Here is a 144,179-nt window from a genome sequence, read left to right on the forward strand (position 1 = left end):
AGCTTTGCCTGCTCACACTCCCTCTACAGAGAGAGACACAGAGAGAGCGAGAGAAACTATCAATACCAGAGGTCGAGAGTGCATTGTGAGATGAGTACTATGGATCCCTATGTGAATGAGTGTCTCCTGGCTGATGGTTATGGTTAGAGGCCAAAGGTCAGGGCCATGGGTTAAAGGTAATTGTTAACTCCAGGCTGAGGATCCTCGTCTCTGTCCGTCAGCTGGTTCTTTAGAGCCTGGATCTCTGCTGTGGCTAGGTTCAGCTTGGGGTCCAATGCACGGATCACCTACAGTACCGAGACAGAGAGAGAGGGCTTCATCAGAAATCACTTTTTCAAATCAAATCCAATCAAATTTTATTTGCCACATGCGCCGAATACAACAGGTGAAGACATTACCGTGAAATGCTTAATTACAGCCCTTAACCAACAATGCATTTATTTTTTTATAAAAAAGTAAAATAAAACAACAACAACAAAAAAGTGTTGAGAAAAAAAGAGCAGAAGTTAAATAGAATAACAGTAGGGAGGCTATATACAGGGGGGTACCGGTGCAGAGTCAATGTGCGGGGGCACCGGCTAGTTGAGGTAATATGTACATGTGGGTAGAGTTAAAGTGACTATGCATAAATAATTAACAGAGTAGCAGCAGCGTAAAAAGATGGGGTGGGGATCCGGGTAGCCATGATTAGCTGTTCAGGAGTCTTATGGCTTGGGGGTAGAAGCTGTTGAGAAGCCTTTTGGACCTAGACTTGTCGCTCCGGTACCGCTTGCCGTGCGGTAGCAGAGCGAACAGTCTATGACTAGGGTGGCTGGAGTCTTTCACAATTTTGAGGGCCTTCCTCTGACACCGCCTGGTATAGAGGTCCTGGATGGCAGGAAACTTGGCCCCAGTGATATACTGGGCCGTACGCACTACCCTCTGTAGTGCCTTGCGGTCAGAGGCCGAGCAATTGCCATACCAGGCGGTGATGCAACCAGTCAGGATGCTCTCGATGGTGCAGCTGTAGAACTTTTTGAGGATCTGAGGACCCATGCCAAATCTTTTCAGTCTCCTGAGGGGGAATAGGCTTTGTCGTGCCCTCTTCACGACTGTCTTGGTGTGTTTGGACCATGATAGTTCGTTGGTGATGTGGACACCAAGGAACCTGAAGCTCTCAACCTGTTCCACTACAGAGAATGGGGGCGTGCTCAGTCCTCTTTTTTTTTCCTGTAGTCCACAATCATCTCCTTTGTCTTGGTCACGTTGAGAGAGAGGTTGTTATCCTGGCACCACACGGCCAGGTCTCTGACCTCCTCCCTATAGGCTGTCTCATCGTTGTCGGTGATCAGGCCTACCACTGTTGTATCGTCGGCAAACTTAACGATGGTGTTGGAGTCGTGCCTGGCCATGCAGTCATGGGTGAACAGGGAGTACAGGAGGGGACTGAGCACGCACCCCTGAGGGGCCCCTGTGTTGAGGATTAGCGTGGCAGATGTGTTGTTACCTACCCTTACCACCTGGGGGCGGCCCGTCAGGAAGTCCAGGATCCAGATGCAGAGGGAGGTGTTTAGTCCCAGGATCCTTAGCTTAGTGATGAGCTTTGAGGGCACTATGGTGTTGAACGCTGAGCTGTAGTCAATGAATAGCATTCTCACGTAGGTGTTCCTCTTGTCAAGGTGGGAAAGGGCAGTGTGGAGTGCAATAGAGATTGCATCATCTGTAGATCTGTTGGGGCGGTTCAAAGCACTTCATGGCTACAGACGTCAGTGCTACGGGTCGGTAGTCATTTAGGCAGGTTATCTTAGTGTCCTTGGGCACGGGGACTATGGTGGTCTGCTTGAAACATGTTGGTATTACAGACTCAGTCAGGGACATGTTGAAAATGTCAGTGAAGACACTTGCCAGTTAGTCAGCACATGCTCAGAGTACACGTCCTGGTAATCCGTCTGGCCCTGCGGCCTTGTGAATGTTGACCTGCTTAAAATTCTTACTCACAATGGCTACGGAGAGCGTGATCACATAGTCATCCGGAACAGCTGGTACTCTTATGCATGCTTCAGTGTTGCTTGCCTCGAAGCGAGCATAGAAGTGGTTTAGCTCGTCTGGTAGGCTTGTGTCTAGTTGGATGTGAGAAGAATGAATGATTAAGGAATGATGACTCACATTGCGTGCTTTCTCCAGGTACATCTTGTATCTCTCCTCCATGGCTCTCATGTCATCATCCTTCTTCTTCAGAGCAGCCATCAGCTCATCCAGTCTCAGAGCTAAGGGACAGACAAACAACACTCACTGGGGTTACTCTGAGAACTATACCGCCAGTGTTGTGGTCGTGTTATGGTTCTGTTACAGTTGTACTCACAGGTCTGTGTGTTGTCTGGCTGCAAGTCCTCTAGGAGTTCTTTCTTCTTCATGATCTCATCCTGCGCCTCGTTCAGTTACACCCTAGGTAATAAAACACCTTACTTTACAAATGTATCTGACAGAAGGAACTATGGCTGCATTTATACATGCACCCCAATTCTGATCATTTTCCCACTAATTTTGACCAATCACATCAGATCTTTTCACACCAGATCTTTTTCAGATCTGATTGGTCAAAATATCAATTAGTGAACAAAAGATCAGAATTGGGATGCCTGTGTAAATGCAGCCATAAAGGTCTCACAAAGCAGTATGGACCATACTTACATATGAGCATCCAGTTTCCTCTTCAGGTGAGACTGCAAATAAAGAGCAGTTGTAACAGTAGCTGTAACACACAGCTACTGTTACCTCACAGCTGCTACTGTACATATGAGAGGCAGTATTATGCAGTATTTAGGGTTAATGTTTGATATAGCAGTATACTGTAAGGTTATATGTCTGGTTGCACTCATGTTGTCAGTCTTGTTCCCTGGCCATGTAGGGCTTTCCGTAGCTGTGTAGTATCATCATGGTTATGTGTATAGTGTGTATACTATAGTGCAGAACTCACGTCATCAGTCTTGGCTCCCTGGCCCTGTAGGGTTTTCTGTAGATCCTCTACCTGCTGCTGCAGCTCAGTGACCCTCTTCCTGCTTAACCTGGAAGTACATCAGACACACAGGAAGTACATCACAGTCAAACAGGGAGTAAAAAACACACACACAGCTTACCTGTTCTCAGTGTCCAGTTCGGAGCGGGTTCTGTGTGCCACCTCTAGCAGTATCTGTAGTTCAGAGATCTTCTCATTCTCTGATCCCTCCTGCTGCACACGCAATATCTTATTCTCATGCTGGAGCCGGATAAACTTCTCCCTGTACGGACAAGGACACACACAGTTAGCGCAGTCAGTGTCTCACACACAAAACACAATTATTAAATTATTACCTGTACTCTACAGGTAGGATCTCAGCAGCAAGGTTATCATGGCTTGGACTGCCAGCTGGCATCCCTGCCATCCCTGTGGACAAACAGAGAGGAGATCAGTAACCATGTGTATCTGTAAGCTTCAGAGAGACACAGGCCGTGTTCGAAACCGTGCTGAATCATGGGTATATTGTGACTGACTGATCTAAAAATAACACTGAGTAGTTATTTATGATGCATGGTGGTTTGTCTTGACTCGGCTGTAAAGTCGGCGGCAATGTCAAACACGCCAACACTGTTTATCAAAGGAAACCAAACCTCAACTACATTAAATCTGCTTTCCAATCATATGCAGCACCAGTCAGTCTACATTGTCAATGTGATGGTCCAATGAGCTACCTGCTTGTAGGAGCTGGTCCTGTTGAGCCTGGTTACATCGCAGCTCCTCATTGGTCTTCTTCAGAGAGTCTCGCTCGATGATGATCCTCTGATGACATCATCATCAGGAGATAGAGGAGGAGATAAGCCAATAGCATTAGACTATTGCCTAAAACATTCCTTAGTTCCTCCCCCTAATGTGTTTGCATGTCAGGGGGACCAGGTAGGTTGGAGTAGAAAGTGTTGGGATCCAGTCCATACCTCTTTCTCCTTCATCACGGCATCGTGTTTCTCTTCAAACTTCTTCTTTTCGTATGCCAGGTTGTCTGACCGCCGAGACTCCTCTGACAACTTCCGGTGCAGCTCCTGGACCTGGCAGGAAACAGGATGTAGATTAAGTAAGCCCCCTGATTGGCTGTTTGTCACTCCAAAATGATGTCTCCTCAGAGACGACTTGTTAGGTGAGGGCAAAAGCTTCACAGAGTTCCGGCATATTGCTTTCCCCAACCCAGTTCTGTCAGACCCATAGAGCAGAAGGGAGGGGACAACTTTAGGAATGATCTTGTCTAGTACATGTCTCACCTGTCTCTTGTATGTCTCTGGCTGTGTGCGGGCAGCGTTATCCTTACATAGCTCCTCCTCCAGATCGACAGTGTTGTGCATGTAGGTCATGTTCTTCTCCTCCAGCAGTTTGACTTGTCTCCTCAGATCTCCCAGGTCCTCCAGTTTACGCCTGTATGTCTCTACTGACGCCTCCAGCTTCACAGCACGGTCCGAACAGCTCCTAAACACACACACACACACACACACACACCACAAAATTGATAATTTATTGCATTTAATTGAATTTATAAAGATAAATAAATAAAGCAGGCAAATAGATTAAAGCAAGGACCTAAACAGCACATTCTTACTGGTCTACCCTTGCTTCAAACTGACCACTTCCTCTCTCCCACTCCCATTTATACATATTCCAGGACGTGATGCACGTCACAGAAGATCTGATGATTACAACTGCAATAAAGGACCTAGAACACCACCAAACACACCTGAGGATATCGAGTTCGTCTTTAAGTACTCGTGACTCCTCGGCCAGGCTGGTTAGTTCGTCGTTACGATGCTGAACCTCGATCAGCTGCTTCTCCAACTCCTCACAGTGGATACGGTAGTCATCCTTAGCTGCCTCTAGCCTACACACACACACACACACAGAGGGAGAGAGAGAGAAATCTGTAAGTGCTGTGTTGAATAACTCTAAGCGTCGTTCCAGTGCGATGTGTTTTCACTGACACATGACACACACACACCTGAAGTTCTCCTCCTGTAGTGTCTCTAGCTGTATCTGTAGCTGGCTGTGTTTCCGTCCAGAGGGCGTGCTCGGGTCATCAAACGAGTCCAGCTGATTGGCTCGGCCCGTCAGCGCGTCGTTCTCAGCCAATAGGCTGTTCCGCTCCTCCTGAAGGACCGTCACCTGACCAGGGTCAAAGGTCTGCTGTGTCTCAATCCCAAAATATGAATTAGTTGCGCGAACATAACTATCAAACCACCATTTTTTACAAGTTCATCCAATACGGCAGAACCACATAAATGGTCACAGATGCCTGAAGAATGGGGAGAAAGGTAACTAGAAGAGTCTTTGAGAGATGATGTGATAAGTGTAAATTAATCTCCAGTGGGAAAGACCCGTTCTCACCAACTGTTCAACAAACAAAGCATCATTATTACACCCTGAAATTATAGTACAGTGCAGTGAAGCCACATAGCACCTTCAACAACATCAACATGTTAATGAATAGGTTGAAAGGCTGGTTAGTTTATCTCCCTTACACACACACGCTCCTCTGTTCATTAGTCATGCTTTATGTCAGGGACAATCCTTGGGAATATAAGCTTTATGTGTGTGTGTGTGCATAAAGAAAAACATAATTCAATTCAGCGTCTTCGCTCCACCTGTTCCCAAACACTACAAATTAACACACGCGTAGTTTAGGTTAGTGATACGTGTTAGCGACAGAGAGCAAGAGAGGGTATAGATGTTTTAATCCGCCTCTGCAATCAGCCGTTAGATGTTTTTAGTCCGCCTTGACGACAAGCAGCCATGTTGACTTACCTCTGTGTGTCCTTGAAGAGAGACACTGGTGATCTACTGTAACAACTCAATCTGGAGACACGAGAAGAGAGGCCCATACAACATGGACTTGACCTAATCAGTAACCAGCAGCAGAATTTTGTCCTGTACTATGTTTTCCCCAGCCAGGCAGAGCAGGGTATGGCAGAGAGAGCAGGTAGGGGGAGAGCAGAGAGGCCTAGCCTGTAAGACCACAGCCCTTCTGCTACACCAGCCACAGACAATTGCCTCTGGCATCACTGCACATAACACAGACCCAGTTTATACAGTACCAGGGTTGTGTGTGTGTGTGTCATTGATATTTGGCAGCCTCGGCTTACGGTATGTGGCCTTCAGATTGCAGGCTTGCCGTTATGGGCAGCCTAGCTGTGTGGAGGAGAAGGTGCTTTTGTTTCCTTAAGTGTCCTTGCATAAACAACCTTTGAAATGTATGAATCCTTAATGAGCTAATTTTATTTGTTGATTCAAATAAAGTATTTAAAATGTGTGTGTACCTGTACGTCGAGCTCCTGACAGCGCTGGGCTAGCACCTCCTTTTCTGCCATCAGATCTGCCAGGTCCTCGAGAGCCTTCTTCAACTAGATACACACACACACTTAACAATACAGCTAGCTTCTATACAGCCTACTTCAGCAGGTCCAAGGAGAGACGAGCAATATCACAGTACTAACTAAAGAGTCTAAGACAAGCAGTCAACTATAGAGAGACACACAAACAATAACAACTATAATACAGACAATAGCATTCTATCAGATGCCTAGCACAGTGGATCTCCTCTCACCTCTTGTTCCAGGTCCTCCAGTGTCAACTATAGACAGACATGCACAGTCAGCAACAATAATATAGACTATTAGAGGCCAAACACAGTGGATCTCCTCCTCTCACCTGTGATTCTACATCCCCCGGTGGCTCTGCTCCAAACTGGGCCATGTTCTCTTTACTCATCAGCTAACAGAGAGAGAGCGACATGGTACAGGTTTGTTTAGAGACAACTTCAATCCTACTCATTCACACACCACAGGTGGTCTAAAATGACTTTCTAAACCGAAAGAGATGTCATGGCATGTACTTTACATCACAGTATTGGTAACTGGCTTTTTTAACACAAATGGGCAATTCTAATATCCTACCGTACATGACAAACTATTTGAAATCAATCAGAGAGAATGGCCCTGGTCATTCCAAGCCTTACCTCCTGAATGGCTGTCATCACCACATGCTGTACGAACTCCTCTAGTGTCATGATGATCTGGATGTACTCTGGACAGACAGAGAGAGACAGAGAGAGACAGAGAGAGATATTCTGTTTTGGGTGCCAGTCTGTTTCAGATTTAGCAGACTCCTTTGTCACTTTCTTGACAAAGCAACAATATAGTGTTGTTAAACTATTTTAGTTCAGCCTCTGTGACTGCACCGTATGTGTGTGTGTGTGTGTGTGTGCAAGCGTAATACCTTGTTTGCGTTCACATTTCACAGCACAGCCCAGTGTGAGCTGCAGCAGTCGTCCCAGTTCTACAGGGTCTGAGTGTTCTGCCACCTTCACCAGGTCTGGCAGGGGAAACTCCTGTATCTGCTGGCTCAGGACCTAGTAACATAGACAGAGAATAGAACAGTTATAACTAGACATTAAACAGTAACCTGGACCAGGTCTGGGAGGGAGAAGTCTGAGATCTGCTGGCTCAGGACCTGGTGACATAGAGAGAGAATAGAACCAGACATAAAGGTCCTGAGTGGCGCAGTGGTCTAAGGCGCCGCATCGCAGTGCTAACTGTGCCACTCTGTCGCAGCCGGCCGCGACCGGGAGACTCATGGGCGGCGCACAATTGGCCCAGCGTCGTCCAGGGTAGGGGAGGGAATGGCCGGCAGGGATGTAGCTCAGTTGATAGAGCATGGCGTTTGCAACGCCAGGGTTGTGGGTTCGATTCCCACGGGGGGCCAGTATAAAAAATATATATATGTATTCACTAACTGTAAGTCGCTCTGGATAAGAGCGTCTGCTAAATGACTAAAATGTAATGTAATAAAGGGTTATAAGTCAGCGCTTCTACTGACCTCATTGTAGTAATCCACCATCATCTGAAGGATCTTCTTCAGGTTATTCATCTGGAGAAAGAAGTTACACACTCATCACTCTACATAAACAAAGTGTACACCTCAAAGAAACTCCTCACAGTGAGTTATGGAAACATTTAGAGTGAGTCTTCTCTGATCTGGGGAGGATATATCTGACAGGCTAATGGCTGGCTAAAATACTAACAGGGCCAGCAGAGAGCAATCACTCTGGCTTTTAGGTCAGTAGGGGAGGAAAACAAGGAGGGGGGGAGGAAAACAAGGAGGGAGGGAGGGAGGGGGGAAGGAGGGAGGGAGGGAGGGAGGAAGGAAGGAAGGATAGCAAGGGAATTAGGGATGGAAGTACAGAGAGAAAGAGGGATGTGCAGTTCAGCACCTTGAGTCTCCAGTTATCTCCAACATCTTCTTTAATGCGACCAAGCCAACTCTCACTGAACCACGCTGGATCTCTGCTTGGCACAACACACACACATGCATAAGCATTGGACAAAAAATGTCTACTGAACAACCATATTCAAATCAGAAAATATCCAACCCCAAAATCTGACTGGGGTTAGACCCGACTCCAGTGTGTTAAATGTTCAGCCAGGGTAAGACCATCAGTATAAATGAATAATGTCTCTGCAGCCTGGACATACACTGTGATGTGTGTATGTATGTGTGTGTTTGTGCCTCACATCTGATGCAGGGCCTGAGAAATGGCAGCTCCAGTGGTCAGCTCCTCTACAGTCATACATGGTGCTGCAGTGTTGAAGGTCTGGAGCTGAGGGTGATACAAACAGGGAGAATAACACAGGTTAGAGTAGAGACCGAGGAGAAGGGGAGACGCTGGGACAGGAATGAGAAAGGGGGAGGCAGTTGGAGGCACTGATATCTATCTCCTCTTGCATGCATCGTATAGCATCAAGTTGCAAAGCCTGTCGTGAACCATCATACACATGTAATGGGTGTGCAGATAGAAAAGAGAGAAAGCTTGTGTGTAAGAGAGATAGCCCCAGAGAGAGATGCTACTCAGCTCTGCTCTGGTGGACTTGTGAATAATTCACCCTCCATGACTGTCTCTCCATGGTGTCAGATGACCACTAGCCTCAGCTCCCAGGCTTCGCTCACAAGGTGAAAGCCTGTGACAAGGGTTGAGACCTCACTACCAGCCTGTCACCATGACCTTTACAGGCAATACAAAATAGACACTACCTACCTAGTCCTGTGCTCTCAAATGCTTTACCTGTGGAGAGAAACATTCACTGGTAGACTGTAGTGCTCCCCTCCACACAATGTGGTTATTAATTCACTGAGAGAGTGTCCTGTACTGGCTACACAATGTTCAGGTTCATGTTACTGTACATCTTAAGTCTGTAGTGGCTTCATTTTGTCTCCTCTTCATTTACACTTGTTTCAGTCACTGAAGAGGTGAAAACAATGGTGGATGGATGCACACCAGGAATGAGCTTTCCCCTGACCAGATCTCTCACATCGTTGCAGATAAGAGGGAGGATAGCTCTTCAAGTCAAATTGACATGATCTCAAATGTTACTCAATTATTGCAAGCCACATAAGGAAGGTTGCATAAAAAAAACTACAGGTGTGACAATGCACACAATGAGGCTAAACGCAAATGAAAGGCAAACTATTACCAAGTTGCCAGTGGCCTATAATATTTGATTGCATAACAAAAGATTGAAGGAGTGACATTCCACAAATATCTAGCAGTTAATGAGATTAGCTCCCTAAATAGGATGAGGATCAACTGAATAAGGATATTGTTGTCTTTGCTTACAAAGACAAAACTGAAAACAACGGCACGCTCAATTTGAGTATTGTATAGATTGAGATAAAATAGCCTATCTGCAATGATTATCTGCGCATATAGTGCATTCGGAAAGTATTCAGACCCCTTAACTTTTTACACATTCAAGCCATGAGGTCGAAGGAATTGTCCGTAGAGCTCTGAGACAGGATTGTGTCGAGGCACCGATCTGGGGAAGGGTACCAAAACAAATCACAGTGGCCTCCATCATTCTTAAATGGAAGAAGTTTGGAACCACCAAGACTCTTCCTAGAGCTGGCCGCCCGGCCAAACTAAGCAATCGGTGAAGGGCCTTGGTCAGGGAGTTGACCAAGAACCCGATGGTCACTCTGACAGAGCTCCAGAGTTCCTCTGGGGAGATGGGAGAACCTTCCAGAAGGACAACCATCTCTGCAGCACTCCACTAATCAGGCCTTTATGGTAGAGTGGCTAGATGGAAGCCACTCCTCAGTTAAAGGCACATGACAGCCCGCTTGGAGTTTGCCTAAAGGCACCTAAAGGACTCTCAGACCATGAAAAACAAGATACTCTGGTCTGATGAAACCAAGATTGAACTCTTTGGCCTGAATACAAAGCGTCACGTCTGGAGAAAACAAGGCACCGCTCATCACCTGGCCAATACCATCCCTACGGTGAAGCATGGTGGTGGCAGCATCATGCTGTGGGGATGTTTTTCAGCGGCATGGACTGGGAGACTAGTCAGGATTGAGGGAAAGATTAACGGAGTACAGTACAGAGAGATGAAAACCTTGATGAAAACCTGCTCCAGAGCGCTCAGGACCTCAGACTGGGGCGAAGGTTAACCTTCCAACAGGACAACAACCCTAAGCACACAACCAAGACAACACAGGAGAGGCTTCGGCACAAGCCAGAGCCCGGACTTGAACCCAATTGAACATCTCTGGAGAGACCTGAAAATAGCTGTGCATCCAACCTGACAGAGTTTGAGAGGATCTGCAGAGAAGAATTGGAGAAACTCCCCAAATACAGGTGTGCCAAGCTTGTAGCGTCATACCCAAGAAGACTCAAGGCTGTAATCGTTGCCAAAGGTGCATCAACAAAGTACTGAGTAAAGGGTCTGAATTACTTACAGTGGGGAGAACAAGTATTTGATACACTGCCGATTTTGCAGGTTTTCCTGCTTACAAAGCATGTAGAGGTCTGTAATTTCTATCATAGGTACACTTCAACTGTGAGAGACGGAATCTAAAACAAAAATCCAGAAAATCACATTGTATGATTTTTAAGTAATTAATTTGCATTTTATTGCATGACATAAGTATTTGATATATCAGAAATGCAGAACTTAATATTTGGTACAGAAACCTTTGTTTGCAATTACAGAGATCATACGTTTCCTGTAGGTTTTGACCAGGTTTGCACACACTGCAGCAGGGATTTTGGCCCACTCCTCCATACAGACCTTCTCCAGATCCTTTCTATTGGGTTCAGGTCTGGAGACTGGCTAGGCCACTCCAGGACCTTGAGATGCTTCTTACGGAGCCACTCCTTAGTTGCCCTGGCTGTGTGTTTCGGGTTGTTGTCATGCTGGAAGACCCAGCCACGACCCATCTTCAATGCTCTTACTAAGGGAAGGACGTTGTTGGCCAAGATCTCGCGATACATGGCCCCATCCATCCTCCCCTCAATACGGTGCAGTCGTCCCCTTTGCAGAAAAGCATCCCCAAAGAAAGATGTTTCCACCTCCATGCTTCACGGTTGGGATGGTGTTCTTGGGGTTGTACTCATCCTTCTTCTTCCTCCAAACACGGCGAGTGGAGTTTAGACCAAAAAGCTCTATTTTTGTCTCATCAGACCACATGACCTTCTCCCATTCCTCCTCTGGATCATCCAGATGGTCATTGGCAAATTTCAGACGGGCCTGGACATCGCTGGCTTGAGCAGGGGGACCTTGCGTGCGCTGCAGGATTTTAATCCATGACGGCGTAGTGTGTTACTAATGGTTTTCTTTGAGACTGTGGTCCCAGCTCTCTTCAGGTCATTGACCAGGTCCTGCCGTGTAGTTCTGGGCTGATCCCTCACCTTCCTCATGATCATTGATGCCCCACGAGGTGAGATCTTGCATGGAGCCCCAGATCGAGGGTGATTGACCGTCATCTTGAACTTCTTCCATTTTCTAATAATTGCGCCAACAGTTGTTGCCTTCTCACCAAGCTGCTTGCCTATTGTCCTGTAGCCCATCCCAGCCTTGTGCAGGTCTACAATTTTATCCCTGATGTCCTTACACAGCGCTCTGGTCTTGGCCATTGTGGAGAGGTTGGAGTCTGTTTGATTGAGTGTGTGGACAGGTGTCTTTTATACAGGTAACGAGTTCAAACAGGTGCAGTTAATACAGGTAATGAGTGGAGAACAGGAGGGCTTCTTAAAGAAAAACTAACAGGTCTGTGAGAGCCGGAATTCTTACTGGTTGGTAGGTGATCAAATACTTATGTCATGCAATAAAATGCAAATTAATTACTTAAAAATCATACAATGTGATTTTCTGGATTTTTGTTTTAGATTCCGTCTCTCGCAGTTGAAGTGTACCTATGATAAAAATGACAGACCTCTACATGCTTTGTAAGTAGGAAAACCTGCAAAATCGGCAGTGTATCAAATACTTGTTCTCCCCACTGTATGTAAATGTGATATTTCCGTTTTTTGTTTTGAATAAATGTGCAAAAATGTCTAAAAACCTGTTTTTGCTTTGTCATTATGGGGTATTATGTGTAGATTGATGAGGGAAAAAAACTATTTAATCAATTTTAGAATAAGGCTGTAACGTAACAAAATGTGGAAAAAGTGAACGGGTCTGAATACTTTTCGAATGCACTGTAGGCCTACTCTATCAGGGTTGCGTAGGTTACTTTCTAAATGTAATCCGTTACCGTTACTATTTACCTGTCAAATTGTAATCAGTAATGTAACTTTTGGATTACCCAAACTCAGCAACATAAACTGGTTACTTTCAGTTACTTTTGGATTACTTTCCCCTTAAGAGGCATTAGAAGAAGACAAAAAGGATCCATCAAGCGAATCGTGTGTGTCATCATAGTGGTCTCTGACTTGTGGTCAGACTCGCTCCGTTGGAACAAACTTAAAAACTTGCTCCTTTTTTTATGCAGAATTGAATTTCATTGAGAAAACAGTAGTGCTGAGTGATTAACCTACATTTTGGGAGGGTTTGGTTATTAAGATGTGTGTAGTGGAGGGTATACGCAGCAGGTATATGCCGTATACCCTCTCAGTAGCATGGGTAAAATCACTGGTGAAGCCAAGCTGATTCTGATGGTTGGATCCTAATCGCCATTATAATCATTGGCCAGTACAGAGAATTAAGTAAAACCATAAGTTCAAATCCCTATCTCTATCCATGGCTAATTTAGGAAAGGGCCAATTTTAGCTAGCTAGCTAGCTAGCCACCAGAGGACAACAACACAACGAGATGCAACAATTCAAGTTGTTCTGTCAATGATGTATGCTCTCAATCGCATTTGACAGGAGTGACAACAAAATTCAAGTTTGCTTCCCTTGACACTTTTTTTTTTGGTGCGCCAGGACCATTCACAGTTGAGTTGATTGGCACATTTGTTATACTTTTTTTGTCAAGGGAGGCCAGATGCTCGCCGGTTTCCCTTGCCTTCAATGCTACGTGCAGCAACAATGTAATCCTTGTTTGGACCAGACAGCATCAGATAGATGGCCTACACGTAGAGAGACAGGGGGGCGCTGTTTCGCTCGCTTGGATGCTTTCTCCTGTGAGATATATTCAGCCTCCTGCGAATTGAAAGAAAATTATGAAACACAGAGAGACGAAATATAAAATATTTAACGTTTTTTATTTGTCCATTTTTTGTGGAAGCCTGGCTTCCCTTGGCATCCATGAATACACGCCACTGTACCTACTTATTTTTCAGTGGGCATTGCTGTCACGCCCTGACTCTGGGGACTCGTATTTGTTGAGTCAGGGTGTGTATTTTCTGTGTGGTATGTTCTATGTTGCATTTTCTATGTTTAGATCTAGATCGTGTAGATCTATGTTGGCCGGTGTGGTTCCCAATCAGAGGCAGCTGTAGCTCGTTGTCTCTGATTGGGGACCATACTTAGGCAGCCTATTGGCACTAGTGGGTTGTGGGATCTTGTTCCGTGTGAGGTATGTTGTTTGTCTACCTTGGACTTCACGTTTCGTTTCATTTGTTGTTTTGTCGTGTTGTTTATTCAGTATAAATAAACATGTATGCATATCACGCTGTGCCTTGGTCCGTCCCGTCTGTAAACGAGCGTGACAGAAGATCCCACCAAACGAGGACCAAGCAGCGTGTTCAGGAGCAAACGCCGGGAATTCAACAGGAGGTTACATTAGTAGATGTCCTCCTCGGTTGGGGGAGAATTACGGAGGAGGAGGCCGTCCGTTACCGGAAGGCGATGAAGGAGGATGCCCAGGTAGGAAAGGAGAAACGGCACCAACAGTGCCGACGACGGAGACCCGAGAGGCAACCCCATGAACATTTTTTGGGGGGGCACACGGTGTGGACGACGAGGCAGCAGGAGGCCGTTAAAGGGCGGATCTGCAGGTTAGGAGAGGAGGCCACCATGTTACGGGGGCTATTGGTTCAGAGGGAGCAGGAGTTATTCGGTCAGAGGGAGGCGCTACAGGAGGCTATAAGGGAGAAGGAAAGTGTAGAGGCACGGCGAGAGGAGCTGGTTAGGCAGCAGAAGGAGCGGGGGTTAATAAAGGAACCCAGTCCCGCTCCTCGCACCAAGCAAGTGGTGCGTGTCGCCAGTCCGGTCCGGCCCGTTCCTGCTTCCCGCACTAAGCCAGTGGTGCGTGTTCCCAGTACGGCCCGACCCGTTCCTGTCCCTCACACCAAGCCAGTGGTGCGCGTCGCCAGCCCGGTCCGGCCTGTCCCTCGCACCAAGCCAGTGGTGCGTGTCGCCAGGCCGGCCCGGCCTGTTCCTGTCCCTCGCACCAAGCCAGTGGTGCGCGTCGCCAGCCCGGCCCGGCCTGTTCCTGCTCCCCGCACCAGGCCAGTGGTGCGCGTAGCCAGGCCGGTACGGCCCGTCCCTGCTCCCTGCACCAAGCCAGTGGTGCGCGTCGCCAGCCCGTTCCTGCTCCCCGCACCAAGCCAGTGGTGCGTGTGTCCAGTCCGGCACGGCCCGTGCCTGTTTTACCGGTGCCTGGTCCGGCAACGGTCAGCTGCTCCACTCCGGAGCCAGAGCAGTCTGCTCCACCGGTGCCCAGTTCAGCTCCGGTCAGCTGCTCCACTCCGGAGCCAGAGCAATCCGCTTCACCGGGGTCCAGCTCCGGTCAGCGGCTCCACTCCAGAGCCAGAGCAGTCCGCTCCACCGGTGCCTAGTCCAGCTCCGGTCAGCTGCTCCACTCCGGAGCCAGAGCAGTCCGCTCCACCGGTGCCTGATCCAGCTCCGGTCAGCTGCTCCACTCCGGAGCCAGACCAGTCCGCTCCACCGGTGCCCGGTCCAGCTCCGGTCAGCGGCTCCAGTCCAGACCCAGACGTCAGCCCCTCTCCAGGTTCGGGGTCTCCCACACCAGGGTCCAGACAGGGCTTGGTACTTCGTGGGAGGAAGGAGAGGGGAAGCAGCGCGCCGAGGTCCAGACTAGACCAGGGGCGCAACAGGGAGGCGGAGAGTAAGTGGTCGTCACGCCCTGAGCCGGATCGCCCACCCGGCCCCAACCCTGTTATGTTTATGCTATGCGGTCGGAGTCCGCACCTTTGGGGGGGGGGGTACTGTCACGCCCTGACTCTGGGGACTCGTATTTGTTGAGTCAGGGTGTGTATTTTCTGTGTGGTATGTTCTATGTTGCATTTTCTATGTTTAGATCTAGATCGTGTAGATCTATGTTGGCCGGTGTGGTTCCCAATCAGAGGCAGCTGTAGCTCGTTGTCTCTGATTGGGGACCATACTTAGGCAGCCTATTGGCACTAGTGGGTTGTGGGATCTTGTTCCGTGTGAGGTATGTTGTTTGTCTACCTTGGACTTCACGTTTCGTTTGTTGTGGTGTTTATTCAGTATAAATAAACATGTATGCATATCACGCTGCGCCTTGGTCCGTCCCGTCTGTAAACGAGCGTGACAATTGCGCATACTCACTTCTTAATCCCCACTGATACATATCAAAGAACACTGTATCAATTAATAGGGCTGATGGAATGTTTAGGTTAAAATGTTGATAAACTATTATTTCTTCACAGTTTATGCGCAGCAATGCACTCACATTTCTTTGGTGGATTTTGGCTATAGGCTACTTTGAAGCAAGGTAAGACATGCCTCATAATATGAAGTAAAACGTCCAGGTTTCAAACAATTAAGAAACAGAACAAATATAGAGATGCTAATGATAGGCCTAACCAGATGGAAAGGCTTTCCCAAAAACCTTCTCTATTACCGTAAATGTTAACTAGCTACAAGTTAGCCTACGCCTACCTGTCAGAATGATATCATGATTATTTGTTTCAATCCAGTGGCCATTTCTTTTTCAAACTCATGTGCTACAGAAACAACACTAATCAAACAATAGCTTTAGGTGCCTGCACACTTGAATTAAAGGGTAAGTACTCTCAAAAATCTAACTTTTTTGCATCTTTCCCAGACCTCAAAAGTTGTCTCCTGATGTGGTTTAATCATCGTTACGGACTTAGAGCATAAAATGTTGTTTTTCTGTTAACAAAGGTGTGACTTTGAGAATGAAAACCTGGAAAAAATTGGGGTGAAATCTGAAACCTGTGAATTTATGACTCAGTTTATCTGTTTCAATTGTAGGCCTACTATTAGCCTACTGCACAGTACAGCTTGGATTGGCCTGACTGTGAAAGACTAATATGGGATTCATAATTTTAGGTCATTCAGAGTGCGTCACTGTTTCTCATAGAATTTTTCACACAGGGCACCTTTCCTTCGCAGGGCAGACCATTTGGAAAAATTTTGACAAAATTTGAGTATACCCACTTCTCCAGGCACCGACGTCGGTTCAATTTATTTTTTGTATTTTATTTCACCTTTATTTAACCAGGTAAGCCAGTTGAGAACGAGTTCTAATTTACAACTGCGACCTGGCCAAGATAAAGCAAAGCAGTGCAGTAAAAACAACAACACAGAGTTACATATGGAATAACAAAACATACAGTCAATAACACAATAGAAAATCTATATACAGTGTGTGCAAATGTAGTAAGTTATGGAGGTAAGGCAATAAACAGGCCATAGTGCAAAATAATTACAATTATAATTTAGTATTAACACTGGAGTGATAGATGTGCAGAAGATGATGTGCAAATAGAGAAACTGGGGTGCAAATGAGCAAAAAAAATAACAATGTAAATAACAATATGGGGATGAGGTAGTTGGGTGGGCTAATTTCAGATGGGCTGTGTACAGGTGCAGTGATCGGTAAGCTGCTCTGACAACTGATGCTTAAAGATAGTGAGGGAGATAAGTGTTTCCAGCTTCAGAGATTTTTGCAGTTCGTTCCAGTCATTTGCAGCAGAGAACTGGAAGGAATGGCGGCCAAAGGAGGTGTTGGCTTTGGGGAAGACCAGTGAGATATACCTGCTGGAACGGATACTACGGGTGGGTGTTGCTATGGTGACCAATGAGCTAAGATAAGGCAGGGATTTGCCTAGAAGTGATTTATAGATGACCTGGATCCAGTGGGTTTGGCGACGACTATGTAGTGAGGGCCAGCCAACGAGAGCGTACAGGTCACAATGGTGGGTAGTATATGGGGCTTTGGTGACAAAACGGATGGCACTGTGATAGACTACATCCAATTTGCTGAGTAGAGTGTTGGAAGCTATTTTGTAAATGACATCGCCGAAGTCAAGGATCGGTAGGATAGTCCGTTTTACGAGGGCATGTTTGGCAGCATGAGTGAAGGAGGTTTTGTTGCGAAATAGGAAGCCGATTCTAGATTTAACTTTGGATTGGAGATGCTTAGTGTGAGTCTGGAAGGAGAATTTACGGTCTAACCAGACACCTAGGTATTTGTAGTTGTCCACATATTCTAAGTCAGACACGCCGAGAGTAGTGATTCTAGTCGGGCAGGCGGGTGTAAGCAGCGTTCGATTGAAGAGCATGCATTTAGTTTTACTAGCGTTTAAGAGCAGTTGGAGGCCACGGAAGGAGTGTTGTATGGCATTGAAGCTTGTTTGGAGGTTTGTTAACACCGTGTCCAATGAAGGGCCAGATGTATACACAATGGTGTCGCTGCGTAGAAGTGGATCTGAGAGTTGCCAGCAGAGCAAGAGCGACATCATTGATATACACAGAGAATAGAGTCGGCCCGAGAATTGAACCCTGTGGCACCCCCATAGAGACTGCCAGTGGTCCAGACAACAGGCCCTCCGATTTGACACATTGAACTCTATCTGAGAAGTAGTTGGTGAACCAGGCGAGGCAGTCATTTGAGAAACCAAGGCTATTTAGTCTGCCAATAAGAATGCGGTGATTGACAGAGTCAAAAGTCTTGGCCAGGTCAATGAAGACGGCTGCACAGTACTGTCTTTTATCGATCGTAGTTATTATATCGTTTAGGACCTTGAGCGTGGCTGAGGTACACCCATGACCAGCTCGGAAACCAGATTGCATAGCGGAGAAGGTACGGTGGGATTCAAAATGGTCGGTGATCTGTTTGTTAACTTTGCTTTCAAATACTTTCGAAAGGTAGGGGAGGATGGATATAGGTCTGTAACAGTTTAGATCTAGAGTGTCACCCCCTTTGAAGAGGGGGATGACAGCGGCAGCTTTCCAATCTCTGGGGATCTCAGATTATACGAAAGAGAGGTTGAACAGGCTGGTAATAGGGGTTGCGACAATTTCGGCGGCTAATTTTAGAAAGAAAGGGTCCAGATTGTCTAGCCCAGCTGATTTGTAGGGTCCAGATTTAGCAGCTCTTTCAGAACATCAGCTATCTGAATTTGGGTGAAGGAGAAGCGGGGGGGGCATGGGCATGTTGCAGCGGAGGGTGCAGAGCTGGTGGCCAGGGTAGGGGTAGCCAGGTGGAAAGCATGGCCAGCCCTAGCAAAATGCTTGTTGAAATGTTCGATTATCGTAGATTTATCGGTAGTGACAGTGTTTCCTAGCCTCAGTGCAGTGGGCAGCTGGGAGGAGGTGCTCTTATTCTCCATGGACTTTACAGTGTCCCAAAACCTTTTGGAGTTAGTGCTACAGGATGCAAATTTCTGTTTGAAAAAGTTAGCCTTTGCTTTCCTAACTGATTGTGTATATAGGTTCCTGACTTCCCTGAAACGTTGCATATCGCGGGGGCTGTTGAATGCTAATGCAGTACGCCACAGGATGTTTTTGTGCTGGTCAAGGGCAGTCAAGTCTGGGGTGAACCAGGGGCTATATCTGTTCTTAGTTCTGAATTTTTTGAATGGGGCATACTTATTTAAGATGGAGGAAAGCACTTTTAAAGAACAACCAGGCATTCTCTACTGATGGAATGAGGTCAATATCCAACCAGGATACCTGGGCCAGGTCAATTAGAAAGGCCTGTTCGCTTAAGTGTTTTAGGGAGCGTTTGACAGTGATGAGGGGTGGTCGTTTGACCGCGGACCCATTACGGACACAGGCAATGAGGCAGTGATCGCTAAGATCCTGGTTGAAGACAGCGGAGGTGTATTTAGAGGGTAAATTAGTCAGGATGATATCTATGAGGGTGCCCATGTTAATGGATTTAGGGTTGTACCTGGTAGGTTCCTTGATAATTTGTGTGAGATTGAGGGCATCTAGTTTAGATTGTAGGATGGCCAGGGTGTTAAGCATATCCCAGTTTAGGTCACCAAGCAATACGAACTCTGAGGATAGATGGGGGGCAATCAATTCACATATGGTGTTCAGGGCACAGCTGGGGGCTGAGGGGGATCTGTAGCAAGCGGCAACAGTGAGAGACTTATTTCTGGAAAGGTGGATTTTTAGAAGTAGAAGCTCAAACTGTTTGGGCACGGACCTGGATAGTATGATAGAGCTCTGCAGGTTATCTCTACAGTAGATTGCAACTCCGTCCCCTTTGGCAGTTCTATCTAGATGGAAAATGTTGTAGTTGGGAATGGACATTTCAGAATCTTTGGTGGCCTTCCTAAGCCAGGATTCAGACACTGCTAGAACATTAGGGTTGGCGGCGTGTGCTAACGCAGTGAATAACTCAAACTTAGGGAGGAGGCTTCTGATGTTAACATGCAAGAAACCAAGGCTTTTGCGGTTACAGAAGTCAACAAATGATAGCGCCTGGGGAGCAGGAGTGATACTGGGAGCTACAGGGTCTGGGTTAACCTCTACATCACCAGAGGAACAAAGGAGGAGTAGAATAAGGATACGGCTAAAGGCTTTAAGAACTGGTCTTCTAGTGCGTTGGGTACAGAGAAAAAAAGGGGCCGATTTCCGGGCGTTGTAAAATAGATTCAGGGCATTGGACAGCACGGATATTCTTGGAAAAAGTTGAATTTGGAAATAGACCTGCACCTCTTGAATTTTGAGTTATTTGACAAAAGTACGTGTCATAGAAACTGCAGAATATGCTCTTTCTGATACTATATAGAAATCCAAATGTTTTACCTGCTTGTGACTAAAGGAGGATTTGATAAAGTGATGCTCCTTTCCCTGCATCTGTCAATTATAAGATGAGCCCATCTCTTCATGTACAATTTGACAACTGATAAGCCTAATATTGTCACTCATCAGATTATTGTCAATTTAATCTTGTCTATAGGCTAACTCTTATTATGTGTGAAATTAGTTTTGGTGTAGTTTCAATGGGCCAGCTGTGCAGGCTGACTAGCATCGTTTGTTTTCCGCTCATCAACTTGGATAGCGTCAAGGATATGTTTTGCATTATTCTAAAGGCCTACTGCAACATGTAGTATGTTTACGTTTCCCTTACAGTAAATTTGATTAGTAATAGAGTTATAGTAAATAAAATAGTTCCATAACATATTCTTTATATAAAGTAAAATGTAAAAGAGAATGGTATCAACCCACATGGCGCGCGGTCAAATTATTTTCTGTAAATAGGCATAACAAACTCATCATTACACTATTGTCTTTCTAAATCAAATAAACCTATTCTCCCTCCTTATCATTCAGTTAGGCCTAATTTAAATGAAATTGTGAGTTAAGGTGCACAATTATCGCCCATTCATCCATTTGTCATTCATTCAGTGAGGAGAGAGAAGCATTAGCGCCTGGCTGGGTACCAAAGTCCTAAAGCACATTGTCTTGGCGGGTTAAATTGGGAATAGGTGTGATTTTTTTATTTTACCATATCGACAATGGTTTATCAATACGTGAACATTAGGTTACTGCACATTATTATAAATAGGAGAGAACAGGTGGGTTTCCAAATCGACACAAGTGGCCCATTTCCTGATTCCTTCAGTCCCGACACTGACCTAGCTCTCAACAACCATTCTCTCTGTTGGGTTTTCAGCTGTTACATTCGCCCACGGCTAGCTCCATGTGAACTACAATTCCGACGCTGTGTTTTAACGTTTAGAAACGTCAATAATTATCACTTGTAAAACGGTTTTCGAAACGTATGTCCCTTATCTTTCATATCAGCAATAAATAATTATTCAAATAAAAAAGATACACTTACTGTAGCAGATTTGCACAGATCCATAAGCAGTGTACCTCCAATTGAAAAAACAACACTTCCTCCCCAGTTAGCTAGATAGCTAATTAACACAGGTGGTTGCCTCTGTCTTCTGTCAACAAGTGCTGTAACATGGAGATATGGCCATGTGGGAACACTAACCATAACCCTATAAAAAGGTGTGTAGTAATTTAACCTTTCGTTTTTTGAAAATTAGAATAGCAGAATACACAAGGTGCAATTAGGAAATGTTGTTGTGCATCAGCAGTTTTTCCTCTTGTTATGTCAGTCAATGACAGTCACTCAATTTGCCCATGTCACCTAACATTTTTTAGATTGGTAAATTAGTCTAGCCAGCTGTGTAAACTTGTAGTAATCATGGTCAAATTACCGACTGATTTTGTTAAGTCACACTCAGCTATCATATTAAAAACTGCAAATATTTCTCTACATCCCATGGCATGAATTGCAGGAAATTAACTCTAAAACGTTTTTTTTCTTTCTCTGCTGTCAAGAGGGGGGCTGCTAAAATGTTTGGCTTGCAACATTTCACTTAGGGCCCCCAAAAGACTAGGACCTGCTCTGACTGCATGTGTGTGTATGGATGTGGGTAAGCAGACCAGTGAGCCACTGCAGCCCCTCATGATGACTTCAGATTTTTTGTGGCCCCCACCCCCATCAAAGTTGCAAGCGTCGTGGCCCATCAAAGTTGCAAGCGTCGTGGCTTTTAAACCCCTAAAGGTTAGCATCTATGAATTGGCAAACCATAACCTACCTGCCATAGGTAAACGATACCGTCATTGGTAAGACAGTAAACATTCATGCAATAAGACGCTTTTTAGAGTGCTCTCTGAAAGAACTGAGGACATCACTGACATACTCACCCATATAACCAGGCTCTCACACAACACCGGTTTGTCAGTCTCCATTTCTCCGCGTCGGGTTTGGCTAGACATGATTGTCCAGGGCACCTGTTAACAACAACGCGGTTCCCCTTCCCTCTGCATTTCACCTCACCTGCGGGGGTTGGATCTCTAGCGCTAACTGCGTAATGTGGGCATGTTTCCTGGTCACTACGCTGTAAAAGCCCCGTGAGTTTCTACGTGAATAGCCGCCGCTTCGCGTTTTGACGTTTTCCGTTGAGACGGATCGGGGATTAACCGCATAAAGAGCAAGAACGAGAATTGAAACAACAACCGCACTGAGCTGACTGTAACAGACAGACTGTGGGGATACGATGGAGCCAATCACAGAGCGGAATCAAAGGTTTGTTAACGCCTCAATTATCTGAGCTAGAATGTCTCCGTATTTCACGATTTCTCCTCGACCTCAAAGATAGTAGAATAGTCATAGTAACTTTAGTGGATATTAAACTAAAAAAGGCCGATATAGAGCCTTTACTATATTGCTTACCCATCCAATCAAGTCAGATTTACTAAGTCAGAAAGTAGGCTACAGCAAGAAGGGTGCTAGTTTTCCCATTAGTGTTTGTGAATCTCATGTGATCAATGAACATTTTATTACAGTGAGTGTGTGCGCATGTGCGTGAATCTCATGTGAGGAATGAACTTTTTATTACAGATAAGATGAGGGAAACTCAGGTGCCTGGTCTCATGAGAAGAAAAGTCTCCTTTACCATAAACAGGGCCGGCTTACCAAATGGGGATGCAGGGCACGTGCCCCGGGGCCCCCGACCTCCAGGGGGGAGGCTGGAGTTGGGTTCCCCGGAGCCCCAAATGCGGTAGTTCGGCCCTGACTATACCTGGTGGCACAGACCCATGAGCCAAAATGTGGACCCCCAAAATAATTATCTGCATGGTAGATATCTAAAGGGTTTCAACTCATACTCAGTTACTACACTTTACCACTCTCAACAGACCACTGTCTGTTTGTACATCAGTTGACAAGAATAGGGCTGGGTTCCCAGACCCAGATTAAGTTAACTCCTGGGACTAAAAAGCACTTTCATTTGAGATTCTCTATTAAGCATGCTTAGTCCAGGAGTAAGCTTAATCTTGGTCTGGGAAAATAGTATGAACACATAAATAGATAAATGAATGAATATAAGTAGTTTACTTTACCTAACATAACATGTTAGTGCTGTGTCAGGGGCAACTTTTCTGACATCAAAGCATTCTGGTCTGCTGAGCAATGTCTTGGCATGTGAAAGATAAATATTATTGGTGGCCATTGCACCTCTCTGGCATCACTGTTCTACACAAGGCTGTTTTGAAATGATGTGAGCTGTGTTCGAATACTCATACTAACAGCACATACCTTACTATTTGTGACTATTTGTGACGTAAATTTAGTATGTAGTATGCTTATTGGTCATAGTATGGATATAGTTAGTATGCCAAAAGTTCCCGGATGTCGTACTACATTTGCCAAAATACGAAGTATACAAACAGTGGACACTATTTCTGTGCTTTTAGGGCCCATAATGCAATTCTTCATAAAATGGGCTTCACAACGTTTTCAGATTTTAAGAAAATGGCATAAAATATGCAGCCGAAGTCCGACGAGAGCGGATACAAATTCATTGCTTTAACTAATTATGACAAATGTTAAGAAAATGTTGAGCAATGTAATAAAGTAATGACTTTTCAAATAAGTTACACATTATGTTGGCTGACATTTTGTTAGCTACGCTATCCTTACAAGCCGCATAGGAAATCATTACAGCAGTATGTACCAGTATGTTAGCTAGCTAACCTAACGTTAGTTGGCTACTAGTATATCGAACTTGCCAGTATATTAACTATATGCAATCTAACTAACTACCCAACGTTTATTGACTTGATTATTCACATCATTCTTAGCTTAGCTAAGTGGTATAGTCATTGTGTGTTCTCAATGGACATTGTTAATTCAGGGAGTAGTTCGTAAATTTGCTCTGGCTATCTAGTCCGATTTCAGAGCACTCTTGTCTGAGGGTGCCAGAGCGCAGAATAACAGATTAATTTACGAACGCTCAACACCGGTTGAATATGGCCAGTCATTAAATTGTTGCCAGCAGCACAGTTACAGTCACCAACGCTCTGGATAACAAGAAAACAGCCTAACCAGCTCTGCTAGGGCGAGTAAAATGGTCAGAGTGAGGTGTTCTCTCACTTGTGTCTGGAAGAAGCTAGCCAACGTTAGCCAGTTAGCTTGGGTGCTTGACTGCCGTTGTGAGGTCAGAACGCTTGGATCAATCCTACTCCTTGGCCAGAACGTCCAGTGTGCGCTCTGAACTCTCCGAGAGCGAAACACTCTGAATTTACGAATGGAAAATCTGACAACGCTCTGAATTTATGCACGCCCAGAACGCACTCTGAGCGCACTCTGGCACTCCAGATTGAATTTAAGAACACACCCCTAGTAATTTGTTATGCTAACAAGCTACCGTAGCAAGAGGTTGCATAGCAACAGCATCAACATCCGGTAGACAGGCATAGCGCTAGTACGCTCAACTGAAAGGATACCGTTCGTTTACAGTATCCTAAAATGAACTAATAGTATATAGTATGTAGTATATATATATATGTATGTATATATATATATATATATATATATAACTGATATTAGCACAAGATGGAGGGAATTTTGGAACATAACTAACAGTTAACAAATTCAGGATAAATGTATGTATAGAATTTATTACAAATTCTACAGCACAATGGCAGAGTCATGTCCCGTGTAGCTCAGTTGGTAGAGCATGGCGCTTGCAACACCAAGGTTGTGGGTTCGATTCCCACGGGGGGCCAGTATGAAAAAATATATGCACTCACTAACTGTAAGTCACTCTGGATAAGAGCGTCTGCTAAATGACTAAAATGTAAATGTCTTAAGTGTAAAACTAACAATGACTCAATAATCCATGCCTTCTGGGAATGCTATAAAGTCCAAAAGTTATGGGCGGAGTTAGAAAGTTGTCTGTCAGAAGTATTACAATGTAGATTTACTTTTAATCCGATTGTCTGCATATTTCAAGACATAACATATGAGGGTGCAGTGAAATACTCATCTTGAAAAAACATATACTTAAAAACTGGAAATCAACCAATCCTCCTACACAATGGAAAGGTCAAATTCTTTATTATCTAAATGTTGAAAGTGTGTGGACGATGGAGAGAAACAAAATCATGCATTTTGAGGCCAAGTGGCGGAGAGTAATGCGGGCGCTGGAGATGAGGGTGTGAGAAGTTAGGTCTGGGCAGGTGTGATGTGAATGTTTGTGAGCGTCTGTATGTTGTTATTTTTTTGTAATTTTGTATTGTAAAAATATATATATACTGTATACACTCCAGTCAAAAGTTTGGACACACCAACTCATTCAAGGGTTTTTCTTTATTTTCTACTATTTTCTACATTGTAGAATAATAGTGAAGACATCAACACTATGAAATAACTCATATGGAATCATGTAGTAACCAAAAAAGTGTTAAACAAATCAAAATATATTTTATATTTTAGATTCTTCAAAGTAGCCACCCTTTGCCTTGATGACAGCCTTGCACACTCTTGGCATTCTCTCAACCAGCTTCATGAGGTAGTCACCTGGAATGCATTTCAATTAACAGGTGTGCCTTCTTAAAAGTTAATTTGTGGAATTACTTTCTGTCTTAATGCATTTGAGCCAATCAGTTGTGATGTGTTATGACTCTCCCGAGTGGCGCAGTGGTGTAAGGCACTGCATCGCAGTGCTAGCTGTGCCACTAGAGATCCTGGTTTGAATCCAGACTCTGTCGTAGCCGGCCGTGACCGGGAGACCCATGGGGTCGGCGCACAATTAGCCAGCGTCGTCCAGGGTAGGGGAGGGAATGGCCGGCAGGGATGTAGCTCAGTTGGTAGAGCATGGCGTTTGCAATGCCAGGGTTGTGGGTTCGATTCCCACGGGGGGAATGTATGCACTCACGTAACTGTAAGTCGCTCTGGATACAGAAGATAGCCCTATTTGGTAAAAGACCAAGTCCATATTATGGCAAGAACAGCTCAAATAAGCAAAGAGAAACGACAGTCCATCATTACTTTAAGACATGTAGGTCAGTCAATACGGAACATTTCAAGAACTTTTAAAGTTTCATCAAGTGCAGTCGCAAAAACCATCAAGTGCTATGATGAAACTGGCTCTCATGAGGACCGCCACAGGAATGGAAGACCCAGAGTTACCTCTGCTGCAGAGGATAAGTTCATTAGAGTTACCAGCCTCAGAAATTGCAGCCCAAATAAATGCTTCACAGAGTTCAAGTAACAGACACATCTCAACATCAACTGTTCAGAGGGGACTGTCTGAATCAAGCCTTCATGGTCGAATTGCTGCAAAGAAACCACTACTAAAGGACACCAATAATAATAAGAAACCTGCTTGGGCCAAGAAACACAAGCAATGGACATTAGACCGGTGTAAATTTGTCCTTTGGTCTGGAGTCCAAATTTGAGATTTTTTGTTCAAACCTCCGTGTCTTTGTGAGATGCGGTGTGGGTGAACGGATGATCTCAGCATGTGTAGTTCCCACCGTAAAGCATGGAGGGGGAGGTGCTTTGCTTGTGACACTGTCTGTGATTTATTTAGAATTCACTAAACACTTAACCAGCATGGCTACCACAGCATTCTGCAGCGATACGCCATCCCATCTGGTTTGGGCTTAGTGGGACTATCATTTATTTATCAACAGGACAATTACCCAACACACCACCAGGCTGTGTAAGGGATATTTGACCAAGAAGGAGAGTGATGGAGTGCTGCATCAGATGACCTGGCCACCACAATTCCCCGACCTCAACCCAATTGAGATGGTTTGGGATGAGTCGGACGAAAGAGTGAAGGAAAAGCAGCCAACAAGTGCTGTGCATATGTGGAAAATCCTTCATGACTGTTGGAAAAGCATTCCAGGTGAAGATGGTTGAGAGAAGAAAAAAAAAAAAGAATGCCAAGAGTGTGCAAAGCTGTCATCAAGGCAAAGGGTGGTTATTTGAAGAATCTCAAAAATAAAATATATTTTGATTTGTTTAACACTTTTTTGGTTACTACATGATTCCATATGTGTTATTTCATAGTTTTGATGTCTTCACTATTATTCTACAATGTAAAAAAGAGTAAAAATAAAGAAAAACCCTTGAATGAGTAGATGTGTCCACGCTTTTGACTGGTACTGTATATTTAATATCTATATTCAGTCAGGTCCATAAATATTTGGACATTGACCAAGTAATTCTTATTTTAGCGGTCTACCACAACATATTGGAGTTGAAATTAAATATTGAATATGAGCTGAAAGTGCAGACTTTCAGCTTTAATTTGAGGGTATTTACAGTGAGGGAAAAAAAGTATTTGATCCCCTGCTGATTTTGTACGTTTGCCCACTGACAAAGAAATGATCAGTCTATAATTTTAATGGTAGGTTTATTTGAACAGTGAGAGACAGAATAACAACAACAAAATCCAGAAAAACGCATGTACATTTTTTTATAAATTGATTAGCATTTTAATGAGGGAAATAAGTATTTGAACCCCTCTCAATCAGAAAGATTTCTGGCTCCCAGGTGTCTTTTATACAGGTAACGAGCTGAGATTAGGAGCACACTCTTAAAGGGAGTGCTCATAATCTCAGCTTGTTACCTGTATAAAAGACACCTGTCCACAGAAGCAATCAATCAATCAGATTCCAAACTCTCCACCATGGCCAAGACCAAAGAGCTCTCCAAGGATGTCAGGGACAAGATTGTAGACCTACACAAGGCTGGAATGGGCTACAAGACCATCGCCAAGCAGCTTGGTGAGTAGGTGACAACAGTTGGTGCAATTATTCGCAAATGGAAGAAACACAAAATAACTGTCAATCTCCCTCGGCCTGGGGCTCCATGCAAGATCTTAACTACACGGGAGGATCTTGTCAATGATCTCAAGGCAGCTGGGACCATAGTCACCAAGAAAACAATTGGTAACACACTATGCCGTGAAGGACTGAAATCATGCAGCACCCGCAAGGTCCCCCTGCTCAAGAAAGCACATATACAGTGGGGAGAACAAGTATTTGATACACTGCCGATTTTACAGGTTTTCCTACTTACAAAGCATGTAGAGGTCTGTAATTTTTATCATAGGTACACTTCAACTGTGAGAGACGGAATCTAAAACAAAAATCCAGAAAATCAAATTGTATGATTTTTAAGTAATTCATTTGCATTTTATTGCATGACATAAGTATTTGATCACCTACCAACCAGTAAGAATTCCGGCTCTCACAGACCTGTTAGTTTTTCTTTAAGAAGCCCTCCTGTTCTCCACTCATTACCTGTATTAACTGCACCTGTTTGAACTCGTTACCTGTATAAAAGACACCTGTCCACACACTCAATCAAACAGACTCCAACCTCTCCACAATGGCCAAGACCAGAGAGCTGTGTAAGGACATCAGGGATAAAATTGTAGACCTGCACAAGGCTGGGATGGGCTACAGGACAATAGGCAAGCAGCTTGGTGAGAAGGCAACAACTGTTGGCGCAATTATTAGAAAATGGAAGAAGTTCAAGATGACGGTCAATCACCCTCGGTCTGGGGCTCCATGCAAGATCTCACCTTGTGGGGCATCAATGATCATGAGGAAGGTGAGGGATCAGCCCAGAACTACACGGCAGGACCTGGTCAATGACCTGAAGAGAGCTGGGACCACAGTCTCAAAGAAAACCATTAGTAAAACACTACGCTGTCATGGATTAAAATCCTGCAGCGCACGCAAGGTCCCCCTGCTCAAGCCAGCGAATGTCCAGGCCCGTCTGAAGTTTGCCAATGACCATCTGGATGATCCAGAGGAGGAATGGGAGAAGGTCATGTGGTCTGATGAGACAAAAATATAGCTTTTTGGTCTAAACTCCACTCGCCGTGTTTGGAGGAAGAAGAAGGATGAGTACAACCCCAAGAACACCATCTCAACCGTGAAGCATGGAGGTGGAAACATCATTCTTTGGGGATGCTTTTCTGCAAAGGGGACAGGACGACTGCACCGTATTGAGGGGAGGATGGATGGGGCCATGTATCGCGAGATCTTGGCCAACAACCTCCTTCCCTCAGTAAGAGCATTGAAGATGGGTCGTGGCTGGGTCTTCCAGCATGACAACGACCCGAAACACACAGCCAGGGCAACTAAAGAGTGGCTCCGTAAGAAGCATCTCAAGGTCCTGGAGTGGCCTAGCCAGTCTCCAGACCTGAACCCAATAGAAAATAATTGGAGGGAGCTGAAAGTCCGTATTGCCCAGCAACAGCCCCGAAACCTGAAGGATCTGGAGAAGGTCTGTATGGAGGAGTGGGCCAAAATCCCTGCTGCAGTGTGTGCAAACCTGGTCAAGACCTACAGGAAACATATGATCTCTGTAATTGCAAACAAAGGTTTCTGTACCAAATATTAAGTTCTGCTTTTCTGATGTATCAAATACTTATGTCATGCAATAAAATGCGAATTAATTACTTACAAATCATACAATGTGATTTTCTGGATTTTTGTTTTAGATTCCGTCTCTCACAGTTGAAGTGTACCTATGATAAAAATTACAGACCTCTACATGCTTTGTAAGTAGGAAAACCTGCAAAATCGGCAGTGTATCAAATACTTGTTCTCCCCACTGTACATGCCCGTCTGAAGTTTGCCAATGAACATCTGAATGATTCAGAGGAGAACTGGGTGAAAGTGTTGTGGTCAGATGAGACCAAAATCGAGCTCTTTGGCATCAACTCAACTCGCCGTGTTTGGAGGAGGAGGAATGCTGCCTATGACCCCAAGAACACCATCCCCACCATCAAACATGGAGGTGGAAACATTAAGCTTTGGGGGTGTTTTTCTGCTAAGGAGACAGGACAACTTCACTGCATCAAAGGGACGATGGATGGGGCCATGTACCGTCAAATCTTGGGTGAAAACCTCCTTCCCTCAGCCAGGGCATTGAAAATGGGTTGTGGATGGGTATTCCAGCATGACAATGACCCAAAACACACGGCCAAGGCAACAAAGGAGTGGCTCAAGAAGAAGCACATTAAGGTCCTGGAGTGGCCTAGCCAGTCTCCAGACCTTAATCCCATAGAAAATCTGTGGAGGGAGCTGAAGGTTCGAGTTGCCAAACGTCAGCCTCGAAACCTTAATGACTTGGAGAAGATCTGCAAAGAGGAGTGGAACAAAAATCCCTCCTGAGATTTGTGCACACCTGGTGGCCAACTACAAGAAATGTCTGACCTCTGTGATTGCCAACAACGGTTTTGCCACCAAGTACTAAGTCATGTTTTGCAGAGGGGTCAAATACTTATTTCCCTCATTAAAATGCAAATCAATTTATAACATTTTTGACATGCGTTTTTCAGTTTTTTGTTGTTGTTATTCTGTCTCTCACTGTTCAAATAAACCTACCATTAAAATTATAGGCTGATCATGTCTTTGTCAGTGGGCAAACGTACAAAATCAGCAGGGGATCAAATACATTTTTTCCCTCACTGTACATCCAAATCGGGTGAATGGTGAAGGAATAACAGCACTTTTAAATGTGGTCTCCCCCATTTTTAATGGACCGAAAGTAATTGAACAATTGGCTGCTCAGCTTTTCCATGGCCAGGTGTGTGTTATTCCCTCATTAGTTAATTTACAATTAAGCAGATAAAAGGTCTAGAGTTTGCATTTGGAATCTGTTGCTGTTAACCCTCATATTGAATTCCAAAGAGCTGTCACTGCCAGTGAAGCAAGCCATCATTAGGCGGAAAAATCAAAACAAACCCATCAGAGAGATAGCAAAAACATTAGGTGTGGACAAATAAACTATTTGGTACATTCTTAAAAAGAAAGAACGCACTGGTGAGCTCAGGAACACCAAAAGGCCCGGAAGACCACGGAAAACAACTGTGGTGGATGACAGAATAATTATTTTCCTGGTGAAGAAAAACCCCTTCACAACAGTTGGCGAGATCAAGAACACCCTCCAGGAGGTAGGCGTATCTGTGTCAAAGTCAACAATCAAGAGAAGACTTCACCAGAGTAAATACAGAAGGTTTAACACAAGATGTAAACCATTGGTCATTCTCAAAAACAGGAAGACCAGATTTTGCCAAAAAAAACATCTAAAAAAGCCTGTACAGTTCTGGAACAACATCCTATGGACAGATAAGACAAAGATCAACTTGTACCAGAATGATGGGAAGAGAAGAGTATGGAGAAGGGAAGGAACTGCTCATGATCCAAAGCATACCACCTCATCTGTGAAGCATTTTTTTTTTTTTTTTTTTTTTTCACCTTTATTTAACCAGGTAAGCCAGTTGAGAACAGGTTCTCATTTACAACTGCGACCTGGCCAAGATAAAGCAAAGTAGTGCAATAAAAACAACACAGAGTTACATATGGGGTAAAAAAACATAAAGTCAGAAATACAACAGAAAATATATATACAGTGTGTGCAAATGTAGCAAGTTATGGAGGTAAGGCAATAAATAGGCTATAGTGCAGAATAATTACAATAGTATTAACACTGGAATGCTAGATGTGCAAGAGATTATGTGCAAATAGAGATACTGGGGTGCAAAAGAGCAAAATAAATAACAATATAGGGATGAGGTAGTTGGGTGGGCTAATTTCAGATGGGCTGTGTACAGGTGCAGTGATCGGTAAGGTGCTCTGACAACTGATGCTTAAAGTTATTGAGGGAGATAAGAGTCTCCAGCTTCAGAGATTTTTGCAATTCGTTCCAGTCATTGGCAGCAGAGAACTGGAAGGAATGGCGGCCAAAGGAGGTGTTGGCTTTGGGAATGACCAGTGAGATATACCTGCTGGAGCGCAGACTACGGGTGGGTGCTGCTATGGTGACCAATGAGCTAAGATAAGGCGGGGATTTGCCTAGCAGTGATTTATAGATGGCCTGGAGCCAGTGGGTTTGACGACGAACATGTAGTGAGGACCAGCCAACAAGAGCGTACAGGTCACAGTGGTGGGTAGCGTATGGGGCTTTGGAGACAAAACGGATGGCACTGTGATAGACTACATCCAATTTGCTGAGTAGAGTGTTGGAGGCTATTTTGTAAATGACATCGCCGAAGTCAAGGATCGGTAGGATAGTCAGTTTTACGAGGGCATGTTTGGCAGCATGAGTGAAGGAGGCTTTGTTGCGAAATAGGAAGCCGATTCTAGATTTAACTTTGGATTGGAGATTCTTTATGTGAGTCTGGAAGGAGAGTTTACAGTCTAACCAGACACCTAGGTATTTGTAGTTGTCCACATACTCTAGGTCAGACCCGTCAAGAGTGGTGATTCTAGTCGGGTGGGCGGGTGCCAGCAGCGTTCGATTGAAAAGCATGCATTTAGTTTTACTAGTGTTTAAGAGCAGTTGGAGGCTACTGAAGGAGTGTTGTATGGCATTGAAGCTCGTTTGGAGGTTTGTTAACACAGTGTCCAATGAAGGGCCAGATGTATACAAAATGGTGTCGTCTGCGTAGAGGTGGATCTGAGAGTCACCAGCAGCAAGAGCGACATCATTGATATACACGGAGAAAAGTGTCGGCCCAAGAATTGAACCCTGTGGCACCCCCATAGAGACTGCCATAGGTCCAGACAACAGGCCCTCCGATTTGACACACTGAACTCTATCTGAGAAGTAGTTGGTGAACCAGGCGAGGCAGTCATTTGAGAAACCAAGGCTATTTAGTCTGCCAATAAGAATGCGGTGGTTGACAGAGTCGAAAGCCTTGGCCAGGTCGATGAAGACGGCTGCACAGTACTGTCTATTATCAATCGCGGTTATAATATCGTTTAGGACCTTGAGCGTGGCTGAAGTGCACCCGTGACCAGCTCGGAAACCGGATTGCATAGTGGAGAAGGTACGGTGGTATTCGAAATGGTCGATGATCTGTTTGTTAACTTGGCTTTCGAATACTTTCGAAAGGCAGGGCAGGATGGATATAGGTCTGTAGCAGTTTGGATCTAGAGTGTCACCCCCTTTGAAGAGGGGGATGACCGCGGCAGCTTTCCAATCTCTGGGGATCTCAGACGTTATGAAAGAGAGGTTGAACAGACTAGTAATAGGGGTTGCGACAATTTCGGCGGCTAGTTTTAGAAAGAAAGGGTCCAGATTGTCTAGCCCAGCTGATTTGTAGGGGTCCAGATTTTGCAGCGCTTTCAAAACATCAGCTGTCTGAATTTGTGTGAAGGAGAAGCGGGGGGGGCATGGGCAAGTTGCAGCAGAGGGTGCAGAGTTGGTGGCCGGGTTAGTGGTAGCCAGATGGAAAGCATGGCCAGCTGTAGCAAAATGCTTGTTGAAATTCTCGATTATTGTAGATTTATCGGTGGTGATAGTGTTTCCTAGCCTCAGTGCAGTGGGCAGCTGGGAGGAAGTGCTCTTATTCTCCATGGACTTTACAGTGTCCCAAAACTTTTTGGAGTTAGTGCTACAGGATGCAAATTTCTGTTTTGAAAAAGTTAGCCTTTGCTTTCCTGACTGCTTGTGTATATTGGTTCCTAACTTCCCTGAAAAGTTGCATATCGCGGGGGCTATTTGATGCTAATGCTGTACGCCACAGGATGTTTTTGTGCTGGTCAAGGGCAGTCAAGTCTGAGGAGAACCAGGGGCTATATCGGTTCTTAGTTCTGTATTTTTTGAATGGGGCATGTTTATTTAAGATTGAGAGGAAATTACTTTTAAGGAACAACCAGGCATCCTCTACTGACGGAATGAGATCTATATCCATCCAGGATACCTGGGCCAGGTCAATTAGGAAGGCCTCCTCGCTAAAGTGTTTTAGGGAGCGTTTGACAGTGATGAGGGGTGGTCGTTTGACCGCGGACCCGTTACGGACGCAGGCAATAAGGCAGTGATCGCTGAGATCCTGGTTGAAGACAGCTGAGGTGTATTTAGAGGGTATGTTAGTCAGGATGATATCTATGAGGGTACCCATGTTTACGGATTTAGGGTTGTACCTGGTAGGTTCGTTGATAATTTGCGTGAGGTTGAGGGCATCTAGCTTGGATTGTAGGATGGCTGGGGTATTAAGCATATCCCAATTTAGGTCACCAAGCAGTACAAACTCTGAGGATAAATGGGGGGCAATCAATTCACATATGGTGTTCAGGGCACAGCTGGGGGCTGAGGGGGGTCTGTAGCAAGCGGCAACAGTGAGAGACTTATTTCTGGAAAGGTGGATTTTTAGAAGTAGAAGCTCAAACTGTTTGGGCACAGACCTGAATAGTATGATAGAGCTCTGCAGGCTATCTCTACAGTAGATTGCAACTCCACCCCCTTTGGCAGTTCTATCTAGACGGAAAATGTTATAGTTGGGGATGGAAATTTCAGAATTTTTGGTGGCCTTCCTGAGCCAGGATTCAGACACTGCTAGAACATCAGGGTTGGCAGAGTGTGCTAACGCAGTGAATAACTCAAACTTAGGAAGTAGACTTCTGATATTTATGTGCAAGAAACCAAGACTTTTGCGATTACAGAAGTCATCAAATGATAGCGCCTGGGGAGTAGGAGTGATACTGAGGGCTGCAGGGCCTGGGTTAGCCTCTACATCACCAGAGGAACAGAGGAGGACTAGAATAAGGATACGGCTAAAGGCTTTAAGAACTGGTCTTCTAGTGCGTTGGGTACATAGAATAAAGGGGACAGATTTCCGGGTGTTATAGAAAAGATTCAGGGCATTATGTACAGACAAGGATATGGAAGGATATGAGTAAAGTGGAGGTAAACCTAAGCGTTGGGTAACAATGAAAGAGATAGCATCGCTGGAGGCATCAATTGAGTCGGTCTCCGCGTGTATAGGGGGAGGGGCAAAGGAGCTATCTAAGGCAGGTTTAGCTAGGCTGGGGGGTCTACAGTGATATAGTACAATTAGAAATAACCGAAACAACAATAAACTAGCCATGTTTGGGCTGAGGCTAAACATAAACAGGATGTAGTACCGTAAAAAGGAACAGTCCAGCAGATATCAGCTGTATAGCTGAGTTATCATAAGGTCCGGTGGTGAAGCACTAGTGAGTAAGAGGCCACGGCTAGCGTGTGCTAGCGGGCCAGGGCTAGCAGATGGATGGAATCTTCGTGGTTAACGTCGTAACCACATCAGACGATTTCGTCGGCAGACCAGTCGTGTAGGATCGGCGGGGCTCCGTGTCAACACTAGGTGGTCCCGTCCGGTTGACAGAGAGGTAGATAGCCGGGAGATGGGCCTAGCTCAGGATGATTAGCCAGACCACAGCGTCCGTTTTGTTGTAGCCAGCTGGTAGCGATGAATCCGGAGTTAAAGGTCCAGTGATTCAGTGATTCCGGCGGAAAAACTGATATGTTCTGGGTCGATAACGCGCTGTGCAGACTGGCCGAATATCCGGTGATCAATGTCCAGTGATTAAAATTAATCCCGCGGAAAAAAAATCAAATGATTCTGGGTGAAACACCGCTAGCTGTGGCTAATAGCAAGTAGCTAGTTAGCTGGCTAGCTAGTTTCAACTGGAGATTCTAGATTCTAGATAAAGGTAAGTCAATAATAGAATCCGTTCCACATTGAGTGAGGCGGGTTGCAGGAAAGTATATCTTGTAGAAGGATGAAAAGTCTGATAGGGAAATATGTACGAAAAATAGGGTATTTACAGGCTATTTACAGACATACGATAAAAACACAACTGCACTACTACGCCATCTTGGTGAAGGTAGTGTTATGGCGTGGTCATGTGTGGCTGCCAATGGAACAGGTTCCCTTGTATTTATTGATGATGTGACTGTTGACAAAAGCAGAAGGATGAATTCTGAAGTGTTTAGGGCTATATTATCTGCTCAGATTCAGCCAAATGCTTCAAAACTCATTGGACGGCGTTTCACAGCGCAGATGGACAATGACGCAAAGCATACTGCTGTCACGCCCTGACTCTGAGGACTTGTATTTGTTGAGTCAGGGTGTGTATTTTCTGTGTTGTGTTTGCTATGTCGATGTTCTATGTTTAAGATCTAGAATGTGTAGATCTATGTTGGCCTGTGTGGTTCCCAATCAGAGGCAGCTGTTGCTCGTTGTCTCTGATTGGGGACCATACTTAGGCAGCCTGTTGGCACCAGTTAGTTGTGGGATCTTGTTCCGTGTAAGGTATGTTGTTTGTATGCTACCTTGGACTTCACATTTCGTTTGTTGTTTTGTCGGGTGTTTATTCAGTAGATAAATAAACATGAATGCTTATCACGCTGCGCCTTGGTCCTTCTCGTTCGTAAACGATCGTGACAACTGCGAAAGCAACCCAATACTTTTTTAAGGCAAAGAAGTGGAATGTTCTGCAATGTCCAAGTCAATCACCTGACCTGAATCCAATTGAGCATGCATTTCACTTGCTGAAGGCAAAACGCCCCAAGAACAAGCAGGAACTGAAGACAGCTGCAGTAAAGGCCTGGCAGAGCATTACCAGGGAAGAAACCCAGCATCTGGTGATGTCTATGGGTTCCAGACTTCAGACAGTCATTGACAGCAAATGATTTGCAACCAAGTATTAAAACTCACAATTTAATTTATGATTATGTTAGTTTGTCCAATTACTTTAGAGCCCCTAAAATTGAGGGGCTATGTATAAAAATGGTTGTAATTATTACACGGTTCATACAATAATTGACAAAACCCTTAAATTAAAGATGCAAGTCTACACTTAAAGCACATCTTGATTGTTGAGCCAAAATGATGCAAATTGTATCACTGTCCAAATACTTATGGACCTGACTGTATATATTTTGTAATGTCATATATTTAACCTGGACTCACTGGCCAGCCACGATGCCTTAGTAAGGAATGTGGGACAAACTGCTAGTAATCAGTGTGTGTGTGACATGGGACTTTAGCCATCTCCAGCGGCAAAGTCACTGTTAGTGGCCCCTGCGACATCGATCAACTCTTGTTATAATTAGACATTCTGAGGCATTTTGACCTTCTACTTTTGGCCAGGAACTGTAAGGTAAACGTTTGTGTAAATGTTATTATTCATTATCATGGCAGACTGTGGGAATTCAGTTGTAATCTTGACCTTGGGAATTGCTCATCTGTATCTACCAGTACCAATGTGACAGACTTATATATGAAGACTATTATGATGCCAATCCTAGTGAATTTAGAGAGGGTTTGATGTTCCTTTCAACTGGGTAGCTCTTCAACAGTAGTCCAATACATATTGATCGATAGACAATAAGTTATTTCACAACTCTATTTCACCACCACAGAGCTGGTGTTTTATGGTAAAAGAAAACTATGTGGGCCAGAGCTGAGTAAACGTATAGTAAATCATTGGCAAAGTTGGACTGAAAAGGTGGGGCCAAAGAGGATAGCTTTGACCTTGCGTGGGTGGTCACATGATCAAAATAGAATGTGGAGATGGGAGTGGCCACAGAAACAATTTCCGTTTTTTGTTTTGAGCCCTTATTGATTTCATGTTATAAACAAATTTACCAATCACATCTATCACATATGAGAGAATCTGCGTCTATGTTATGTCATACTAGTACATTGGCCCCGTGTAGCTCCATTGGTAGAGCATGGTGCTTGCAACGCCAGGGTTGTGGGTTCGTTTCCCACGGGGGGCCAGTATGAAAATGTATGCACTCACTAACTGTAAGTCGCTCTGGATAAGAGCGTCTGCTAAATGACTAAAATGTAAATTGTCATTCAATGGTCTCTCTAGGTCTTTGGCAGGCAGGCAGCCCTCAGCTCCCAGATCGAAAGGCCTAGTTAATGATTAACTGACCAGTCAGATATATTGTGTACAGTGATGCTGTCAGGAAGCCTTTCCTTCTCTAGCCTCTCCGGGAAACACACTCTACAGAGACACACTCTCAGGCTCTCTGCCTTTCTACAGCTACCAGACCTACACTTCTAGCTCCAGATCAGACAGCTGCCAGAAGAATCAGACCATGCAACCCTACCACAGCTCTCATCCCAGGTATGTTTTCTTCTCTCTGGGCATAAACAGAGGATATATACCCTCTCCTCTACACACCACCCACTCACACACTGCAGAGGCTGCTAGTATAGGTGTGGTTGGGTGTTTCATGTGTGGGTGTCAGAAAATGTAGGTGCCTGGTATATAGATTGTAACGGTCTGGTATCTTGGGATTTTCACGGTTTTTGAGCCCCTAAAATTGGGGGGGTTTGTATAAAAATGGTTGTAATTCCTCACGGTTCATACAATAATTTTGACAAAACCCTTAAATTAAAGATGAAAGTCTACACTTAAAGCACATCTTGTCTGTTTCCTTTCAAATCCATTGTGAGCCAAAATGATGCAAATTGTGTCACTGTCCAAATACTTATGGACCTGACTATATATTTTGTAATGTCATATTTAACCTGGACTCGCTGGCCAGCCACGATGCCTTAGTAAGGAATGTGGGACAAACTGCTAGTAATCAGTGTGAATCAGACCATGCAACCCTACCACAGCTCTCATCCCAGGTAAGTTTTCTTCTCTGGGCATAAACAGAGGATCTATACCCTCTCCTCTATACACCACCCACTCACACACTGCAGAGGCTGCTAGTGTAGGTGTGGTTGGGTGTTTCATGTGTGGGTGTCAGAAAATGTGGGTGCCTGGTACATAGACTGTAACGGTCTGGTATCTTGGGATTTTCACGGTTAACTAGTTTGGGTACTTGGTATAGGGCGAACATAATGGGGTATCTAGTATCTGGTTACTAGCTTTTATACCAACTAACTAAACTTGCACTGGGCGAATAGCCATAAGATCCCAGTTTGGCTGCAATGTATGTGTATTGTCCTCTATAGACAATGTATAGATGTTGGACAAACTATCTACAGACTTCAGTCAGTATCAACTGCAACTTCCAACAAGCAACTATTTGTACAGCTATGGTGATATTTTTATATTATATATTTTTATTGATCGTTTGAGCATCTACATTTAAATTGGGGAAGTAATTCTGAACCCCCCCCCCCCCCCCCCCCCCCCCCCCCTCCTCTAGATCCTCAGAGCACACACAGGACCGAACAGCCCTCAAACATGTAAGCTACAGCAAGGTGAGGCCACACACACACACACACACACAGGGGTCAATTACTGATGACCCCTAACATCTAAAAATGCTAGGCCCGGTTGCATAAAACATCTTAAGTTAATTTCCCCCTTATCTTTTCCTTTAAAGTTTCCTTATCTTTAGGTCAGTTGTACAAAACATTTTAAAGTGAGTTTCCCCCTTAAATTAGGTGAAAAAGCTAAGGGCGCCCATAAGGTCCCTTAAGTGCTTCATTCAGTATGGATATCAATGTAAACAGCATTTGTGGAGTTGAATGTTGCTTTCCTCTGCCCTGGTTTCCAAAGGAAAACATCCACCAGCTAGTTAGGTAACGTTAGCTACTTAGTTAAACAATGGAAGGTGCACAATCCATGGCTACAAAGCTAGATGGCTAGCTACTTACTCTGTAAATTAGCTTGAAGTGCTAGAAAGTAATTGAAACAAGTTGAGAAAAAAGTAACTAAAATAAACGTGTTTTATTATTTTCTGAATGAATTTGTTTCTCCTGTCTTGAATGTAGAAGTTCTAGTTTGATATCTCCCAAAATAAATCTATTTGATGAGTAGTTCATTCAGTGAATCAGGTCATCTCCATGGTAACCAGAGACTCTTTCTGCCATACACATAGAGATCCTATTATATTACTAGAGGGGCTATGTCATAAACCCTCAATGTTCCATAATGGGGCCAAAATGACAGCCATATTGGTCAGGGAAAAATCTAAAACCAGTCTAATTGGAATTAATGGCAGTAGAGACATGGGCAGGGATGAACGTAAGACGGTACGGTCTGGTATGGAGTCCCGTCAAAAGAGATAGAGGAGGTATGCCGTACCGGTAAAACATGAGCCTATCACAATAATTAAAACAAAATGTCAAGAAAACTGTAGGCTATTACACCATTATTTATCATTACCGTATGTCAGAGGCAGGAAAAATAAGCGAATGGACTTGAAAACAGGTGGTATAGCCTACGCTCCAAAATGCGATGTGGTTAAACGAAAACACTGACATTTTGCCAAGGCAGAGATGAGTGGCCGACACCGAAAACACACACGGACAGCAGTGGACGCATAAATTCTGGCCTAATGACAATCGCCAAATGTCATTATTACACTTTTTGATGTTTTGTGTAAGAGATGTCTCTTTCCATTCACCACTGTTTGGAGACTGGGAATATGTTGCGAGTGGATGAACTTGCGCAGGTAGGAGCTGTTTTAAGTGATTGTTTGACGATCAGATGAAAACATCCTGACTGGTTGTATTTATGCCACAATAAAGGTAATACATTTTAAAAGTTAAATGACAAATCTTTACGACTAAGCCTACAGAGATCCTATTGAATTATGCGCAAAAACGTGCACATATAGGAGGTCCCGTACCGGGAAGAAATTAATTATACTTTCACCCCTGGGCATAGGTGATGCATTTCCTGCTTTTACTTAGACAGGAAAATAAAAGTAAGGCATGCTATGAATCAGAAATTGTGTAATGGAATTATAGTCAACCTAAAATATTATCATATAATAATAAATACAGTTTATACGGGTTTTATGCCCATTTTCTGTATAAATAGCCTCTAAAATATATGTAAACAGACCATAAATGTCTCAGATTTTGTTTTCATGGATAGCTGTGAGTGCTATTATATGATACAATATCAGTACTTGTTGCATTTACAACTTGTCTAAGTCCTATCATCAACTGATTTGAGCCAGTGTATGATTGGCTGTGGATTGACTGCATTGTTTTAAATGGAATGTTGGCATATTGGCAGTTAATTAAACACATTTATGGAATCATTCCTCTAAAACTGTCTGGCTAACTAGCTAACACACATACAGTGCAGATCAATTCTTCACATTCATTGTTTTACACAATATCTTATCACAGCACTGGCAAACCATGGTAGACCAACTCCCTGGCCAAAATGGCTGACCTTTGGACCATCATAAGAAGGTTCATGTCCATTCTAGTATTCTAATTCCTAATTCTATGGCCATACATGCCTTCAAACTACCATAAAACCCTTAAATTATGCCCTTACCTAAGGAAATGTTTGAGGGGCTCTATGCAACACCCTTACACAATTCCCTTAGAGAAGGGACAATTATTCCTTAAGGTAAACCCTTAAAGGAAAATGTCAAAGAAGTTCAACTTCATATTCATCATCTCCAGCACCAACATGCTGTATGTGTAAATAGAGTGTTTCTATGTTTTGTAGTCAAAAAGAGAGGAAGATAAGGGTTTCCAATGACACCATCAACTAATTAGTAGACAATTAGCGGGCAATGCCTACCCATAATTGGTTAAAATCACATGATGTACACCGATGATGTCATTGGAAACAGTTATCTTCCTTTTTTCTCCCCACAAAACATAGAAACTTGCCATTTTCACATATGTTGATGTTGGGGTGGTGCTGGAGATTATGAATATGAAGTCGAACATTTTTGAAATGTCCCTTTAAGGGAAACACTTAAGATGTGTTATGCAACTGCCCTGCAGGGTTCTAAGACCTAATGTGACAACCACTACAATCACACTGCAGTGTCAATCAAATTATGTTACAATGGACACTACAAGGTGTTCATAATTTTTTGTACACTCAGTGTATGTCCATTTGAAAGTGGTTACAATTCATGACATTTTGATTATGGTAGTATGAAAACATTTTCATCAAGGTTTTGACATTTTTATTTTTACTTTTTGTAAATACTAATATTAATGGACCAAAAAAATCAAAAAATGTGATAACTGATAACTTTTACTAATACTTATTACTGTTATTAATAATGCTGAGAACAGAGGCAGTCTGGAGTGAAGGAGGATATGGTAGAGCTCCATCAAGCTGGCAAGCTAACTTAGATTATATTTCCTTATGATGAGGTCCACTGTGATTTATAGGACCTTGGCTTCATCTCTTCCCTGGTGTTTGTTTCTGTTAATGTCCTGCTATTCCAGGGGTGTGTATCTCATGTTCCTGAGGGCCACAGTGTCCAATCACTCTTTTGTGATCAATTAAGTGCAGAGGAGAAACAGAAACCTGTGTTATATTTACCTATCTCTTACCGTACCAATGTACTCCTCTTTCTCAAGGACACCTCTCAGATCTGTCCATCCGCGGGCCACAGGGACTGGCTCTGCCCTGTGTGTCTGCAAACTGCCAGCTTCCCCGTACAGACCAACTGTGGCCATCTCTTCTGTGGTAAGACAGCACCACGACCACCATCACTACCACCTGTATATGACCAGATTTATCTAAGGGTCAAGAGAGACTTGTACAGATAGAAAGAGGTCTTCAGGGCCCAGAAGGTAGCATATTAACATTAACATTTACATCAAATCAAATCCAATCAAGCTTTATTTATACATCACATTTCAGACATGGAATGCAACACAATGTGCTTCATAGGAAAAAAACAAATAAAAAACAATGGGCTTAAAAACAAAGGTGTCATTGTACGCTGATGATTCATGTTTTCTTTTAAATCCACAACTAGAATCCCTCCACAGCCTCATAGAGGATCTAGATACATTTTCTAACCTCTCTGGATTACAACCAAATTATGACAAATGTACTATATTACGTATTGGATCACTAAAAAATACAATTTTTACATTACCATGTAGTTTACCAATAAAATGGTCTGATGGTGATGTGGATATACTTGGAATACATATCCCAAAGGAAATAAATGATCTCACTTCAATACATTTTAATAGAAAGTTAGCAAAAATAGATAAGATCTTACTACCATGGAAAGGTAAATACCTGTCAATTTGTGGAAAAATCACCCTGATTAACTTTTTAGTATTATCCCAGTTTACCAATTTGTTTACGGTCTTGCCTACGCCTAAGCGAACAGTTTTTTAAATTATATGAGAAGAAAATATTCAATTTTATTTGGAACGGCAAGCCAGACAAAATTAAAAGGGCCTATTTATATAATGAATATGAATTCGGAGGACAGAAATTATTAAATATTAAAGCATTAGACCTATCACTAAGAGCTTCAGTCATACAAAGGTTATACTTAAATCCGAACTGGTTCTCAAGCAAATTAGTAAGATTGTCTCACCCAATGTTCAAGAATGGCCTTTTTCCCTTTATTCAGATTACAACAACTAATTTTCAGTTATTTGAAAAGGAAATCATCTCCCAAATATCACTATTTCTAAAACAAGCCATAGAAAGTTGGTTGGAATTTCAATGTAATCCTCCAGAAACGACAGAACAAATAATGCAACAAATATTGTGGTTAAATTCAAATATACTAATTGACAGAAAAACTTTATTTTTTGACAGAATGTTTAAAAAAGGTATAATCTTCGTAAATGATATCATCGGTAGGACTGGTGGAGTTATGTCGCACATGCAGCTAACAAAAACATATGGAAATGTCTGCTCTACCCAAAATTACAACCAAATAATTGCAGCCTTACCGCAAAAGTGGAAGAGGAAAGTGGAAGGGGGAGAAAGTAAGGAACTTGTCTGTCGGCCTTGCATTAGAGAACATAATTGGTTAAGGAAAACAGTGATAAATAAAAAAGTATATCAGTTTCACTTAAGGACCAAAGGATTGACAGCCGTCCCATATAGATTGCAAAATAGTTGGGAAGAGATTTTTGACGTACCGATCCCATAGTGTTTATGAACTGACACGCAAAACGACACCGGATTCAAAAATTAGAATCTTTCAATTTAAATTATTATATAAAATTCTTGCTACGAATAGAATGTTATTTATATGGGGGATACAATCTTCCCAGCTCTGCAGATTTTGCTGTGAAGAGACAGAATCATTAGATAATTTGTTTTGGTTCTGTCCATTTGTAGCTTGTTTTTGGACACAGGTCCAGGAATGGCTAAAGGATTGCAATATTTACCTGGAGCTAACCTTGCAGATAGCATTACTGGGTGATCTGAAAAGTCATAGTCAATCGATCAATAATATAATAATACTTTTAGCAAAAATTTAGCACAATCTGAAGAAGCAATGAGGATAGAAAGGTTCAGAACTTTTGTAAAACATCACAGTACGGTTGAAATATATATGGCAAATAGAAATCCTATATGGATGGTGTTAAGAGATAGATGGGAGGTATTGAATGGAGTTGAAGGATGGGACTAATAACAAATAACAACAAATAATAACAAGATAACTAATAATGTAAGCATACTGTGTCCATAATAAGTATATAGGTTGTATGTTGGGAGCTTTTGGGAAAGAGCACAGTTAGAAAGATATGGCATATAGAAGCAAACCGGATGGACATCATGAAAATGATCGGAGAGGTTGAGAGTAGAAGTAGTTCAGGAGCAAAACAAAAAAAACAAATAAAATAGAATTATTGTAAAATTGACTGTGTCCATAAGGTGTAGATAGTAAGTATAGGCTGGAAGTAGAGGCCTGGCATTGTTGTTCACTAATTTACCCCAAGTAGGGAAAGGATGGCGGGGTTGAAAAGTAATAAAGGGGAGTATACAGTGGGGGGAAAAAAGTATTTAGTCAGCCACCAATTGTGCAAGTTCTCCCACTTAAAAAGATGAGAGGCCTGTAATTTTCATCATAGGTACACGTCAACTATGACAGACAAAATGAGAAAGAAAAATCCAGAAAATCACATTGTAGGATTTTTAATGAATTTATTTGCAAATTATGGTGGAAAATAAGTATTTGGTCAATAACAAAAGTTTCTCAATACTTTGTTATATACCCTTTGTTGGCAATGACACAGGTAAAACATTTTCTGTAAGTCTTCACAAGGTTTTCACACACTGTTGCTGGTATTTTGGCCCATTCCTCCATGCAGATCTCCTCTAGAGCAGTGATGTTTTGGGGCTGTCGCTGGGCAACACAGACTTTCAACTCCCTCCAAAGATTTTCTATGGGGTTGAGATCTGGAGACTGGCTAGGCCACTCCAGGACCTTGAAATGCTTCTTACGAAGCCACTCCTTCGCTGCCCGGTTGGTGTGTTTGGGATCATTGTCATGCTGAAAGACCCAGCCACGTTTCATCTTCAATGCCCTTGCTGATGGAAGGAGGTTTTCACTCAAAATCTCACGATACATGGCCCCATTCATTCTTTCCTTTACACGGATCAGTCGTCCTGGTCCCTTTTCAGAAAAACAGCCCCAAAGCATGATGTTTCCACCCCCATGCTTCACAGTAGGTATGGTGTTCTTTGGATGCAACTCAGCATTCTTTGTCCTCCAAACACGACGAGTTGAGTTTTTACCAAAAAGTTATATTTTTGTTTCATCTGACCATAAGACATTCTCCCAATCCTCTTCTGGATCATCCAAATGCACTCTAGCTTCAGACGGGCCTGGACATGTACTGGCTTAAGCAGGGGGACACGTCTGGCACTGCAGGATTTTGACCCCACGGGGTGAGATCTTGCGTGGAGCCCCAGATTGAGGGAGATTATCAGTGGTCTTGTATGTCTTCCATTTCCTAATAATTGCTCCCACAGTTGATTTCTTCAAACCAAGCTGCTTACCTATTGCAGATTCAGTCTTCCCAGCCTGGTGCAGGTCTACAATTTTGTTTCTGGTGTCCTTTGACAGCACTTTGGTCTTGGCCATAGTGGAGTTTGGAGTGTGACTGTTTGAGGTTGTGGACAGGTGTCTTTTATACTGATAACAAGTTCAAACAGGTGCCATTAATACAGGTAACGAGTGGAGTACAGAGGAGCCTCTTAAAGAAGAAGTTACAGGTCTGTGAGAGCCAGAAATCTTGCTTGTTTGTAGGTGACCAAATACTTATTTTCCACCATAATTTGCAAATAAATTCATTAAAAATCCTACAATGTGATTTTCTGGATTTTTTTTCTCAATTTGTCTGTCATAGTTGACGTGTACCTATGATGAAAATTACAGGCCTCTCTCATCTTTTTAAGTGGGAGAACTTGCACAATTGGTGGCTGACTAAATACTTTTTTCCCCCACTGTATATATAAAAAACAATGGGGATTGGAAGTGATGCAGACAATTACATTGATAGAAGTTACAATCTATCTGCAATATTAAGCTGATGTACCCCCCCCCCAAAAAAATTAAAATAAAAAATAACAATAAAGACTGAACGACTAAAAAGCACCCTAACGAAAAGCAACGCTAAAAAGGTGTGTTTTAAATACAGCATGTCCACAGTTTCGGCACCTCTCAGGTTCTCTAGCAGGCTATTCCAGAGGTATAACTAAAGGCTGCCTCTCCATGGCTTTGGGATTGTTAAAAGGCTAGTGCCAGAAGACCTGAGGGACCTACTGGGTACATAAGTCAAAAGCATGTCTGACATGTATTTGGGTGCACAATTTAAAAACCAATAGAAGAATCTTAAAATGTATTCTAAAACTCACAGGCAGCCAGTGCAGAGACCTTAAACCGGTGTAATGTGTGCTCTCTGTCTGGTCTTGGTCAGTACCCGTGCTGCAGCATTCTGTATGTTTTGCGGTTGACCAATGGCTTTCTTGGGTAGACCAGACAGGAGAACATTACAGTAGTCAAGCCTGCTTGTAATAAAAGCATGGATGAGTCTCTCTGTATCAGCCTGAGAGAGAAGCGGCTGCACCTTGGCAATGTTCCTCAGGTGGTAAAAACCTATTTTGGTCACATTCCTAATGTGTGATTCGAAATTGAGTTCAGAATCAAAAATGACACCTAGGGGATTTACCTGGTATTCTATCAATGCTGTGCTTTCTAATAACGCTGCCAACCGGTAACATATAGAAACTGAACAGTACTGGACCCAAAATCGAACCTTGTGGAACTACACAGGTGATATATATTTTCTCTGAGATATGTTTATCAAGGGTGACAAAAAACACTTGACCGGTTAAATAGGTCATTAACCAATTTATAACTACACCGGAGAGGCCAACCCACCTCTCCAGTCTGTCCAGAAGGACATCATGGTCAACAGTGTCGAATGCAGCACTTAAATCCAAGGACAGAGAGCTGTTTGGCATCTGTGTTGGCTCTAAGATTATTAAAATTTTTAAATTTTTAGTCATTTAGCAGACGCTCTTATCCAGAGCGACTTACAGTTAGTGCATACATTATTCCCTGTGGGAATCGAACCCACAACCCTGGCGTTGCAAACGCCATGCTCTATCAACTGAGCTACATCCCTGCCGGCCATTCCCTCCCCTACCCTGGACGACGCTGGGCCAATTGCGCGACGGCCCATGGGTCTCCCGGTCGTGGCCAGCTACGACAGAGCCTGGATTCGAACCAGGATCTCTAGTGGCCTTAGACCACTGCGCCACTCGGGAGGGATTTACCCCTTTTAACTAAGGCCGTCTCTGTACTGTGGAGGGCACAAAAAAACAGATTGACATTTTTCAAAAATACAGTTGGCACAGTTTCTCCTGAATTTTGCTTAAGAATGGAAGGATGGAGATTGGCCGAAAACTGCTAAGAGCTGAAGAATCTAGATTACTTTCTTCAGAAGGGGTTTCACCATAGCAGTTTTTAGTGCAGTGGGGAAAGTGCCTGTGAACAGGGAGTGATTAACAATAGCTTGCACTTCTTGAGATATGCAATTAAAAACTGTTTTGAAGAAGGTGGTGGGAATCACTTTCCTGAGCATGTCTGTGTCAACCAGGGAAATAAATCCATAGTGCGGCAGGCTAGGGCACATATCAAACTTCTCATTTTTTTATTTATTTTTTTAGTCATTTAGCAGACGCTCTTATCCAGAGCGACTTACAGGAACAATTAGGGTTAAGTGCTTTGCTCAAGGGCACATCGACAGATTTTTCATCTAGTTGGCTTGGGGATTAGAACCAGCGACCTTTCGGTTACTAGCACAACGCTCTTAACCACTAAGCTACCTGCCGCCCCATCAGGTCTTGCTTGACTGATACCCAGCCTAATGTTTGTTATCTTATCTCTGAAATATGTTATCTTATCTCTTGATCGCAAATGGGTCTTCCAAATGGACAATGCATACTTCCAAAATTGTGGCAAAATGGCCTAAGGACAACAAAGTCAAGGCATTGGAGTGGCCATCACAAAGCCCTGATCTCAATCCTATAGAAAATTTGCGGGCAGAACTGAAAAAGCGTGTGCGAGCAAGGAGGCCTACAAACCTGACTCAGTTACACCAGCTCTGTCAGGAGGAATGGGCCAAAATTCACCCAACTTATTGTGGGAAGCTTGTGGAAGGCTACCCGAAACGTTTGACCCAAGTTAAACAATTTAAAGGCAATGCTACCAAATACTAATTCAGTGTAACTAAACTTCTGACCCACTGGGAATGTGATGAAAGAAATAAAAGCTGAAATAAATCATTCTCTCTACTATTATTCTGACATTTCACATTCTTAAAATAAAGTGGTGATCCTAACTGACCTAAGACGGGGAATTTTTACTAGGATTAAATGTCAGGAATTGTGAAAAACTGAGTTTAAATGTATTTGGCTATGGTGTATGTAAACTTCCGACTTCAACTGGAGATGTGGAGGAAAGTTCACATCAGTTTGTGGGGGTAGGATTTATCAGGTCATCAATGGTCGAGAAGAGCACTCTTGAATTAGTGATCAAGTTAGAAAAATGAGCCCGCCTGGCATTTCTAATTGTCTTGTTATATATGCCAAGTTGTTCTCTCAGAATATCATAATGGACCTGCAACTTTGACTTTCTCCACTTCCGCGCTGCCTTTCTGCAATTTGTCTTTAATTGATTTGTTTTTTCACTCATCCAAGGGGCTCAACACAATCAACGCCCAACACAATGATTTTATTAGAGTTCTCAAGGACAATAGGCAATAGTTTAGAGAAATCAGTAAAGAAAGTGGGGCAGTGCTTTGGTGGCCAGCACTGGTGGCTGACATTTAAACAGTATGGCATAATGCTCAAAAGACCGAAAGTCGCCAAATGAAATGTCCTTACAGCTGAGAGCATTAGTTAAAGTAGAGGCTGTCCCCCCCACTCGTTTTCCTTTTTCTGATAGAGTATGAAAAGCTGTAGTCCGGGGGGAGGCTTCAATAAGAGCGGCACTACAGTCTGAAGACAGTCATGTTTCAGTGAGAAACATGCAATCATCTTTGTGCTCAGTAATGAGGTCATTCATGAGAAAGGTTTTACTAGTGATTGCTCTAACGTTTAAAAGCGACATTCAATGAGTGTGGGCCACTCTGCCCCTGGGGCATCTGCTTCGAGGTAACCAATGGAATAACAACCAAATTATTAACGTTACAACCACATTTTCTAACAGTCTCCAATTTATCAGAATGGTAGGAGATGACAGTTTGAAAAAGCTCACTAGAAGGCGGAGTTAATGGAACATAAATTAAGTTACTCAGAATAACCATAGTGCCATTTCTATAGGAGTTGATATGCTTTCCAAGTCCCCTGTTGCTTATTCTGACAGGGAGAACTGGAGCACTACCAGACCCTGTCGGTCAGTCTCTAAAACAGTTTGTGATGGTGCTGGAAATAATCCTGGGGGATAGAAGGATTACTTTATCCTATCCCAGGTATTCCTTAAAGAGGAAGTGTGTCTAGCTTGGGGGGTTAATATTTGACAACCGTTGCTATAGTGAACAAGTGTGTGGCTCCCACCTGAAGGAGATCACACACACTCAGGCTTTGCTCATTCACACACACCTCTCTCATTTGGCCAAAGGGTCTCTATGGAAATAATGGAAAAGAGGAACTCCCACCAGCCATCCATGGTCTAAAAGGGTCCTAGGATATGGTGATCATATGGCATTGTTATGACAACGCTAACCTGGCTGCCAGTCTGTTCATTGGCTTGCTATAATACTTGAAATATTTGAGGTGTGCTTGATTTAGTTAGTCAAGCTCAATAGAACCAATAAATAGTCCCAAAAGTGCAAAATACAAATTTGCTAAATCAAGAGTACCAAGTATTTAACACATTTTAAATACTTTTTCGACCCAGTTCTGTTTGCTATCCCTGAGTATTCAACGGATCAGTTGAGTAATTTCATCAACAGTTCATCAACAGTTTTTCTCATTACAGAAGTGGGACAACAGTGATAGACAGCTATATGAGTGGTGGTTTCAGATAGTGGTTGACAATGGTAGAAGCATTGGCCAATCTCCTCTCCCTCTCCTTCACCATTATCTGTGTCATCATCACATGATGCAATAACTACTCCACTCGACCTGCCCCACTTACCCCTGCCTCCCCCTCAGATAGAGAGAGAGAGCGAGAGGAGCTGTACTTAATTAACATGCAGTAGACAAGGTCATGTCACTACTACAAAAGCATCTCATGCTGCCGTCAGCATTTTGCTCATACCCGCATTCCCCCTCACGCACAATAATATGAACACATTACACTAGCAATATGACAGTTTCCCTAATGGTGAATCGTTGTTTTGTGGGTAAAAATATTAATGAAAAGAGTAGTGATTGAGTACTTATTTATGTTACCTTGTTTCTCTGTCTGCAGCTCTCTGTCTGATCTCGTACTGGAGACATGGGTCCTGGCTGAATGCCATCAGCTGCCCTCTGTGTAGACAAAGGGTAAGCAAGACACACCCAACTGTAGAAACATACATTATTACCATGATATTACACTTGTTATCCGACAAGAAAAATAGCAAAATGATGTTGAATAAAAGTGATAAATAATGGTTCAGAATTAATTGAATGTAACTGGAATGGATTTTCCCTCTCTCTCTCAGGTCAGTGTCCTGTGTCGTCTATTCGGTGAGGGTCAGTCAGACAAAAAGGAGAGGGAGGTTCTGGGAGAAATCACAGACTACAACAAACGCTACTCAGGAACCCCTCGAAGGGTCAGTACCACCATAGACCATATATTATATTGTTCTATCTCTACAGTGCCTTGCAAAAGTATTCATCCCCCTTGGCGTTTTTCCTATTTTGTTGCATTACAACCTGTAATTTAAATTGATTTTTATTTGGATTTCATGTAATGGACATACACAAAATAGTCCAAATTGGTGAAGTGAAATGAAAAAAATAACTTGTTTTAAAAAATTCAAAAAAATTAATAACGTAAAAGTGGTGTGTGCATATGTATTCACCCCCTTTGCTATGAAGCCCCTAATTATGGTGCAACCAATTACCTTCAGAAGTCACATCATTAGTTAAATAAAGTCCACCTGTGTGTAATCTAAGTGTCACATGATTTGTCACATGATCTCCGTATATATACACCTGTTCTTAAAGGCCCCAGAGTCTGCAACACCACTAAGCAAGGGTCACCACCAAGCGGCACCATGAAGACCAAGGAGCTCTCCAAACAGGTCAGGGACAAAGTTGTGGAGAAGTACAGATCAGGGTTGGGTTATAAAAAAATATCCGAAACTTTGAACATCCCACGGAGCACCATTAAATCCATTATTAAAAAATGGAAAGAATATGGCACCACAACAAGCCTGCCAAGAGAGGGCTGCCTACCAAAACTCACGGACAAGGCTAGGAGGGCATTAATCAGAGAGGCAACAAAGAGACCAAAGATAACGCTGAAGGAGCTGCAAAGCTCCACAGCGGAGATTGGAGTATCTGTCCATAGGACCACTTTAAGCCGTACACTCCACAGAGCTTGGCTTTACGGAAGAGTGGCCCCAAAAAAATAAGCAAACACGTTTGGTGTTCACCAAAAGGCATGTGGGAGACTCCCCAAACATATGGAAGAAGGTACTCTGGTCAGATGAGACTCAAATTGAGTTTTTTGGCCATCAAGGTAAACGCTATGTCTGGCGCAAACCCAACACCTCTCATCACCCCGAGAATACTATCCCCACAGTGAAGCATGGTGGTGGCAGCATCATGCTGTGGGGTTGTTTTTCCATCGGCAAGGACTGGGAAACTGGTCAGAATTGAAGGAATGATGGATGGCACTAAATACAGGGAAATTCTTGAGGGAAACCTGTTTCAGTCTTCCAGAGATTTGAGACTGGGACGAAGGTTCACCTTACAGCAGGACAATGACCCTAAGCATACTGCTAAAGCAACACTCAAGTGGTTTAAGGGGAAACATTTAAATGTCTTGGAATGGCCTAGTCAAAGCCCAGACCTCAATCCAATTGAGAATCTTTGGTATAACTTAAAGATTGCTGTACACCAGCGGAACCCATCCAACTTGAAGGAGCTGGAGCAGTTTTGCCTTGAAGAATGGGCAAAAATCCCAGTGGCTAGATGTGCCAAGCTTATAGAGACATACCCCAAGAGACTTGCAGCTGTAATTGCTGCAAAAGGTGGCTCTACAAAGTATTGACTTTGTTTGTTTCACAATAAATAAATAAATCTTCAAAGTGGTAGGCATATTGTGTAAATCAAATGATACAAACCCCCCAAAAATCCATTTTAATTCCAGGTTGTAAGGCAACAAAATAGGAAAAATGCCAAGGGGGGTGAATACTTTCACAAGCCACTGTATGTGTACCACACACATTTATTAAAACATGCTACAACCACACTACAACCTAGTAACACACAAAACCTTCAGACTATTTTTACCAATTAAACCATACAACACATTCTCAAGGGTCTTTCTGCAGGTATTTTTCTCTCTCTAAACTTCATAGCCTTTGTTATACTGTAGATAGCTTGCTCTCTTTCACCTTTTATGAACATATCAAGTTCTGTGATTTAATTTTGACCTTGAATGTGGCTGCAGAATAGATAACAGTATTTACATGATAATAAAAGTGAGTTGCTTTCCCATCCCTCTGACAATGGTTTTATAACTGGAATACTGCTTATGCAACCACCGCATAGAGACTGTATTGTACAAGGACAATGGAAGGATATCACACTAAAGTAGAATACAATTCTCTCTCACTCCTGTGGTTGATACTCTTGGGTACATCTCAATACTCTAAAGTGGCCACCTCTCCTCATTTCCTTTACTTCATCTGGACTGATCTAAAATAAGAAAACATTACAAAACCTTTTTCTACATTGTGCTCTACTCTACTGAACACGAGCCAGATCTCTGTCCCACCTGAAGCCAGGTGAGGTGACCGTGACACCCTCTACTCATACCTGTGCCCCTGTCTTGTCTTCTGTCCCTTAGGTGACAGACTACCTGTGTGACACACCCCTGTTCCTGCAGCTGCTAGCTCGCGGCCTGGGCGCTACGGGGGGGCTCGTATGCCTATTCTTTCTCAGAGTGGTGCTCTGCTGTCTGGGGGCCGTGGTGTCCCTCTCCTCTGCCCCCCTGGACACTCCATCCTCCCTGTCTGGCCTCCTGGGGGTCCTGGATGACCTGGTGGTCGTCTTCCTCCTGCTCACCTGTGTTATCAACATCAACCAGCAGATGACGCCAGAGAGTGGGAATTCCTCAGCACACACAGCCACACAGGGAGTAGGCCTGCTCAGCAACTCGCTGTAGCAGCAGAGATGAAAACCTGCAGTGATTTAGCCTTCGTTTCAACAGGAGATCTCAAGGTGAAGAACCTATTTTTTGAGAGAGACCTGGCAAGAAGTCAGCAGCGTCCGTCTGCTGGTTTTCATCCTGGTGTTAGCATGTGTTGGATTCACATTTAGGAGGTTTACAGCGAATTACAGCTGAACAGTGGACAGTCTAACCAGGGGCCCAGTTAATGTATTGATGAATGCATGCTGATGTAAGTGTGTCTCAACTGTCACACACCTATACTTCTTTCCTTCATGACCAGTGATCTGGTGAGATGGTGAAAGCAACATGGTAGAACCTACACAACTAGTTTCTCCATACATGCGGTGTAGGCCTACCAGTGGAGGCTGGTGGGAGGAGCTATAGGAGGCAGGCTCATTGTAATGGCTGTAATGGAATTAATGGAACGGTATCAAACATAATGCCATTAATTCCATTCCAGCCATTACAATGAGCCCATCCTCCTATAGCTCCTCCCACCAGCCTCCACTGAGGCCTACTCAACTCATTTGGGAGTGGGCATGTTTTATGGATTATGATGAATGTTTTTCGATGTAGCATTTTATGAGATTTATTGTCTTGTTGGCAGATGTTTTTTGTGTAGCGTTTCTTTCTACTCCTACAGTATATACAGTACCTGTAGCCTATATTTTAGAGACAGTTATGGTTATCAATGGCCTTCAGTGGTTCAATGAGACCTGGGGTCTCTTCAGTGGGGTGCAGTTTAAATGTAGGCCTATTGTGTTGCACCCTGCTCAACGCAACCCTGCTGTTTCTCAGTGATGTCAGTACTGTAAAATTAAACTGTAAATACTTGATATTATACCAAGGCATTGTTGAATACTTGTTTCTGATTGGCTTTCTAGAGCATGCATTATGTAAGGGTTAATCAACAAGGAGCCATGCGTTTTATGGAAAATAATGAACGACGCACCGCTAGCGGAGTGGAACTGACCTTCCATGGAGTTGCATTCTTTTCCGGAGAACGCATAGAGACCCGAGTTGATTATCCCTTTTATACCATGGCTATAAATTAACACATTTGCCGGTATAAATGTGTTCAACATCCACTGAAGTAGCTAGCTAGCAAGTTTACTAGATAGCTACAGTAGTTGCCGTGGTAACCAAACAAACAGACTTGCTAGTTTAGCTAACCAAACCATTAGTCCTAGCTTGCTATTATGAATTTCGAATTCAACATTACCAATACTGTTTTCAGCTCAAACAGAACATGTAAAAATTCACTATAGCCATTGAATTCTACAGTGCAAATACAGTGATATGAAAAAGTATTTGCCCCCTTTCTAATTTTCTCTACTTTTGCATATTTGTGATACTGAATGTTATCAGATCTTAAACCAAAACCTAATATTAGATAAAGGGAACAGAAGTGAACAAATAACACAACAATTACATATTTATTTAATGTATTTATTTACATAAACAAAGTTATGCAACACCCAATTCCCCTGTGTGAAAAATTAATTGCCCCCTTACACTCAATAACTGGTTGTGCCACCTTTAGCTGCAATGACTCCAACCAAATGCTTCCTGTAGTTGTTGATCAGTCTCTCACGTCGCTGTGGAGGAATTTTGGCCCACTCTTCCATGCAGAACTGCTTTAACTCAGTGACGTGTGGGTTTTCAAGCATGAACTGCTCGTTTCAAGTCCTGCCACAACATCTCAATTGGGATTAGGTCTGGACTTTGACTAGGCCATTCCAAAACTTCCAATTTGTTGCTTTTTAGCAATTTTCATGTAGACTTGATTGTGTGTTTTGGATCATTGTCTTGCTGCATGACCCAGCTGCGCTTCAGCTTCAGCTCACAGACGGATGGTCTGACATTCTCCTGTAGAATTCTCTGATACAGAGCAGAATTCATGGTTCCTTCTATTAACGCAAGTCGACATGGTTCCAGTAATGCCTGGCGAAAACCAAACACTGCATTCCACAGTAAGAACATCATACCAAAGGTCAAGCATGGTGGTGGTGGTGGTGTGATGGTTTGGGGATGCTTTGCTGCCTCAGGACCTGGACGACTTGCCTTAATAGAAGGAACTCGTGTTCAGTAGTGTAGAGCACGATGTAGCAAAAGGTTTTGTAATGTTTTCTTATTTTAGATCAGTCCAGATGAAGCAAAAGTAGAGAAAATTAGAAAAGGGGCAAATACTTTTTCATAGCACAATCTAGAATGCACTTCATGCCAATCAGAACGGACTATTCAACAATGCCATGAAATAATTAAGTGATAATGCCCTCAATGCCGGTGTTTGGAGGATACAGTGGGGAAAAAAAGTATTTAGTCAGCCACCAATTGTGCAAGTTCTCCCACTTAAAAAGATGAGAGAGGCCTGTAATTTTCATCATAGGTACACGTCAACTATGACAGACAAATTGAGAAAAAAAAATCCAGAAAATCACATTGTAGGATTTTTAATGAATTTATTTGCAAATTATGGTGGAAAATAAGTATTTGGTCACCTACAAACAAGCAAGATTTCTGGCTCTCACAGACCTGTAACTTCTTCTTTAAGAGGCTCCTCTGTCCTCCACTCGTTACCTGTATTAATGGCACCTGTTTGAACTTGTTATCAGTATAAAAGACACCTGTCCACAACCTCAAACAGTCACACTCCAAACTCCACTATGGCCAAGACCAAAGAGCTGTCAAAGGACACCAGAAACAAAATTGTAGACCTGCACCAGGCTGGGAAGACTGAATCTGCAATAGGTAAGCAGCTTGGTTTGAAGAAATCAACTGTGGGAGCAATTATTAGGAAATGGAAGACATACAAGACCACTGATACTCTCCCTCGATCTGGGGCTCCACGCAAGATCTCACCCTGTGGGGTCAAAATGATCACAAGAACGGTGAGCAAAAATCCCAGAACCACACGGGGGGACCTAGTGAATGACCTGCAGAGAGCTGGGACCAAGGTAACAAAGCCTACCATCAGTAACACACTACGCCGCCAGGGACTCAAATCCTGCAGTGCGAGACGTGTCCCCCTGCTTAAGCCAGTACATGTCCAGGCCCGTCTGAAGTTTGCTAGAGTGCATTTGGATGATCCAGAAGAGGATTGGGAGAATGTCATATGGTCAGATGAAACCAAAATATAACTTTTTGGTAAAAACTCAACTCGTCGTGTTTGGAGGACAAAGAATGTTGAGTTGCATCCAAAGAACGCCATACCTACTGTGAAGCATGGGGGTGGAAACATCAAGCTTTGGGGCTGTTTTTCTGCAAAGGGACCAGGACGACTGATCCGTGTAAAGTAAAGAATGAATGGGGCCATGTATCGTGAGATTTTGAGTGAAAACCTCCTTCCATCAGCAAGGGCATTGAAGATGAAACGTGGCTGGGTCTTTCAGCATGACAATGATCCCAAACACACCACCCGGGCAACGAAGGAGTGGCTTCGTAAGAAGCATTTCAAGGTCCTGGAGTGGCCTAGCCAGTCTCCAGATCTCAACCCCATAGAACATTTTGGAGGGAGTTGAAAGTCCGTGTTGCCCAGCGACAGCCCCAAAACATCACTGCTCTAGAGGAGATCTGCATGGAGGAATGGGCCAAAATACCAGCAACAGTGTGTGAAAACCTTGTGAAGACTTACAGAAAATGTTTGACCTGTGTCATTGTCAACAAATGGTATATAACAAAGTATTGAGAAACTTTTGTTATTGACCAAATACTTATTTTCCACCATAATTTGCAAATAAATTCATTAAAAATCAATGTGATTTTCTGGAATTTTTTTCCTCATTTTGTCTGTCATAGTTGACGTGTACCTATGATGAAAATTACAGGCCTCTCTCATCTTTTTAAGTGGGAGAACTTGCACAATTGGTGGCTGACTAAATACTTTTTTTCCCCACTGTATATATTGGCACGGTGGGTGTTGTTAGGCCCGAGACGAAGTCGAGAGCCAGCAAACCGTGCCAATATATCCTCCAAACACCAGCTTTGAGGGCATTATCACTTTTGAGGGCATTATCACTAATGATTGACATATTTTCATTAAAAACTTTATTTTTATGAATTTATTCATACTATTTAATCCTTCCACGAGATATAGTCCCGACACAAATCTAGGGTTGCTACCCAAGCCGGCTGGTTGTTCGTTCTATCGGTTTCGGTTGCCAGAGACACGACACAGTCGTTCAGTCTTTTTGTTCTGTATCTATGGATTTTATTCAAAATGTTCTGTTGCCATGATGGCTGGCAACGTTCTTATCCCTTGCTTGCTAGCTAGCCAACTTTGGCTAACACCGTCATGTCAAATAGTGCAGCCACAATAACAGCAAAGGAGCTGCATTTGCGTTTGTTTAAGCTATTTTCTAGTGATTTTTTTTTTAGATACATCCATAACAATGAGCAAATAATGTGTGATTTCGCCTGGCATAGAACATTTGCTCTCTCGCCAGGCCACTGTTCAGAATAGATAGCCAACTACACAGCTAACACATTCACTTCAAACTGAAGCTGGAATGACAGCAAACTAGCTGCATTTCGTGTTTTTCTGTTGACATTTCCTTGTATATATCCATAAATATTATGCTGATTCATGATTTCGACTGGCTAAGAAAAGCTGCAAGCCTGTCTGACTCGACACGTTCATTACCATAGGACAGTTGGAGATCGAATTTCAATATTGAAACAATGTTTAAATGTTGGAGAGACAGACAGCAAGGTTATTACAAATCTCCGCTGTTGAAAAATGTTAGTCTAAAAGAAATGGGAGATAATGTCTAGATACTTTTTACAGTGTAGATCTAGTACAGTTGAGTCGAAAGTTTACATACACCTTAGCCAAATACATTTAAACTCAGTTTTTCACAATTCCTGACATTTAATCCTAGTAAAAATGTCCTGTCTTAGGTCAGTTAGGATCACCACTTTATTTTAAGAATGTGAAATGTCAGAATAATAGTAGAGAATGATTTATTTCAGCTTTTATTTATTTCATCACATTCCCAGTGGGTCAGAAGTTTACATACACTCAATTAGTATTTGGTACCATTGCCTTGCAATTGTTTAACTTGGGTCAAACGTTTCAGGTAGCCTTCCACAAGCTTCCCATACACAAACATGTATGCACGCATGACTGTAAGTCGCTTTGGATAAAAGCGTCTGCTAAATGGCATATTATTATTATTATTTTATTATTAAGTTGGGTGAATGTTGGCCCATTCCTCCTGACAGAGCTGGTATAACAGAGTCAGGTTTGTAGGCCTCCTTGCTCGCACACGCTTTTTCAGTTCTGCCCACACATTTTATATAGGCTTGAGGTCAGGGCTTTGTGATGGCCACTCCAATACCTTGACTTTGTTGTCCTTAAGCCATTTTGCCACAACTTTGGAAGTATGCATTGTCCATTTTGAAGACCAATTTACGACCAAGCTTGAACTTCCTGACTGATGTCTTGAGATGTTGCTTCAATATATCCACATAATTTTCCTTCCTCATGATGCCATCTATTTTGTGAAGTGCACCAGTCCATCCTGCAGCAAAGCACACCCACGCTTCACGGTTGGGATGGTGTTCTTTGGCTTGCAAGCCTACCCCTTTTTCCTCCAAACATAACGATGGTCATTATGGCCAAACAGTTCTATTTTTGTTTAATCAGACCAGAGGACATTTCTCCAAAAAGTACGATCTTTGTCCCCATGTGCAGTTGCAAACCATAATCTGGCTTTTTTATGGCGGTTTTGGAGCCGTGGCTTCTTCCTTGCTGAGCGGCCTTTCAGGTTATGTCGATATAGGACTTGTTTTACTGTGGATATAGATACTTTTGTACCTGTTTCCTCCAGCATCTTCACAAGGTCCTTTGCTGTTCTTCTGGTATTGATTTGCACTTTTCGTACCAAAGTACATTCATCTCTAGGAGACAGAACGTGTCTCCTTCCTGAGCGGTATGACAGCTGCGTGGTCCCATGGTGTTTATACTTGCCTACTATTGTTTGAACAGATGAACGTGGTACCTTCAGGCGTTTGGAAATTGATCCCAAGGATGAACCAGACTTGTGGAGGTCTACAATTTTTTTTCTGAGGTCTTGGCTGATTTCTTTTGATTTTCTCATGATGTCAAGCAAGTTTGAAGGTAGGCCTTGAAATACATCCACAGGTAAACCTCCAATTGACTCAAATTATGTCAATTAGCCCATCAGACGCATCAAAAGCCATGACATCATTTTCTGGAATTTTCCAAGCTGTTTAAAGGCACAGTCAATTTAGTGTATGTAAACTTCTGGCCCACTGGAATTGTGATACAGTGAATTATAAGTGAAATAATCTGTCTGTAAACAATTGTTGGAAAAAGTACTTGTGTCATGCACAAAGTAGATGTCCTAACCGACTTGCCAAAACGATAGTTTGTTTAGTTCAAATTAACAGATCAATTTATTCAACATGAATAGCTTGGCGATTTCGAGGTAAGAAGTGCTTGTGTTTCCCAATAGCCTGCTGGAATAGGCTACTGAGGATGTGGTTGTAATTTCAATCACTCAATTAAATATGAATAATATGTATATGAACTGAATGATTGTCAACAGCCAGTGTTATATATTTTTTTACCTGTAGCCTAATCTAATGCGTTCTAATAACTGATCGTCAATTGCGATAGAGCTTTGATAACTTCCTATTTAATTAACTAAACATGGCTATTAATAATTGCATAAAAACACAAGGCTACAACAATAAATATACTGAAGTTATGCTATTTATTACATTCGTTCTCCAGCTTCAGGTGGGCTACACAAGTGCGTGTGTGCTGCTTGGTCTCCTCTCACTCACGTGACTCAGCCAATAGTGGACTAAGCATGCTGCAGTGCTCTCTCAGCCTTTTTAATTTTCATTATATTAAACACAGACCTAACATAGTGGCCAGTAGGAAGTGCCTGAACGTGTGAAATGGACACATTTGCACACAGTCAACATCACCAGACGTGTCGTCTTAAGATATATTTAATAAATTAAAACAAGGTACAAAAAAGAAACAATGTACATTTCACCCCCCCCCCCACCCACTCCTCATCTCCTTCCCCTCCTCTCTCAGTGACAAACATATTCTCAGACTGTACCCTTGGGCGCAGGAAGAAGTCAACCCTGGACACTGATCTAAAGTCAGTCTTGCATCTTCAGCCCGTAATGGTTAAGACGATCCAGAGGTTAAGCTTATCCTAGATCTGTGTCTAAGGCCAACTTCTACCCAGAGCATTTTCTCACAGTGTCACACTCACAGTATTTCATAATCTCCCACCCCCCCGTACCCCAAAACACACACATGCTACATGTCTGCAGGCACCTAGTGACAGAAAGAGGGAATGGACCGAGTTGATGTAATAAGGAACCAGGAAGTACACATGGGAGCCGGCTGCACCAATCTTTTCATCTGTCCTAAATGGTACCCGATTCTCTGATCTCCATCTATTCTCATAAAGTAGTGCACGTTGGTTTCATTTCAGACACAGTCTCAGTTCCATTCACTGAGAGGAGTTCCATTTCATCTGGCGCCCCCCCCCCACCCCGGTTTCGTTCTAGACAGGCAACCGGTTGGTTGATAAGACACCGGTTGCTTGTTGACAGGCACCGGTTAAGAGCAGTATGGTGTTCAGTTTGTTCTATTGGTCTATAGATCATATGGATGAGTTCATCTAGTCGTTGGTTAGGACTGGTCAGTCAATCCAGGCGATGTGGAGGTTAGTGGACTGTTTTATTGTTTTGTTCTGTGTGGCGAGCGGAGAACATTGAAGTGGAGTACTCAGGATATGTGCTGTATGTATGGGAGGACTAAGAGTGGCAAATGGGAGGACGGGGTCAGTTTTTAAAGGGGGTGGGGCCACGGGGGTTGGAGGGGGTCTGTGTGTTTGGTAGGAGAAAGTGATGTAGGTCCGATATAAGTGCACTCAATAAGTGGGGAGGCAGACATTTATTTGCACACTCACGCAAACATGCGCCCATACACACACACACACACACGGAAATGTTCAGTAATGTGACTGTTAATACGCACAACATGATTAATAGATTTGCACGATTACAGTGACTGTAGAGTCCACAGCTAGGACCCCCATCTATCCCCTCCAAACATTCATAATCTCTCCTACCTCTGTATCACTCTCTCCTCAACTAAATACATTCTAGATTCATGAGGAAACTACAGTTTTGTGACCGTGTATGTGTGATTGTATGTTTGTGTGTGTGTAGGGCATGGGCAGGAGAGCAGACTGTATAATCTTCTGCTTTAGTCTCAGTCAGTGGTTCAATCTTCGATCAATCACCTCATAATTTCCCCATAAAGGCAAATATCACATATACAAAATTAAAATGAAAGACTAGTTCACATGACGTTCCACAAAATATTTTGGCAAACGTAAGAGCATGGGGGTGCGCAAGTCAGTGTTGTACGATATACATTATGCTGTAAATATGTGTCTCTAGCCACTGAATCCTATACCGTCCTTGGTCCTTCTCTCTTCCTGTCTAGCAGCAGCAGGACTGGCACCCCGTGTTTCGTTACATAGATGTGTGTGTGTATATATATATATATTTCTTTTGGTTTTCTTTCCAAAGGTAAACTAGCTAGCTACGTACGGTAGGTACAGTACCACTATCGTCTCAGATGCTAAACAACCAGGAAACAGCAGGGAAACGGCCTTGGAGCCATGGAAGATCGTAACCGAAAGTCAGAGCAAGACAAACAGAGGGCATGCTGGGAGTTGAAGTCACAGAAAGGAAGGTGAGAGGGGGGCAGGGGGAGCAGCCTTCCTCAGACCGCTGTGGGGTGTGACAGAGCGCTGTCAATGGCAGGCCTGTATGGGGAGCTGTTTTCTGTTCTAGGGGGAGGGTCTTGTTTCAATCGTCCAATGGAAACTCCAGTGTTGAGGGGTTTGTGGGTACTGTAGTACTGTGGCGTCCGGCCTGGGGGTCGTGGCAAGGTCAGGGGTCAGAGTCAGTATTCAGCAGCATACTCTGTCCCGTTAAGACCTCTGCAGACTAGTGTAAACTCCTTCACTATGTCCTTCACCCTCCGCTTATTCACTCGCTCTCTAGAGTACGGAGAAAGGGAGGAGAGAGGAGAGAGAGAGAAAGAGAGAGGGTCAGAAAAGCGAACAAAAGCATGTGTGTGTGTGTGTGCAGATGTGTGTGTGCATGTGTATGTCTGTCTGTCTATACGTGTGTGTGTGTGCGTGTAGTACCTGAGTATCTGTTGGGTGAAGGTGTCTTTCTGTTCTGTGGTGACCCTAGTAGAAGGGAAGCCTTGTGCCTGCAGCGCCTCTTTCAGCCACATGGTGAGCAAAGGGAAACAGTGCTTATTGAGACTGAACAGCACCTCAGCAAACTGTTCCATCAGACTACGAGATGAACCTCCACCGATTGCCTGGAGAGATAGAGAAAGAAAGGAAAGGGGGGGCAAAGACCAGTCAGTAAGGTGATATGTTTCAGTTTACAGTAGGACAGGTGAGAGACATTAGCGAGGATGTGAGTATGTAGGTTTACCTCTAGTACGGCCTGCAGCAGTAGTTTTCCGTTCTCCTGCACCACTCTGGCCACTGGGGGCACATCTGAGCAGCGGGGCAACAACTCAGTCTACGGCGCACACACACAGGGACAATCAGAACAAACACTAATATCACATCTCAACAACAAGATTCACATCTGTTAACCAACAATGGGTGTGTGTGTACTAGGGATGTGACGTTTAAACGAATTTGGGATCGTTAACATTTACAAAAAGTCCATAACCAATTGTTTTTTAAAATTAAAATCACAGTGCAGTTATCACAAAACTACCATTAACAGGTCCGATCATCATCATAAAGGCAAAAATTAAAATGTAACAAATACCTAACGCAATAATGCTGTAAGTAGGAGGAAATATGCATCTTTTAAATTATACTGGACAAAAATAAACGCAACATGTAAAGTGTTGGTCCCATGCTTCATGAGCTTTCCATATGCACAAAAAGCTTATTTCTCTCCAATTTTGTGCACAAATTTGTTTACATCACCGTAAGTGAGCATTTCTCCTTTGCCAAGATAATCCATCCACCTGACAGGTGTGGCATATCAATAAACTGATTAAACAGCATTATCATTACACAGGTGCACCTTGTGCTGGGGACAATAAAAGGCCACTTTAAAATGTGCAGTTTTGTCACAACACCATGCCACAGATGTCTCAAGTTTTGAGGGAGCATGCAATTGATACGCTGACTGCAGGAATGTCCACCAGAGCTGTTGCCAGATAATTGAATGTTAATTTCTCTACCATAAGCCGCCTCCAACGTCGTTTTAGAGAATTTGGAAGTACATCCAATCGGCCTCACAACCGCAGACCACGTGTAACCACGCCAACTCAGGATCTCCACATCTGGCTTCTTCACTTGCAGGATCATCTTCAATTGATCAATTTCAATTGACTGATTTCCTTATATGAACTGTAACTCAGTAAAATCGTTGAAATTGTTGCATGTTACGTTTATATTTTTGTTCTGTATATTTGCCACGGATATAAAGCGCGTCACACGTCATCGTTGGAAAAATTGCAAAGTGAGACAGGGAAGCGATAGCAGCGAAGTCCTGTATGGCAATACTTTGACAAGTTAAATGAGAAGCTAATGAAATACAAACTTTGCGAGGTGGAATTGAGCTACAGTGGCATTACAATGCTGAAAGGAGGCACCGTGAGACCCAACCCATTGCTGGGCAGCAGTGCGATAAGGGACTGAGTGAGAAAATCACAGAGCTGATTATAGAAATGATTGCAGTTGATATGCAGCCATTGTCAATGGTAGAGGATGTCGTCTTTAATACCCTAACGGCATATCTAGAACCAGACTACAAGATGCCATGTCGATAAACTGTGACGGACCTGATGGACGTCTATGAATCCGCCGTCATAAATCACTGCAACGAGCCATCACATGAATGAAAAGTGGGACATGAAGTCCCATGTACTGACAACTGAGGACATGGAGGAGAGGCACACAGAGAACCTAAAACGGCATTAATACCGTCGTTGCTGAGTGGGTGGGGGACAGCAGTAAGGTGAGCGCAGTCTGGTAGGGTTTCCACTATGGGGGACAGCAGTAAGGTGAGCGCAGTCTGGTAGGGTTTCCACTAGTTACCACAGCCACAAAGTCAAAATTGGCTATATCGTAAAAATGTATGAAAACAAAAATGATATTTTTGGTCTTAATTTAAGGTTAGCAGTGTGGTTAGGGTTTAGGTTAGGTTTAAAAATGACATTTTAAGAAGATACATTGTAGAAATAGGCAGACTTTAGGACTTTGTGGCTGTGGTAACTAGTGACGACCGGTAGGTAGGTAGCCAGGACTGTGGTAACTAGTGACGACCGGTAGGTAGGTAGCCAGGACTGTGGTAGACTGAACTGCATTGCTCCCTAGTGGTCATACGCAGAACCATATCTGGATTGTAATTTCAGGTCATTTTATGAAAAAAATTGACAAAATTTAAACGCTATATGAAAATGGCAGTTTAAACGTTAAGACATTTTTTTACATTTTTCACATCCCTAGTGTGTACACTCACAAAGAACAAGCAGGTAGACTTGACTGTTGGAGCCTCAGGGAATTTCAGTGACATTACTCCTACAGAGGAGAGGGAGAGGAGGGGAGGGTATTAGAAACATCCAAATACTAAATTCTATTTAAACACTAACAGTTTTGCTCTTCAGATGTTTCCAGCACAATCTCTGTGGATCTCTGAGGCACGACGATTGACAAAGTGTGTGTGTGTGTTAAGAGAAATGCAGCAACACATACAGTGGGGGAAAAAAGTATTTAGTCAGCCACCAATTGTGCAAGTTCTCCCACTTAAAAAGATCAGAGAGGCCTGTAATTTTCATTATAGGAACACGTCAACTATGACAGACAAATTGAGAATTTTTTTCCAGAAAATCACATTGTAGGATTTTTAATGAATTTATTTGCAAATTATGGTGGAAAATAAGTATTTGGTCACCTACAAACAAGCAAGATTTCTGGCTCTCACAGACCTGTAACTTCTTCAAGAGGCTCCTCTGTCCTCCACTCGTTACCTGTATTAATGGCACCTGTTTGAACTTGTTATCAGTATAAAAGACACCTGTCCACAACCTCAAACAGTCACACTCCAAACTCCACTATGGCCAAGACCAAAGAGCTGTCAAAGGACACCAGAAACAAAATTGTAGACCTGCACCAGGCTGGGAAGACTGAATCTGCAATAGGTAAGCAGCTTGGTTTGAAGAAATCAACTGTGGGAGCAATTATTAGGAAATGGAAGACATACAAGACCACTGATAATCTCCCTCGATCTGGGGCTTCACGCAAGATCTCACCCCGTGGGGTCAAAATGATCATAAGAACGGTGAGCAAAAATCCCAGAACCACACAGGGGGGACCTAGTGAATGACCTGCAGAGAGCTGGGACCAAAGTAACAAAGCCTACCATCAGTAACACACTACGCCGCCAGGGACTCAAATCCTGCAGTGCAAGACGTGTCCCCCTGCTTAAGCCAGTACATGTCCAGGCCCGTCTGAAGTTTGCTAGAGTGCATTTGGATGATCCAGAAGAGGATTGGGAGAATTTCATATGGTCAGACGAAACCAAAATATAACTTTTTGGTAAAAACTCAACTTGTTGTGTTTGGAGGACAAAGAATGCTGAGTTGCATCCAAAGAACACCATACCTACTGTGAAGCATGGGGGTGGAAACATCATGCTTTGGGGCTGTTTTTCTGCAAAGGGACCAGGACGACTGATCCGTGTAAAGGAAAGAATGAATGGGGCCATGTATCGTGAGATTTTGAGTGAAAACCTCCTTCCATCAGCAAGGGCATTGAAGATGAAACGTGGCTGGGTCTTTCAGCATGACAATGATCCCAAACACACCGCCCGGGCAACGAAGGAGTGGCTTCGTAAGAAGCATTTCAAGGTCCTGGAGTGGCCTAGCCAGTCTCCAGATCTCAACCCCATAGAAAATCTTTGGAGGGAGTTGAAAGCCTGTGTTGCCCAGCGACAGCCCCAAAACATCACTGCTCTAGAGGAGATCTGCATGGAGGAATGGGCCAAAATACCAGCAACAGTGTGTGAAAACCTTGTGAAGACTTACAGAAAACGTTTGACCTGTGTCATTGCCAACAAAGGGTATATAACAAAGTATTGAGAAACTTTTGTTATTGACCAAATACTTATTTTCCACCATAATTTGCAAATAAATTCATTAAAAATCCTACAATGTGATTTTCTGGGATTTCTTCGCTCATTTTGTCTGTCATAGTTGACGTGTACCTATGATGAAAATTACAGGCCTCTCTCATCTTTTTAAGTGGGAGAACTTGCACAATTGGTGGCTGACTAAATACTTTTTTCCCCCACTGTACAATGAACAGTGTGTGTGTGTGCAGGAGCAAAGCAACACACACTTACCACAATGGAACACAGCTTTCACGTCAAGACTCTCAGACAAGAAGAGATCTGGCTTCCGTTTGAGGGCCTACAGTAGGAGGCAGACAGAGGCATGACACAGGGCAGGAGTCTATTCCCCTACTCCAGGGGTACAGCCCAACCCCTACCTCCCACCCCGGAAAATACTGAACACCCCACTCTCCTAGCCTCATAGACAGAACTGTGTCTGCATTAGACAACTCCTTTGTCATTGTCATGTCCAACTGTTTGCCCACAAGGTCAGGAAAAACTTCTGGCCTTAGATATGACAACAAAGCCAAATTCTGATTGTCCCCCTTCTCCCTGAGGTGTGATCTCGTTCACTCCCCCTTTGGGATTTAACAGCATTGGATTGGTATAGACAAAGTGTTTCTTACACCAATCCCAATGCTTTTAAATCCTTGAGGGGGAGTGAATGAGAATTGGGCTAAAGCAGTCATCTCCAGCAGATCAACAGTGGAGGCTACCAGGCTAGACTAATCCACTCTCCCTCTCTCTATGACAAACTACCACTTATACAGTACACAACTCTGCTCCAATGCAAACTCAGCAAGCAAACTGGAGAAAATCAAACAAAGTATTTAAAACTTAGGTCAAACTAAAGGCAATGATGGTTCTGCAGCTTTTGTCTGTATTAATTTCATTCCGATACACTATTTTTTTCTCCCTTTTTTTGGCTAGGTTGGATTGAATATGCAACATAAGTAAGTAAGGTACATGTACGGATAAATACAACTGATACTGTAATGAACTCATTCAGGATGGAGGAAGAGAGAGGGAACGAGGGAAGTGGAGAGGAGAGATGGAGATCAGCTCTATCCAAAGAGAGAAATTAAAGGAAGAAGAATGTAGAAGACAAAAACAAAAAAAAACAGAGGGCAGCCAATTCGACTGAATTAATTAATTAATGGAATATTAATTCATTTGGGCTTTGATTGGCTCTGGGCTGGAATGACATCAGAAAAGGGGTGTGGCTAGGGGATTCTAACCAGTGAGGTCACAGGGAACTACATCCCAGGGTCATGTTAAGAAGACAACCGAACATGAACATGTTTCTTATGGGACACGTTCAGGTAGTCCCTCCTTGTTTCAAAACATTCTGTCCTGTTTTATGCCTACTGGACAAGACCTTGATGAACTCTGACCCTTACTCCCTCATCAGACAAAGGTGTAGCTACTGGTTAGAGCCCTGAGTATTGAAGGAGACAGACTCCGTCCTTCAATAGCACCACCTACTGTCTATTCTCTGCCATGCCATTATGATGGGTCGCCCTCGGACCCTTAAACAAAGAACAGAAAGAGAAAGGGAAAGAGAGAACTAGAGAGAGTGTGTGAGAGAGAAAGAAAGAGAGAGAACGAGAGAGAAACCCAAAGTGAATGAAATAAGAAACCAAAAACACACCTGAGCTTGGAGTTGCATAAATGAATCAACAATATCAGGATGATCCCTGGGTCCTAAAATATAATAAAGATGAAACTTAACAAATCATAAAGAATAAAGAGAAGAATAATAATATACAAACAGCAACTCAACCGATTCAACAGTCATGTGGAAAGAAAAGAGAACAGAAAAGATCTCATTGAAATAATCACACGTGAGTAAAGAACGAACAAAGGGGAAGAGAGAGGGAGGAGGGGCGTGTGAAGCTTTGGAAGAGTCTTGGAAAAACAGTGAGCGTTTGAACAAACAGAAAACAGGCAGAGAAAGAGAAGACATGGGTTCCATTTGGAGATAAAAGGAAAGTAGTAGTAACGAGAGAAAAATAAAATACCTAAAAATAACAAAAGTGGTTTTGGAGTAGGAAACCCAGGAGGCCTCTGTTACTGTCACGCTTCAGAGAAAGGGGGCGTCAAGTCCCAAATCAACCCCTCGCCCCTACCCTCTAGGCGTGTATGGGGAGTTGGGGGATGGGGTCTAGTTTGGAGTCTAGGAACAGCGAAGGGAAGGGTGGCCTCCTAAGTGTTCACCTTTTTGCGGGGCGAGTAAGGGTCAGGGGTGCTATTGACCCAAATCAACCCCTAGCCCCAGCCATCTCCCCTAGACCCTACACCCTTGGGGCTTGCTAATAGCTCCACCGTGTAATACGATATGCAAGAATAAAACATTGTGTGGCTTACACCATCCATGTGCGTAGTGGGTAGGGGTTGATTTGGGTCAATAGCACCCCTGACCCTTACCCACCCACCAAAAATGTGAACACTTAGGAGGCCACCCTTCCCTTCGCTGTTTCTAGACTCCAAACAAGACCCCATCCCCCAACTCCCCACCTAACAGACTTATTCAGTGGGACGCAACCCAGATAGAAATGCAATGAATAGAGCCCACACAATCCCCTGTTCTGTAAAAGAGGATGACTGTTCTACACAATACATTTCTATATGAACGTTGTTCTGCAACAACATTCTGTAATGTTTTGTAACGTTGCACCATAATGTATAAGATACTGGCCACAGAGCAACATTGAAGAACACCTGCTCAGAAAGAAATAGTTTTTTTAAAAAGAGAGCAGAGGAGAGGCAGCCAATATCAATCAAACCCAGTCAAAGCAGAAGAAGGGGGAGAACTGAAAGGGGAAAAGAGAGAGGCAGACACTATTCAGGTAAGACCCACTAGATATTATCAGCTTGAAAAACAAAACTTCCTTCTAATGCTTTTTCTTGTGTAATTCTCCATAGCAGCACAGGAGGACAGAGGATGCATCTCAACAGTCTAAAGTGGCTTCCTCTCCTTATCTCCTCCCCTTCATCTGCACTCATCTAAAAACACAGGGCAGGTGAAAGCAATATGGTGCAATAGGTGCTTTCAACTGTCCAGCTCCAAGGAGAGGAGACGAGGACTTTAGACTATTGAGATGCAGCCATTATAGTTTCCCCTTGTGCTATGGAAGCCATGTTCATTCTCCACGTTCCTTGTTCTCCTGTTCTCAGGTGAAAGCAGGAGTGTGTGTAAGTTTGCCTGTCAATCAAAATCACCCAAAACAAGAACAGACAGATCACCCCCCTCCCTCTCCCCTGCAGGACCCCCTACCTTGCTGGAAGATGGAGAGTGTTACTGAGGTAACCAGCTCAAATAGAGCCTTGATGGGTGGGAAGTGGTCCGTCTCACTGGCAAATATATGGACCATCTGTCAAACAAAACCACAGACTGTTTCACACCGGTCAAGGTGTTGGTGTGAAAGAGTGTGTGTGTGCCTCTGAACGTATGCATGTGAGTGTGTATTGTGTATGCGAGTGTGCTCAAGCGTGTGTGTGTGTACCTGTCGTGTGAGGTCCAGTGCTGAGGCCTGTGGTATGGTACTGTACATCTGTCCTAGCATCTCACTGAGCTGAGACACCATGGGGGCAAAGTCATGGAGCAGAGTCTTCACCGACTTCTCAAAGATAGCACACACCGCCTGGGAGGAAGGCGGGAGAGAGAGGGGAGGGCAGGGAGAAGGGGGGGGGGGGGGGGGGGGGGATAGTGAAATGAGTGTTTATTTTCAGCTGGTTCAGGTTGGATTTTTTAATGCTTCATGAATGTGCAGATCATTTATTAAAACTGTTGAGTCAACGCGTCACTTTTTTTTGTGTGTGTTTGTGTCTCACCTCCACCACCTGAGAGTCATTGAGCCACTTGCTGAGGACCGTCTGAATGAGAGCAAAGACCTGCTGTAGGACCACCACCACCTAGAACACACACAGGTTAGTTTGACAGCACTAGCTAAATGAGTAACAAATGAGGAAAACTGGATGAACTTTCCCTTTAAAAGAGCTTGTGTGTGGCTGGCTGAGTGCTGCTGATGATAATAATGATGATGACGAAGATGAAGGTGCATCTCACCGGGTTAGGCCCTGGTGGGGGCGGGGCAGGTTTGACAGGGGGAGCAGTGCTCTCTCCTGATTCGTCCTCCTGTTTGCTAATGTCCAGCGTAGTGAAGAGATTGGACAACAGACCTAGGATGTGGATTATCGCTAGTTTATTGGACGGGTTGGGCTGGAGAGAGGGATGGAGGGAGGGAAAGAGGGAGCGAGAGTAAGTCAATAGCTTTAGGAAGCCAGACTGAAACAAGATTTGCCATCACTAATTTTCTATCTGTTTGTTTTTTGTGAATGAGTTAACGAGTGAAGCAAAAAGAAAGCCAGTGAAAGAGAGGGATGAAGAAGTGAAAGACAGATCAGTGAAAGACAGAAGTTTGGGTGCGTCAGTCAGTTGATGGCTTCATTTATCTGCAGATTTCACTCACTCACACACACACACAGGCTCTCTCCAGGGTGACAACACTAATTAAAGCTTCGTTAGCAACCATTTAATCACTGCTCGGTATCCATGACAACTGAGCTGTGGAGTACAGGGGAGGAGTCATGTGGCTGGGCTGACTACCCTTCTCTTAACGAGCAAACTGTGACGCCGCTACTGAACACACAAACAAATTTGAGATAGGTATGTTCAACTTGGATATATGCCTTAATCATTCAGAGCGCACAGTATTTAAGTCAGAATACCACCCTAAATGCATAAAAACAGACAACGCTTGTAGCTAATTATATAGTGGAGGTGCAGTTTCACCTCTTGCCTTAGGGTGCCAGTGTTTGTTAGGCTGCACAGACAACCTGATTCCATAGTATGATGTCATGGCTATACGTCAGACAGACAGAGAGAGAGAGAGAGCGAGCGAGAGGTAGAGAGAGTGAGAGAGAGAAAGAGATGAAACTCTTCATTTGAACTGCCATCTCTGTTCACCCAGACACTCAGGTCTCTGCAGACTCCAGAACAGTAGATCAGGGGAGAAAGACTAATTCAACACTGATAATGTCACGTCCCTATTTTTAGCTCCTATAAGGCCCGGATTCATTAGACCTGACATTTAATGAAGAAAGAATCTGGTGTGTGTGTTATGGCCCTGTGATTCAGTATCCCATTGTGTAGTAATGAAGCCAATCTGGTCCCACAGAGAAATGTTCAACTGCAGTGGAGCCACACAGATACAACACCTGTTCATATGGACACAGTCCAACAGGGAGAGGGGGAAGAAAGAAAGCGAGCGAGAGAGAGAGAGAGAGAGAGAGTGTGTGTGTGTGTACGCGCTAGTGTGTGTGTTAGTGTGTGGTGCATCCATGCAGACACACAGTCTGTTCATATGGCCGCAGTCCAACAGAGAGAGGAAAATATGTCACTATAACACTGTTACCATAGTGTGTGTCTATGTGTGTCTGTGTACCGTCTCATCAGCTAGTTTCTCAAGTTGTTGGATGTAGGGAGTGATGAGAGAGTGCAGGTTCCTCAGTATCTCCTCCACAGGCAGAGCAGACAGCAGGAAGCCCAAGGCCTGCATCAGCCACATACACTGACTGGTCTGGAGATGGAGAGGAAGGGAAGAGGGAGGGAGGGAGGAAGGGAAGAGGGAGGGAGGGAGGGAGGAAGAGAGAGGGAGGGGAGCAGGAAGAAAAGCGAGAGGGAGGGGAGCAGGAAGAAAAGCGAGAGGGAGGGGAGCAGGAAGAAAAGCGAGAGGGAGGGGAGCAGGAAGAAAAGCGAGAGGGAGGGGAGCAGGAAGAAAAGCGAGAGGAAGAGGAGAGAACATTGTTACACATTTCCAGGACTTTTGAAAGACTGACTCCTTGTGTAAGTGGTCTTTGCTAGCTACCAATAATCAGTCTTGTCACCAGCTCTAACCTTGTTGTCATGACTGAATGGGCTGACTGATTCTATGGTCGGATGTACTCCCTGTGCTTGTATTGAATATGCTCATTGTTTGCATGTACCAAATGCACAGGCAATAACGTTTTTAAAAGTTTGACTCTGTCCCTGACTTAAACTATAAATTATTATCCAGGATGTTGTATACAGTAGAGTGGGTCCAGTGAGTTGGGACATTGGGGTTATGGCTTGCATTATTTCCAGACAGGACGGGGACTGACCTTGTGAATCTGCTTGATCAGCACCTCCTGTGAAGAAGAGAGGATAGCAGAAGCATAAGTAGAATAATATTATATTGACTTAAATGTAAAAACATGATATATGGTACACACACACACACGCGTACGTACACGTGATACAGCCACTATATTGGAGGCATAGGGTGGCAGGTCGTATTTGCACTCTCGGCAGATCTTCTTGAGTGTGGAGACAGAGGAGATGGAGAGGTCTGGGTTCCCCAAGGCCTGGAGTACCAGAGGTAGAACACTACTCAACATCACTGGGTGGTCCGCCAACCACTCGGCTAGAGCTCCTACAGGGAGGGAGGAGAAGAAGAATACAGTGGATGAAAATATTTAACACTTTATGCTACAGGAGACTGAAGCAAAGGAGACTGATGCTTTTCCTGTTTTCCTGTCCAATTTGTTAAAAAAATTTCCCCTTGTTATTTCCCTGTATGAACAAAACACAACAAAATCACAGGTATGACTGTATTAATACCTATCGTGAACATGTATGAGCGTATCAGTACCTACCGATAGTGAACATGACGGTGTCGGCCAGTTGGACGTTGTTGATGTTGATTCTGGGGATGAGTCCGATCAGGCCTGGGATGACATCAGAGTAGTTGACATCTATCGTCTCCGCTATCGACTGGAACCCATATAGCAACGCTTCTGTATGCTGGAGGAGACAATAAAAGGCCTCAGACAGCGTGTTCAGTGTGTGTGTGTGTGTTCAATGCGTGTTTATGTGTGTACCGTACCTGCCATGACAAGGCTTGTTCTGTGTTGGTCAGTATTCGTCCTAGTTTCTCATAAAGGTTACTGAGCAGCTCAGCTCCTAGCATCTCATACACATACATCAGAGTGTCTGAGATATCCACCCTGGAATACACACAAAAGTGTTAAGTCTTATAATATAGAAGTGTAATGCATATCACCAACAGGAGGCAAGGTTTTGTTATAGAGGTGGAACAATCAATACTATGGTAGAAAAGTGGTGTGCCACAATGTTCAGTTTTGGGTCCGCTGCTTTTGTCTATTTTCGTAAATTAGTTAATATGCAAAAAACGTGTGTTTACACCTCAAATCAAGTGAAATAGAAGGCACCATTTAACTGGCACCACTAACAGCAGGGCATCATTTTATAATGTGCTGTTAGTAATGTGCTTCTGAGCATCTGATGATCTGTGACTCAGACAAACATTGTCATCCATCAGACATTTGTGCCCTCTCAGCTGCCACTTCACTTCCAGGCTGTTACAATCACAAACACACCCACCAATAGACCTGTCAGCATATTGCATTTAGCTCTCTCCCACACACAGCCCTGCACTCACCCACACAACCCCACCCACACTCTTGTACCTGTAGATCCTGAACTGTTCCTTCTCATCCGAGGACCATGATGCGTACTCCTGGTCAGAGGGGAACTGGGCTTTATGTAGCAGAACATCCACCAGCTGGAAATACACTGGTCTATACACCTGCAGATACACCGCCTGTCTCTCGGAGTCAAACGACATGATGTCATCCTGGAGAGAGAGCGAGTGTGTACTGTTAAGTGGTGTTATTCTGAACAGGGTAGTTGGGTTTATGGTGTAACGTTAGTGTCCTGGGTTAAAGTGTAGGGGTCTGGGTTACAGTGTAGGGTGCATACCTGTAGTGTGTACCAGAAGGTGAGTGTGAGGGAGCTGGTAGTCTCGTTGACTGGGTAGTGTCCTGGTATCCCAGTGCAGAACATGATAATGTTGACCAATGCGAGAAAGCTCTGCCAGTGCTCAACCTGCTCCAACAGAGCCCTGGGGGGGGGGAAAGAAAGAAAGAAAGAAAGAAAGAAAGAAAGAAAGAAAGAAAGAAAGAAAGAAAGAAAAGAAAGAAAGAAAGAAAGAAAGAAAGAAAGAAAGAAAGAAAGAAAGAAAGAAAGAAAAGAAAGAAAGAAAGAAAAGAAAGAAAGAAAGAAAGAAAGAAAGAAAGAAAGAAAGAAAGAAAGAAAGAAAGAAAGAAAGAAAGAAAGAAAGAAAGAAAGAAAGAAAGAAAGAAAGAAAGAAAGAAAGAAAGAAAGAAAGAAAGAAAGAAAGAAAGAAAGAAAGAAAGAAAGAAAGAAAGAAAGAAAGAAAGAAAGAAAGAAAGAAAGAAAGAAAGAAAGAAAGAAAGAAAGAAAGAAAGAAAGAAAGAAAGAAAGAAAGAAAGAAAGAAAGAAAGAAAGAAAGAAAGAAAGAAAGAAAGAAAGAAAGAAAGAAAGAGAGAGAAAGAAAGAAAGAAAGAGAGAGAAAGAAAGAAAGAAAGAGAGAGAAAGAAAGAGAGAGAAACGGACACAGAGCCAGGAAAACTAGGTCAGTGCTCAGGGAGAGTGAGGTGAGGTGGGACAGGCAGGGATGTTTCTCTAGATAGAGTGTGACAGGTGAAGGGTTCAGACTGGAGCCATTGACATACACAGTGAGACATGAGGCCTCCGGAGACAGAAACACACAATAACTAACAAACAGCTTGTTTACTAGGTTTAACTAACAAACAGCTTGTTTACTAGGTTGGGCCTGAGCTTGAAACTGAACACATCATCTGATCGGATTATTTGTTGATTGGTTTGTGAGAATGAACCCAGAAGCATCAATGTCATCACCAAGAGTGTGAGGAGGGGACGTGAAAGGATTGATTGATTGATGATTTAGAGGGGACAGTGCATGCACATGCACACGCACTTGGAGTGGTTTTCGCCCAGTGCGACAGCGATGCGACAGATTCCGTGTGACGTCTCCATGTCTCCGTTCTGGACGGCCTCTCTTAGCTGCTCCTGCAGGGACAAGACCTGGGTCACCAGCTTCAGCAGCGTGTTCACATATCTACACACACACACACAAAGACACAGGGAGACATAAAGAGATGGGTTAGTTCACATACTAGGGGGAAAATCTCTACTCAAACCCCCACACACACATAACTCTCACTTTTCACCAGCTTCATCTCTCCATTGCTTTGTTCCATTTCTCAATTTCTCTTGGAGGTTTCAATTACTCTGGTCTGTTCTTCCTGCTGTCTCAGCCCTTTCTAATACATCTATTATCTTTCTCTCTGGAAGCACAAACACACCATCTCTCATTTAGACACACAGACCCATTTAATCATCCCACATCTATCCGTCTGTTTCCGTTGTCTGCATTATACATGTTCACACACACGCTGGGTAATATCACTCTCTCTCCCCCTCCATCTCTCCAAGGTATTTTAGGGTCGTTCATTGTGAAACTGGAACAGTAATGTCGATTAAATGTTGTTATTTTACCCACTAAGAGGGAAATAGAGATTGGCTGGAGGTCGGACACAATGTAAACAGAATACAGAAGCAACACCCCTTCGCATGTATGTATGCACACACACACCCCTCACCCCCTGTTCTGCTATTCTGATTAAGCTCAAACTGCCTCTCTTACCTTACAATTGACACTATGTGTGATGCAGGTGTGTGTGTGTGTGTGTGTGTTCACAGATCCGGCCAACCTTCCAGTATCATTGGTTCTGGCTTCTGAATATTTACAGTGCCTTCATAAAGTATTCACACCCCTTGACTTTTTCCACATTTTGTTGTGTTACAGCCTGAATTTAAAATGGATTAAATTGAGATGTTGTGTCACTGATCTACACACAATACCCCATAATGTCAAAGTGGAATTTTGTTTGTAAAACATTTTTGTTCCATAACCCCTTTGTTATAGAAAGCCAAAATAAGGTCAGGTGTAAAAATGTTCTTAACAAATTGCATAATGAGTTGCATGGACACATTCTGTGTTCAATAGTGGTTAACATGATTTTTGAATGACTACCCAATCTGTGAACCCCCACACTGTGGTCCCTCAAGCACAGATTCAACCACAAAGACAAGAGGTTGTTCAATGCCTCGCAAAGAAGGGCACCGATTCGTAGATGTGTAAAAAAATAAAAAAAGAAGACGCTGAATATCCCGTTGAGCGTGGTGAAGTTATTAATTACGCTTTGGATGGTGTATCAATACACCCAGTCACTACAAAGATACAGGTGTCCTTCCTAACTCAGTTGTCGGAGAGGAAGGAAACTGCTCAGGGATTTCACCATGAGGCCAATTAGACTTGTCACGATACCAAAATTGTACAAACAATACGATACCAGGCCAAGAATCACGATACCGAGTAGTATCGAGATACCATGGTGGAAAAAACATCTGTGGCCAAGCATCCTGTTCACCCCGTTCCCCGGACGCTTGTTCATTTTTTCTAAACGTTCTCCAAAAACCTGTCACAGAAATTCACACTTCTACTCTAATAAAAAATATTGAATTTAACTTCACACTGTTCAGTGTATAATAGAATATTGCATAGAACGGCTGATTTGCTCATATTTGCAAAGGCCTACCTGTGATTTGGCTGGAGGAATGGGAGGAAGTAATATACATCAGTGGAGGCTGCCTAAAGGAGGACACCTCATAATAATGTCTGGAACGTCGCAAATGGAATGGCATCAAACACATAGAAACCATGTGTTTGATACCATTCCACTCTTCCACTCCAGCCATTACCACATGCCTGTCCTCCCCAATTAAGGTGCCACCAACCTCCTGTGATATACAGTTGAAGTCGGAAGTTTACAGACACTTAGGTTGGAGTCATTAAAACTTGTTTTTCAACCACTCCACAAATTTCTTGTTAACAAATTATAGTTTTGGCAAGTCGGTTAGGACATCTAGTTTGTGCATGACACAAGTACTTTTTCCAACAATTGTTTACAGACAGATTATTTCACTTATAATTCACTGTATCACAATTCCAGTGGGTCAGAAGTTTACATACACTAAGTTGACTGTGCCTTTAAACAGCTTGGAAAATTCCAATCCCCATGGCTTTAGAAGCTTTTGATAGGCTAATTGACATCATTTGAGTCAATTGGAGGTGTACCTGTGGATGTATTTCAAGGCCTATCTTCAAACTCAGTGCCTGTTTGCTTGACATCATGGGGAAATGAAAAGAAATCAGCCAAGACCTCAGAAAAAAAATTGTAGACCTCCACAAGTCTGGTTCATCCTTGGGAGCAATTTCCAAACGCCTGAAGGTACCACGTTCATCTGTACAAACAATAGTACGCAAGTATAAACACCATGGGACCACGCAGCCGTCATACCGCTCAGGAAGGAGACGCGTTCTGTCTCCAAGAGATGAACGTACTTTGGTGCGAAAAGTGCAAATCAATCCCAGAACAACAGCAAAGGACCTTGTGAAGATGCTGGAGGAAACAGGTACAAAAGTATCTATATCCACAGTAAAACGAGTCCTATATCGACATAACCTGAAAGGCCGCTCAGCAAGGAAGAAGCCACTGCTCCAAAACCGCCATAAAAAAGCCAGACTACGGTTTGCAACTGCACATGGGGACAAAGATCGTACTTTTTGGAGAAATGTCCTCTGGTCTGATGAAACAAAAATATAACTGTTTGGCCATAATGACCATCGTTATGTTTGGAGGAAGAAGGGAGGTGGGGCTTGCAAGCCAAAGAACACCATCCCAACCGTGAAGCACGGGGGTGGAAGCATCATGCTGTGGGGGTGCTTTGCTACAGGAGGGACTGGTGCACTTCACAAAATAGATGGCATCATGAGGAAGGAAAATTATGTGGATATATTGAAGCAACATCTCAAGACATCAGTCAGGAAGTTAAAGCTTGGTCGCAAATGGGTCTTCCAAATGGACAATGACCCCAAGCATACTTCCAAAGTTGTGGCAAAATGGCTTAAGGACAACAAAGTCAAGGTATTGGAGTGGCCATCACAAAGCCCTGACCTCAATCCTATAGAAAATGTGTGGGCAGAACTGAAAAAGTGTGTGCGAGCAAGGATGCCTACAAACCTGACTCAGTTACACCAGCTGTGTCAGGAGGAATGGGCCAAAATTCACCCAACTTATTGTGGGAAGCTTGTGGAAGGCTACCCGAAACATTTGACCCAAGTTAAACAATTTAAAGGCAATGCTACCAAATACTAATTGAGTGTATGTAAACTTCTGACCCACTGGGAATGTGATGAAAGAAATAAAAGCTGAACTAAATCATTCTCTCTACTATTATTCTGACATTTCACATTCTTAAAATAAAGTGGTGATCCTAACTGACCTAAGACAGGGAAGTTTTACTAAGATTAAATGTCAGGAATTGTGAAAAACGGAGTTTAAATGTATTTGGCTAAGGTGTATGTAAACTTCCTACTTCAACTGTACATGCATAATGATCTGCATGTCATTGTGTCAGTATGGGGAAAACACGCATGAACCCTTCTGTGCACTTCAGTTAACACAGACACAGACTCTCCCTCCTTTTCTCACACACACTCTAGGTCTCCCTCACTCTCATAAACAAACACCACTCTCTCTCCCACAAACACTGCTCCCAACTTTTAAAACGTTAGGCACCAAACAGAGTTTAAGGAGCACCAGAAATACAATAGATTTTTGATACAGTTTAAGCTTACATTAGGCCTATATGAATCCCACCATGAGTAGCAACCCATTTTCTTCCTGTGCCAATCAAATTTGCCTAAACCTACTGTCAAATTACCAGGTTGTTAGCTAGCTAGGTAACATGACTGAACAACGTTGTTTGTTATCAAACCAATAATTTGCGATCCGGGATTAGTTTAAAACGGCCCGCGACAGGGTTTGTGAAATTATATAAAATGCGTGCAAAAAATGCACCTCGTGTAATATGGGTCATATTTTTTTAACCGTTTAGGCTAGCGACAACCCGTTTTCTTTGCTGTAAAGCTGCAAGCATGCCTGTCACGAAGCGGTGCTCCATTTTCCCTCTCTGTCACTCTGAGGCTGCATAACAGTGCACTTGCAAAGTCTACTCAGACTGGTCTGTGCTCTCAGTTATAACAGGCGATGAAATGATACAATGTATCAACATTGCTCGCATTGCGCGCTGCTCCAAAGTAACAAATGTACAAATCTAACAGCAGACTCATCAGGGTCTGGATCCCCACTCACCATCACGGCTAAATTATATATTTTTTAAACTGACAGAGGAATAGATGCGTGTGAAAAGCAGACTGAGAGAAACAGGTGAGTGAGGGCTGGTAGGGGATGTGGCTGGCTGAGTACAGTTGCCACACGTGATATGCACATTAAAGTGAAGTGGATATTATTGGACATGCACATACAAGAGACTAGTGGCTTTATAAACATTTTATAACAGGCACCTGCTGGTTTTTTAGATAGGTCAGGCTTGTCAAAGAAATTGACAAAGAATTTAACTTTGTCTGAATACAAAGCATTATGTTGGCAGCAGATCCAACAACACATCACTGAGAAGCACTCTTCATATTTTCAAGCATTGTGGTGGCTGCATCATGTTACATTTGAGTAATTTAGCAGACGCTCTTATCTAGAGCGAGTTACAGTAGTGCGCGCCTACATTTTCTTACTTGTCCCCCATGGGAATCGAACCAACAACCCTGGCGTAGCAAGAGCCATGTTCTATCAACTGAGCCACACGGGTATGCTTGTCATCGGCAAGGACTAGGGAGGAAAACCTGGTTCAGTCTGCTTTCCAACTGACACTGGGATACGAATTCACCTTTCAGCAAGACAATAACCTAAAACACAAGGCCAAATCTACACTGGAGTTGCTTACCAAGACGACATTGAATGTTCCTGAGTGGCCTAGTTACAGCTTTGATTTAAAATCAGCTTGAAAATCTATGGCAAGACTTGAAAATGGCTGTCTAGCAATTAACAACAATTAACTAGAATAATTGGCATATATTGTACAATCCAGGTGTGCAAAGCTCTTCGAGACTTACTCAAAAAGACTCACAGCTGTAATCGCCGCCAAAGGTGCTTCTACAAAGTATTGACTCAAGGGTGTGAATACTCATGTAAATTAGATATGTCTGCATTAAATTTTCAAAACATTTGATACAATTTCTAAAAAATATTTGATCCATTTTGAATTCAGGCTGTAACAACAAAATGTGGACTAAGTCAGGGGGTATGAATACTTTTTGAAGGCACTGTATGAGTGTGTCTTTATCGGCATTATTATGAAGGCTGCTGTACCACTTGCATGACAACAAGCCACACACACACACACACACACACACACACTTTTGTGCTCAAAACCATACACAGTGCTACTCTACTGTAAAGCTCCTTCTCTCTTTCCCCAACCTGCATCTACAAAATATACTCCCTTGATTTCTCGGTAACCCATTCCCCCTCAGCTAAGAGTGCACGACCTGCATCTCCAAAGCAGCCCATTAAAAATGAATGAATACTGAGTGCAGTCTGCCACTGCTGAGATGTTATGGAGTAGCACAGACAGAAAACCCAGAGGTAACACTGTGTGTGTGTGTGTGTATGTGTGAGAGAGACTGCTGTGTTCCTGTGTGAAATCTGGGGCTGGGATTTTAAGCATTAGTGTGTGTATCATTACTGTGTCTTCTGTATTTTTTGGGGGGAACAAACATCTGACTGAAGACGGGACAGCCGGGCATTCGTGTGGTTGAGTCCATTTCTGCGATAACATGGACTCTTAACAACGTGTTGAAACTTTGTAGCCTCTTGCTGAAACAAGCAAGGTGTTGCAGCAAACGATGAATAGAATGGGCTTGGAACCTCTAACCCTGACAATTTGACTGCTTAAAGGCTGGTTTATACTTTGTCTATCGACATGTCTGTAGACAATTAGAATGTGACACGTGTCAATAGTCAAAACATGTAATTTATACTCCGGTGTAATGTCTGTAGACGGTAGCTGTTCAACTTTGAGCCAGCAATGAAACAAGGCCCAAGTTCTAAAATTCTCCGGTAGTATGCCCTGCTTTTATTTCATCACACTCACAACCGTAAGCTATTTTCTGTAATTAGCTCACCATTAACTTGTAAATAATTACATTGTCGTGAGTTTATTTTCCTGTAATAGTGAATAGAAATTAGCTAAAGTTAAGATGTCAGCTATGATATGGTCATTATTTGAAATGGCTAACCAGCTAATGTTAGTTAGCTAGCAAGCTAGAAACGAACCAAAATATTGTTAGAAAGTTGCTTTTAGTTGCCTGGTTTGCTAGATTGACATATACTAAATATATTTTTTAACGGATGGGTTTATTGGTGTTAAAATACACCAGTTATGTTATTTTGGACCACCAAGCTGCTGATGTCATGCAACCTTTTGTTTTTGTGTTTGACAAGTTTGATGTCACTGCGACAACTGTCTACAGAGATGTCGATAGACGAAGTATAAACCAGCCTTAACTCATGGGAACACTCGCAATGGCTGCCTGGCATTGTGACACAATCATTTCCATGGTAAAGTAGAATGTTCATTCAAATGATGTTAACTGATGTGGGGCATGCAATGGAATGTATTTTATTGTAATGTCAGTTGAGTTGAATCAACAAATCACAGCACATATTGATGATGGGTACATTTCCTGCTTTTACTTCCACCCATTATGCCATCCTTTACTTGAATGGGGACGGCCATTCTATTTCTATGGCAGCACATGCAGTCAGGAGCGGAGGAAAGGAGAAACAGTGGGTAAAAAATAAAATGTGTTGCTATTCGAACGGTTATTACAGAGGCCGCAGTCATTTGGTTGGCCAATTACAGTCGTCCAAAATTCCATGACCATCACAGCCCTATGTGTGTGTGTATGCATGTTATTCAGAGGGCAATGGGTCGGTATTTCAGTGACTGCGCATTTAGGAGTGTGAGTGTCTATCAATGTTCCCTCTAAGTTTGTGGGGCACTGAGCAAATTTTAGGTCTTGTGAGCGGAAACTTGAACATTGTGAGAACTTTGTGCAACTTCCAGAGGCTGTACCCTTACAATTTTAGACAATAGCCAATAGACTATTGTGGCTATTTGAGCATAATTTAGACTACCACCAAAACCAAATGGAGCAAATCCCATAACATTTTCACATGGAAATAGCTTTTGACTTCTATGATATAGCCTAAAGTAGCCTATACAATAGGGGTGTAACGATCCATCTACTACATCGATGTATCGATTTATATTCCTATGATCCAACTACATCGCTCTGTGCTCGGCGAGTTGGCCTTTTGGACAACATATATCAATCTAACATCGTTTTAAAATGTAATAAATCGATTGTATCGATACTAGGAAATAACCCATTGGATTTAAGCACGTCAGACTTTATATGGATGTTTTTTCTTAGCACTTTTAATGATAAAGGCTTTAAACATTACTCGATTCAGTCTGCCTATCCGTGCCGTCATCGCCCTGCGCCAGCAGCAGCGCAAAGGCGCAAATACAACAAAACATAGCATGGCGGACGACAGAGGAGAAGCCGACGAGCGAGAAATTATCAAGCCACCATTGCGGTCCTTACAAGAAACAGGAATCTAGGAAACTTCACCTGCACTGTCCAGTATCCAGGTATTTATTTCAGTCACACTGGTTGAATTTTTGGCTAAAAGGTTACTGAATCGATTTCAAGTCACTGAATCGTTTCGGATCGTATCGTTCTAAATGAACCAATATCGTCCTTGAATCGTATCGACAACCACGAATCGTGATACAAATCGAATCGTTGTTAAAACGAATCGTTACACCCCTACTATACAATGCATTCGGAAATAATTCAGACCCCTTCCCTTTTTCCACATTGTTACATTACAGCTTTATTCTAAAATTGATTAAATATTACTTTTCTTCTCAATCTACACACAATACCCCATAATAAGAAAGCAAAAACAGGGTTTTAGAAATGTTTGCAAATTTGATAAAAATAACAGAAATACACTTCATCCTTGACATCCTTGAGATGTTTCTACAACTTAATTGGAGTCCACCTGTGGTAAATTCAATTGATTGGACATGATTTGGGAAGGCACACACCTGTCTATATAAGGTCCCACAGTTGACAGTGCATGTCAGAGCAAAAACCAAGCCATGAGGTCAAAGGAATTGTCTGCAGAGCTCCGAGACAGGATTGTGTCGAGGCACAGATCTGGGGAAGGGTCCCAAAAAATTCTGCCGCATTGAAGGTCCCCAAGAACACAGTGGCCTCCATCAGTCTTAAATGGAAGAAGTTAGGAACCACCAAAACTCTTCCTAAAGCTGGCCGCACAGCCAAACTGAGCAATCTGGGGAGAAGGGTCTTGGTCAAGGAGGTGACCAAGAACCCGATAGTCACTCTGATAGAGCTCCGGAGCTCCTCTGTGGAGTTGGGAGAACCTTCCAGAAGGACAACCATCTCTGCAGCGCTCCACCAATCAGGCCTTTATGGTAGAGTGGCCAGACGGAAGCCACTCCTCAGTAAAAGGCACATGACAGCCCGCATTTCATCAATTTTAAAATAAGGCTGTAAAGTGGTCTGAATCCTTTCCGAATGCACTGTATGTCGAGAAACGTGCCTATTTTCCTCGAAAGTACGTAATGTCACGATTCCAAAGCTATATGATATTACAGATAACAAGTTAATTATCTCACATCTCGGGAAAATATTTGTAATGTTTTACTTCTTGTTGATGAAATCCGTGCCAATGTTGGGTTTTTGAGCTAGCGCCCAATAGACTCCCTTTCATTCCTTGAAGGAGAGAGCTCATTGTCCCAGAATCACCCAGAATGCACCGTGCGGCCCATTGACGTAGCATGGGCAACGTTTCCCATCTCCTCAAAAGTACACTACCGCTCAAAAGTTTGAGGTCACTTAGAAATGTCCTTGTTTTCCATGAAAACATACATGAAATGAGTTTGAATAGGAAATATAGCAAAATGCATAGGAAATGTAGTCATTGACAAGGTAAGAAATAATTATCTTTAATATAAATAATAATTGTGTCCTTCAAACTTAGCTTTCGTCAAAGAATCCTCCATTTGCAGCAATTACAGCCTTGCAGACCTTTGACATTCTAGTTGTCAATTTGTTGAGGTAATCTGAAGAAATGTCACCCCATGCTTCCTGAAGCACCTCCCACAAGTTGGATTGGCTTGATGGGCGCTTTTTACGTACCATACGGTCAAGCTGCTCCCACAACAGCTCAATAGGGTTGACATCCGGTGACTGTGCTGGCCACTCCATAATAGACAGAAAACCAGCTGACTGCTTCTTCCCTAAATAGTTCTTGCATAGTTTGGAGCTGTGCTTTGGGTCATTGTCCTGTTGAATGAGGAAATTGGCTCCAATCAAGCGCCGTCCACAGGGTATGGCATGGCGTTGCAAAATGGAGTGATAGCGTTCCTTCTTCAAGATCCCTTTTACCCTGTACAAATCTCCCACTTTACCACCACCAAAGCACCCCCAGACCATCACATTGCCTCCACCATGCTTGACAGATGGCATCAAGCACTCCTCCAGCATCTTTTCATTTGGTCTGCGTCTCACAAATGTTCTTCTTTGTGATCCAAACACCTCAAACTTCCTATGTCCATTACACTTTTTTCCAATCTTCCTCTGTCCAGTGTCTGTGTTCTTTTGCCCATCTTAATCTTTTCTTTTTATTGGCCTGTCTGAGATAATACTTTTTCTTTGCAACTCAGCCTAGAAGGTCAGCATCCCGGAGTCGCCTCTTCACTGTTGACGTTGAGACTGGTGTTTTGCAGTGACTATTTAATGAAGCTGCCAGTTGAGGACCTGTGAGGCGTCTGTTTCTCAAACTAGACACTAATGCATGTCCTCTTGCTCAGTTGTGCACCGGGGCCTTCCACTCCTCTTTCTATTCTGGTTAGAGCCAGTTTGCGCTGTTCTGTGAAGGGAGTAGTACACAGCGTTGTACGAGATCTTCAGTTTCTTGGCAATTTCTTGCATGGAATAGCCTTAATTTCTCAGAACAAGAATAGACTGACGAGTTTCAGAAGAAAGTTATTTGTTTCTGGCCATTTTGTATGTAGATATTCCATTAAAAAAATCAGCCGTTTCCAGCTACAATAGCCATTTACAACATTAACAATGTCTACACTGTATTTCTGATCAATTTGATGCTATTTTAATGGACAGAAACATTGATTTTCTTTCGAAAACAAGGACATTTCTAAGTGACCCCAAACTTTTGAACGGTAGTGTATATCTGTTGTTGTGAATATCAGACTCTAGGCACATTGATCTGCAGGTTAGACATGGTGAGATTGTAGACTCCTAAATTGACAGTGCAGTTTGTTTAGGCCATTTTACAGCCAACTAGCTACATTACATGCTGATAATGTCTTTGGTATTATTGTGTGTAGCTATGTTTGCTTGCTAGCTAGCTACCTACCTAGCCCATAGAGAGAGCATTGCATTGTGGATTTTGTAGTTGACTTGAGCTGCAACAGATTTCCACAACGATTTTCCATGTTGCCACCAACCTTATAACACCAAAATGAAAAATATTGTTCTCACATAGTGTTATTTAACAATGTAAATTAAAGGAATGAGTGGTTTTGGGTGGATTTTTCCTTTAAAGGCGCCTCTCTCTTTTCACCTCCCTCTTTTCCTCCCTCTCCCTCTGCTTAAACACATTACAGTCAAGTCATTTGGGAGAATGCTATTGGTCCAACTGTGTCCTGTTGCCAGGCAACTAATTTCCCCTGTCCAGTATTTAAAACGAGGACAGAGAAGGAGGAGGGAAGAGAGAAATGGGTGAAAAGGAGGAACGAGAGAGAAAAGAAGGGTGAGAAAGAGAGAAAGATTGTAAGTGAACGAAAGAGAGGAAGGAAGGACACACAGACACAAACATTGAATGTAATTGAGTGTTTTCTGCCCCAGGTTTGATGACACTACAATTAAGAGAGAAATATGAGGTTCACATTCATTCCTCCACCAGTCATACTGGCCTTACTTATAGAGCAATTAAAACAACATGAAGGATGAGGAGACTTGAGAAGTTCACACTGTCAGCAGTGTGATCATAGCGCCTCTCTCTCTCTCTCCCTCTCTCTCTCTCTCTCTCCTGGAGAGCAGGTCAGCAGGGAATTCTAAACATCCTTTTGCCACTCTTGCCAGGCTGGGGAGATGCAGAGTTGTTTTTTTATTTTTCTATAGGTAGGCCTAAAGGTTTTTAGGCAAAATAACCCAATCAAAACGGAAAGCTCCTTGAACGTGGGAATATGCCAGGCCTATTGGGCCAAAATCTATTATGGCCCATTGTATAGATAATAGCTCAGTTGGTAGAGCATGGCGCTTGCAACGCCAGGGTTGTGGGTTCGATTTCCACGGGGGGCCAGTATGAAAATGTATGCACTCACTAACTGTAAGTCGCTCTGGATAAGAGCGTCTGCTAAATGACTAAAATGTAAAAAAATAAAATAAAATAAAAACCTTCAAGAGATCAGATGTTGTTGTTTATAAATACTTTGCTACAATGAGACACTTAGTTATCTACCCACCTCCTTCCTTTCTGTTAGCATGTGCACGTAGTAAGTATACCATCATGCTTTCGGGATACATGTCTTTTCAGATTCCACAATGATTCTTTAGTTGTGGACACTACATCACCCCACTCCCTCTCTTGCTCCTCATCTTTGTAAGTCACCTTGACTTAGCACCTGTGTGTTTTATCAGTTTCTTTATGAAAATATTTAGCAAACTCCATGACAGTAGGTAAAGCAAGGGGCGATAGCAGCACACAAGTAGACTACAAATGCATGCTGGGCCGGCATGCCCTGAGTTGGTGAAGTGAGCGCTACTGGAGCGCTACTAGAGTGAAATTGGAGCGGGCGAGAAGGTCGACGCTCCAGCCTTTGGGAATCTCGCCCCACGCTCCAGTCAAATTGGGCACACTCCGCTCACATACTCTGGTTGACACACACTCACAACCTCCCCCCGGCCCATACGCACCTCTGAGAGTCGGGTTGTGATATGGCGTTGACAATAGCCTCCACGGCGGAATCAAACAGCTCGGGGTCTGGTAAAGCAGTGAAACAGTCCTCCACCAGTCCTTCACTCTCACTGAGAGGGACGTCCAGCAGCACCCATGAGGACAGACAGCGCAGGACACGAGCCTTCACTGCCCCGGGACTGTCCCCTCGACGCAGCAGCTGCTGGAGCAGTGGACACACTGACCCCCACTCACGACCCAGAGCACCTCGCACCTACAGACAGAGAGATACAAGGTTACAGGAAATACTAACCCACCACCACTTGTCCTTTTGTGTGTCTGTCTGTGTGCCTGTCTGCCTTTTTGTTGTGCCCATTGGCACCCTTCAGTCTCTAGCGCCCCCTCACCTGTCCCTTGCGGTACTGCGGCAGGCGGCTGGTCTGGAACTCTTCAGGCAGGACGGTCAGAAGCTCCAGCAGGGCCAGACACCTGGCCCGGCCGTCCACCCCCCCTCCCTCCTCCTGGAACACACGCACCATTTCTGGCACGGCGCCCGGCCACACCTCTGGCATGGTGTTCAGGGCCAGGGAGGCCAACGCCACACACAGACGCGTCAGCACCTTGGAAACAGGACCACAACGTCTTGTAAGTCAACGACTTTACAATTGTGTTTATGCTTGATGGTTTTTAAGGCACGTAGCTACCGCCAGTTATATGTATTTTTATTGATCTAATAAATCCATCCAACTGTCCATCCATCCATCTACCCACCATCTTGGACCCGGAGGAGAAGCATGCGATCTGGGAGAAGAGTTGAGTCTTCAGGGTCTCATACTGGTCAGAGGGGATATCAGACCAGTAGCGGGATATCTTAGTGTGGAGGGCACTAGCCCCAAAGTACTGGATCTCAGGAACCTAGGAAGAGAGAGAGAGGGTTAGGTGTAGGTGTGTGCGCGTGCGTGCGTGTGCATGTGGGCATTTCATACCTTGTCAGGGCTGAGCAGAGCCCAGCAGAACTGCCAGGCCTGAGGGGAGACCTGAGCCTGCATCAACCACTTCTGGGCCAGGTTCTTATTCTCAATGTTAGGGTCATAGTACAACTGGTGGAGCCCCTGGAGAGAGAGATGGGAGGGAGGGAGGGAGAGTCAGTATTATTCTTGCAATGCAATTATATGTCATTTAGAACAGGAACATTAGTGTTTCTAGACTAGTATGACTGACTGCTGTCAGTATCAAGAGGCTCTACTACTGGTGTGTAGGTTAACCCTAGCGCCCTGATTACTGAACACTCACTCACTCACTCACTCATCAAAACCTGGGGTGTGAGACCCATCTCACTACAGCTAGCCAAATGCATTAAACTAACAGCTCTGTTGTTTCATTAGCCACCAGAGATCAGATATGCTTTCTGTTCAGGGCAACTGGAAACACTGCTGTGGCTGTAATGTGCCAGCCTACTGCCCAGCTGAACCACCTCCCCTCCTGCAGCTTTGGAGCACCTGGTATTTTATTTTGTATTTATTATCCCAGATCTAGCGACTAGTCACATTAAGGCACATCACCCAAAAATACACCCAAAGTTGTGGCAAGTTGGCTGGATGTCCTTTGGGTGGTGGACAATTTTTGATACACATAGGAAACTGTTGAGTGAGATGAGTTTTAAAAGCACAAAAGTTTTGATAAGTGTTTGATGTGATTTTTGATTTCATTTGCATTGACGTCAGAGTGGTTAGAGGGACAATAGAGCGCGGAGTACCAGGCCATTAGCGACCTGATGGTTGTTAGCTAGTTGGGTACTACTGACTCATGCCCAGACTACATAAAAGGAGATTACCGTGACTCAACGGTCACGTGGACCTTTACTGCGGTCATGACTCATGACTGCTGTTTTGGCAATGAGAGGTCCCGGTGAAGCACTGGCCAGTCAGTCAAAGAGTGGTGACAGGGCAGTGATACTCTCACCACATCGGAATGACGTCCAGCCTGAGGTGTAGAGAAGGAGAAGGTAGGTGGACGTACTGGTTTCCCCAGCAAATTGTGCAACACTGAGATTTGCTTGCTTAGGGTAGACAGCTCTGTCCTATTGTCTTCCGTAACTAGGCAGTTGTTGCATTGAAAATCCGGTCGGTCCACAGTGTCCCAGAAAATAGCATAGTAAAAGAGACAGCACCTGCTATTTTCTGAGTAATTAAATAAACATGAATCTGTCTCTATCAGCCCATCACATGCAGGTTGTCTGTTGACGACTGTTATGTCCTAGTAGCCTGCCTTCCATCAGGTATTCCCTCTGGTGAGTAGTATGAAAATAGTGTGCAGGTGTAACCGGCCACATAAAAAATCTGCTCCTAACTGTGATACTGTGAGAGTGCAGATTAATGTATAGGCTATGCAGTGGAGGTTCAGTAAACTGTGTTGAGTAACGTTGACTGAGACCTGAAGACTTGTTGTAGCTCCCAGATCTAGCGACTAGGCTTTAGCTCAGCGGGCTAACATGCTCTTTAGTCACACAGCAGACCTGGGTTTGGTATCCAGTGAAGCTACTGTAATGTAATGTTCTGTTTTCCTTCTGTACTCCTGGGGGACAGAGAGCCGTGCTCAGAGACTCTTCTTGAAGGACAGGATATTGATCCACGTCTGACTGATCATCATTATTGATTAGATCCATGTCATCTTATATCATAATTGTTCATATTCATGATGTGAAATGGAGATTAAATAACATGCAGAGGGAGTAGGGGATTTGATTAATGAAGCGGGGACAGTGTGTGTGATTGCGTGTGTGTGTGCTCGCACGCATTTTGTGTGTAGGGTCGTTTGTAGGGGCGTTGGTGGTTGTTGACCGTGTCTGCAGTCTGCACAGAGATAAAAATAAAAAAACGAATTCCATGTTGCCAATTTAGACAGAAAACGATGAAGACAGTTCACACTCGCTTCAGCAACAATAAGACAACCTGTCACCACACACACACACACACACAAAATGATCATTATGTGGTTGCCATTGAGAAGACTGATGATATCCAACCCCTGAACAGGAAATATATGAGATAAGGTACCAGCCCTAGGCTCTAAAATAAGAAACAATCATCGATAAGGGATAGAGAACTGACACAATGCTTTATTCTGTCAACTGGAAGTGATCTACCTCTCATATCAGTCATGTCTGAAATAGCCTCTAGTCTCTCCAGTGTTTCCCACAAGTACATAGAGTAGCCAACCAAATAGAAAAAGTAGCCAGATCCCCAGGGTTGTACATTTTTTGCTAAAGGTGCTTTATGTTGGTGCAATAGTGCAACACTAACAAAACCAATATTATTCTATAACATATGCGCTGTCTCCCGCGTTGGATAGTGGTCGCTGTCCGCGGTTCTGAAACATCAGTGCGCTGTTGAATTGAAGCCTTTTCCTAGACCATGTTGCTATGTGCATAATAGCAAAGTTAACCAGCATATTGGTATTGAGAACAATGCGGTGGAGGCTGCAGCAGAGTTAGGAGATGAGAAAACAGCCCTTTAAGAAAAGTGAGGAGAGAGGAAACTAACTTAATTAGGTCTATAATCAATAGCCTAACTGTTAAACATGCCTGGCTTTACAAACCATCATATACAGTGCCTTCGGAAAGTATACAGACACCTTGACTTTCTTCAAATTGTTACTTTACAGCCTTATTATGAAATTGATTAAAAAAAGAAACATCCTCAGCAATCTACACACAATACCCCATAATCACAAAGCGAAAACAGGTTTTTAGAAATGTTTGCTAATTTATACAAAATAAAAAACCTAAATACCTTATTTACATAAGAATTCAGACCCTTTGCTATGAGACTCGAAATTGAGCTCAGGTGCATTCTGTTTCCATTGATCATCCTTGAGATGTTTGTACAACTTGATTGGAGTCCACGTGGTAAATTCAATTGATTGGACATGATTTGGAAAGGCACACACCTGTCTATATAAGGTTCCACAGTTGACAGTGCATGTCAGAGCAAAAACCAAGCCATGAGATCAAAGGAATTGTCCGTAGAGCTCCGAGACAGGATTCTGTTGAGGCAGAGATCTGGGGAAGGGTCCCAAAAAAATTCTGCAGCATTGAAGGTCCCCAGGAACACAGTGGCCACCATCATTCTTAAATGGAAGAAGTTTGGAACCACAAAGACTCTTCCTAGAGCTGGCCGCCCAGCCAAACTGACCAATCGGGGGAGAAGGGCCTTGGTTAGGGAGGTGACCAAGAACTCGATGGTCACTCTGACAGAGCTCTAGAGTTCCTCTGTGGAGATGGGAGAACCTTCTAGAAGGACAACCATCTCTGCGGCCGGCTGTCGTGCCCACTTGGAGTTTGCCAAAAGGCACCTAAAGACTCTCAGACCATGAGAAACAAGATTCTCTGTTTGACGAAACCAAGACTGAACACCTTGGCCTGAATGCCAAGCGTCACGTCTAGAGGAAACCTGGCACCATCCCTACGGTGAAGCGTGGTGGCAGCATCATGCTGTGGGGACGTTTTTCAGCAGCAGGGACTGGGAGACTAGTCAGGATCGAGGCAAAGATGAACAGATCAAAGTACAGAGAAATCCCTGCTCCAGAGCGCTCAGGCCCTCAGACTGGGGCGAAGTTTCACCTTCTAACAGGACAACGACCCTAAGCACACAGCCAAGACAATGCAGGAGTGGCTTCTGGACAAGTCTCTGAATGTCCTTGAGTGGCCCAGTCAGAGCTGCAAATTCACAAGCATCATGGTCTCTCCCTCCACCGCGTAAAGAAATTAAAGACTGCAACCAACCACAGCGCACACAAATTATACCAGGAGGCGGGACAGACAGCACACTACGTTTCCCTGTCATCGCTTGCTTTGTGACTGACAGGACTCTGTCCTATCAATAGATCACTAGAATATGCATATCATTAATTCTAGCGGAAGAGCGCTCAACGGACTTACGAATTGAAACTTTTAAATGAAAAGTAACCTAGTTAATATGAAGTGGAAAAAGTAGCCGGCTGATTAGCCAACGCTAATGGAAAACACTCTCTCTACACAACACTATCCCTCGCGCTCCTCTACACAACGACTCGCCAGCTGGAGTGCTCTTATGTATATATATATAAAAAAAGTAATACATTCATTCAATCAATCACACAGGTGCTCAGATGTCCACACAGTCAGGAAGACAAAGGGATTGTGCTAGACACATACACAGTTGGGAAAAAGGCTATTGTACTGCTGGAACCAAGACAGGGCCAGGAACCAACCTCTCCATGACACACACGCTCCTTATCCACTTATGGGAAGCACAACTTAGCTTTAGGACACTAAAGAGATGTTTGCATGTGCGTTGAACTCGGTTAATAGATTTACCTACTGGGGGACTAGGTATATACAGTGGGGAAAAAAGTATTTAGTCAGCCACCAATTGTGCAAGTTCTCCCACTTAAAAAGATGAGAGGCCTGTAATTTTCATCATAGGTACACGTCAGCTATGACAGACAAAGTGAGGAAAAAAAATCCAGAAAATCACATTGTAGGATTTTTAATGAATTTATTAGCAAATTATTGTGGAAAATAAGTATTTGGTCAATAACAAAAGTTTCTCAATACTTTGTTATATACCCTTTGTTGGCAATGACACAGGTCAAACATTTTCTGTAAGTCTTCACAAGGTTTTCACACACTGTTGCTGGTATTTTGGCCCATTCCTCCATGCAGATCTCCTCTAGAGCAGTGATGTTTTGGGGCTGTTGCTGGGCAACACGGACTTTCAACTCCCTCCAAAGATTTTCTATGGGGTTGAGATCTGGAGACTGGCTAGGCCACTCCAGGACCTTGAAATTCTTCTTACGAAGCCACTCCTTCATTGCCCGGGCGGTGTGTTTGGGATCATTGTCATGCTGAAAGACCCAGCCATGTTTCATCTTCAATGCCCTTGCTGATGGAAGGAGGTTTTCACTCAAAATCTCACGATACATGGCCCCATTCATTCTTTCCTTTACACGGATCAGTCGTCCTGGTCCCTTTGCAGAAAAACAGCCCCAAAGCATGATGTTTCCACCCCCATGCTTCACAGTAGGTATGGTGTTCTCAGCATTCTTTGTCCTCCAAACACGACGAGTTGGGTTTTTACCAAAAAGTTATATTTAGGTTTCATCTGACCATATGACATTCTCCCAATTCTCTTCTGGATCATCCAAATGCACTCTAGCAAACTTCAGACGGGCCTGGACATGTACTGGCTTAAGCAGGGGGACACGTCTTGCACTGCAGGATTTGAGTCCCTGGCGGCGTAGTGTGTTACTGATGGTAGGCTTTGTTACTTTGGTCCCAGCTCTCTGCAGGTCATTCACTAGGTCCCCCGGTGTGGTTTTGGGATTTTTGCTCACCGTTCTTGTGATCATTTTGACCCCACGGGGTGAGATCATGCGTGGAGCCCCAGATCGAGGGAGATTATCAGTGGTCTTGTATGTCTTCCATTTCCTAATAATTGCTCCCACAGTTGATTTTTTCAAACCAAGCTGCTTACCTATTGCATATTCAGTCTTCCCAGCCTGGTGCAGGTCTACAATTTTGTTTCTGGTGTCCTTTGACAGCTCTTTGGTCTTGGCCATAGTGGAGTTTGGAGTGTGACTGTTTGAGGTTGTGGACAGGTGTCTTTTATACTGATAACAAGTTCAAACAGGTGCCATTAATACAGGTAACGAGTGGAGGACAGAGGAGCCTCTTAAAGAAGAAGTTACAGGTCTGTGAGAGCCAGAAATCTTGCTTGTTTGTAGGTGACCAAATACTTATTTTCCACCATAATTTGCAAATAAATTCATTAAAAATCCTACAATGTGATTTTCTGGATTTTTTCCCCTCAATTTGTCTGTCATAGTTGACGTGTACCTATGATGAAAATTACAGGCCTCTCTCATGTTTTTAAGTGGGAGAACTTGCACAATTGGTGGCTGACTAAATACTTTTTTTCCCCACTGTACCTGAACAGCCTACAGAGAGAGTCTCTCTCTCGCTTTTCTAGTTTTCGCTATTCCGAGCAGATAAAGGAGAGGAGACAATGAGAGGAAGGGGAGGAAACTAGGAGGAGAAAAATAGAGGAAGCTACAACACAATTATTGACACTAGCTTTAAAATGGTGTGAAACAGACAAAACCAATGATAAGGGGGCCACCTGTATCTATTTAGACACACCTTTCTCTACTTTCTTCATCTCCATCCCTCACCCCCGTCATCTGTGTTCTATCAGGGAAAAGCCATTTCCCCTGCACTTTCCACCATCCCTCCTTTACCGTCAGAGTCACAGACACTACCCTCCCACCCCACCTCTGTCCTCCATCTCATTACGTCATCTCTGCTTCTTTGCAGCAACACCTTTTTCTTTGTGTCTCACCCATCCCCCACTCCTCTCCTCTGGCCCTGGTCACTGGTTAAGCTTGGGCGGTATTCAGATTGTCATACCTTCATACTGACCTTGTAACATTCGCTAATACCGGCACAGAACATAAGGAGCGCTATTTTCAAACTCCACTGAGCCTCTGAGATCTGAAGGTTAGCAATGTTAACAAGTAAAAGTTCGGTCTCTCACCTAAACTACAGTATTTGCAGGACAGACATCCCAGCTCATAGTTATAAAAGTAACTCAAAAATGCTACTCACAGTTTGCTGCACACACAAAACAAATAGACAGCAAGGCACTTGATCCAGGAAGGGATGCTCTGCTGTTCCCAAGCAAAGCTTGATTTTGCAAGAAGCTAAGCACTGGGCGATATGGACAACATATAATATCACGGTATGACGGTATTTTAAGGTTTTGAATAATAAAAAGTTCTACATTTGCTTTATGAGTAGTGCGTGACCCTAGGGTGGCAACACATACATTCTAAGTGATTTCAATGGGTCTTTCTCCATTCTGATTGTTTTATACCGTTTAATTCAACTTCAAACAAAAATAATTTCCAGCATTTTCATCAATTTCTGCATTTCCTGCACTCATTTGAGATCATTTCCACACTGCCACGTAGGGCTGCACGATATGGGCAAAGAAACAAGGCCTTATTTTTAACCAAATGTTGCAATTGCGATTTGACTTGGGTGAACTGTTGGAATCATGGAAATAGAATGATTATTCTAATTCTATAGTTAGAATATAATAGTGGGCACTTTGAATACAGTGGTGATTGACATGACAATAGATGAAAATGCCAGGGAGGAGTTACTGTGACAGGGTAGGAACCAAAGTGTTAAGTGTTTCCTCGGGGACCCTATAATCTTTGGCTACATTGAATGTATTCCTCTTTGATTGCACAAAGAACATGCTGATTTAGGTCTACACCATCACTGGTATTAATCAGCCTGTATAGCTAATTACGTTTGCTCTGACACAGTACATTTATTAGCTAGCGAGCTAGCCAGCTAACTAGTGTGGGGATCTATTTTCTTATAACTAGATGTGATGCCTAGCTTAGAAATAATGCATTAATGATTAAACATAATAGGTTTGTACTGTACTGATATACATTGTTTAACATAACAAGCTGTGATTCATGTGAGGAATGTTAGGGAGTAGGGTGAGACAGACTTGTGATTCTCACAGACACATACACACTGCCTCTTTGTTAAACCGCGCTCAAGGACGTGTACTGCAAAAGTGCTGACTTTCTGGACAAGTTGCAAAACAACTAGACACCTGGCAACAGGGAAGCGCCAAGGGGCTGGGACCAGCCTGTGCGCCAACGATAGGCTGAGTAAGTCTAAACCACGCTCAGTCTCTACTCTGATTGGCCAGCAGGGAGCGGGAGTCAGAGTATTTGGAGAATAACTTAGAACAATGGATCAGTTCTCTGTCTGCCCTGCGTGGTATTTCAGTGGACCCGTATATACGAACATCATATTTACCATCGAAGTGTTTTGCATTAATTAAAATACTAGTCTATTTTAGAAGACATGTATTGACCTCTTTTTGTTCCCAATACCAGATTTGAATTGACGCAACTTAACACTAGCGATTAGCATTAGCAGCTAACAAGATTTAAGCCCAAATTCCTAAGAAAATACTAGCTGTTTGCAGATGTAAGAAACACAAACTACTAGTTTAATAACAGAACGCTAGTGGATTTATATTAAGAAGCAAAGTGAAAACAGCATCATTGTCATCAACATTGTTGCATGTGCTGCATTGACCATGCAGACTGAACGCAAGTGTCTCGTGGTCGAGGAACCACAAATGCGCTCCTTGAGTGACAGGGGGCGGGGCTAGGTCTGTGTGGAAAGCCGCATGGAGAGAGAGAGAGAGCGATGAATAAAAATGTACGTTACACACGGTGTATCACATTTAACAAACCAAACATTAAAATACCGTTATAGAAGGTAAAGTAAAAACACAAACTTGTCCATGCATCAATACCGGTATATCGTAAAATACGGTATACCAGCCAGCCCTAAGCTAGATAGCTAACTAGCTACTAAATTTGCAAACCAAATGCACCACAGCAGAGCATTTAGCACACTTCAGACAGTTAACGTAATACTTTTAAGATATCTAGCTGGCAAACATTTAGTTGTAAATTCCATACTGTAACTAGATCACCTCGCGCGTGCTGCACAACAGTGACTGACTCACAAGGCTCGGTCTCTCGTTGTTGTACGCTTGCAAACAAACACCACGTGACGGGACTACTGGTAAGCTTCATAATGAAATATTATGTGACAGGTGAAATGAAGAACACAATCTTTATCACCTAACATATTGCACAAGTTGACTGCAGGTATTTACTTAAAAAGTAGCTATAAATATTCAAATGTATTTAAAAAACTTCAAATAAATAGTTTTTAAAAATACCCCGATATATGGTATACTGCCCAAGCCTACCACTGGCCACCCAGCAACATGGAGATTCATTACAGAAACCTGGCAGCCATAGCCTGCCAACACACACACACACCTCAGGGGTCACGTTACCTCAGAATTCTGAATTTTTCATGCAGAAAAATATAAAACGCATAAGAAAAATCGTACTGCTTTTTGTAAACGCAGATCTAATATGCCTCATTGTCATTTCTGCTCGGCATCAGACTAACTTTGTGCTTCAGTTGCACTTCTCCACTCTGATGAGAATTCACGAATGGGCATTCTATCTGCAGACAGCGCTCTGACTGATGTGTAGCTACTTTTCTCGGTGGAGCCAACTTCTCTGGTAAGAAGATTAACTTCCAGCAAAACATTTTTAAATGTAGCTGGCTACATTCTTTCTATGATAAACATTAGAAATATGATGCCATGCATTATTCTTGCAAAAAAACACCTCACCTTCTCATTGTAAGCTCATTTGCTTGTGTGGCTGCTAGCCAAATAGCGTTGCACTTCTGTTGTCATCTGATGAAAATGAAGCTACTGTATTTTCTGCTGAATGTATTGCACTAATGTATTTTCTGTGAAGGAAAACTATAGTCGCACGCCCCTTATCACTATAGTGCATTCGGGAAGTATTCAGACCCCTTTACTTTTTCCACATTTTGTTACGTTACAGCCTTATTCTAAAATTGATTACATTGGGTTTTTGCCTCATCGATCTACACACAATACCCCATAATGACAAAGCAAAAACAGGTTTTTAGAAATTTTTGCTAATTTATAAAAAATAAATCAGACCCTTTACTGAGTACTTTGAGTTCAATCCAAAGAGTTCAATCTTGGTTTCATCAGACTAGAGAATCTTGTTTCTCATGGTCTGAGAGTCGTTTAGGTGCCTTTTAGCAAACTCCAAGCGGGCTGTCATGTGCCTTTTACTGAGGAGTGGCTTCCGTCTGGCCACTCTACCATAAAGGCCTGATTGGTGGAGTGCTGCAGAGATGGTTGTTCTTCTGGAAGGTTCTCCCATCTCCACAGAGGAACTCTAGAACTCTATCAGAGTGACCATCGGGTTCTTGGTTATCTCCCTGACCAAGGCCCTTCTCCCGCAATTGCGCAGTTTGGCCAGGTGGCCAGCTCTAGGAAGAGTCTTGGTGGTTCCAAACTTCTTCCATTTAATGCTGCAGACATTTTTTGGGTCCCTTCCCCAGACCTGTGACTCAACACAATCCTGTCTCGGAGCTCTACGGACAATTCCTTCGACCTCACGGCTTGGTTTTTGCTCTGACATGCACTGTCAACTGTTGGACCTTATATAGACACGTGTGTGCCTTTCCAAATCATGTCCAATCAATTGAATTTCCCACAGGTGGACTCCCAAGTTGTAGAAACATCAAGGATGAGCAATGGAAACAGGATGCACCGGAGCTCAATTTCGAGTCTCTTAGCAAAGGGTCTGAATACTTGTGTAAATAAGGTATCTGTTTTTTTTATTTTTAATACATTTGCAAACATTTCTAAAAACCTGTTTCATTTTGTCATTATGGGGAATTGTGTGTAGATTGATGAGGATTTTTATTTATTTAATCAATTTTAGAGTAAGGCTGTAACGTAACAAAATGTGGAAAAAGTTCGAGGTGTCTGAATACTTTCCGAATTAAGCAAAAAACATGCAGGTGAAATGGTTGAAAACACATTTCTTGATGGTCTGCGTTTTGAAAATGCAGATTTCTCAACTCTAAGCAACCCCTGCGCGCACACACACACCTTAGATGACAGATGGAGAGAGTTGGCTGGTGGCTATAATGACCTCCAGTGTCAGAATAGTCTGTGTTTCTCTCGCTCCCTCCCTCCACCACCCTCTGACAACTCTTATCCAAGCCGGCTAGTCATTAGCTGAGTGTTTCACTGCACAGCAGTTAACCAGACAGAGGGACAGACAGGTGGCATAATATTGTGTGAAGATCACAGTAGCAGGACTGTCTACACTTAAAATAACTGAGAAATAATCACACAAAAGGGGGGATATTCCTTGGGTCCCTGTGCCCAAGGAAGCGAAGGTAACCTGCCTAAATGATTACCGGCCCGTAGCACTCACGTCGGTAGCCATGAAGTGCTTTGAAAGGCTGGTCATGGCTCACCTCAACACCATCATCCCGGAAACCCTAGACCCACTCCAATTCGCATACCGCCCCAACAGATCCACAGATGACGCAATCTCAATCGCACTCCACACTGCCCTTTCCCACCTGGACAAAAAGGAAAACCTATTTGAGAATGCTGTTCAATGACAACAGCTCAGCGTTCAACACCATAGTGCCCACAAAGCTCATCACTATGCTAAGGACCATGGGACTAAACACCTCCCTCTGCAACTGGATCCTGGACTTCCTGACGGGCCGCCCCCAGGTGGTAAGGGTAGGCAACAACATCTGCCACGCTGATCCTCAACGCAGGGGCCCCTCAGGGGTGCGTGCTTAGTCCCCTCCTGTACTCCCTGTTCACCCATGACTGCGTGGCCAAACACGACTCCAACACCATCATTAAGTTTGCTGATGACACAACAGTGGTAGGCTTGATCACCGACAACGATGAGACAGCCTATAGGGAGGAGGTCAGAGACCTGGCAGTGTGGTGCCAGGAGAACAACCTCTCCCTCAATGTGAGCAAGACAAAGGAGCTGATCGTGAACTACAGGAAAAGATGGGCTGAACAGGCACCCATTAACATCGACAGGGCTGTAGTGGAGCGGGTCTAGAGTTTCAAGTTCCTTGGTGTCCACATCACCAACAAACTATCATGGTCCAAACACACCAAGACAGTCGTGAAGAGGGCATGACAACACCTTTCCCCCTCAGGAGACTGAAAATATTTGGCATGGGTCCCCAGATCCTCAAAAAGTTATACAGCTGCACCATCGAGAGCATCCTGACTGGTTGCATCACCGCCTGGTATGGCAACTGCTCGGCATCTGACCGTAAGGCGCTACAGAGGGTAGTGCGTACGGCCCAGTACATCACTGGGGCCAAGCTTCCTGCCATCCAGGACCTATACACTAGGCGGTGTCAAAGGAAGGCCCAAAAAATTGTCAAAGACTCCAGTCACCCAAGTCATAGACTGTTCTCTCTGCTACCGCACAACAAGCGGTACCGGGGCGCCAAGTCTAGGACCAAAAGGCTCCTTAACAGCTTCTACCCCCAAGCCATAAGACTGCTGAACAGCTAATCAAATGGCTACCCGGACTATTTACATTGACCCCCCCCCCCTTTTACACTGCTGCTACTTGCTGTTATTATCTATGCATAGTCACTTTACCCCTACCTACATGTACAAATTACCTCGACTAACCTGTACCCCCACACATTGACTCGGTACCAGTCCCCTTGTATATAGCCTCGTTATTGTTATTTTATTGTGTTACTTTTTTTAATTTACTTTTTTACTTTAGTTTATTTAGTATATATTTTCTTAACTCTATTTCTTGAACTGCATTGTTGGTTAAGGGCTTGTAAGTAAGCATTTCACGGTAAGGCGCATGAGACAAATACAATTTGATTTGATAAATGGTACAATTCGGAGTACAACATTTTTCATCCTTGGATTGAGGTACGTTTTCTGAGCCATTACCTTTTGCCAGCTCCGCGGTGTCCTAATCTACACAGGAAGCTGTATGCAAGCGAGTCGGACCTGCCAGCTACTGTTTAATCATGCCTATCAAGACCAGGAGCTCCCTGTGGCGGAATATACGGTCAGACCACACACACAAGCCGCTGTGCATTCATTAAAACAGCTTTTACATGTTCAAAATAGGCTACTGATGATGAATCCTACCACTTGTCAGTCAGTGACAGATGAAGAGGAATGGATAGTGTGTGTATGAGACATTAGGAAAATGGTGTAACACTCTACATAGGCTACTAGAAATTACATTATCAGAGAAATTACATTCTCATATTGATTGTGATGGTTTGCCATGTCTCACTCACTGACAAAGACCATGCTGAAACACCTCATGTCATATAAATAAAGGCATTTCAAAACACTACGACAAGTGCCTTGCTTCTCTCTCTGGTTCCCATTCTAGACCTCTAAACCAAAGAGCACTTAGTTTAAAATCTACTGTTGTTTTGATATTCTGCAGTATATATCCAAAAGCACTCCACTTTTCCATTCTCTTCTTCTAGTCTACATTCGGTCACAACAACCTTATTAAGACTCGAGAGTGGTTTGGATGATGTAGTGTCTCACACAGACAGGTGTGAGGAGGACAGAGGATGGATGTATTGCCCTGTCAGTCAACTAATGTACACAGAGACAACAATTAAGCCCTCCAGTCATATTGGTTTAGATTAGTCAGGGTAATACACACACAAGGGGACAGAATGGAGACTTGCTAATTGTGGAATTTTCAGCTGCTGGTACAGGGACAAAATACAACGCGTTTGTGGCACCACGGAATGGTTAGCTTTCTAGCTAGCTGTTAATTCACGCCATGATACAGTATGTTGTAGCTAGACCCGCCACCATTGTAGCTACCCCATAGAAAATACATTACAGAGACCCACATAGGCTACACATACATTTAATATTGTGATTCTACATGTTTGATTGGAGAATGTGTCCATACACTAAGATTCTTACCTTCTCCACGTTTTCCACTGTGAAGTCGAGGGCGTCTGGCGTGATTGCTATTCTCCCAAATGTCTCCATGTTAGCCCAACCGGCCGGTCTGTCAATAAATGACAGAGCCGCTTCTTTAGCTAGCTACAGAATGCGGCACTAGTCAATTGTCTGTAACCACGATTTGGATTGCTAGCTATTCTGTGTTAGCTGGCTAACTAATGTTAGCTTCCGTAGCAAAACCCTGTTAGCAAGCTGACTGACCGGCCTCAGTGGGTACCGATTCTGTTCTGTCTATCTGGGGTCACAATTTATGGCTTGATGACAACATTAGCTAGTTTGCATCTCGCTACCCAATTGAAAATGTATCTGTAAAGATAACCTAGCTAGCTAAGCCTGTCCTTAGCTGACGTTATAAGTCATTAACATCCAAAAATGCGTTGGCATAAGAAATTGGTGGTAGCTATTTGTTGCTAAATATCCAGTATATAGCAGCTGTATCTTTGCTACGACGCTGGTCAAAATGATCTTCTTCTTCTTCTATAGTTAAGGCAGTCCGCAAACAAATGTGAAAGGTGCATGCCGCCACCTACTGTGCAATCCATTATACGTGGTGATAGTTTAAAAAAAATCTTTGGTGATACAAAATTGGGAAAAATGAAAAATTACCCTGCCAACTATTAGCCCTCATTAAAAACCCCACCACCCCTTTCCACTATTTAATACTATCTAATCCTACAGAACAGAACACTACCACTCAACACTCCCTGGAATTATTCTGCAGTAAAACCTCACAATCCCAAGTACCTCTCTGCAGCTGCCACCACAACCTCTATTTTCTGTGACTTATGTTCCATTTCAGCAGTACAGTTGACAACCATGGCTATGAATGCTAAGAAACCCACCTTACTGAAGCACATATTATTCCTATCACTCTCTATTGGCCCACGTGCCTACTCTCAGGGATCCTCTCAGGATCCCTCGCCCTGTACCCATCTTCCTCCACTACTCTCTTCACTGTCTCAGCATACAACACCTTCTGTACTACTCTGACCCTGTCAACTTCAACCTGCCTTTCTCTCACAAGATACCTCTGATCTCCTGCACCATGGGCACTTCCACAGCTAACACACCAGTAGCGGTGTGTGGCTAAAATCACTGGAGAAGCCAAGCCAGGGGGGGAAAAGCCATATTACAACCTATGTGTTGTGGTAATTGCATGTTTTGCTCTATAACCTGTTAGTTCATATGTCTTGCCACCGCGATATATAGGCTTAAGGCCGAGACAATAAGAAGACACAGTGGCAGAGTAAATTCAACCACACCTTTGCTTCATCACAAAACCGGAGAGCAACATCTGTCTGGTGGAGTCCACAAAGCATATTGCATGTAACAAACAGTTGCATGACCTACAGCATGGTCAATCAAGTTAATGTTTCCGACATTTTCGGACTACTAAACAACTATTGATTTAGAGCACCGGAGAGTTACCGCAAGTTGCAAAGAAAACAGGAGATGCCTCCACTATTCCAGCACCATTTCAACTTCAATATTTCAACATCATCAAATCACCCATGCTTAGTCTAATACAGTGACAACAAAAAGATTCCAAAAACAATTTAGTCCAATCCATTTAAGCTAAATATCATGTTGCTGTCCATGGTACTAATTTCTCTGTGTGTGCGTAAGTACATGTTGACTCAACCTACTTGTAAAGAAATGCCAATGCCATCCTCCTCTCTTTCATGTTGCCGAAACGGTCTATGACTCTGTCATACAGTACACGCTTTTATTTTTTGTTGTCCTAAGCTACCTGGCTAAAATGCTTGCTCGCTAGCCTACCTTCCTTTCATGGGCAACGATAAGCCAGCTAGTTAACATTAGGCTACTAAATCTAGCTACATGTTGAACTTCCATCCTCTCAGGCCAGAGGCACAATGTATGAATTTATGGTTGGATCAGAATCGCCGTTATAATCATTGGTCAGTACGGAGAATTAAGTAAAACCACAAGTCCAAATCCCTATGTCCATCCATGGCTAATTTAGGAAAGGGACCATTTTGGCTAGCTAGCTAAACAACGACACAACGAGATGCAACAATTCATGTATTTTCCTGTCAATGACGTTTGGCTTTTGATGTAATGTGATTGGTGTGAAGCCAAATCCAAACTGGCTTCCCTTCACACTTTTTTTTGTGTGCCAGGACCATTCTCAGATGAGCTCACTCAATTTAGCTTGACAATGATTGGCTATTATTGTATAATATTTTTTATCAAGGGAGGCCAAATGTTCGCTGGCTTCACTTACATTCATTGCTGTGGGCGGCAACAATATCATACTCTTTCTGACCAGACAGCATCAGAAAGAAGGGCTACACATAAAGAGGCAGAGGGGCGCTGTTTCGCTCACTCGGATGCTTTCTCCGGTGAGATACATTCAGACTCTTGCGAACTGAAGGAAAATTATGAGACACAGAGAGACGAATGATACATTATTTTAGATGTTTAAAAAAACAAATATTGGTACATTTTTGGGGGAAGCCTGGCTTCCACTGGCTTCCATTGGCTTACACCGATACTACACATACCTTCGTCTCATGCCCTCCTGCACATTTCTCACATCTAGGAATCTCCATCCTACACACTGCTGGAACATGACCATAAGCTTGACACCTAAAACTGGTCGAAATGATAATGCTGCCTGCTCCCATCTACCGCCTTCAGCTTCAGTCTGCAACGTCACCTGACCCCACATACAATGCAAAGTGCTTATGCCATTTGTCTTTCCTCCAACCACGACACTGCTTTCAAAGCAGGGAAAATGTTATAAGGACAATTTAGGAGTTATGAGAATTAAAACTTTTATGAAAAGTTAAAAACTTTTATTGATCAAAATTATGTTTTACGTATGTTCCGGGTAGAATGATTACTGTTATACTATTCCAGGTATTTCTTAAAGAGGTAGGGTTTCAAGTGTCTCCGGAAGGTGGTCAGTGACTCCGCTGTCCTGGCGTTGTGGGGGAGCTTGTTCCACCATTGGGGTGCCAGAGCAGCGAATAGCTTTGACTGGGCTGAGCGGGAACTGTGCTTCCGTAGAGGTAGGGGGGCTAGCAGGCCAGAGGTGGATGAACGTAGTGCCCTCGTTTGGGTGTAGGGTCTGATCAGAGCCTGAAGGTAAGGAGGTGCCGTTCCCCTCACAGCTCCGTAGGTAAGCACCATGGTTTTGTAGTAGATGCGAGCTTCAACTGGAAGCCAGTGGAGTGTGCGGAGGAGCGGGGTGACATGAGAGAACTTGGGAAGGTTGAACACCAGACGTGCTGCAGCGTTCTGGATAAATTGTAGGGGTTTACTAGTACAGGCAGGGAGCCGAGCCAACAGCAAATTGCAGTAATCCAGACGGGAGATGACAAGTGCCTGGATTAGGACCTGTACCGCTTTCTGTGTTATACATTTGAATAGTCCTATGCTTTTCAACATCATGGATATTTTGCACTTATTTCTTTAAAAATAACAGTACATAGGCCAGGGATGGGCAACTAGGGCCTGTGGGCAGCATGCAGCTCCCCCTTGTTTTGTCTGTGTGTGTGGGGGGTTGGGGGGGACTCAGTCAGGGTCTCAAAGTACTATCGCAAGTTAGAATAGTAGGGTACACAAGGTGCAGTTTCAAAATGTTATTGTGCATCAGCAATTTTTCTCAATTAGCCCATGTCAGCTAACATTTTTTAGATTGCTAAGTTATTTTAGCGACCAGCTATCTAAACTTGTTATCATCGTCAAATTACTGGCTGGGGGGCCCCCATTGATTTTGTTAGTCCCACTCATATTAAAAACTGCAAACATTTCTCCCCTTTCCCTTCCCTTTCCCTTTCACCCTATGGCAAAATGTGTAGAATTGCAGAAAATTAGCTGTAAAACGTTAAAATAATTCTGGGTGCGCATACCCACAAGCAACTGTGCCCCTTCATGATGAGTTCAGATTTTTTGGTGACCCCCACCACAAAAGCAGTACACTGAGCCTTTAATAGCCCTGTTGGCTGATATAGCCATCTGCTATATCATTTTTCCCATAGGGATGGCTGAACGAACCAGAGGTAACTTATTTCCGGTAATTCACCCTATCAGACATTGCTTGCATTTGGCAAGCCGAAAGGTTGATGGGGTTCTTAGTCTATTGGTTCTCGTCGCTTTGTAGACTGGTTTATATTCCATACATTTGTATTACAGTAAAACGCCCTGTTATGTCATAGCAAAGATTATGGATATACTGACAATATACATGTCTCTCCGCCCTAATAATGGGAGTCGTTGTCCACAAAGCGGCATGGCGGGCTGTCTCGATCCCGCCTATCCTATCTTTAGATTGGTGGATACATCTCATTATTGTAATACTATTTTGAATATTCGATGAGGGTTGTTAACGTCAACTGCCTGTATTCAATGGAGAGAGATGCTATGCTAGCCTCATAGCATGAATATGCATACCATCTCGAGAAAACTCCAATATAAAGTTTTTTGTTCTCCCTAAGTTGCCGGGATGTCACATGTCCTATTTTATCAGTACACTCGAAACAACTTAAACTTAAGCATTATGAAACTTCTATTGGATCAAATAAACCTCACGTAGCAAATAAGTCATACATTTTTTTGTTGACCAAATTCGACACTCTCTCATTGACCTTCATGCAAAAACTCTTCACTTGGTGAGCGAAACAACGAAAAATCGCCACCTGCTGGAGAGAGACAGATTTTCCGACTAGTTGGGCCTCTCTCTTCCTCTTCGGTCATAGCCAGTTATGTGATGACAGGACAGTACCCTTCAAGGTCTTCGGCGGGATATACAATTTAGTTGATCCATTATATATACATTTTTTAATATTACTATTCAATATGACTACATTTCTTGTCAGTCAATGAACGAATTATATCAGACACACAAAATAAAAAAACATTATCTTCTAGCCAACAAGTGTAAATGTGTTTTAAAAAGAGTACATTTTATACATACACTACCGGTCAAAAGTTTTAGAACACCTACTCATTCAAGAGTTTTTCTTTATTTTTTACTATTTTCTACATTGTAGAATAATAGTGAAGACATCAAAACGATGAAATAACACATATGGAATCATGTAGTAACCACAAAAGTTTTAAACAAATAAAAATATATTTGAGATTTGAGATTCTTCCAATAGCCACCCTTTGCCTTGATGACAGCTTTGCACACTCTTGGCATTCTCTCAACCAGCTTCACCTGGAATGCTTTTCCAACAGTCTTGAAGGAGTTCCCACATATGCTGGGCACTTGTTGGCTGCTTTACCTTCACTCTGCGGTCCAACTCATCCCAAAACATCTAAATTTGGTTGAGGTCAGGGGATTGTGGAGGCCAGGTCATCTGATGCAGCACTCCATCACTCTATTATTGGTCAAATAGCCCTTACACAGCCTGGAGGTGTGTTGGGTCATTGTCCTGTTGAAAAACAAATGATAGTCCCACTAAGTACAGTTGAAGTCGGAAGTTTACATACACCTTAAACAAATACATTTAAACTCAGTTTTTCACAATTCCTGACATTTAATCATTGTACAAGTTCCATGTCTTAGGTCAGTTAGGATCACCACTTTATTTTAAGAATGTGAAATGTCAGAATAATAGTAGAGAGAATGATTTATTTCAGCTTTTATTTCTTTCATCACATTTCCAGTGGGTCAGAAGTTTACATACACTCAATTAGTATTTGGTAGCATTGCCTTTAAATTGTTTAACTTCAGTCAAACGTTTTGGGTAGCCTTCCACAAGCTTCCCACAATAAGTTGGGTGAATTTTGGCCAATTCCTCCTGACAGAGCTGGTGTAACTGAGTCAGGTTTGTAGGCCTTCTTGCTCGCACACTCTTTTTCTGTTCTGCCCACACATTTTCTATAGGATTGAGGTCAGGGCTTTGTGATGGCCACTCCAATTCCTTGACTTTGTTGTCCTTAAGCCATTTTGCCACAACTTTGGAAGTATGCTTGGGGTCATTGTCCATTTGGAAGACCCATTTGCGACCAAGCTTTAACATCCTGACTGATGTCTTGAGATGTTGCTTCAATATATCCACATAATTTTCCTTCCTCATGATGCCATCTATTTTGTGAAGTGCACCAGTCCCTCCTGCAGCAAAGCACCCCCACAGCATGATGCTGCCACCCCCGTGCTTCACGGTTGGGAAGGTGTTCTTCAGCTTGCAAGCCGCCCCCCTTTTTCCTCCAAACATAACGATGGTCATTATGGCCAAACAGTTCTATTTTTGTTTCATCAGACCAGAGGACATTTCTCCAAAAAGTACGATCTTTGTCCCCATGTGCAGTTGCAAACCGTAGTCTGGCTTTTTTATGGCGGTTTTGGAGCAGTGGCTTCTTCCTTGCTGAGCAGCCTTTCAGGTTATGTCGATATAGGACTCGTTATACTGTGGATTTAGATACTTTCTTACCTGTTTCCTCCAGCATCTTCACAAGGTCCTTTGCTGTTGTTCTGGGATTGATTTGTGGTCCCATGTTGTTTATACTTGCAAATTATTGTTTGTACAGATGAACGTGGTACCTTCAGGCGTTTGGAAATTGCTCCCAAGGATGAATCAGACTTGTGGAGGGCTACAAAAAAAATTCTGAGGTCTTGGCTGATTTCTTTGGATTTTCCCATGATGTCAAGCAAGGAGGCACTGAGTTTGAAGGTAGGCCTTGAAATACATCCACAGGTACACCTCCAATTGACTCAAATTATGGCAATTAGCCTATCAGAAGCTTCTAAAGCCATGACCTAATTTTCTGAAATTTTCCAAGCTGTTTAAAGGCACAGTCAACTTAGTCTATGTAAACTTCTGACCCACTGGAATTGTGATACAGTGAATTATACATGAAATAATCTGTCTGTAAACAATTGTTGGAAAAATTACTTGTGTCATGCACAAAGTAGATGTCCTAACCGACTTGCAAAACTATAGTTTGTTAACAAGAAATTTGTGGAGTGGTTGAAAAACTAGTTTTAATGACTCCAACCTAAGTGTATGTAAACTTCCGACTTAAACCTTAGGTGTGTCCAAACACAATCCATGTCTCAATTGTCTCAAGGCTTAAAAATCATTCTTTAACTGGTCTGCTCCCTTTCATCTACACTGTTTCATCTACACTGATTGAAGTGGATTTAACAGGTGACATCAACAAGGGTACACTTGGTCAGCCTTTGTCATGAAAAGAGCAGGTGTTCATAATGTTTTTCCAAATATATAGTGGGTTTATTTCCTGTAATTTCTCTTATTCGGTAGATTGTTAGAATATTGCGCAGAACAGACATGCTTCTCTGCCATGTTTCTCCTCAATTCATATAACTCTCTGCAATGCCATAACAGGGGTGCACTCAATATTGCACAAATCATATGTCTCCTATTTCTGTCACAGACTATGATAAATCTGCTGTATTCATTATTATAATTTCAGGGTGTCTCTGTCTCTCTGCCCCTCCCTGATTCTCCTCCCTCCCGTCTCTCTGAATAGCCACCACTAGTCCCATGTTTCATGAGCTGAAATAAAAAAATCCCAGAAATGTTCTACATGCACAAAAAGCTTATTTCTCTCAAATGTTTTGCACAAATGTGTTTATATCCCTGTTAGTGAGCATTTCTCCTTTGCCAAGATAATCCATCCACCTGACAGGTGTGGCATATCAAGAAGCTGATTAAACAGCATGATCATTACACAGGTGCGGGAGCATGCAATTGGCATGCTGACTGCAGGAATGTCCACCAGAGCTGTTGCCAGATAATACTATGTTAATTTCTCTACCATAAACTGCCTCCAACGTCGTTTTGGAGAATTTGGCAGTACGTCAACCGCAGACCACGTGTAACCACGCCAGCACAGGACCTCCACATCCGGCTTCTTCACCTGTGGGATCGTCTGAGGGGTGCTGAGGAGTATTTCTGTCTGGGGTGCAACCATGGGTGGTCCTCTGTAGCTCAATTGGTAGAGCATGGCGCTTGTAACACCAGGGTAGTGGGTTCGATCCCCGGGACCACCCATACGTAAAAATGTATGCACGCATTACTGTAAGTCGCTTTGGATAAAAGCGTCTGCTAAATGGCATATTATTATTATTATTATGGGTGGGCCTGGCTCTCCAGTGGGTGGGCCTGGCTGCCAAGTGGGTGGGCCTATGCCCTTCCAAGCCCACCCATGGCTGCACCCCTGCCCAGTCATGTGAAATCCATAGATTAGGGCCTAATGAATTTATTTCAATTGACTGATTTCCTTATATGAACTGTAACTCAGTAAAATATTTGAAATTGTTGCATGTTGCATTTCTATTTTTGTTCAGTATACCTTTATAGTTTTTTTTCAACGCATTCTTGGAGCTCGGAGCTTAACATTTTCACTGTACACTGTAATTACATCTGCAACCCTGTACATGTGACTATTAAATGTTTAATCTAATCTAATCCATCACGCCCCTTCTATTGGCACTGGTGGTACGTGGTTTACTGGCACTGGCGATTACATCCTTTCTGACCAAAGGCTAATAGCACAGATTACCCATTATACTGACCAGAAACTCTCTTTACGCTCTTTACGTTGTTGTAGCTAGAATTAGAGAGTCAGCGAGGAAGGAAACCCACCAAGAACCAGGTTAAACACGTGACACTGTGTATTCGCTTAGAAGAGAGATGTCGCGTTCAGGTTACGTTCGGAACTACGAAACTCGAAAATGTCCAGCTTTCTAACTGGTTAAACGCGGCACGTGTATAACTACAACCAGTTAGAAAGTCTGAAATGTCCGAGTTTCCTAGTTCCGACTAGTACTTGAACGCGGCAAAAGACAGTGCACTTCGGAAATCTGCGCTCCTCTCTCCACTGATCGGCCGTGCATACAGTTATTTATAGTTGAGAGGACCACAAAGAACTAAAATATCTTTGTTGCTACCAGGAACAGAAGAGGGAACAGAGGACACGGCGACAGCGTTTTAATAGTTACTGTTAGACTATATCATAGGCGAGAGCGATGGAAACCAAAATCCACGTCGCGCTGTGCGCTCTAGTGATACTCAGCTTGAGTTGGAATGTAGAAGGTAAGAAGCTCTGTGATTTGCACTAATGTGTTTTCTGTGGCAGTTTAAGAGGTTGTTATAATACATACAGACAAAATACATTTTAGTCCTCTCAGATCCATTTTTGGGTTTGTTACATCATGTTCCTGTGGTTGGAAAGGAATTGGACTGGAGACTGCGTTCTTACCTCTTGAGGGAAATACTAAATTGTCACTCCAAATCCCCTTCTACATTTTCATCTTGTCATTCTCTCTCTCTCTCTCTCTCTCTCTCCCTCTCTCTCTATCTTCGATCTCTATCCATCTACAGTGTCTATCTCTCTCTCAAATCCCTACTGATCTTATATTCGTTCTCTGTGTTTAGTTTGTAGGTCTGCCTCTCATTATTAGTTTCACAGGCATAGTAAAGACTTAGGAGAGATAAAGGTTATGACACTGTTAATAAGTGGTATAGGCCTACCATGATCATTTTAACTTCTTCTGAATCTGTTATTTTTATGAATCCTTTATTTTTATTAAGGGCTTCTAAGCAAGCACTTCAAAGTCTACACACATTGTATTCTGCGCATGTGAAAAATACAATTTTATTTTATTTTATGGAGCCATAACAGTCACTAAAAGTCTGTCTTGTTGATCTGCTAAAATGAACAGAGATGTTATTCACAGACAGTTCAGCATATATGCTAGTTCACACACACAAAAACACACATATTCATCTTCTGAGGACAAGCATGGGGTGTGGTAGGGTTGGACCCTGGTTACCATGGTGTTGTTCTATCTGTATGGTGCAGATGAAGGAAATTAGGGATGGAAGCTGCCTTAGACCAGTGTTTCTCAACCCACTCTTGCAGAAGGGACCCTCCTGATTCAACTAATCAAGAGCAAAAAGGTGTGCTGGGCTGGAATTAAAATGTGCAGCCATGGCCCCTAGGGGTACCCCAGGATGCTGTCTAGTGTCTTAAGAGGCACCCAATTATATCTGTTTCCTCAAACCACAAAGGGAAGATGCAGGCCATCTGGGTGTGTTCCTAGTTCCTACCTAGTTCCTAGACTGTAAGGTTCCCTACATACGCCCTGTGTGTCTGCCACGGATTCAAGATGTCTAGCATGCTTTCTAACCAAAACATAGAGAATTCAGACCCAAACCAGAGCCTCGGGTTGCAAGGCAAGCACTATATCCCGTTGTACCAAGGATTGCTACAGTTTTGTGTGTCCAATAGCCTCTCTCTCTCTCTCTCTCTCTCTCTCTCTCTCTCTCTCTCTCTCTCTCTCTCTCTCTCTCTCTCTCTCTCTCTCTCTCTCTCTCTCTCTCTCTCTCTCTCTCTCTCTCTCTCTCTCTCTCTCTCTCTCTCTCTCTCTCTCTCTCTCTCTCTCTCTCTCTCTCTCTCTCTCTCTCTCTCTCTCTCTCTGTGTGTGTTCAGCAGGAGAGGGACTGAGTAGGCTTAGGAACAATCAGTTATTTATAATTCAGAACAAACATTTATGTCTCTGCCGCACTCTTGTCTAGCTGTCGCACTCTGTGGCCAGCTCACTCTCTCTCAACTCTCCTCTCACACTTCTCTCTTTCACTCACATCACTCCCCTCTCTTTCATCTCTCCTTCTCTCATCTTTTTCACCCGTCCATCCTTCTTTTTGCTATCTCACATTCTCTCTCTTTCTCTTTCTCTCTTTCTCAGCTCTATTTAGCAGAGTGTATAGTATACAGTCGCTACGTAAGAACAGGGAAGCACACAGTTTGACATTTGAAAAGGTTTTATTGCAGCACGATGCTATCACAAGTTCTACAAGCTGGAATTCAAATAAACAAGGAAATAGCATAGAGTCACAGGGTGGCATTTGCTGCTCGTAAATGAGTGTGGAAATGCAGTTGAATGGCAAAGCCTGCAGTGGGCTGCATATGCTGTGAACAGGTCACTGAAGTGACATCCAGTCATTCTATAGTCATCTAGTCAACTAAAATGTTTCTTCCAAGCTTGGTTAGATTAAATTGTAGGAGAAAAGAAAAGAGGATTGAGGGAGAGGAGGAATAGAGAAAAGTGATGGGGAGGAGAGGGGAGGATTCAGATTCAGAAAACTTTAATGTCCTCAGAGAGACAATACATTTTGCAGCAGTCATAAAACATACAAACGAAATAACATATAAAAATAAAATAAAAAAGTAAATAGCAAAGGATGTTTTCAAGCAAGTAGGCTGGTTAAGTGCAATTTCATAATAAAAATGTAAAAATGGGCTACATGTGCTAAAGTGCAATTAGTCCCAGATTTTGTTAAGTTCCAGAATTACATTTGGAGTAAAAGAGTACTTGGCCCTATTTTTTCTTTTTTACCTTAGGTAGTCTGTACCTGCGGCCAGAGGGGTGGAGCTGGAATTTGGGGTGGGGTGGGTGAGAAGAGTCAACCGCTATTTTATTCGCCTTCTGGTGGGCTCTGCCCAGGTAAAGAGATGACAGTTCTTGCTGTTGCAGCCCCATGATTGTTCCGCAAGTCCTGACTATCCTGCCCAACCAAATTTTCTGTGCAACCTTGATATTCCCAAATCAGCAGGTCAAGCAGTAGGACAGAATGCTCTCAATTAATGATATATAAAAGAGAACCATGATGGTTAGGTCAACATTAAAAAGTGCAGTTTCTGTAGGAAATACAGTATCTGTTGGCCTTTCTTAAAAATAGCATCATTACACTGATCCCAGGACAGCTTGTTGTCAATGATTAGTCCAAGGTATTTGTACTCCTCCACTATTTCGATGGGCTCACCTTTTTATCAGTGATGATGTGTGCAAGGTAGTGTTCCTTTGAAAATCAATCACCATATCCTTAGTTTTTTTATGTGTTTAGTTTTAGATGGGAGACTCACACCAGACAGTAAAATCATTCAGAGCCGGTCGGTGCTCGGTCTCATCCCCTTCGAGGAGACTGACCAAAGCAGTGTCGTCAGCATAGCATTGATCAGGTGACACCCTGGGAACTGGCTCTTGCAGCTGTCTGTATACAGTATGTACAGTATAGCACCGGTGAAAGAACGCTGCCCTGAAATCTGCGATCATGATACGCACATGGGTTTTGCTGCTCTGCAAATGCATGTACACCAGATTTAAGAACGAGAGGATGGCATAATCTGTTCTTCTCTCCGACCGGTATGCAAATTGGATGGGGTCAAGGAGCTGTTTGGTGGTGTTGATGATGTATACTTTGATGATCTTTTCAAGAGATTTAATCAAAAGAGAGGTAAGAGCGACAGGTCTGTAGTCATTTGATGCAGATGGGTGAGAGGTTTTTGGGACAGGTACAGCAATAGATTTGTTCCACAGAGATGGAATTTCCAGTGTATCCAGGGACTGCTTGAAGAGAGAGCCGAATACACTGCTTAGCTGAGTGGAACAGTGTTTCAGGACACGACCACTTATGTTATCAGGCCCCGGGATCTTTCACGACTTCGTTGTACGACTTCCTCATTGATTACAAGCGCACTCTCAGTTGCCATGACATCCTCCTCCACCGCCCCCTGCTTCGAAGCATGTAAAGAACTCATTCAGTTAATAGGCGATATGCACAGGCGAGCATGACGTATTTCCGGTTAAATTTCAGGATGGATGTAAACTTTCGGTTATCGTAGAATGCTGTGCTACCGTATGCTAGCATTGAATGCTTGTCGTCAAAAACATCCGAAACGGTTAATTTTCGTTGTTGTTGTTGTTTATCTTAATGTTTATGTTAATGTTTATACTTGTAATACTTCGTCTTGACTAATAACACGATGACGTGTAAACGTACGAAAGTACAGGAGGGACGACAGATATGCCACATTCAGAGTAATGGGCAGTCTGATATAGTAATGCAACCAAATGATTGCATATCCCACACCCAGCCACACAGGAACAGTAGCTTTTAGTGGTGCAACATTGTAGCCTAGTACCAATAACAACAGTAGAGTGAAGGTTTTGCTCCTAATTCCTCTTGAAAAGTAGAAACATCAAGTACAAAAGCAAGGAAGTTGGGCCATATGTTTATAAAGAAAGAAGTAAAGATGACAGGACAGTTTTGAGTAGAACATAAGCAGTTTGAAGAATAGCTGAGTGGAATATGTTACTGTCATTGCAGTCATCAAGTCAGGAAAAAGTAGTAATCTCATTATTGTTTACATTTCAAACCAAACTCCAATTTGTTTACAACAGACCCAACAACAAAGCATGGCAACAACAAAGCGTGTCACTTAATCTAGTCCTACTCTCAGCTGGTGTGGTGGCTTTAGTTTCTTCATTGAGCGGTAGCAGTGGGCTCTCACAGAGATCTCATTTGTAGCCCTGTTTTTACCTGATACTTTCATAAAAGTACAAACACATGAAGTGAGAGGTATATACACATGATTAAACTTTATTTAAAGCATGATTAACCTGAAGCAGGACGGAGTCATGACTTAAAACACCAAACCAAGGCTTCTAGCTCAGGCTAGCTAGCGTTAGCATATTACCTTCAAAGTTGCAAAGAAAATAAGAAACGTAAAATTTGAAGCCTTTATCCAGTTTGCTACGTGGTGTCGTACTAGATGTCCGGACGACCCTCCGTATATCATTAACAGATACTTTAGGCAACTCAGGCAAACACCTTGTAAACTTCATCTCTGCCATCATAACGGTCTACTGTCACTGTCTGTTTTTTTCCGGTAACCGGAAATGCCCAAGCATCCTTACGCCAATGCGGAAGTGATGCGTGCATAGAGCCCATTGGCTGTAGCGAGGCGAACCCTCTCGTTCGGGCAGGGATCGAGTCGTTGCCTCCCTTTGAAGGGGGCGTTTGCCATACTCTTAATGCCCATCCAGGCAGACCGAGAGTCTCCCTGTGACAGTGTCTATTGCACCTTATCGTTGTACTGGCATCTCGCCTTTAAAAAAAAATCTTTGTTAACTTCTCTCTGTACCTCTTTTCTTTCGAGTGGATTCCGGGAGGCAAACACTTTTTCTTCTTGCTAAGCACCACTTTCAATTCTTTGGTCACCCATGGTTTGTTGTTAGGAAATGCACTACATGACCAAAAGTATCTGGACACCTGCCCGTCGAACATCTCATTCCAAACATCATGGGCATTAATTTGGAGTTGGGCCACCCTTTGCTGCTATAACAGCCTCCACTCTTCTGGGAAGGCTTTCCACTAGATGTTGGAACATTGCTGCAGGGACTTGCTTCCATTCAGCCACAAGAGCATTAGTGAGGTCGGGCACTGATGTTGGGCAATTAGGCCTGGCTCGCAGTCGGCGTTCCATTTCATCCCAAAGGTGTTCGATGGGGTTGAGGTCAGGGCTCTGTGCAGGCCAGTCAAGTTCTTCCACACTGATCTCAACAAACCATTTCTGTATGGACCTCGCTTTGTGCACGGTGGCATTGTCATGCTGAAACAGGAAAGGGCCTTCCCCAAACTGTTGCCACAAAGTTGGAAGCACAGAATCGTCTAGAATGTCATTGTATGCTGTAGCGTTAAGATTTCCCTTCACTGGAACTAAGGGGCCTAACCCGAACCATGAAAAACAGCCCCAGACCATTATTCCTCCTCCACCAAACTTTACAGTTGGCACTACGCATTGGGGCAGGTAGCGTTCTCCTGGCATCCGCTAAACCCAGATTCGTCCGTTGGACTGCCAAATGGTGAACCATGATTCCTCACTCCAGGGAACGTGTTTCCACTGCTCCAGAGTCCAATGGCGGCGAGCTTTACACCACTCCAGCCGACGCTTGGCACTGCGCATGGTGATCTTAGGCTTGTGTGCGGCTGCTCGGCCATGGAAACCCATTTCATGAAGCTCCCAACGAACAGTTATTGTGCTGACGTTGCTTCCAGAGGCAGTTTGAAACTCCGTAGTGAGTGTTGCAACCGAGGACAGACGATTTTTACGCCTAACACGCTTCGGCACTCGGCGGTCCCATTCTGTGAGCTTCTTTTTTTTTTTTTATTTTTTTTTTTTTTAGCTTCTGTGGTCTACCACTTCGCGGCTGAGCCATTGTTGCTCCTAGACGTTTGCACTTCACAATAACAGCACTTACAGTTGACTGGGGCAGCTCTAGCAGGGCAGAAATTTGATGAACTGACTTGTTGGAAAGGTGGCATCTTATGACGGTGTCACGTTGAAAGTCACTGAGCTCTTCAATAAGGACATTCTACTACCAATGTTTGTCTATGGAGATTACATGGCTGTGTGCTCGATTCTATACACCTGTCAGCAACGGGTGTGGCTGAAATAGCCGAATCTACTAATTTGAAGGGGTGTCCACATACATTTGTATATATTGTGTATCTTACATGTTTTTTGGGGGATCACCGAATCAACACAGAATTCAATATAGCCAGATATCACGTCAGTCATCTCGTTCAGGTCAGCTGATGATTATTCAAATACACTCCAGGTAGTACAATCAAAGCATCCTTGCAATTGATCAATACTGTCATTGTCCCACACCTGTATTTGTTTTTCCACCACCTTCTCCCTTTTGAGTAACTGTCTATAAGTTGGTCGGAGAAGAACAGTGTAATGATCTGATCCACCCAGTGGAGGTCTGGCCAAGGATGAATATGCTTTGGAGACTGAGCCATAACATAAGTAAATTACCTTATTTTTCCTTGTTAGACAAGTCACGTACTGAGTGTAAGTATTCAAAGTGCACTTGAGAGTGCAGCTATTGAAATCCCTCATGATGAATTTGGGCACATCAGGGGAAATCGCATCAAGCTCTTGAGTGATGTAAAAATGATGTCAACTGTATTGACAATGTTTGCTTTTGGATGGATATAAACAACTGTCAGAAAATGCTGGGGGAATTCACGGGGGAGGGCAGTGACACTGACAGCAGCTCTATATCAGGAGTGCATATTTAATTCCTGACAGTCATAGTTTTACACCATCTGTCAATTATCAGCACACAGACTCCCCCTCCGTGCTCCTTACCAGTAGCCTCAAAATCTCTGTCCATATGAGTAATAGTGAATCTGTTAGGAGTGACTTCAGAGTCGGCCAAGTTTCGGAAAAGGCCATCATACAGGCCTCCTTGTGTTCATATACAGTAGATACCGTGAGTTTGCCTGCAATTCGTCCATTTTCCCCATAAGCCATTGGGCATTGGAGAGCAGGAGAGTTGGCAGCGGGGATCTTTGTTTTATTCCTCCTCAACCTCTGCCACACACCACCTTTCCTTTCCCTTTTCCTCTTCCTTCTTAGTAGTCCTTCGCCCGGGTTGTTTTGTTTCACGATCTCTGCAGTGGCATATTTCAGTGAGCATCAATGTTGTATTCTTGTTCTTCTGATTGGCCCTAGCTTTGTATAGCCTAAATATGGGTCTAGAAAACAGCTTCAGTGTAACTTCTCTTACTGACACACCCAGTGCTGAAAGGAAAACTGGCCAGCTGCTAGCAGAGAAATGGTTTGGTGTTCTTTCAGACGTAAAGGTCAAGTTATTTCCCCAGGTATATGCTGTATCACCCTGAGTGTGTGTGTGTGCGTGTAAGACCCTTAATGTGTGAAGAGCAGAAAGTGTTTCTCTCTGTCAAACAGTGGGTCCCTTTATAACTCCCGAGCCCCTCCATACACACACACATACCCTCCCCCCAGAGCTTGAATTGAGCAGCCCTAACAGTGCTGAGGCAGGGGAACAGGGCCAGTATTGTACAGCCACTTACTTTTCACACACTGGTGTGTGTGTGTGTGTGTGTGTGTGTGTGTGTGTGTGTGTGTGTGTGTGTGTGTGTGTGTGTGTGTGTGTGTGTGTGTGTGTGTGTGTGTGTGTGTGTGCATGGTGTTGTATGTAGCCATGTCAAATGTGTGTGTACGTGTGTGTATCTGCAACAGGCTTTGTTGTTGGCAGCATATTGTGTGCACGGCACTGTACATGCGTGCGTGTGGTGTGTGTGTGTTGACGAGCTGTGTGAGTGATGCTGAGAGGAATGAGTGGCTCCATGACACTGTGCCACTGACTAGTAATGACATTACACTGGTACTCTGGATTTCATCAGATGAACAGGGGGGAGAGGAAGGTAGAAGAGGAGGATTGGGAGAGATGGAAAGAGAATGTCTGATCTACTGTATTAAAATCTACTCTACTGAACTTATTTCTACTTTTCATTTCTTTACTGTGCTCTACTGTGCTCTAATGCAACTGTGGTTTGTGACTACTATGATTTCCCATTGTGACCAATTCAATTTCAGTCATACTGTTACCTGATTTTTCAGTCACTCTGTTACCGATTTGGTAACAGTGACTCGTTTGAATCACTTAATTATTCATGAACAAAATTGTTATCAGTAAAAACATTAACTAATTGATAGGTCTACCTTCACTTGTTACTTCTGTGAACTTTCATAATCCTCCCTCCTCCTGAGGGAGAGAAAGTAGAAAATATTTGAAAGATGCAGTATATTTACTTTACCTTTTAATACTTTTTCTAGGAGATGTTTTTTAAGACCTGTTTTCCATCTGTGTGACCAGAAATCAAAGCCTTTGCTTATTCCAAATTCTTTGGATGGAAAATGGTTGAAAAACGTATCTATGCCTTATTCTCCCCAAAATATAGAATCTTAGCTTTCATTTGACATCAAATGTGATATGCTTGCTCCTATAAACTTCACATGTTGGTGCTCATGGGTCCTTTTACATGGAAATAACCATATGCATATTGCATATTTTCCATGATGGCAGTCCTAATTTAAAATTCAACAGAATCTGATTATCAGCATTTCCCCCATGTCAAAGACATAGACTAGTATTGAATAATACATGTTACATCTGTATTCTCCCTTACCATCTACAATTGAAGTCGGAAGTTTACATACACCTTAGCCAAATACATTTAAACTCAGTTTTTCACAATTCCTGACATTTAATCATAGTAAAGATTCCCTGTCTTAGGTCAGTTAGGATCACCACTTTATTTTCAGAATGTTAAATGTCAGAATAATAGTAGAGAGAATGATTTATTTCAGCTTTTATTTATTTCATCACATTCCCAGTGGGTCAGAAGTTTACATACTATCAATTAGTATTTGGTAGCATTGCCTTTAAATTGTTTAACTTGGGTGAAACGTTTCGGGTAGCCTTCCACAAGTTTCCCACAATAAGTTGGCTGAATTTTGGCCCATTCCTCCTGACAGAGCTGGTGTAACTGAGTCAGGTTTGTAGGCCTCCTTGCTCGCACACGCTTTTTCAGTTCTGCCCACACATTTTCTATAGGATTGAGGTCAGAGCTTTGTGATGGCCACTCCAATACCTTGACTTTGTTGTCCTTAAGCCATTTTGCCACAACTTTGGAAGTATGCTTGGGGTCATTGTCCATTTGGAAGACCCATTTGCGACCAAGCTTTAACTTCCTGACTGATGTCTTGAGATGTTGCTTCAACATCATTTTCCTTCCTCATGATGCCATCTATTTTGTGAAGTGCACCAGTCCCTCCTGCAGCAAAGCACCCCCACAGCATGATGCTGCCACCCCCGTGCTTCACGGTTGGGATGGTGTTCTTCGGCTTGCAAGCAACCCCCTTTTTCCTCCAAACATAACGATGGTCATTATGGCCAAACAGTTTCATCAGACCAGAGGACATTTCTCAAAAAAGTAAGTTCTTTGTCCCCACGTGCAGTTGCAAACCGTAGTCTGGCTTTTTTATGGCGGTTTTGGAGCAGTGGCTTCTTCCTTGCTGAGCGGCCTTTCAGGTTATGTCGATATAGGACTCGTTTTACTGTGGATATAGATACTTTTGTACCTGTTTCCTCCAGCATCTTCACAAGGTCCTTTGCTGTTGTTCTGGGATTGATTTGCACTTTTCACACCAAAGTACGTTCATCTCTAGGAGACAGAACGTGTCTCCTTCCTGAGCGGTATGACGGCTGCGTGGTCCCATGGTGTTTATACTTGCATACTATTGTTTGTACAGATGAACATGGTACCTTCAGGCGTTTGGAAATTGCTCCCAAGGATGAACCAGACTTGTGGAGGTCTACAAAAAAATTTCTGAGGTCTTGGCTGATTTCTTTTGATTTTCCCATGATGTCAAGCAAAGAGGCACTGAGTTTGAAGGTAGGCCTTGAAATACATCCACAGGTACACCTCCAATTGACTAAAAGTATGTCAGTTAGCCTATCAGAAGCTTCTAAAGCCATGACATCATTTTCTAGAATTTTCCAAGCTGTTTAAAGTCATAGTCAACTTAGTGTATGTAAACTTCTGACCCACTGGAATTGTGATACAGTGAATTATAAGTGAAATAATCTGTCTGTAAACAATTGTTGGAAAAATTACTTGTGTCATGCACAAGGTAGATGTCCTAACCGAGTTGCCAAAACTATAGTTTGTTAACAAGAAATTTGTGGAGTGGTTGAAAAACTAGTTTTAATGACTCCAACCTAAGTGTATGTAAACTTCCGACTTCAACTGTATTTCAGTAGACCATCAATCCTCTCTGTCTGCACTTCTTTTAAAAATAGAGGAGTCAGAGGAAATGATCCTTACTGGTCCTGATGGGATAAAATGGATCTGTCAGTCTTCTGGAAAACGACTATCTGACATCAGAAATGCATAATTCACAGATGGGCTTATTTCAGAGATTGTGAATATATTGTTTAATGTATTTTCTTATACTGTGTACTGCTTCAGCAAGAACACTCATATTATCTTGTTATAACCAAAGGTCAAATTTTCTACACTGATTCTCTCTCCTCCAGGCCAGGACCCCCTTGTTATTCCCTTCTCTCCCTCAGACGGGCCTCTGACCCTGGGTATACCCGGGGTTGCTCAGACCCCCCTCGCTGGAGGTTCTCCCTCTCCTCCAGGCTCTCTGTCCATCCCAAGTACAGACTACCCCAAGCCAGCCAGTGAACTCACTGATGGGAGGCTCTCCAACAACAACAGCAGCAGCAACGACATAGAGGTCGTAGTGGTGGACCCTTCCATGGGTGCCCCCCCACCCATCCAGGAAGAGAACGAGGTCCCAGGTAAATGTACTGTATAACATAAAAAAATATAATGAATGGAATTGTAATAATAATAATAATAATATGCCATGTAGCAGACGCTTTTATCCAAAGCGACTTACAGTCATGTGTGCATACATTTTTACGTATGGGTGGTCCCAGGGATCGAACCCACTACTAATAGAGTGAGAACAACATAAATTACAAATACTTTATTAGATTGGTTAAGATTGTTTGTAGGCCAATCTAATTAAAGCTTTTTTTAATATAGATCAAAAAACATATCCATTGGTTTTTGTTGCAGATTTTCAGCTTGTTCTCAGTCTATTTAGAGCCATGCCACCTTGGTTCAGGGGTTAGTGGTAAGGGGTAGTGGGCATTTTTAGAAGCCACCTCTTTCCATAGGGTGGATTTGCATTAGTAAAATATGTCTAGTGAGGTCTCTCTCTCTTCAACAGATTTGGCACTTACACTGTATACAAAAGTATGTGTACACTCCATCAAATTTCAGCCACACCCGTTGCTGACAGGTGTATAAAATCGAGCACACCGCCATGCAATCTCCATAGACAAACATTGGCAGTAGAATGGCCTTACTGAAGAGCTCAGTGACTTTCAACGTTGCTCCGTCATAGGATGCCACCTTCCCAACAAGTCAGTTCGTCAAATGTCTGCCCTGCTAGAGCTGCCCCTGTCAACTGTATGTGCTGTTATTGTGAATTGGAAACGTCTTGGAGCAACATCGGCTCAGCTGTGAAGTGGTAGGCCACACATGCTCACAGAACGGGACCGCCGAGTGCTGAAGCACGTACCGCGTAAAAATCGTCTGTCCTCGGTTGTAACACTCACTACAGAGTTCCAAACTGCCTCTGGAAGCAACGTCAGCACAATAACTGTTCGTCGGGAGCTTCATGAAATGGGTTTCCATGGCCGAGCAGCCGCACACAAGCCTAAAATCACCATGTGCAATGCCATGCGTCGGCTGGAATGGTGTAAAGCTCGCCGCCATTGGACTCTGGAGCAGTGGAAACACGTTCTCTGGAGTGATGAATCACGCTTCACCATCTGGCAGTCCGACGGATGAATCTGGGTTTGGCGGATGCCAGGAGAATGCTACCTGCCCCAATGTGAGTGGCAACTGTAAAGTTTGGTGGAGGAGGAATAATGGTCTGGGGCTGTTTTTCATGGTTCGGGCTAGGCCTCTTAGTTCCAGTGAAGGGAAATCTTAACGCTAGAGCATACGATGACATTCTAGACGATTCTGTGCTTCCAACTTTGTGGCAACAGTTTTCAAGGCCCTTTCCTGTTTCAGCATGACAATGCCGCCGTGCACAAAGCGAGGTCCATACAGAAATGGTTTGTCGAGATCGGTGTGGAAGAACTTAACTGGCCTGCACAGAATCCTGTCCTCAACCCCATCTAACACCTTTGGGATGAAATGGAACACCGACTGCGAGCCAGGCCTAATCGCCCAATATCAGTGCCCGACCTCACTCACGCTCTTGTGGCTGAATGGAAGCAAGTCCCTGCAGCAATGTTCCAACATCTAGTGGAAAGCCTTCCCAGAAGAGTGGAGGCTGTTATGGCAGCAAAGGGGGGACCAATTCCATATTAATTCCCATGATTTTGGAATGAGATGTTTGACGAGCAAGTGTCGACATACTTTTGATCATGTAGTGTATCTGTTTACACTAGCCTTGGATGTGATGTGGCCAAAGCCACATTCCAGCTTCATGTGTGAGTGCAGCTATTGGCGTACTGTAAATACCATAGTATAGAGTTTGCTTTATTTTTATAATATATTACCCTCAACCTTTCTTGAATAAGTTTCTCCATTTCTTTTTGTTTTTCCTCGAATTTATTGTGAGCCTCTATGTTACAGTTTTTATTGCTATCTATCTCTTCTGTCAGACCTTCTATTTCCTTTGTTAGTAAGGACTATTTTTTACCTAAATTGCTTTTGTTTTCGAGATGAGTACTTAATTGCATGGCCTCTAAAGGCACATTTAAAAGTGCCCAATACAATAAGGGGATTTGCTATACCTATGCTCTGTCGGAAAAAATCTGTTATAAATTCCTCTGTCCTAGTTAAAAACAAGTTATCATCCAATAGGCTTTGATTACATTTCCAATATCCTCGCCCACTGTCACGCCCTGGCTCTGGGGACTATGTTATGTTGACCCAGGGTATGTAGTCTATGTTTGTATATCTATGTGGGCCTGAGTGACTCCCAATCAGAGGCAACGAGTGTCAGCTGGTTGTCTCTGATTGGGAGCCATATTTAACTATCGGTCTTTTCACTTTGTGTTGTGGTTTCTTGTTCCTTTTGGTTTGTGTGTATCGAAGGACTTCACGTTTCGTTCGTTGTTTTGATCGGGTGATCTGTTTAATAAATAATATGTACGCATTCAACGCTGCGCATTGGTCCTCCTCCTTAAGCGATCGTGACACCCACGTGGAAATTCAGTAAGAGTTTTGCAGGTTTTCCTACTTACAAAGCATGTAGAGGTCTGTAATTTTTATCAAAAATCCAGAAAATCACAGTGCATTCGGAAAGTATTCAGACCCCTTCACTTTTTCCACATTTTGTTACGTTACAGCCTTATTCTAAAATTGATTAAATAGTTTTTTCCCCTCATCAATCTACACATAATACCGCATAATGACAAAGCAAAAACAGGTTTTTAGAAATTTTTTGCACATTTATTCAAAACAAAAAACGGAAATATCACATTTACATACAGTGGGGAGAACAAGTATTTGATACACTGCCGATTTTGCAGGTTTTCCTACTTACAAAGCATGTAGAGGTCTGTAATTTTTATCATAGGTACACTTCAACTGTGAAATCCAGAAAATCACATTGTATGATTTTTAAGTAATTAATTTGCATTTTCTTGCATGACATAAGTATTTGATCACCTACCAACCAGTAAGAATTCCGGCTCTCACAGACCTGTTAGTTTTTCTTTAAGAAGCCCTCCTGTTCTCCACTCATTACCTGTATTAACTGCACCTGTTTGAACTTGTTACCTGTATAAAAGACACCTGTCCACACACTCAATCAAACAGACTCCAACCTCTCCACAATGGCCAAGACCAGAGAGCTGTGTAAGGACATCAGGGATAAAATTGTAGACCTGCACAAGGCTGGGATGGGCTACAGGACAATAGGCAAGCAGCTTGGTGAGAAGGCAACAACTGTTGGCGCAATTATTAGAAAATGGAAGAAGTTCAAGATGACGGTCAATCACCCTTGGTCTGGGGCTCCATGCAAGATCTCACCTCGTGGGGCATCAATGATCATGAGGAAGGTGAGGGATCAGCCCAGAACTACACGGCAGGACCTGGTCAATGACCTGAAGAGAGCTGGGACCACAGTCTCAAAGAAAACCATTAGTAACACACTATGCCGTCATGGATTAAAATCCTGCAGCGCACGCAAGGTCCCCCTGCTCAAGCCAGCGCATGTCCAGGCCCGTCTGAAGTTTGCCAATGACCATCTGGATGATCCAGAGGAGGAATGGGAGAAGGTCATGTGGTCTGATGAGACAAAAATATAGCTTTTTGTTCTAAACTCCACTCGCCGTGTTTGGAGGAAGAAGAAGGATGAGTACAACCCCAAGAACACCATCCCAACCGTGAAGCATGGAGGTGGAAACATCATTCTTTGGGGATGCTTTTCTGCAAAAGGGACAGGACGACTGCACCGTATTGAGGGGAAGATGGATGGGGCCATGTATCGCGAGATCTTGGCCAACAACCTCCTTCCCTCAGTAAGAGCATTGAAGATGGGTCATGGCTGGGTCTTCCAGCATGACAACGACCCAAAACACACAGCCAGGGCAACTAAGGAGTGGCTCCGTAAGAAGCATCTCAAGGTCCTGGAGTGGCCTAGCCAGTCTCCAGACCTGAACCCAATAGAAAATGACAGACCTCTACATGCTTTGTAAGTAGGAAAACCTGCAAAATCAGCAGTGTATCAAATACTTGTTCTCCCCACTGAATATGCCAATTATATGATGGTCCGACCGCATTCTATCCCCTATCAACACTTTTTAAACTTTCGGTGCCAACGAAAATGACATAAGAAAGAAGTCAAGACGACTAGCTTGATTGAGTCTCCGCCATGTATATCTCACTAGATCAGGATATTTAAGCCTCCATATATCTGCTAGTTCTAATGTATCCATGACATTCACGATTTCCTTAAGAGTATGAGGGTGATAGTTTGTAGTGTGATTTCCTTTACGGTCCATTGAGCTATTTAAAACGGTATTATAATCTCACACCATAATAATAGAGTCTTGTATTGCTTGCATGGTTGATCATTTATTATATATATTGTCAAAGAAGTGTGGATCAACATTATTTGGTCCTTAAAGGTTAATGAGCCATATCTGTTTATGGTCCAATAACATATTTAAAATAATCCATCTACCTTGCGGATCTGTTTGGACAATTTGCACATTCGGACCGAAATGACTGTTAATTAATATCATCACCCCTTTTGAGTTTCTTTGCCCATGGGAGAAGTATATTTCACCCCCCCATTCCTTTTTCCACGCAACTTCATCTAGAATTGTTGAATGAGTTTCCTGTAAACAATAGATATTATATTCCTTCTCTTTGAGCCATGTAAATATTGTTCTTCTTTTGTTATTATCTGCTAAGCCATTACAATTATAACTGGCTATACTTATTTCACCACATACCATAATGAGAATCAAGTTTTAAATATATTTATCATTATATATGTTTGTACATTTACCAATAAAAATACCATAGTGATTGAGTGTCCATATAGCTGTACCATGATATTTGCATTGCTACTAAGTAACCCTCCAATTGTTTTCCACTATTCCCCCCACTAAAGCCCCTCCACATCCCAAGTTGGGCCGTCATCCCAGTGATCGGCATACCACCCCTGTCCCCCCGGATCCCTAGGCCCCCGAGAGGCCAGGACCCATCCATCGAAAACAGCACACAGTGACACCCACAAAACAGAAGCAGGTCAACCACCAAAAGCATTTCCAATGCTCTCACCTCAATATATATATATATATATATATATATATATATATATATATATATATATACAGTGGGGGAAAAAAGTATTTAGTCAGCCACCAATTGTGCAAGTTCTCCCACTTAAAAAGATGAGAGAGGCCTGTAATTTTCATCATAGGTACACGTCAACTATGACGTGTGACTGTTTGAGGTTGTGGACAGGTGTCTTTTATACTGATAACAAGTTCAAACAGGTGCCATTAATACAGGTAACGAGTGGAGGACAGAGGAGCCTCTTAAAGAAGAAGTTACAGGTCTGTGAGAGCCAGAAATCTTGCTTGTTTGTAGGTGACCAAATACTTATTTTCCACCATAATTTGCAAATAAATTCATTAAAAATACTTCAATGTGATTTTCTGGATTTTTTTTTCTCACTTTGTCTGTCATAGTTGACGTGTACCTATGATGAAAATTACAGGCCTCTCTCATCTTTTAAAGTGGGAGAACTTGCACAATTGGTGGCTGACTAAATACTTTTTTCCCCCACTGTAGGTATCTCCCCTGATGTGGGCATGTTTTCAGTATAGACTCTTTTTGTCATACAGTATTCCATCAGTGGCGGTCGGTGCCGTTTAAGATGAGGGAGGATGATTTTTTTTTTATGAGCATGGCCTTATTTCTATTACAGCATATTGGATGACTGTCATTCATATTACATTCACCCAGCTCAATGTAACATCGATAGGTTTAGGCTACTACATGATACTCTAATTTTCTCTGTACCCATCATGAGGTTGCTACAACCTAGTCTATGAATGAGAGTTTACAGGTCGAGAGAATTTTGAGTAATCAAGGTGACAGACAGTGACACATTCAATACCGCCTTGCACACTCTTGCCTGCATCTAGCTGATCTAGGGTGTAATCATTAGTCCAACAGTTGCAAATGTAGGTTTCTATTGGACAAATTCAGGTATGTTTTTCCCCGTTTTGTTCTGTTTGCTTCCGTTTAAGAAACATTTTTGAATACACCCCTGATCACACGCAAACACAGTTCACTTTCATAGCAGTCACATAAAAACAGAATGATCACTTCTCGCAACTATCTATGCGCTCTCCTCCTCTCACCTTTTCCCTTCACTGGTGGACTGTCTGTGACCAGGCGAAAAAACCTTTCCAAGCCAAACCTTCATATCATGACTGCTAACCGCTACACACAGCCTATATCGTTGTCATGTCATAGTCAACATAGCTACTAGAACTAACGCATTAGTAAACCCGCTACAATCATGCAGTACAGTGTACAGTCAGAAAGCAGTTTAGCAGTTACACCAGAGGGCACCAATGGCAATAAATTTATAAAACCAAAAGCTTACCTTAACTTGGAAGAGTTCCAGTGTTGGATAGCCATAGCCAGCTAGCTAATATAGCATCCCTCTCTGTTTGAGCCGGGTGTTTGAGTGGGCTAAACTAGCTAGCTGCATTCATTGGCTAACGTAAAGTTGTAAAAAATCATACCAAATATAGCTCTCTCTCTCTCTCTCTCTTTTTCTTCTCCTTAATTTTGGAAGAAATTCATTTATTCAAAACTGTCCAACTATTGTCTCTCTTTGAGTCAACTACTCACCACATTTTATGCACTGCAGTGCTAGCTGAACTGGCTGTGGTAGCTACTAGCTAGCTAGTTCATTCACTTCAGACAGAACTTCAGTTGAGAGGGGATGAAACATTAGCTAATGTTACATGTCAGTTATACTACTAGCTCAGCACTGGGAATAAAACATATATATATATATATATATATATTAAGTCTAACAGCAGTTACCTTGCCAGCTACATCAGTCAAATAAAGAGTAGCCCGTTTCTGCTGTGCTTGCTTTTACAACTCGGAGAAAAAGTGCAACACACACAGACAGCAGCTGCCTCTGTTCATCGCTCCCGTGCTGGTCCTATTGAATACCACAGTATGAGTCATAATAACCATTAAAAACCTAGCGGTCAAACACGGAAACGATTCCAATCGTTTTCCCACCATTCATTTTTCCATAGGGGATTTTAGAACAACTTCATATAAGGTCTGTGTTTTATGTAGGCTTACCCTGGCTTGACGTTTTGATAACCAAGTACATCTCTCTCGGACAAGGTAACTTTTATCAATATATTTGCCTGTAATTACCCCCCCCCCCCCCCCAAATGAAATGCTAATTAGCCGCTAATGTGGCTATCATACAGAACAACACATCCTTTTGCAAACTTCACTTAATGCAGTGTTGCAGGGTGGGGAAAAACCTCAATTTGTCCACGGAAACTCTCAGCAGCAAGTAAGGAACCTAGCAAGTAAAGTCAAAGAGAATAACTAGTAGATATTATTGCCTTTTTGTAGTTTCTTGTTTAAATAATTGATATTGTGTATTTCTTGTGTGTATTGTTGTTTAGCATCTTTCAAATTACCTACCTTTTAGCACTTTTTAATTACTAGAATTGTTTTAATTACCCTGGCCTTTGTAGCTAACTAGCTAACCTTAGGTCTCTCCGTTGATCAGAAGCAAGGATTGTTCTGTGCTATGTACCGGATTGTAACCACTACTCCGATAAGCACACGTGCATTTGATCGTTTTCCAACCACTGTAAGCGAGAGGCGTCGCTGGAGCCGTGTCATAAGGTAAGCCCTGTTTGCTAGCTGCTAACAAGCTATTTTGGTTAGGTCAAATATCTGTGGTTAGCTAGGTGCTTATGAAAATTAGCTAGATAACCACTGAATGTAGTTACCTGTACAACGCACGTTACCTTCCTTACAAGTAAAAAGAAAACCAGCATGAGCTAGCATCATGACTGTTGTGACCTTTTTATTGACAAGTCTTTAGTGAGCTAGCCAACTAGTTAATTTCAGCTCACGGTTTGTAGTCATACTTTTTCACTTGGTGACATGCTAGCTAGCATTAGCCCAACATTAACTCACCGTTCGTGTAGTCAGACTTGCTAGCTAACGTTAGGCCGGCACCATGGCAAGGATAGTTGGTTAACTAGCATGTCATCACTTAGAAAAGTCTGACTACACGAACGGTGAGCTAATGTTAACTAGCTAGCCAGCTAAATATCACCTGGTTGGCTAGCTAGTTAGGCACCTTGATTGGCTAGTTAGCTACATTAGCTAAAGTTAGCTAGTTGGCCAGCTAGTTCACAAAGGATTTGTGGACTCAATGTTTTCCCCATAAAAAACGCATAAACGGTTTTGTTCCACGAGTACATCTGTTGTACATGATTAACCAAATGACCTGTGAAGTCAGTTAGACATGTCAGCAGGGATGGAAATTAAGCTAGCCTGAGGCTAGTACTATTCAGACTGGGCTAGTAGACAATGTGCCAAACTACCCTGACACAGCAGTGAAATGGCTAGTAGAAAATGTGCCAAACTAGCCTGACACAGCAGTGAAATGTTGCCTTTACAAACATTGCATGCCACAGATTTAGGGCCTGAGTGGTCTGCTGGCCAGTGCCCCGAATCTTTGTTCCATCCCTGCATGTCTGGCCCTTTCAGACGATCCCTCTACCACTGTTGGTCCTCCTCAGTGACCTCAGGCTGAGTGTTTTAACTTTCCTCTTGAGAATTAGAATCATAAGTACAGTCATATAGCTCATCAAAATACTTCACCTCTTTGGCACCCTAGACTGTTCGTATCCGCTAGTTGAGCATTGGAGATAATTCCTCCATTCCACATTTTAGGATTTTAGATGTGCAGATAGACCAATGCCCAGTCTATTTTACAGTTACTATAGTCAAGTCTGTGGTTTATGGTATTTAAATATAGATGTTACGATTTTCGTAATCAACTAGGTAGCTAGTACAAAACCCAGTGACAACACTTGGGTGTGCAGCTGCCATTTTCCGTTGGGAAAGAGAAATGATCCAGACTCATCCACCATGGCAGAAGAGGAATATCCAGACACATCCACCATGGCAGACAATGAAGTTCCAGGCCCTTCGGCCGCTGAAGAATGTAGGAAGCTGCTGTCTGCCCAGTTGCAGAATGTTCTCACTGAGGTGCATCTTGAGGAAACATTAGCAGTTGAAGATTCTACAGGAGAATCATCTGTATACCCGCAACAGGTATTCAGCATCACAGCTGTCCGATAAAGTACTTAGAATGGAAACAGGACTTCCAGACAAAGACATGTTCAACATTGTTGTTGAATACTTGGAACCTTACAAGGACTGTTGTCTACTTTTCCAAGTGGAGGGTCGAGGTGCTGTCATTTGAGGATCAAGTGTTTATAGTGCTTATGAAGTTGCATTACAGCTACACCAACTTGCACCTGGCTCAACTAATCTGTTGTAGTGCAAGCACTACAATGTTACCGTCACTTTCATTCAAGACTGTTCCAAGTCGGGAGAAGAACCAAACGTCTGTTCAGGGGTTCAGCAGAAACTGCAGGATGGTCATTAACTGTACTGACATAGAAGTTGCTACTCCAAGTCAGATGGATCTACAGAAGCATGCATTCCTTCAAGGTACTCCTGGGAGTTGCACCTAATGCGGTGTTAACATACTGCAGTGATCTGTATCCAGGATCTGTGTCGGACCAAGCCATTGTCTTGATGCCTGCAGGAGTCATTGTGAACATTCCTCCATTCCTAAACCATGGAAGGTTCACAGAGAGTGAGATACATCTCCCAAAAGACAAAGCGAGAAACAGGATCCATGTTGAAAGGGCAAATGCTCTACTAAAAATGTCAATCCTGAGATTCATCCCACCTTATCTGCGTTGTTATAGTAATGTGTTGGTGCAGACTTGCTGTGCACTTGTAAACCACCAAGACCCACTCATCAGAGAAGTAGCTGTTGATTGGGAAACAAGAACAAACAATGAGGCATGAGGATTATGTGTTGAGGGACCACTTGCCACATTGTCCAAGGTGTGTTTGTGTTATGATAAACAATGCATTTTCTGTCCAGATAAAGAGGGTGATACAACATTGAAAAATACTTACCACTGACCAAATGTTTCTTTGTTTTCCAGTCCAACAGGAGTGCATCCATCAGGCCATCTGGTGCATGGACATCCTGTGCCAGTGGGATCCGAGCACAATCGTCCAGTTGCGGAGACTACAGCACATCGAGCCTGTGGACGGACAGGTCAGTAACTCATCAAATATGATAACATTTGTGTAAAACAGAATTTCTAGATGCATCGAAAATGTTGACTTTATATCCCCTTTCTGCCATGGTTTAGACATGCGGAACATCAGGATCACCACACGAGAAGCAGTGCATGATCAACGCCACCCTCAGGAAGGAGATCTGCTGGAAGTCTCTCTCTCGATCTCTCATTAAGCAGTCCAGATGATTTCCGTAGGGTGTGTCCTATCCAACTCTACTTACTTCTTCTTTGGTGTTCAATGGAAACATTGAAGTTCCAGGCACTAGTGATGATGCCGGGATAGCAGGTAGCCCTTTGCTTTGATGTTGTCAGTTAATTTGAAATATTGTCAGTTAAATGTAAATATTGTCAGTTAATCATTCCACTTAAACTGTCTGGCTAGTTAGCTGACAAACTAACATATTGTGCAGAGATTAACTACCTTACTTTAGTTGGGTGCTTTGAGCAAAACTTGAATGTAATATAACCTATTCTAGGAGCCTATTGCTTGTGTATGATCTTAATTCATTGTTCACTTGTTTCTACAACAATGTCAGGTACAAGCAGGGATGACTGGGGGTAAGAAATTATTTGAACATCAAAGATGTAAATTCCCACTGTGGCCATGATAAAGTTAAATACATTACTTTAGTTGGCTGCTATGAAATACACTGCTAAAAAAAATTAAGGGAACACTTAAACAACACAATGTAACTCCAAGTCAATCACACTTCTGTGAAATCAAACTGTCCACTTAGGAAGCAACACTTATTGACAATACATTTCACATGCTGTTGTGCAAATGGAATAGACAACAGGTGGAAATTATAGGCAATTAGCAAGACACCCCCAATAAAGGACTGGTTTTGCAGGTGGTGACCACAGACCACTTCTCAGTTCCAATGCTTCCTGGCTGATGTTTTGGTCACTTTTGAATGCTGGCGGGGCTTTCACTCTAGTGGTAGCATGAGACGGAGTCTACAACCCACACAAGTGTCTCAGGTAGTGCAGCTCATCCAGGATGGCACATCAATGCGAGCTGTGGCAAGAAGGTTTGCTGTGTCTGTCAGCGTAGTGTCCAGAGCATGGAGGCGCTACCAGGAGACAGGCCAGTACATCAGGAGACGTGGAGGAAGCCGTAGGAGGGCAACAACCCAGCAGCAGGACTGCTACCTCCGCCTTTGTGCAAGGAGGAGCAGGAGGAGCACTGCCAGAGCCCTGCAAAATGACCTCCAGCAGGCCACAAATATGCATGTGTCTGCTCAAACGGTCAGAAACAGACTCCATGAGGGTGGTATGAGGGCCCGACGTCCACAGGTGGGGGTTGTGCTTACAGCCCAACACCGTTCAGGACGTTTGGCATTTGCCAGAGAACACCAAGATTGGCAAATTCGCCACTGGCGCCCTGTGCTCTTCACAGATGAAAGCATGTTCACACTGAGCATATGTGACAGACGTGACAGTCTAGAGATGCCGTGGAGAACGTTCTGCTGCCTGCAACATCCTCCAGCATGACCGGTTTGGCGGTGGGTCAGTCATGGTGTGGGGTGGCATTTCTTTGGGGGGCCGCACAGCCCTCCATGTGCTCGCCAGAGGTAGCCTGACTGCCATTAGGTACCGAGATGAGATCCTCAGACCCCTTGTGAGACCATATGCTGGTGCGGTTGGCCCTGGGTTCCTCCTAATGCAAGACAATACTAGACCTCATGTGGCTGGAGTGCGTCAGCAGTTCCTGCAAGAGGAAGGCATTGATGCTATGGACTGGCCCGCTAGTTCCCCAGACCTGAATCCAATTGAGCACATCTGGGACATCATGTCTCGCTCCATCCACCAACGCCACGTTGCACCACAGACTGTCCAGGAGTTGGCGGATGCTTTAGTCCAGGTCTGGGAGGAGATCCCTCAGGAGACCATCCGCCACCTCATCAGGAGCATGCCCAGGCGTTGTAGGGAGGTCATACAGGCACGTGGAGGCCACCCACACTACTGAGCCTCATTTTGACTTGTTTTAAGGACATTATATCAAAGTTGGATCAGCCTGTAGTGTGGTTTTCCACTTTAATTTTGAGGGTGACTCCAAATCCAGACCTCCATGGGTTGATAGATTTGATTTCCATTGATAATTTATGTGTGATTTTGTTGTCAGCACATTCAACTATGTAAAGAAAAAAGTATTTAATAAGATTATTTAATTCGTTCAGATCTAGGATGTGTTATTTTAGTGTTCCCTTTTATTTTTTGGAGCAGTGTATAACCTATTCTGGGAGCCTAGTGTGTGTGTGTGTATGAACTATGTGGAATATCGTTGGACCATTGGCTTCCATGAAAACAGTTATTGACAGGAGGCGCAATAACAACGCTGAATTGCCCTCCCCCACTCTAGGTAAGATATACAAGATGTACAAGATATTTACAGATGTTCACTGTTGCAGCGCCAACTTTGGGAGCATGTGGTCCTTGAAAAACTCCTCTAGTCCAGCAATATGAGTCTGCCAGAGGTCGTCACGCTGGATGGGAATGGTGATGGAGGCTTTGGTGGTCCACACAACGAAGAAGTGTCCCTTCCAGTGATGTGGAGCTGCCCTTGGACCTGGTGCCAGTAATGATGATCTTCATGGAGGCGGTAAGACTCTCTCTCCTCCTGGATATAGACATTTTTTGACTTCACTGCCTTTTCAATGGTATGGTCCCTTACACCATAGGGACACTTGACCTCCACCACTGCTGTGGTGCCCACCAGACCATCCGGTGAGGCACCCAGGATTCCAGACCCCGTGACCCAAAGCCCTCTCCTGCACATCCATCCCTGTAGCCATTTTGAATGCCCTCCTCTTCATTATCTGTGCCCCACTTTACAGACAACACCCCATCCAACGACTGTGATCTGAGGACCCTTTTTAGCAGCAACAGAGTAACGCGCTTGGCCCTAACTACTGCTCCAACATTGCTGGCCGTCAACCTCCCTCTCCTCATGGTGTGCCAGTTTGGGTTGGTGCACTGTCTAACTGTTGCCTGCCGTATAGCCTCCTGCTGCTCCAACGACAGCGCCATGCCAGCCAGGATGCCTGCATTCCCCAGGTGCCCTTTATTTTAACACTGTCAGACAGAAAAGCAGTTGTTCTGGCTCAGGTTCAAGGAGACATGCCATTCCACTGAACCTGCTCCGAAGATGGTTCCTTAACCACTGAAGATCCTTCTCTGTGGGCTCTAAGGACAGAGGCTTGTAGTCTTCGGCTGGGTACAGGTCCTCCACTGACTACACCTGGTTGGGCACGGCTGGCTTCCTCCACTCGCATTATACATCAGTACAGCCAATATTGTGAACCACAAAAATAGCGAACAGCTGCATGGCTACACTTATGAGCTCCACGGGGGCATTCAAATGTGGTAGAAAAAATCCCCTGGTCACCTATAGAGACCTGCCAAGAGGAAGGATGTTAAGAGCCACATGCCTTTCAATGCATGACTATGAGCACCTTGAAATGCATTTGTTGTAAGAAATGTGCTATATATGTAAAGTTTGATTTGATTGATGACATTACAGCTGTAGAATATTTAATAAACTGTAATTTTCACATGAAGACAAGTGCAGTTTTTAATTGATAACTTGGAATTGTATCACTTGACATATCATTCATACAGTGGGAAGGATCCTATAAATCAAGACTGTGTGAATGCATGTACCACACCGAATAAATAAATATTGTGCCTTTGAAGATTTGTCTCTGGTCATGCAACTACAATACAGGCTGGATGTCTAAACAAAGTCAATAATTATGAATGTCAATAGATTTGTAGATTCATTCTCATCAATGACAACATTCTAGAATTGAGTTATCACTCATCTAAGTGTGGTATCCGGGATAATCTGGTTAATTATTATATAATTGATTAAGTGGCCCCTTCCTTGTAGAATGTTGACAGCTGTATAGAACACATTGTATGGCTAAGATGCTCAAACTTAACTTCTACAGGATCAGTGTCCTGAAATAGGGACAGTTGCTGCTCAATATGCAATATGTGACTAGAATTGCGTTGTAAACAACAGCTAACTTTCCGGGACATAGACATGTCTTATATCGTCAGAAATCTTAAATGATTGTTAATCTAACTGCAGTGTCCAATTTACAGTAGCTATTACAGTGAGAAATAAATACCATGCTATTGTTTGAGGATAGTGCACAACAACAAAACACTTTTATCAAGGCAACTGGTTTGATACATTCACCTCTGACGGTAAATAATGTACTTACATTCAGTAATCTTGCTCTGTTTTGTTATCCTTAGGGTCCCAGAGATAAAATGTAGCATAGTTTTGTTTGATAAAATCCATTTTAATATCCTAACATGATCCATGTTTTATACAGCGTTTTGCAGGAATTCCGACTCTTTCAACTTGCAACAAAACGTTGTTTAACCTGGTCAAGTTCAGTTTCTGTGCAATCGTCAGACACTCTAGAAGGCAACCAAACATGTTTCATCATTTTACATTACATATTGTCTACACAACACGTCAATTAACCCATGAAGGTCAGCAATCATTACGCACCAATGAGATGAGCGATGTTCACTTGATTGACAGTGTCTTGTTCCAATGACCACCTATGAAACATAGCTAGATAGATAGATAGCCAATGAGCTGGGCTTTCCAACAGTATGTGAACCCCCTTTGTACGACAAACAGCCATCATGCTAGAGCTGTGAGCAACAGTGTTCATTCCCATGTGAAAGCACACAGGACGGACGATAGTTTACGTTACGCAGCGGTTCATTCTCTTCTACACACTTTACTCAAAACTGAAAAAGTAAAACATGGCTACTAAGAGTGGAAAGGCTAAATTGAAGTCCAAGTATCCAAATTTGGATGAGATTATTGCAGAAATTGACCTGGAGAGTGACACAGAAGGAATAGATGAGGACTCTGTGAGTGAGCACAGTTTTGATTCCAGCGCAGAATAAATGTTTTTGGAAGGAAACGATCCACTTTTAGATCAGTAAGTAAAACACGTTTTTGCTTCTCATGCTAATGCAGTTGTTTGAATGGTTGCATATTCCTTTGAGATATGTTTCTTTGATATATATATATATATATATATATATATATATATATACATACATACATACATACATACATACATACATACATACATACATACATAAATTATATACAGTACCGGTCAAAAGTTTGGACACACCTACTCATTCAAGGGTTTTTCTTAATTTTTACTATTTTCTACATAGAAGAATAATAGTGAATACATCAAAACTATGAAATAACACATATGGAATCATGTAGTAACCAAAAAAGTGTTAAACAAATCAAAATTCTTCGTATAGCCTTGACAGCTTTGCACACTCTTGACATTCTCTCAACCAGCTTCACCTGGAATGCTTTTCCAACAGTCTTGAAGGAGTTCCCAAATATGCTGAGCACTTGTTGGCTGCTTTTCCTTCACTCTGACGTCCGACTCATCCCAAACCATCTCAATTGGGTTGAGGTCGGGGGATTGTGGAGGCCAGGTCATCTGATGCACCACTCCATCACTCTCCTTCTTGGTAAAATAGCCCTTACACAGCCTGGAGGTGTGTTGGGTGATTGTCCTGTTGAAAAACAAATGATAGTCCCACTAAGCCCAAACCAGATGGGATGGTGTATCGCTGCAGAATGCTGTGGTAGCAATGCTGGTTAAGTGTACAATTCTAAATAAATCAAAGACAGTGTCACCAGCAAAGCACCCCCACACCATAACACCTCCTCCTCCATGCTTTACGGTGCGAACTACACATGCGGAGATCATGTGTTCACCCACACCACGTCTCACAAAGACAAGGCTGTTGGAACCAGAAATCTCCAATTTGGACTCCAGACCAAATGATACATTTCCACCGGTCTGATGTCCATTGCTTGTGTTTCTTGGCCTAAGCAGGTCTCTTCTTCTTATTGGTGTCCTTTTAGTAGTGGTTTCTTTGCAGCAATTCGACCATGAAGGCCTGATTCACACAGTCCCCTCTGAACAGTTGATGTGTCTGTGACAGTTGATGTGTCTGTGAAGCATTTATTTGAGCTGCGATTTCTGAGGCTGGTAACTCTAATGAACTTATGCTCTGCAGCAGAGGTAACTCTGGGTCTTCCATTCCTGTGGCGGTCCTCATGAGAGCCAGTTTCATCATAGCGCTTGATGGTTTTTGCGACTGCACTTGAAGAAACTTTCAAAGTTCTTGACATTTTCCGTATTGACTGACCTTCATGTCTTAAAGTAATGATGGACTGTCATTTCTCTTTGCTTATTTGAGCTGTTCTTGCCATAATATGGACTAGGGCTATCTTCTGTATACCCCTTCACTATTATTCTACAATGTAAAAAATAGTGAATGAGTAGGTGTGTCCAAAATTTTGACTGGTAGTGTGTGTATATACACTGCTCAAAAAAAATAAAGGGAACACTTAAACAACACATCCTAGATCTGAATGAATGAAATAATCTTATTAAATACTTTTTTCTTTACATAGTTGAATGTGCTGACACACAAAAATTATCAATGGAAATCAAATGTATCAACCCATGGAGGTCTGGATTTGGAGTCACCCTCAAAATTAAAGTGGAAAACCACACTACAGGCTGATCCAACTTTGATGTAATGTCCTTAAAACAAGTCAAAATGAGGCTCAGTAGTGTGGGTGGCCTCCATGTGACTGTATGACCTCCCTACAACGCCTGGGCATGCTCCTGATGAGGTGGCGGATGGTCTCCTGAGGGATCTCCTCCCAGAACTGGACTAAAGCATCTGCCAACTCCTGGACAGTCTGTGGTGTAACGTGGCGTTGGTGGATGGAGCGAGACATGATGTCCCAGATGTGCTCAATTGGATTCAGGTCTGGGGCACAGGCGGGCCAGTCCATAGCATCAATGCCTTCCTCTTGCAGGAACTGCTGACACACTCCAGCCACATGAGGTCTAGCATTGTCTTGCATTAGGAGGAACCCAGGGCCAACCGCGCAATTTCAGAATGTTTGGGGGTCATGTCCCCTCCGTCCCCAGTGAAAGTTGCGCCCCGGGTTCTATATTATCTCATGACAACACTGCTTCTTTTCTCTCTTCATATTATGAGCTGTATCCTTATTTTCCTTGTATTGAATTTCACTTTAAAACCACTCTTTCACTCTCTTCTAGCCATCAGTGTGGGGGTCCCTGCCCCCCCTCCCATCCCTGAGAAGGCCCCTGCCCCGAGGAACCTCACCGAAGAGACCGTACAGCCCCCTGTTGCCCCCTTTGACAACCCAACTGACCATTCTCACACACCCAATACTGCAGTCCTCATACACAAAGCTCCCACCACCACCACCACCCCCACCCCAACCCCACACACACCTGTCCACCACACCACTCCGTCGAGCCATTCCCTTCATCCCTCCACCCATCATCCCAAAACCCACTCACCCACCACCACCGATTCCCCAGCTAAACCAGCCCCTACTAGGCCTGAGACCACCACTAACACCACCTCTGCCCCCCAGCCCAGCTCAACCCCCAGCCCTAACCCAGAGACCTCTACCCAGCCTAAACAGCCCCTCAGTCCCCATCCTACAACCACTACCACCACCTCTCCCCCAGCTGAACCTACATCTGAGCCCCAGCCCCAGACCTCCAGCACCACCCAGCATCCCCCGGCCTCCACCCCAGCCAGCAGCCCTCCAGCCCAGGCTAAAACACACGCCAACACCCCCTCTCAGCTCAATATGGTGAATGGTGAGTAGATGGTTTCTTTGTGCGGTCATGCATGTGTGTGTGTGTGTGTGTGTGTGTTATGTTGCTATGGGAGAGTGTTTTGTTATTTGTTATCAAACAGCAGCAGCCACAGAACAGCCTCAAAGTGTCGGGCATGGACTACAAGGTGTCGAAAGCGTTCCACAGGGATGTTGACCCATGTTGACTCCAATGCTTCCCACAGTTGTGTCAAGTTGTCTGGGTGTCCTTTGGGTGGTGGACCATTCTTGATACACACGGGAAACTGTTGAGTGTGAAAAACCCAGCAACGTTGCAGTCCTTGACACACTCCATGTCTCAATTGTCTCAAGGCTTAAAAATCCTTCTTTAACCGGTCTCCTCCCCTTCATCTACAATGATTTGAAGTGGATTTAACAAGTGACATCAATAAGGGATCATAGCTTTCACCTGTATTCACCTGGTCAGTTTATGTCATGGAAAGAGCAGAGAAAGTTCTTCATGTTTTGTATACTCAGTATATACAGCGCATTTGGAACGTTTTCAGACCCCTTGACTTTACAGCCTTATTCTAAAATTGATTTTTTATTTTTTAATCCCTCATCAATTTACACACAATACCCTATAATGACAAAGTGAAACTTTTTTTTTGTGCAGATGGATTAAAAATAAAAAACGGAAATACCTTATTTACATAAGTATTCAGACCCTTTGCTATGAGACTCAAAATGTAGCTCATGTGCATCCTGTTTCCATTGATAATCCTTGAAATATTTCTACAACTTGATTGGAGTCCACCTGTGGTAAATTTAATTGATTGGACATGATTTGGAAAGGCACACACCTGTCAATATAAGGTCCCACAGTTGACAGTGCATGTCAGAGCAAAAACCAAGCCATGAGGTCAAAGGAATTGTCCGTAGAGCTCCGGGACAAGATTGTGTCGAGGCACAAATCTGGGGAAGGGTACCAAAAAATTTCTGCAGCATTGAAGGTCCCCAAGAACACAGTGGCCTCCATCATTTTTAAATGGAAGAAGTTTAGAACCACCAAGACCTAGAGCTGGCTGCCCGGCCAAACTGAACAATCAGGGGAGAAGGGCCTTGGTCAAGAACCCAATGGTCACTCTCTGACAGAGCTCCAGAGTTCCTCTGTGGAGATGGGAGAACCTTCCAGAAGGACAACCATCTCTGCAGCACTCCACCAATCAGGCCTTTATGGCAGAGTGGCCAGATGGAAGCCACTCCTCAGTAAAAGGCCCACTTGGAGTTTGCCAAAAGGCACCTAAAGGACTCTCAAACCATGAGAAACAAGATTCTCTGGTCTGATGAAACCAAGATTGAACTCTTTGGCCTGAATGCCAAGCGTCACGTCTGGAGGAAACCTGGCACCATCCCTACGGTGAAGCATGGTGGTGGCAGCATCATGCTGTGGGGATGTTTTTCAGCAGCAGGGACTGGGAGACTAGTCAGGATCAAGGGAAAGATGAACGGAGCAAAGTACAGAGAGATCCTTGATGAAAACCTGCTTCAGAGCACTCAGGACCTCAGACTGGGGCGAAGGTTCACCTTCCAACCGGACAACGACCCTAAGCACACAGCCAAGACAATGCAGGAGTGGCTTCGGGACAAGTCTCAATGTCCTTAAGTGGCCCAGCCAAAGCCCAGACTTCAACCCGATGGACCATCTCTTGAGAGACCTGAAAATAGCTGTGCAGCGACGCTCCCCATCCAACCTGACAGAGCTTGAGAGGTTCTGCAGAGAAGAATGGGAGAAACTCTAAATACAGGTGTGCCAAGCTTATAGCGTCATACCCAAGACTCGAGGCTGTAATCGCTGCCAAAGGTGCTTCAACAAAGTACTGAGGAAAGGGTCTGAATACTTATGTAAATGTCATATTTTAAAAATGTGTGGTATTGTGTGTAGATTGACGAGGGAAAAAAACAATTTAATCAATTTTAGAATAAGGCTGTAACGTAATAAAATGTTGAAAAATTCAAGGGGTCTGAGTACTTTCCGAATGCACTGTATATATTGTCAAATAAATATATAATTGTATTTCAAAACTAACAGTAAACAATGTTTTATAGCTTATTATAGCTAACATTAGCTAGCTAACTAGAGCGTGAAAAACCCAGCAGAGTTGCTGTTCTTAACACACAAACCGGTGGGTCGGGCACCTACTACCATACCCAGTGCTTAATTTGGGATCCCGGCACCTCTCAGTTTTGGACTGTTTTGTTCCAGAACCCATTTGCAATGAACCGGTACCTCACGTAGCATGAAAAATAATTTTCACTCTTTGCTATGTAAAAATGATAATAAAAGCAATCAGAGTTAATTAAAGTTGCCTCCTCTGTAATTCTCCTGTCCCCTAAAAAACGTAATTTGAAAACGTGCCTGATATTCTAATAATTCATTTGTGTTGGGCCGGCTCGGGTTTATGGTTTGCGCAACATTGTAGCCTATATAGACCAACCGTGGCCATTGCTGTGGTGAGAGAGAGAGAGAGAGAAGCGCCCGCCTGTATCTCTCACAGAACTAGAATCTCTCTCCCTCTCTCTGCTCTGATAGACATAAGCCTGCAACTCTCATCTCTCCAACGTTGCACTTAATCATTAGTTCCTTGAAGAATCATAGCTTAGCCGCTGGAAGGGTGCTGGAGGTGCTGCAGCACCCCTGATGAATTGAAATACATTTGCCAAAGTTATAGAATTACTGCTGTCTGTTCAGAAAGAAATTATAGGCCTATAATTTAGCCACAGAGGATCAATGGCATATATATTTTTTAATGTGTGCAGCCCGATCACAAGGCAAGCCTACAGTCGGGAACGTGCAGCAAATCTGTCAGTGAACAGCATGCAGCCAAAATAGGCCTTTCGCAATATTTCAAATTGGAACACAGATTGGAAAGCAAATGGCTCCTGCTGGCTCCTAAGAGAACTAATCTATCTGTAGGCTACCAAATATGTTATCAACTTCCAAATATGCCTATTGAGCGAAGAGCATTGTTTTAAAACGAGAGAGACATGCTTTTGGCAAGAATGCATCGGTCATCGCCGGTGAGTGAGCTGCACATCACCCTCAAAATGGCACACATACAAAATCCACATCTCAATTGTCTCAAGGCTTAAATATCCTTTACCTGGTCAGTCTATGTCATGAAAGAGCAGGTGTTCCTTATGTTTTATACACTCAATGTATGTTGTACTGTATATGTGTATATATAGTATATGTTCCCCTAACCTCAGCAGGGGAGCCAGTGTTCCATAATGGCGCTCCTGCCCTGGACCCTCTCCTAGCTGGACTAGTGTCAGCCTTCACTGTCACTGCAGCCATCATCACCCTGCTCCTCTTCATCAAACTGCAACGACGGGACCAACGGCCTGAGTTCCTCAGGCTCCAGGACCTGCCTATGGTGAGACAGTAGAACACAAGTGGTTAGGTGAAGAGTTAGTGTAATGCTTAACAGTAATGAGACCTGAAGACTTTTGATAGCGTTAGGCTTGTTTTGTGAGCTATTACGCTAAGTAGGCATTGTTAGCATTTACTTCACTCACCGCCTATCATCCTGCTGACATCCTTTGCCATCCCTGTTTAGGATGATATGATGGAGGATACTCCCCTGTCCATGTACAGCCTCTGATGGAGACGGAGAGGACACAGTCTGACCTGATGGAACAGCCAGATGGACCCCCCAGACCGTTTGTCTCTGACCAGGTGGAACAGCTAGACCCCCACAGACCCTCTCCTTCTGAACTGGGGCTGCGTCTCTATAGTCCAACCTGATCTACTCACAGACATGGTAAATGTATAGCATGAGGTCAGAGAGAAACTATTTTATGTAAAGCTTTTATGAGCATAATGCTCTATTGATGTGAGGTGAATGCAGTGTGTGTGTGTTAGACACACAGGAAAAAAGAACACCCCCACCCATTCCTTCCTTCCCTACCCCCACCTTATTGGGGAGACTTTAGTTATGTGTGTGTGTGTGTGTCACAATGCAGGATCAAAGAGAGCCAGAAAACTGCTAAATAT

The 144,179-nt window shown here is 43.3% G+C and overlaps 2 protein-coding genes and 1 pseudogene across 5 annotated transcripts in view; 1 reads left to right on the forward strand and 2 right to left on the reverse strand.

Moving 5' to 3' along the window:
- Positions 1 to 22,256, reverse strand: part of LOC311149264 (protein Hook homolog 1-like) — a 22,595-nt pseudogene extending 339 nt beyond the window's left edge. Inside the window, exons 1-22 of the transcript XR_014615663.1 lie at positions 22,185 to 22,256; positions 20,265 to 20,315; positions 8,563 to 8,648; positions 8,262 to 8,334; positions 7,868 to 7,918; positions 7,268 to 7,400; positions 7,008 to 7,075; positions 6,701 to 6,763; positions 6,310 to 6,393; positions 4,995 to 5,158; positions 4,737 to 4,877; positions 4,270 to 4,471; positions 3,949 to 4,059; positions 3,709 to 3,796; positions 3,331 to 3,403; positions 3,117 to 3,257; positions 2,957 to 3,044; positions 2,671 to 2,702; positions 2,342 to 2,424; positions 2,146 to 2,246; positions 188 to 287; positions 1 to 23 (exon numbers count right to left, since the gene is read on the reverse strand). The exon at positions 1 to 23 is cut by the window's left edge and continues 46 nt beyond it. The product of XR_014615663.1 is annotated as a protein Hook homolog 1-like (transcript). The remainder of the gene's footprint in view (positions 24 to 187; positions 288 to 2,145; positions 2,247 to 2,341; positions 2,425 to 2,670; positions 2,703 to 2,956; positions 3,045 to 3,116; positions 3,258 to 3,330; positions 3,404 to 3,708; positions 3,797 to 3,948; positions 4,060 to 4,269; positions 4,472 to 4,736; positions 4,878 to 4,994; positions 5,159 to 6,309; positions 6,394 to 6,700; positions 6,764 to 7,007; positions 7,076 to 7,267; positions 7,401 to 7,867; positions 7,919 to 8,261; positions 8,335 to 8,562; positions 8,649 to 20,264; positions 20,316 to 22,184) is intronic.
- A 15,805-nt stretch (positions 22,257 to 38,061) lies between these two features.
- On the forward strand, positions 38,062 to 54,035 carry LOC311148427 (E3 ubiquitin-protein ligase RNF170-like). Of its 3 annotated transcripts, none has more exons than XM_084185397.1 (6): positions 38,062 to 38,201; positions 39,241 to 39,295; positions 42,389 to 42,497; positions 50,722 to 50,795; positions 50,957 to 51,067; positions 53,317 to 54,035. In XM_084185397.1, the coding sequence occupies exons 1-6, from the start codon at positions 38,173 to 38,175 to the stop codon at positions 53,632 to 53,634; spliced, it is 696 nt and encodes a 231-aa protein (XP_084041523.1). In that variant the 5' UTR covers positions 38,062 to 38,172; the 3' UTR covers positions 53,635 to 54,035. The 3 variants fall into 3 exon arrangements, with proteins under 3 accessions (XP_084041523.1, XP_084041525.1, XP_084041524.1); XM_084185399.1 differs by having other exon boundaries at positions 39,241 to 39,280; XM_084185398.1 differs by lacking the exon at positions 38,062 to 38,201 and adding an exon at positions 38,660 to 38,713.
- Positions 54,036 to 61,570: 7,535 nt separating this feature from the next.
- LOC311148807 (importin-13-like) lies at positions 61,571 to 102,795 on the reverse strand. The gene is made up of 23 exons (XM_084185789.1): positions 102,273 to 102,795; positions 88,782 to 88,907; positions 88,567 to 88,710; positions 88,203 to 88,415; positions 87,816 to 88,069; positions 75,711 to 75,851; positions 74,669 to 74,810; positions 74,377 to 74,543; positions 73,773 to 73,893; positions 73,543 to 73,690; positions 73,138 to 73,319; positions 73,009 to 73,035; positions 72,312 to 72,446; positions 70,934 to 71,086; positions 70,699 to 70,779; positions 70,371 to 70,508; positions 70,142 to 70,238; positions 68,516 to 68,568; positions 67,096 to 67,162; positions 65,215 to 65,273; positions 63,160 to 63,249; positions 62,859 to 63,040; positions 61,571 to 62,708 (listed from the first exon to the last, which is right to left on the reverse strand). Exons 1-23 carry the CDS (start codon positions 102,339 to 102,341, stop codon positions 62,612 to 62,614), a joined length of 2,886 nt encoding a protein of 961 aa, XP_084041915.1. The 5' UTR covers positions 102,342 to 102,795; the 3' UTR covers positions 61,571 to 62,611.
- Between the last annotated feature and the right edge of the window lie 41,384 nt (positions 102,796 to 144,179).

The sequence above is a fragment of the Coregonus lavaretus genome, assembly GCF_964263955.1.
Source record: "Coregonus lavaretus genome assembly, chromosome: 21".
NCBI classification, from domain to species: domain Eukaryota; kingdom Metazoa; phylum Chordata; class Actinopteri; order Salmoniformes; family Salmonidae; genus Coregonus; species Coregonus lavaretus.

Bases quoted from the DNA above. Each gene is read 5' to 3' on its own strand.
- LOC311148427 (XM_084185397.1), top strand. From the start codon at position 38,173: ATGCAACCCTACCACAGCTCTCATCCCAG. The intron at 38,202-39,240 runs GTATGTTTTCTT...CCCCTCCTCTAG, and splicing joins TACCACAGCTCTCATCCCAG to ATCCTCAGAGCACACACAGG. The intron at 39,296-42,388 runs GTGAGGCCACAC...CTCTTTCTCAAG, and splicing joins AACATGTAAGCTACAGCAAG to GACACCTCTCAGATCTGTCC.
- LOC311148807 (XM_084185789.1), bottom strand. From the start codon at position 102,341: ATGGAGACATTTGGGAGAATAGCAATCACGCCAGACGCCCTCGACTTC. The intron at 73,320-73,542 runs GTAGGTACTGAT...CCCTCCCTGTAG, and splicing joins CACCGTCATGTTCACTATCG to GAGCTCTAGCCGAGTGGTTG. The intron at 73,036-73,137 runs GTACGTACGCGT...TCTTCTTCACAG, and splicing joins ATATAGTGGCTGTATCACGT to GAGGTGCTGATCAAGCAGAT.